This window comes from Melanostigma gelatinosum (genome assembly GCF_949748355.1).
Source record: "Melanostigma gelatinosum genome assembly, chromosome: 15".
In the NCBI taxonomy this organism is placed as follows: Eukaryota; Metazoa; Chordata; class Actinopteri; order Perciformes; family Zoarcidae; genus Melanostigma; species Melanostigma gelatinosum.
The window spans coordinates 18,658,443-18,798,043 of record NC_136648.1 but is presented as its reverse complement, the minus strand read 5'-3'; the positions used below and the strand labels follow the sequence as shown (position 1 = coordinate 18,798,043).

General features: G+C 43.7%; 15 protein-coding genes across 17 annotated transcripts in view; 7 read left to right on the top strand and 8 right to left on the bottom strand.

Moving 5' to 3' along the window:
- The first annotated feature begins 47 nt into the window (after window positions 1–47).
- On the top strand, window positions 48–5,822 carry prmt5 (protein arginine methyltransferase 5). Its single transcript, XM_079285470.1, has 16 exons — window positions 48–177; window positions 507–625; window positions 1,230–1,315; window positions 1,410–1,544; window positions 1,659–1,771; window positions 1,882–1,931; window positions 2,056–2,219; window positions 2,310–2,471; window positions 2,560–2,637; window positions 2,910–2,968; window positions 3,472–3,594; window positions 4,130–4,305; window positions 4,527–4,730; window positions 4,836–4,946; window positions 5,030–5,094; window positions 5,184–5,822. Exons 1-16 carry the CDS (start codon window positions 80–82, stop codon window positions 5,334–5,336), a joined length of 1,896 nt encoding a protein of 631 aa, XP_079141596.1. The 5' UTR covers window positions 48–79; the 3' UTR covers window positions 5,337–5,822.
- Window positions 5,823–11,316: 5,494 nt separating this feature from the next.
- On the top strand, window positions 11,317–18,667 carry slc7a8b (solute carrier family 7 member 8b; the record flags this gene model as incomplete). Its single annotated transcript, XM_079284945.1, has 11 exons — window positions 11,317–11,482; window positions 13,014–13,218; window positions 13,732–13,883; window positions 15,052–15,177; window positions 15,972–16,125; window positions 16,663–16,786; window positions 17,012–17,115; window positions 17,520–17,616; window positions 17,722–17,871; window positions 18,058–18,235; window positions 18,570–18,667. 11 exons carry the CDS (start codon window positions 11,317–11,319, stop codon window positions 18,665–18,667), a joined length of 1,554 nt encoding a protein of 517 aa, XP_079141071.1.
- Window positions 18,668–21,046: 2,379 nt separating this feature from the next.
- ap1g2 (adaptor related protein complex 1 subunit gamma 2) lies at window positions 21,047–35,142 on the top strand. 2 transcript variants are annotated; one of them, XM_079285736.1, is made up of 22 exons: window positions 21,047–21,169; window positions 21,804–22,006; window positions 22,568–22,692; window positions 23,677–23,818; window positions 24,443–24,539; window positions 24,621–24,697; window positions 24,794–24,889; window positions 25,245–25,325; window positions 25,574–25,672; window positions 25,794–25,849; window positions 26,581–26,694; window positions 27,301–27,441; window positions 27,785–27,839; window positions 28,429–28,551; window positions 29,701–29,790; window positions 29,984–30,111; window positions 30,310–30,414; window positions 30,561–30,714; window positions 31,255–31,402; window positions 31,613–31,764; window positions 34,223–34,321; window positions 34,633–35,142. In XM_079285736.1, exons 2-22 carry the CDS (start codon window positions 21,806–21,808, stop codon window positions 34,738–34,740), a joined length of 2,391 nt encoding a protein of 796 aa, XP_079141862.1. In that variant the 5' UTR covers window positions 21,047–21,169; window positions 21,804–21,805; the 3' UTR covers window positions 34,741–35,142. The 2 variants fall into 2 exon arrangements, with proteins under 2 accessions (XP_079141862.1, XP_079141863.1); XM_079285737.1 differs by lacking the exon at window positions 21,047–21,169 and adding an exon at window positions 21,189–21,275.
- Window positions 35,143–35,995: 853 nt separating this feature from the next.
- nedd8l (NEDD8 ubiquitin like modifier, like) lies at window positions 35,996–37,854 on the bottom strand. Its single transcript, XM_079284700.1, has 4 exons — window positions 37,704–37,854; window positions 36,700–36,747; window positions 36,502–36,584; window positions 35,996–36,394 (listed from the first exon to the last, which is right to left on the bottom strand). The coding sequence occupies exons 1-4, from the start codon at window positions 37,719–37,721 to the stop codon at window positions 36,268–36,270; spliced, it is 276 nt and encodes a 91-aa protein (XP_079140826.1). The 5' UTR covers window positions 37,722–37,854; the 3' UTR covers window positions 35,996–36,267.
- Window positions 37,855–44,007: 6,153 nt separating this feature from the next.
- Window positions 44,008–45,714, bottom strand: LOC306789135 (zona pellucida sperm-binding protein 3-like; the record flags this gene model as incomplete). Its single annotated transcript, XM_079284941.1, has 9 exons — window positions 44,008–44,045; window positions 44,280–44,371; window positions 44,480–44,565; window positions 44,651–44,756; window positions 44,835–45,015; window positions 45,094–45,182; window positions 45,264–45,352; window positions 45,433–45,599; window positions 45,699–45,714. The coding sequence occupies 9 exons, from the start codon at window positions 45,712–45,714 to the stop codon at window positions 44,008–44,010; spliced, it is 864 nt and encodes a 287-aa protein (XP_079141067.1).
- A 16,429-nt stretch (window positions 45,715–62,143) lies between these two features.
- LOC306789134 (zona pellucida sperm-binding protein 3-like) lies at window positions 62,144–63,809 on the bottom strand (the record flags this gene model as incomplete). Its single annotated transcript, XM_079284940.1, has 9 exons — window positions 62,144–62,181; window positions 62,407–62,498; window positions 62,607–62,692; window positions 62,778–62,883; window positions 62,962–63,142; window positions 63,221–63,309; window positions 63,391–63,479; window positions 63,560–63,726; window positions 63,797–63,809. The coding sequence occupies 9 exons, from the start codon at window positions 63,807–63,809 to the stop codon at window positions 62,144–62,146; spliced, it is 861 nt and encodes a 286-aa protein (XP_079141066.1).
- A 4,282-nt stretch (window positions 63,810–68,091) lies between these two features.
- On the bottom strand, window positions 68,092–72,221 carry LOC306789133 (zona pellucida sperm-binding protein 3-like; the record flags this gene model as incomplete). Its single annotated transcript, XM_079284939.1, has 10 exons — window positions 68,092–68,142; window positions 68,401–68,585; window positions 70,819–70,910; window positions 71,019–71,104; window positions 71,190–71,295; window positions 71,374–71,554; window positions 71,633–71,721; window positions 71,803–71,891; window positions 71,972–72,138; window positions 72,209–72,221. 10 exons carry the CDS (start codon window positions 72,219–72,221, stop codon window positions 68,092–68,094), a joined length of 1,059 nt encoding a protein of 352 aa, XP_079141065.1.
- Window positions 72,222–73,419: 1,198 nt separating this feature from the next.
- Window positions 73,420–74,860, top strand: LOC306789132 (zona pellucida sperm-binding protein 3-like; the record flags this gene model as incomplete). Its single annotated transcript, XM_079284938.1, has 8 exons — window positions 73,420–73,432; window positions 73,503–73,669; window positions 73,750–73,838; window positions 73,920–74,008; window positions 74,087–74,267; window positions 74,346–74,451; window positions 74,534–74,619; window positions 74,728–74,860. 8 exons carry the CDS (start codon window positions 73,420–73,422, stop codon window positions 74,858–74,860), a joined length of 864 nt encoding a protein of 287 aa, XP_079141064.1.
- Window positions 74,861–77,176: 2,316 nt separating this feature from the next.
- On the top strand, window positions 77,177–80,168 carry LOC306789131 (E3 ubiquitin-protein ligase RNF212B-like; the record flags this gene model as incomplete). Its single annotated transcript, XM_079284937.1, has 12 exons — window positions 77,177–77,285; window positions 77,738–77,790; window positions 77,886–77,960; window positions 78,241–78,335; window positions 78,433–78,535; window positions 78,649–78,677; window positions 78,765–78,805; window positions 78,909–78,933; window positions 79,045–79,111; window positions 79,789–79,846; window positions 79,963–79,993; window positions 80,093–80,168. The coding sequence occupies exons 1-12, from the start codon at window positions 77,186–77,188 to the stop codon at window positions 80,166–80,168; spliced, it is 753 nt and encodes a 250-aa protein (XP_079141063.1). The 5' UTR covers window positions 77,177–77,185.
- Window positions 80,169–80,802: 634 nt separating this feature from the next.
- Window positions 80,803–85,293, bottom strand: homeza (homeobox and leucine zipper encoding a). Its single transcript, XM_079284294.1, has 3 exons — window positions 84,920–85,293; window positions 84,189–84,280; window positions 80,803–83,824 (listed from the first exon to the last, which is right to left on the bottom strand). The coding sequence occupies exon 3, from the start codon at window positions 83,795–83,797 to the stop codon at window positions 81,827–81,829; it is 1,971 nt and encodes a 656-aa protein (XP_079140420.1). The 5' UTR covers window positions 83,798–83,824; window positions 84,189–84,280; window positions 84,920–85,293; the 3' UTR covers window positions 80,803–81,826.
- Window positions 85,294–86,336: 1,043 nt separating this feature from the next.
- dhrs1 (dehydrogenase/reductase (SDR family) member 1) lies at window positions 86,337–89,660 on the bottom strand. Its single transcript, XM_079285574.1, has 9 exons — window positions 89,525–89,660; window positions 88,704–88,852; window positions 88,317–88,460; window positions 88,076–88,155; window positions 87,745–87,877; window positions 87,477–87,620; window positions 87,318–87,387; window positions 87,136–87,216; window positions 86,337–87,037 (listed from the first exon to the last, which is right to left on the bottom strand). Exons 2-9 carry the CDS (start codon window positions 88,845–88,847, stop codon window positions 86,901–86,903), a joined length of 933 nt encoding a protein of 310 aa, XP_079141700.1. The 5' UTR covers window positions 88,848–88,852; window positions 89,525–89,660; the 3' UTR covers window positions 86,337–86,900.
- Window positions 89,661–92,744: 3,084 nt separating this feature from the next.
- LOC306789130 (uncharacterized protein) lies at window positions 92,745–104,388 on the top strand (the record flags this gene model as incomplete). Its single annotated transcript, XM_079284936.1, has 31 exons — window positions 92,745–92,811; window positions 92,892–92,981; window positions 93,497–93,583; window positions 93,709–93,789; window positions 94,171–94,260; window positions 95,179–95,241; window positions 95,463–95,531; window positions 95,684–95,767; window positions 95,912–95,998; window positions 96,885–96,959; window positions 97,052–97,120; window positions 97,266–97,340; window positions 97,469–97,558; window positions 97,646–97,735; window positions 97,812–97,874; window positions 97,966–98,028; window positions 99,406–99,474; window positions 99,633–99,722; window positions 99,859–99,945; window positions 100,051–100,134; window positions 100,565–100,654; window positions 100,757–100,846; window positions 100,946–101,035; window positions 101,119–101,199; window positions 101,362–101,424; window positions 101,782–101,847; window positions 101,958–102,104; window positions 102,249–102,395; window positions 102,506–102,547; window positions 102,660–102,707; window positions 103,783–104,388. The coding sequence occupies 31 exons, from the start codon at window positions 92,745–92,747 to the stop codon at window positions 104,334–104,336; spliced, it is 2,991 nt and encodes a 996-aa protein (XP_079141062.1). The 3' UTR covers window positions 104,337–104,388.
- A 99-nt stretch (window positions 104,389–104,487) lies between these two features.
- On the bottom strand, window positions 104,488–105,882 carry cUnh14orf119 (chromosome Un C14orf119 homolog). The gene is made up of 2 exons (XM_079284795.1): window positions 105,140–105,882; window positions 104,488–105,035 (listed from the first exon to the last, which is right to left on the bottom strand). The coding sequence occupies exons 1-2, from the start codon at window positions 105,566–105,568 to the stop codon at window positions 104,862–104,864; spliced, it is 603 nt and encodes a 200-aa protein (XP_079140921.1). The 5' UTR covers window positions 105,569–105,882; the 3' UTR covers window positions 104,488–104,861.
- A 248-nt stretch (window positions 105,883–106,130) lies between these two features.
- On the top strand, window positions 106,131–121,353 carry acin1a (apoptotic chromatin condensation inducer 1a). 2 transcript variants are annotated; one of them, XM_079285584.1, is made up of 18 exons: window positions 106,131–106,272; window positions 107,582–107,641; window positions 107,817–107,928; window positions 108,026–108,081; window positions 108,261–111,125; window positions 111,236–111,379; window positions 111,559–111,638; window positions 114,894–114,951; window positions 116,956–116,995; window positions 117,222–117,346; window positions 117,476–117,619; window positions 117,861–118,050; window positions 118,284–118,429; window positions 119,194–119,301; window positions 119,408–119,515; window positions 119,605–119,905; window positions 120,067–120,167; window positions 120,267–121,353. In XM_079285584.1, the coding sequence occupies exons 1-18, from the start codon at window positions 106,135–106,137 to the stop codon at window positions 120,564–120,566; spliced, it is 5,076 nt and encodes a 1,691-aa protein (XP_079141710.1). In that variant the 5' UTR covers window positions 106,131–106,134; the 3' UTR covers window positions 120,567–121,353. The 2 variants fall into 2 exon arrangements, with proteins under 2 accessions (XP_079141710.1, XP_079141709.1); XM_079285583.1 differs by having other exon boundaries at window positions 117,204–117,346.
- Window positions 121,354–127,255: 5,902 nt separating this feature from the next.
- mmp14b (matrix metallopeptidase 14b (membrane-inserted)) overlaps window positions 127,256–139,601 on the bottom strand; it is a 13,053-nt gene continuing 707 nt past the window's right edge. Inside the window, exons 2-10 of the mRNA XM_079285588.1 lie at window positions 131,875–132,023; window positions 131,645–131,767; window positions 131,238–131,545; window positions 130,549–130,710; window positions 130,261–130,421; window positions 130,040–130,178; window positions 129,757–129,907; window positions 128,740–128,855; window positions 127,256–128,609 (exon numbers count right to left, since the gene is read on the bottom strand). Coding sequence (XP_079141714.1) covers window positions 128,161–128,609; window positions 128,740–128,855; window positions 129,757–129,907; window positions 130,040–130,178; window positions 130,261–130,421; window positions 130,549–130,710; window positions 131,238–131,545; window positions 131,645–131,767; window positions 131,875–132,023 — 1,758 coding nt within the window. The 3' untranslated portion in view covers window positions 127,256–128,160. The remainder of the gene's footprint in view (window positions 128,610–128,739; window positions 128,856–129,756; window positions 129,908–130,039; window positions 130,179–130,260; window positions 130,422–130,548; window positions 130,711–131,237; window positions 131,546–131,644; window positions 131,768–131,874; window positions 132,024–139,601) is intronic.

The window sequence follows — 139,601 nt, the reverse complement described above, 5'->3', positions numbered from 1 at the left end:
CAGATCCAAGATGGCGTCAGTTTCACCGTAAATCATAGGGACGAAACGGTCCAGTCAATCCATTCAGTGGGCTAAAATCATGGCGTCCGGCAGCACGGGGAGCAGGGTATCCTGTGGGAGAGATTTGAACTGTGTGCCGGAGGTAGCCGACACTTTAGCTGCGGTCGCCAAACTCGGGTGAGGATACTGCTGCGCTCCGGAAATTATTTTTATTTTGGTAAAAGTGAGCTTGCGAGAGGAAACGCGCTGGTTTGCTAGCATCATGTCGGTGCGTGATGCTCGCTAAGCTAGCCGGTGAATAACCAGCACGTGCCCAATCACAACGATGCATGATACCGATGCAAAGTGTTTATTTTACCCGTATAGGCTGTTCTGTTTGTGGTTTTATGAGCCGGCCGGGGAGTAGTTAACTAAACAGTTTGTTTATTTTTTTGCGTTTCACCTCTACTTGACATTATAGATGATATCAATGCTAAACTGGGACCCGTTCTTTCTCTGGTGTCCAGGTTTGACTTCCTGTGCATGCCCCTGTTCCACTCGAGGCTGAGGAGAGAGTTTGAGTTGGAGCCCGCTAAATCCCGATCCGGCGCGCATACCCGATCAGACCTGCTGCTGTGTGGAAGAGGTTTGTCCTGCTACTGTCTTCAATCATGTCGGCGGTTAGGAGTAGTTTTATTGTATGCTCTCTGTAAATAAGAGAACTGATCCCCTGTCTGCCGCAACAAACCCCTGATGGATGGATGATTATGATGGTCGAAACAGGGGTTCAATAAATGGGATTATTATTCACTTTTTATGTTTCAATTCAAGAACTTTAGAAAACCACAAAGCCTGAAAATGTAAATCATATGAACAAACAATAAACTACAAATACAGATTTGTAACAAAGCGAAAAACAAATTGCATCATAAGAGATCATGGTTGTATGACATCACTCAAGATGCAAATATCAGTGTATTAGTTTTAGTGTACAGTTAAATATGTCTTGTCCGTCATAATGTCACCTTTTCCATTGTTCTCTCTGTTGTAGCATCACTCACAAAAAAAATTGGATTGTCTTATCAAAGTTTGCATATAGATACAATGCTTGCTTCAGCCGTTTTTGATTCTTTGTTTGCAAAACACGGTGCCAGTCAAATTGAACCCACTCAAAGTTTTGATAAGAAACCGTAATAATAAATCAGTTGAAGCCCTTTTTTTCGTTCAACTGTCTGTTGTGCTTCGTCTAGATTGGAATACTCTTATTGTTGGGAAGCTCTCTCAATGGATCGACGCAGATTCAGAAATCGAGACAGAGCGCCGAAACTCAGAGGCTGTAAGTTCCTCAACTTGTGGAAGTTTATGATCTTATCTCCTCCTGTCAATATGTCGCCACTCATCATTCTTTTCCCCCCGTTGTTTCCATCCAGGCTCTGGCACAGGAGTTGAACTTCTCCGCCTACCTGGGTCTGCCCGTCTTCATGATTCCTCTAAAGGGCCCTAACTGTGCCAATCTAGCCCGTCTGCTGCTAAACCACATCCACACTGGACACCACACCTCAAATGTGAGACAAAGCACGAACAAACTCCACATGCATACGTAGATTGCTTTACATCTGGCAGAGAATTCCGACAGACTCATCCGCTAACTTGTTGTCCCCTTGTCTCCCCCGGATCAGTTCTGGGTACGTGTCCCGTTGATGGCGTCTGAGGACACGCGGGAAGATCTGATCGAGAACGAGCCGGGCCCTTGCATCGACGACACGAGTGCCGATGAGAAGACCTGGAGCTGGTTAGTCCACTTCCCGAGCAGTCGAGTGCAGTCTGCATGCTAAAACAGCTGCCATTGATTTCCTTTTAAAACCGTGACTCATTTTGTTTACTTCCCTCTCGGCCCTTTAGGTGGCACTCATTTAGAACCCTTTGTGACTACAACAAGAGGATCTGTCTCGGTAAGAGAGAGAGAGAGAGCACACTGTGAAGCACCAGCCTGGGGCAAAGTCACTGCATTAAGAAGAAATAATTATGGTTGTGTCTGCTACTGAAAATGTGCTGTTCTTTTTTGTGTTCCTGAAGCTATTGATGTCGGAGCAGACATGCCGTCAGACGCGGTGATTGATAAGTGGCTCGGGGAGCCTATCAAAGCAGCCATACTTCCCACCAGCATCTTCCTAACCAATAAGAAGGGCTTCCCTGTTCTGTCCAAAGCCCATCAGCAGATAATCTTCAGTCTTTTCAAGGTACGATTCCACAGCTTCAACTGAAATGACAAAACCAGCCAAATGAGGAAGTGTCGCTTTGAATGAAAACAAAGCAATCTTTTTTCGCAGTTGGAGGCCCAGTTCGTCTTCACAGGCACCAGTCGCCACACTGAGAAGGACTTCCGGTCCTACCTGCAGTACCTGGAATACCTCAACCAGAACCGGCCCACACCCAATTCCTACGAGCTCTTCGCCAAGGGCTACGAGGACTACCTGCAGTCTCCCCTCCAGGTAAGGAAGTGTTCCTCGGCTTGCACATATCCAGAGAAGAAACGTTAGCGATGAAGACTAATGCTATTATTTTCACTCCTTCCTTCAGCCACTCATGGACAACCTGGAGTCTCAGACATACGAAGTGTTTGAGAAGGATCCTATTAAATATTCACAGTACCAGCAGGTAAGACCATCGAACCCTTAACAGCCATTCCAATCAGACCTCTCCTAGGCAGATCTTGTGAATTTGGACACAGTATATTTATCTGTAGATATATTATAGTAGCTACCTTACCCGTTCGTACTCTGAGCTTTCGTGTCGAATATTTAATGAGCTGTCGACGTGTGCGTCTGTAACTGAAGGGAGAGCTTGTCCCGACATGACTGATTGCCACTTGTGCTGCACTCTCACACCATCGACATATTGATCCACCTGCTTTGTCCTTGTGTCTACAGGCTGTGTATAAATGTCTACTTGACAGAGTTCCAGAGGAGCAGAAAGACACAAGCGTCCAGTGAGTATCTGTAGCCACATTAAACATTTGCAACCAACACACTCCTCTCTCGATGGAGCTCTGGAGAACCTTTAGTAGCTGAACAGGGTAACGTACTTGAGGAAATGATTATTTATTTGACAGGGACGGTGCACAGCTTCTTAGTTGTTCCAGATTTCGCTATAAGCTAATTTACACCTGTAGTTCCTGGGCAGTAAACGGAGAATAACATCGCTGTTAAGAAAATGAACGCCATAGTACAAAACAGAATTACAAGACTCTACATATTCACGATACAAAAACAACATATTTATGGCAACACAACGCATCAGGTGTTGGCGTTCATGCCTGACGGGAACATTTACTGGTTTGCTTTTAGCCATCATTTCGTCTTGAATTTAAAGCCCATCTCTAACATAACTAAGTTAGTTGCTCTAATAGAGAGAGGCTGATCTGCCAAACTTGGTCGAGCCGTTGCTTGCAGTTTCCTCAGAAATGATGATGATGATGTCTCGTTGTGACAGGGTGTTGATGGTGTTGGGAGCAGGTCGGGGTCCCCTGGTCAATGCGTCCCTGCGCGCTGCCAGACAGGCAGACAGGAAGCTGAAGGTGTACGCTGTGGAGAAAAATCCCAACGCTGTAATCACGTGAGTGGAATATACAGTGTGTCTAAGCTCATGTCTGTGCAGTTTAACTTTCATCATCTGACCACAAGGATAAGTCCTGTCTTATCTCAATATTAATCAAGGCGTCTGTTGGTCTGTCTTTATGTGTGTTATTCGCATAAATCATGAATCGCTCCTCTGATCTACATCACACATGCTGGGTGTGTTGCTGGAGTGCTTTTTTCAAATTCGGTGCAGTTTGGACACGTTCAATAGTTCTACACTTTGAATATACGACGAGCGGTGAAAATGACATCTAAGTGTGTTTCACCGCAACCCGAACGTGTGTTTTCATAACCGGATTTGGTGATTTAGGGCACTTTGCAATCGTTGTCTTGCTCTCCTTTTCACCCTTTCTCTAGCTGGGAATTGTGGGTATTATCAGTGGTAGAAGAAGTACTCAAAATCCAAAGTACCAACGGGCTCTTCTACTAGTTGCATACCAATTTATAGAGCCTAGAAAATGTTGAATTGATGCCTCGTGCACACAATCTTAACACCTTCTATACATGTTCAGGCTGGAGAACTGGCGCTTTGAGGAGTGGGGGGATCAGGTGACAGTGGTGTCATGTGACATGCGTGACTGGGCGGCACCCGAGAAGGCCGACATCATCGTCAGCGAGCTGCTGGGATCGTTTGGTGACAACGAACTGTCCCCCGAGTGCTTGGATGGAGCGCAGAAATTCCTCAAAGGTACTTGGGTTGTGTGGTTAATGTGAAATCGTTGTCCCTTTTTTTAATTTGAAGTATCGACTACAAATGTAGATGCTGCAGATGCAAAGTCATTAAATGCAGGTTGTTTGCCACATCAACCGTGAGGAAAGCATTTTTTGTGCTCTATTACCTTTTTGTTATGCTTCCTTGCATCTCAAAGCGCTTTCTCTTTTCCTCGTCCGGTCACGTCTTGTTCTCAGATAACGGAGTGAGCATCCCTTGTTCCTACACATCCTTCCTGGCTCCCCTGTCCTCCTCGAAGCTCTACAACGAGGTACGGGGGTGCCGGGAGCGCGACAAGGACCCGGAGTGCCACTTCGAGACGCCCTACGTGGTGCGCCTCCATAACTTCCACCAGTTGGCTGAGCCCAAAGCGTGCTTCACCTTCAAACACCCCACAACAGGTAGACGCAAACACACTGAACTCGTACGGTACGCCCCGGTAAACAACTTCCACTTTGACATGATGTGTTGTGAGTATGCTGACCGCTCTTTGCGTCTTCTTTCAGATATGGACAATAACCGGTATCAGTGCCTCCGATTCTCAGTGGGTTGTAACTCCGTGCTGCATGGTTTCGCCGGCTACTTTGAGACCACGCTGTACAAAGATGTCACTCTCAGTACGTCACCTTTATAAAGAGGGAAGTAATGTCGTGACTAGATCTAAATGTTGATGTGTATATTGTGTGTTTGTTTGTTGCAGGTATAAAACCAGCCACGCATTCACCTGGAATGTTCTCCTGGTTCCCCATCCTCTTCCCCCTCAAAGTGAGTCGCACAGATAAAATCTTCTAAATTGAACAGCGTACATGCCGTTTGCATTCGCATATCAATCCGCGAATTCTTCCTCCCGACAGCAACCAATCGCCATATCCCGGGATGAGGACGTCACGGTGCGGTTCTGGCGCTGCAACAACGGGAAGAAGGTGTGGTATGAATGGGCCGTGACCGAGCCCTCCTGCTCTGCCATCCACAATCCAGCAGGACGCTCCTACACCATCGGCCTGTGATGACGACACATCAGCACACCCATCAACAGGCACACACACACGCACACATGTTTCTGTAAGAGTTAATGGCAGTTTAAGTGGAGGTGTCCCAGCTCTTTTTTATATACACAGTTAAAACCTGGACTCGTGGTGCAAAACCGCTGAAAGTTCAGTCCGGGTTTTAAAGTTACCAGCGTTTGGAACTTTTGAGCGGGCAAATATAAAAAAGAGTTCATTGGATAAACCAGATATTTCCGTCTGTGTTTTTGAGAAGTCCGTTCAAGCAGGCGCGGACTATCACCTGTACACAGAGTGTGTTATTGCTGTGAGATAGGCTCATTCAGATTAGGTCAAGCACATCGTCACTGGTTTATTTTAAGTCCCCCGACATCCACACTCAACTCAATAGAACCTTTTGCCTTATCAAACACAAACACACATTCCATACCCTCCTCCTCAACACAAGGGGGTCAGAGGAAGGTCTTGCCATTCAGGTCACATACCATATTGTTTGGGGGGGGGGGGGGGGGCGGCTGTCTCTTATTACCTTTATTTTGTTTGTGTGTTTGAACCATGTCAATAAAAACAACTCTGTAATGTTCTCCCTGGGCTCTGAGCTCTTGTTTGGTACCACTACGCTCTGCAAGTTGTTGGATCATAACATAACTTATTGTAAATGTCCATTTTAGAATGATAACAGAAGCTGTGCTTTATAGTTTATTATGAGATGGCAGGCTAAGCAGCAAGGATATTTTGTTGTCCAGTAGATGTCACCCTCTGAGGACAATCTGCTGGCCCACAAGAAATCAATAGTTTGATGGCTCGCCCTGACCTAATGTGTGTAGAGCGTGTACGCTCTAATTTTTTTATTTGCTGAAGCCTTGTACTTCATTAGCAGATGTTCAGGCATATACAGACCTGTCGGATGTAACAAAGCGTCGTTATCGGCTCTGAACCTCACAGTTGTGCAGGTGTTTTTCTGCATCGATGGAACTGTCGAGTTCAATTTAAGCCTCGGAGACTACAAAAGCTGCTAAATATGCTCTTCAATCACAGCTGACTGTGACCCGCCTCAATATGATGTAATGCCAGCATGAGCATTTCTGGAGCCTGCAGACACACAAACGGGGTGTTAATATAAAACACAGACAGTAGACTTATCCATATGAGATTATACACTATATTTAACTATTTTATGCAGGCAAGTATGACTATAAGTTGATAAGCTTACACTTACAAGTTCTCATAAACTGTATAACCACCTACTTTTGGTAACTGGTGCTTGTCTTGTTAAATGAGCAACTGAGGGCAATGTCAATCATACTTATTGTGTTTGTGGAGATATTCCTTCACCGTCATTTGAAATATGCAATGAATGTATATAAGGCAAGTCTTACATCCAAATTCAGTTTTTTTTTAAAGAGAAAAATTGTTCTATTCAGGCAACTTTTCTGTAAGGATAAACTGTAAGTGTACCTTTAGGTTGTGTAGTGTAGAAATATGCTAACGGTATTTACAGGCATGAAACGTATAGCATTATGTGTGTGCTCATTTGCAATCGTGTTGCGTGTGTCATAGAGCAAAGGTTTGCTCACTCACGCGCTTCCCATACAAAGAAGACGCTCTGACACACAGGTAGTTTAGCTTAAACTCGTAACTAGATGTGTTGTGAAGCGGGTTAGTCCGTGCGATATTATGTAGCAACAACAGGTGGAAAGCAGGAACAGCATCTTCTCTGTCCATGAGAACTGGAGGACTCCCACACACAGTGGCCTCACCCTGGCGTGTGTGTGTGTGAAGATAGCGCGTCCCTGTGCAGGACAAGGCCACCTCCTCATGAGAATGAATAAAGAAACACACACACACCAGTACAGGCTCCTCAGCTACAGTTTAGTGGGAGTGTAGATTACAAACATGTAGCAGATGAAGACAGGCAGGATCCCCCAGGACCAGGACCAGGAAGAAAGACGCCGAGGGACAGTGAGAGAGATAAGAGAAGGAATGAGGGAGAACAGGATGAGACAAAAGGGAAGAATGGGAAAGGAGAAAAAGCAACAGATGGCAGCATCAGAAAACTGCACTGAAACAGGGTTTGATCAGACAGCTGAGGGAAGTTGAGAATGCACATGACTCAGACGCTCCACAGAGGGCAAAAGCACTGCGAGGTAAACTCAAAGACTTAGACGAGGACTCGGACACAGTCTGGACTGAGGACGAACTCTCTTCGGTAGGAGGGTCATACAACTGTGACAAAAAACATCGCAACCGTCAGAGGGTGCACATGGATGGGGAAGTAACAATTGAACCAGCGAAACCCCTTTTCGGACCAGACAGTGACTCTGACTCTGAGGACTGGCAGAGGCCGGCCCGACCGTTCCCACTCTCTCGAACATCACCGATGCCCGCCCCAGGAAAAGTCCTTAGATCAGGAAAGCAGTGTCCAGCCCCTAAAGGTGATCTCACTTACCAAATGCCATTGGTTCAGGGGCCGGCGGGGGCAAGGCCGGTGTTTGAGCCCTGGGGAATGGCAGACATGCAGATGTTAGAGCAAAAATGACCAGAGTTAACATGTGGGGGCGGTGTGTGGATTAGGGCTTTTGAAGGCCGCACAACAGGTTACAATTTGGCTTTGGGAGACTTGAGGGCCATCTTCGCTGCATGCACTTCAGCCAGAGTAATGCATGAAATTGACACAGGTGCAATTGATGTTAACTCTTTTCATGTCCTCTTAATTCTCAATGTCCTTACCAAGTGAAAAACCTTAGTGACGAAGAGCTGTTGCCTTGTTTGTATCCTAACCTTCAGGTCAGATGTTCCTACCAGCCGAAAGCGTAAATTACATTCAAAACATGCAAATCACCAAAAGAGGCTGTGTTAAACATAACGCACTCTTACGGTTCAGTGTATCACGCGCAGTCCCAGGGGAAGGTGGAGAGAGCCAACAGAACTCTCAAGGACAAATTGTCAAAAAACCTGCAGAGAAACCGGCCTCAATTGGGTGGAGGCATTACCACATGCACTAATGAGCGTTAGATCATCAATAAACAGCAGTACAGGTTTCTCTCCCCATGAATTAGTAACAGGAAGAAGGATGCCAGGACCGGCATCCAGTGGCCCTCTGAAGGAGCCTGTAGAGCTATCATGTATAGAGGGTAAAGTATACTAAGATGCACTAACAATATTGGTAGCTTCCCTCTCTCAACAGGCGCAGAACCAGCAGAGGCAAGCCAAGGATCGGGCTGCCCCAGCGGAACCGGTGAAAGAAGGAGAGTGGGTTTGGTTAAAAGTCATTAAAAGAAAATGGACTGAACCAAGGTGGACAGGACCTTACAAAATAGAGGCTGCCACCACACATTCAGTAAGACTTGAGAAAAAAGGGTCAAACTGGTACCATCAGACTCAGTGTGCAAAGGCACAAGACAACCAAAGTTAGATTTGCACCGACTGGCAAGAAGACAAAAAAGCTCTGTGCCACGGGGAACTTTGATTTGAACACTCATACAAATGTAACTAAACCAGGCCCTCTCCCAGGAGAGGTTATCACTGCCTATTGTGTTTTATTCTTTTTTGTTTTTTCTGTTACAATAGCCCTCCCTTTCGTGCTCCGTCTACTGTGTGTTGGCAAGATGCCCAGATGTGTGTGCTCAACTGAAAGTATCTATAATAGTCAACAGCTCTCCTCTTCTTGTGGAATAAAATGACCAGAAAATGATGAGGCACTTATACACAGGACATATCAGGACCAAACAATTCAGTAAAAACCAATCAGCCTTTATCATCAGAAACTAAAACAGCCTTAATAGCAGTGCTCACTTTGCTTCTGTTATTAGTGGGTTTTTCTATCTTAATTAGGTGTTTATCTGTAGAAAATGGCCAATAAGGCCCCCTAGGTCCAGACAAAGACATCTGTGGGGTTGTGGGTTACGAGAATCAACTTGCATACTGGGACTCCTTACCTTCTGTATTGTTGTCCCCATCCTATTTTACGAGGGTTACCAAAGGTCACTGACGAGTCAAAGTGACACTGATGTAACAACTACTGACCCTACTCATATTAAAAATGTGACTGACAAAAGAGGGATCCGTTCCCAGACAAATGCTCCTCACTCAGTGCCAACAGCTGTATCAACCTCTGACCCAACAGGACCCAGACCGATACACACTGACGATGACTATCAGGACGCTGAAGGTGGTGAATGCCATCCCCTCCAGCCACTAAACTACGACGATGTTGCTGTTATAACCACTTCCAAATAACTCTGCATTAAAAACGCGCATTTAAACTGTCTCACCATTTCCACGTGTCAAAAATAATTGTAATGTGCTCCTTTGCTCTGCCTGCACGCTTACATTGCAAGATGACTATATAGAACAATTTATATTCACACTGTCAAACAGTGTGAAAAGAGGGATTGTAGAAATATGCCAACGGTATTTACAGGCATTAAACGTATACGTATTATGTGTGTGCTCATTTGCAATAGTGTTGCGTGTGTCATAGAGCAAAGGTTTGAATCTCCGGGTGAGGCACTCACGCGCTTCCCGTACAAAGAAGACGCTCTGACACGCAGGTAGTTTAGCTTAAACTCGTAACTAGATGTGTTGTGAAGCGGGTTAGTCCGTGCGATATTATGTCGCAACAACAGGTGGAAAGCAGGAACAGCATCTTCTCTGTCCATGAGAACTGGAGGACTCCCACGCACAGTGGCCCCAACCCTGGCATGTGTGTGTGTGAAGATAACTCGTCCCTGTGCAGGACAAGGTCACCTCCTCATGAGAATGAATAAAGAAACAGGGAAATGATAGAACGGGGCTCACAAAACACTGAGAGGAGAGGTGCGTGGACCGAGCCCTGACTTCGTGTCTGTTGCTAGGGATACTTAATCAATTCTTGTGTTTTGTGAAACCATAGCTCGATGTTGTTTATGCTTTGATGCTTGACTTATTAAATTGTTAATACTTATAGGTCGTCTACATGTTGTTCATCGAATGTAATTCCAATCAAAACGATCTGCGCGGGGTCCTTCTGAAGGTGTCGTCTTTTGGAGTCAGATTATACGGTGGGCTTTTTGCCCGAGGGTAAATCCCCAACAGTAGTCAGTCAATTTTTCAAGAGTTAATTTTTCTTTTTTTTTATTGCATGATGTGAAATAAGTTATTGCTAACATAATTTGTAATATGTCTTTGTGGATTGATGCAGTTAGAGTTTTACACTTTTTGTTTGTTTTACCTTTTGGAAGTTTTCCTTTCCCTAAAAGGGAGCACTGGGTCCTCATTGCTAGAGAGGGCGGGGCGTGAGACGTTTTGACAATTTGGCCTGCGCTGATTGGTTGAAAATAACTTAACTTTTCTAATTAATTGTCAGCTGGGTGTCTTTCGTTATTTCGGCCAGCTGACAGGACGAATGGCCAACATGAAGTCCGTCACCTAACAGGCCGCTTTCAAGTCACCGCAGCTGCCGAACAGGTGGGTCCTCACTTCATTAGCTGTTTCTTGAGGTGTTACACAGCAAAACAAAGAGCACGAGGGTAGTGCTGATGGGTTAATTGCTAATTCCAACCGTCTTGTTGGTTACACAGGAAACAAACTTTTGTTGGTTTAACCGGCGAATTTCAACCTCAATATTTCAACATTTACCGGTTTGTAATGTAACGTTACGTGCCTCATTTTGCTTTAAAAAATTCAAGTTTGTGGTCACTAGTAAACCCTCCAGACAGAGTGCTGCACTCTTCATTAATAATGCTAGGACGAGCACGAGCCTACTGCAGCCAGCTAAAGATGGAGACCAACACTATCAGTATTTATTTATTTTGTACATCAAATGGTTCTGTAGGAAAGTTGCGGGAAATTATTCAGCAACTGTGTCTGGGAAATATAATTGAGTTGAAATGGAGTTTACTTAAAAAACAAAATCTGCCTTCATATTTAATTTGTGTATTGGCAGGCTTCGTAGGGAGGCGCTGGCCACAGAAGAGGGAGTGTCGCTGGAAAGGACTTGAGGATGCCCGAGGGTCGGAGAGAAGAGATCCGCAGCAGCAGCAGCAGCGGGGCCAGTCACTCGGAGGGCCTATGCCTCCAGTCGGGTGCGGGGACGGATGCAGGAGTAAGCTCCAGGGTGGCTCTGAGGAAAGAAATCGACCTAGTCGGTGCCTGCGCCGTTATAATCGGTAAGAACGAACATGTGGTGTTTCCTTCCACTCGTGATCTATTGGTAAGTGAAAATAAAGGCAGTGAAGCTCCCCATCAGGTTTTAAGCGACAAAAAATAATCAATTTTATGGCTGACTTGACTGTGTGGATTGGCCATCAGCAGTACTTCATACTGTCATGCTTCATTGTCATAATACATTTTTTGGGCTTAAATAATGGGTGTGCTGAGTGGAACAAACAGGTTATTCAACAAGTTATTTTACTGCATAAAAAAAATCATTAATTTAGTTTCACTTGGGATTCATTACACCTTGCTTTGTGTGAGAACAGCTGAATTGAGCTACACTGACTTAAAACATGCCACCATTTACTTTGCACTGAAGTGGGCGTCACTGACTGTAATCTCGCCCTCCATCACTCTCGCTGTCGTGATCGTGAGGGATGGGCATCCTCGGTACGCTCGTCAGGGAACCGTTAACTGCCAGGAAACCTGCTCAGTCCCTGCATACATTCAGAGAACTCCCCCCCCCCCCCCCCCCCCAAAAAAAAAACAAACTTCAATGAAAAGCAATCCCACTAATGATGGTGTCTACCAACTGCATTTTCCATCACCGCCTTAAGCATGTGGTCGCTGTACCGTTGACAAGAAGCAAGCGTTGAAATAAATCCGGTTAGGCAGTGTTGTGTAACCATACTGCAATCGTCTGCTCTGCTTTTCCCAGCCACTGAATTTCCCAGTGGATGTTTTCAACAATATTACATATTGTGTTTGGTTCCAGGAGCCACACAGAGGATATAAACTCATTCATCTCCTCTGGTGTTAAAAGTCACACATATTATGCTCAAACAAAGGCGATGTAAATATAATTCAGAAAAAACATTAGCAACTACAAAAAGGCTAATTGTCTCTCTTGTAGACAGTAACAGACATTCAGATGTCAAAAGTAAAATAGAAAATACGACTCGACTGCTCGTTTTTGAAATTGTCCATATCATAATTGATCCCAAACGAGCACAGTTTTCCCCACATGGGCTGACCAGCAGTGGGCTTGTGGGATGGGAAACATGGGATACCTGATTGGCCAGTCCACACGCAGGATCAGGCTGCTCCAAAAATATATCTTAGCTGCAGTGTGGCACAAATGTACGAGCCGGTAGTGCGGGCCATGCACAAAATATTCACTTGGGGAGGTCCATAGGTGAGAATGATTTTATATAAAACCAACTCGGCGCGCAGGGTAATTCTGTACTGGAAGAAAAAAACGTATCGCGGGGTGTCATGTGACAATAAATTGAATCTTTCCCTATAGCCTGAGATCTGTTTTAGTGGCTTTATGCTTGTTTTGATGCTTCCCACTGTTCATAAGCATAATATCTGCACGTTATGCTTTTTACACAGAAGATTTGTGACTTATCTCTTTGCATTCACAGTATTTATTTTTGCATATTTCTAAAATGGCATTGAAATGCCAGAGCATCCAGCAACTGCTTCTAATTTGTATTCTTAATCTGTCCTGTCTGTTTATTTTTATTTTTTTAACTCTCTCAGGCAACGTCATTGGATCAGGGATTTTTGTGGCTCCTAAAGGGGTCCTGGAGAATGCTGGCTCAGTGGGTTTGTCCCTCATTGTGTGGGTTTCCACTGGAATCATCACAGCCATCGGTGCTCTCTGCTATGCGGAGTTGGGGGTGACCATCCCCAAGTCGGGGGGAGACTACGTGTATCTCAATGACATCTTTGGAGGACTGGCTGGGTGAGAACAAATATTTGTCTGAAGCCCTAATGTTAAGCAGCATCTAGCATTCATGGGGATATAGTAATATTTGACACAAAGAGTTGTCAACGCATGCATGTTTGCTGTACCTGGATTCTTGTATTTATAAAGTTTTGCTCCAATGATGTGTAAAAGCTGTGAGGAAAAATTATACTGCAAGGTTGTTGTAACAAGCCTTTTGTAATTAATGAGAACTTTCAGTAAGCCCCGCCCCCTTTCCCTCCACAACCATGTTCACCATATACTGAAAGCCTCTCCTAATGTGTTAAGTGTTGTATTCCCAGCATCCCAGAATGTCACTGACCCAGTTGCACTCATTTATCTCGTCTTTAACGACAGTGCCCCAGTGCAGTTCTATATCACACTTAGCCGATATGCTTCATTTTGTGCCAACGAGGGCTAGCATGCTCACACACGTGTGTGTGTGTGTGTGTGTGTGAGACGCACACTATTGCTACGTCTCATCCACCTCCTGCTGTTGTTGTCCCTCAGGTTTCTGCATCTGTGGATCACAGTGGTGGTGAGCGTCCCCAGTAACCAGGCTGTGATTTCGCTCACCTTCGCAACCTACGTCCTGCAGCCCCTCTACCCCGCCTGCCTCCCCCCAGAGAGTAGCACGCGCCTGCTGGCTGCTGTCTGCCTGCGTGAGTCCCGAAATTAAACCCCAGATGAATTGGCTGTCGTTTGAGGCTAGTGCATTAACGGATGCAGAACGTGATGCAGCATTCAAAGCCCACTTTGAGGAATTCATTTCAGGCACGACTTTATTTGATTTTATAAAGACTTTTTAAACCCTTTGTTAGAGGAGCGTTGTGTGTCTGGGGGGAAAATAACTCGAGTGAGATCATTGAGTAATCTTTGCGTGATTGCCACCTCTATAAAGGTTTTGATCATAAAGCCTGCATTGCAAACTGGATATCGATGTAGCGTGCAACGAAAGATGCTGCATTAATAATGCACGAGTTGTATTCTGTGCAGTGTAGGAGCTTGAGACAAACTGAGGACTTGAAGTCAGGATCTCTCTTTCTGTACTGCATTGATGGCAACGTTCATTCATCATTGAACCCTAGTCAGGACGAAAATATTTAAAAATACAACTATGCAGTATTAAGATCACATTTTGCATGAGTTTGTATGCTAACATGGGCACAGTGGTGCTTTGAGCTAAATGCCAAGTACCGCCTCTCAGAGCTGCTAGCATGGCTGTAGACTCTTCAGGAACTTGTGAGTGACGTATTGTACAACTAACTTCATGGACGAGATACTTGAGTGCTGGAGTCCACAGTACAGGTAATCAAGCAAACCCTGGGAAACGCATGTTACATTGAAACACTGATGTTCTGAAGATTGGTCATACAGATACTTATCTGCAGGTGTTTTCTTTTTTCTACTGAGGCAGGCTTTTATTTAGGTATGTATGTATGTACACACACCTAAATAAAAGCCCCTAATACACACACCTAAATATATAAATTCCTACTAATCCCCACATGATGGGCGCGTGATGCAGCTATGCACTTTAACTGATTTGACTAATAATTAGATCCTATATTTTAAATGTTTGTAATTTAATGTTTTAAGATGTAAAGCAGCATTTTGTATTCTACATTTACCCATTTCTATTGCAGCTCCACACATCTGGTCAGATTATTTTTTTCCATGAGAAAACCAGGATTGTTTCTATGTTTATGTTCCGATACCATGAAAAACATCAAAACGCATTGTAGATGCCACATTGTGTAGAAGGCTCCGTATTATTTGGTCGTAAAATGGGACGGACCTCATTCTAACTTTTCTCTCGCTGTCCTGTAGTGTTGCTGACGTGGGTGAACTGCGCCAGTGTGCGCTGGGTCGTGTACGTCCAAGATAGCTTGGTGGTTTGCAAGCTTTTGGCCTTGGGTCTCATCATAATCCTGGGCGTCGTCCAAATATCCAAAGGTAGCGTCATGTCTCTTTCACTCAGACATTCCTTTAGTTTCTGTCTGTCCGTGTCTCTCTTATGACAGTGGTTCCATATCATTTGTGCTTTTAGCCGTTTGAAAGTGAAGCAGGGTCAACTTCATAATGTCTGCAATGTTTCCCCCATCTGTGTTTCATCTGAATAGTATTTAGAGGTCTGAATAGGGAAACGTGTCCAGTATTTCACGATCAATATGTAGTTTTATTCATTTCCTGACCCTTTACTAGAAAACCCCTGTCTTAAGGTATGATGCTAAAACAGCAGCAATGCCTCAGCCACCATCACAATATAGTTCCCTTGTGCCTCCCATGGGATTTATGATTCCAACGTGAAGGAGGGATTAGCTCTTCATCCCACTCGTAATACACACACTCATGTGACCTAGCCCCCTCATAGCCCACTTTGTGTGACATAGAAGCCGGAGATGCAGGAGGTGGTTATTGCTCGACATGATAAAATAATATTTAGTGGCTGAATTCTAAAACTGTTAAAAATAGGGATTGATGGTCACCACCAGTAAGATGATGCATATGAGTAGACTTACACAGGGTATCTGTAGATTTCAATGTTAAGTAACACATCAGAGATCTGCATCTGTAATCAAAAGGCAGTAATGAACTGTGTAGAACATGGAAGGATCGGAACAGAGACCTTTTTAAAAGCATCGTGTGTTGTGTTTGGCGACCTCTGCTGCTCGGGTTGTGGTAGTGAAGAACCAGCTCGCATCAAGATGGACTTCGGTGAAGCCCGACGTTTGCTTTTTGGTTCACAGGTCACTATTACTGGTTGGAGCCGGTTCACGCCTTTGAGACCTTCCGAGAGTACGACACCGGTCAGATAGCGCTGTCCTTCCTACAAGGCTCCTTTGCTTACGGAGGCTGGAACTTCCTCAACTACGTCACAGAGGAGCTGGTCGACCCGTACAGGTAACGTCTGCACAAGCGGCGAAACGCAGAAAACCATCATTCGTTAAACCATTAAAAAGGGGATTTTAATATTGAGATAAAAAACAAAACATGGTTTTATGAACACCTCTCACAATACATAAGAATTTGTAAATGAAGGCAGAAAAAAAAGTTATGAAATACGTTGCGCAACACACAGGAGAAGGCTACAATGTACACAGCAGTTTGGTCCATCAAATAATCTCTGCCGCATGATCAGTGCCATTGTTTTGCAACACAATTCGCTTCCGATTTTCCGATTTAAAATGTTCAGTTCTAAATCGTGGAAGATGCAAATGAACACTCGTTATAGGTACCAAATGCATCACACGCGTACATAAAAATACATGTTGCTCTGTGGCCACTTTATTAGGTACACCTGTACTATCGATGCAATCCAAGCAGGATGAATAGGAATCCAAATGTTTCGAAGGTCAGTTGCATTTCGCTTAGGTAACATTAAACTTCAGTCACAGAAAATGGTTACTGTACCGTAAACCTCGTCTTCCACCCTCCCAGGAATCTGCCACGTGCGCTCTTCATCTCCATCCCCCTGGTCACCTTCGTTTACATTGCCGCCAACGCGGCCTTCATCACGGTCATGAGCCCCCAGGAGCTGTTGGCCTCCAATGCTGTGGCAGTGGTGAGGAAACAGAACCACGTTAAGTCCAATCTGAATGTAGCTGGAAGCAGATCAGACACTGTACTCACTTTGAAATAGAGTAGTTGCATTAAGAGTAACCACATTAATCTGACACATGCTCCACATTGTAGCATGAGCGCTTGATACGTCTCGAGTAGTCACTGTTATTAAAAAGTATGTGTTATAAGTGTGTACTACTTGTTCGCTCTGTCTGCTCCTCGTAAGACATTTGGAGAGAAAATGCTGGGAGTGATGTCGTGGATCATGCCCATCTCTGTGGCGCTCGTCACCTTCGGGGGAGTCAATGGCGCCCTCTTCACGTCATCTCGGTCAGTTTGTCCCCTCCTGTCTATTTCATCTTATTGCAGCTTGTGTTCTGTTTGTTTTTAGCACTTGTTCCCATGCTGATATTGCCTGTAGATGGAAACAGGGCAGGGTGAAAATGAGAAGCTTAACAGGAATAACATGCATGGGCAGTGTAACGGCTCATCTCTGAGGCCAAAAATTAGAATTCAGATTGTGGCCAGAGAGCCTGACTAGAAGATCGTACTCCTCGGAGCATATTTGACTCTAAGATGACCCCACTTGATCAACCCATGCCAAACTAGTGTGCCCATTGTTCTCCTGTTCTGGTTCAGTTTTTCCCCTGCTGCACTTTTGACTTGAGCAGTTTGTCTCTGCACCAGCTGGCTCTGCTCTCCGTACTTAACGGCTCTCTGGTTCTGTTGCTCAGGCTGTTTTTTGCCGGCGCGAGGGAAGGCCATCTCCCCAGTCTGCTGGCCATGATTCACGTCACAAACTGCACTCCCATCCCATCCCTACTGTTCACTGTGAGTCCTGAGGGGGGGGGGGGGGAACAACACATCTACTTTTTGTCCTATCGTGTGTTCTCCTCATCCTGTGCAGAAATGCTAACTTCCTCTCACCGTGTTCAGTTGAGCTCCACCCTGCTGATGTTGTGCACCAGTGATGTTTACACCCTCATAAACTACATGGGCTTCGTCAACTACTTAATCTATGGACTCACTGTCGCCGGGCAGATTGTGCTGCGCTACAGAGCGCCCGACATGCATCGACCCATCAAGGTAAAGACACAGACAGAGCAACTACAGACATCACTTTCTGGCCAAACTTCTATCTAATTCTTCGTTCATATCCAATTTCACAAATTCTTTTGAAACACTGACTCATCATGAAACGTATCTATGTGGCAAAGAACATGTGTTTATACTTGTTTGATAATAACACCATATGTGATTTTTATCCACCAGGTGAGCCTGATATGGCCAATGATCTTCCTTGTGTTCTGTGCCTTCCTGTTGGTCTTTTCCTTCTTCTCTGATCCGGTCGTCTGCGGCACTGGTGTGGCTATATTGCTGACTGGTGTCCCAGTATACTTCCTGGCAGTCTACTGGCAAAACAAGCCACAGTGTTGGGATATTACCATTGGTAAGGCAACATCCTGGTGTCTCTAAATAGAAGAGTGGTTCATTATTGAACGCAGAGGTTAACGAGATACATTAGTCCGCATAAAAGGTTAACCTGCTTCACTTGTAATTTGGTAATTTAAATACAACTAAAAGGTATTTTTCACAAAAACTTAAATAAAATATCGTATCTGTGTAATAAAGCTACCAGATGTATCACAAAGTTGAACTACTGTGTTGGAGTACATAAAAATAGGCCGACTAAAGGGTTGAGTGTATTTGAAATAAAGTGTCTATGACCCATTAACTCTTCATATCAAAAATGTTTCTTTTTTTTCCGTCCCTACTGCATCCAGGTAAAATTACTCATCTGTGCCAAAAGCTCTGTATGGTGGTCGATCCGGTCATGGTGCAGAGCGTGGAGCCTCAAAACCACGACGACGACGACAGCTGATTGAACATGTGCTTAAACAAATGCTAACAATGCGTCACACTTTTGGCACAAAATACAAAGGCACTTCGGGAAGACCCTCGGAAAGATTAGCATACATATTCACTTGTTGTTTGACAACACCGGACTCTGTTGCTCTGTGGTGACCGGCCTTGATGCGCTCCACCATTCCAGTATGTGGTCCGGGAACACATGTTTGAGATGAAATGTTACTTAATTTAAATTTATGAAACACTGAAATTATGACGCACAGGTCTGTTTTGTTCACATGTTGGAATTGAGAGCTTTGTCCTCTTGTCTGTCTGAGTCTGGATAAATATTTTAATATGCAAGTTGTATGTATTGTTCAAGCTCTGTCTTTATGTTCTCGCCTGACTAGAGAAACACTAAAATGAAATTTACCAAATTGTTTAATGTTGTGGTTTTTTTTTAATTCTCATTGGACTCGTGCCCCATTGTATTAATAATTCATTAAACATGTTCCCCTTTGAATACATAGAGGCAGGGTTGGCTTTAGAGAGCAAGTGTTTGGTTTTCCTAGCACCTCATTTCTAGTTCTGATCATCGCTGTTGAGTTTGCTGACTAATTTTTCCACTTAAACTATATTTGCTGAATATGAATTAATGCAGCTTTTCCTAAAAAGTCAAAACAAAAATACCAAAAGCTATATTAACTTTATTTATGTATTAAAAGACAGACAGCCCATGGTAAAAAAAAAAAAGTTTAAAAACATCTTGCGATTATTTGGTATTTATTTTTTCACCAGACCTGTGTATTTGAGGTGTGTGGTACTTCTGTTAAGATGATACTGGGATGCCTAGTGGCCCTCAGTGTTGCATTGTTGTGTGTGGGCTTAGTGGTACGGTGCTGCCGGCTGCGCCTCTTTAATGTTTTATCCACCGGTTGGAACAGCTGACGTAGAAGGGGCGGAGTCCACGCACAATGAGCGACCGAATTGCGGAAGTGATGGGCGGCTGTGACAAGCGAGCTGGGTCAGGGCTTCACTGCCCTCAATAAGACCAGAAAGTAGATTAGTTGGCTTTCAAAATAAAAGACTGAAACTCCTGACTGCCAAATAATGCCGCATGGATTAGACGTTTTGGCTGGTTCAAGCCAGAACTTCTAATTCATGCGGCCTAGGTCACATATTTAATGGCTTATGTTTATATACTTACGAAGGCTTACAACAGTACACATCAAAGACTACATGTGAGAGTTGGGTAACATTTGTCTGGACTCTAGAACAACCACAATTTCCAAATGCAGGGTAAAAATACTGACACGCAGTGAGCCTCGGGCTGTCTGGGGCATTTGCACACTTTGCCAGTCGGTTCATCCAGTCTATGTTCTACTTAGTGATGTGTTGTCATAGATTTTTTTTGTTGTCAATAGTATGGGTCAGCAGCGCAATTCAAAAGCTACTCTGTTAAAGTTAGTTAGGAACCTCTTTCACCTCCCTTCAAGAATTTTAAGGAAACCTTTTCATCAAGAAAAGGCCACTTGCAATTTAAAGGGAATAATTGGGGTATGTGTACCGGTATTTTAAATATATTTAAGTTATATAATAAATGTATACAAGAGGATGCTACTTGACCTGGCCATGACTGCCACATTTATTTATCCATAGTCTTCAATGACTATTTGTACCAGAACACTTTTCTACACTGGTAGACCTAATCCTTCTGTCCGTCTGCAGATGAAGGCCATGTGATGCAGTTGAAAGGCCTGGAAAAGCTAGCCAGTGAACCTCTAGTTATTTTTTTTTCAATGTTATTGCCAAGTTACTGTAGTATAAGCCCTCTTTTCATACTATGACAGGTCTGCTGTAAAAAAAAGTCCAGTGTAGAGAATTGAAAGCAGCCTTTATATCATTGTATAGGTAGATTGATATGAAATAACATATATTTGAACAGTTAAATTAATACAATTTGGATCCAAAAAAGTATATAGTATTTTTGTATCAAGCCAGACATTTTGCAGATGAAGTTGTGCTGGGGGAATTTACATTCATGACCTCAATATTTCTGATGCCCAGGTAATGACCCTGGCTCTTTTCCAATGCGCTTTTGTTTTTTCAAGTAAGCTCATGCCAGTGAGGCAGCTACAACACTACACTGCCCTAGTACATACTTACATTGTTATTTGCACCTGTTTGTCCTGCTATGTATAAATGTGTTGTGGGAAAAGGGACTGTCAACAGAGTTTCTTTCTGAGAATGACACTTCAAATTGTGTATAATGCCCTCTCCAGTCAAATCCCTTCACTTTTATTTGATTTCAATGTCTAAATATATTTCTAATATTCCGAATACGATATTTAGCAAATATGTTTTATTTTGAAAGTTGTGACAGGAAGTCGTGTGATTATGTTTTTGGATCCATTGACACTATATGGATACACAGTATTTGGGATTCCAGCCAACTGACTGCTGCCGTGTATTAGAGGGGGTTCGGTTGAACCGCTTTACTTTTTTAAATACTGGCGACTCTCCGTCCAGTGTAGAGGTACGTTGTTATTGTGGAGCTTCGACCGTTCACATGAACAGACTGCCATGCTAGCTCCGCTAGCATCGACAATCCCTCACTGAGCAGGCTTGACAGCATCTGCAAGGTTAGCTCTATGCGGTCACTCGGCTAGCCTCTGACAGGCATCACCGAGCGTCATGCTAACTTAAATATACGTGTTTATGTATTCCCACCACGTAAATTAGTCATTTAGAGGTAGAAAAATGATTGTAAGGAGTGAATGACGCTGTGTGCAACAATATGTCACCAGGAGCGATAGTCGAGTTTACCTCACTTGAAACGTAGTTGAAGTAGTTTAAGCAGTTTTTTTTTTTTTAAATACACGCTTAAATTGTGTGTTGTAGTGACAGCACGGCTCTAAAGATAAAGGGTAGTTATTATAGTGTAGTAACAGCTTTGTCATTACCGTAACGTCACACCTGGGGGGCTTTTCAGTACCAGGAAGTGGAATTGAACAGTGAAACTGCATAGTTAAGTAGTTTGTTTTAATTATTATGCTAATATATTTTTTGTAATTTAATATGTCCACGACACCACATGCACACATACCAACACACATGCATCCTCCCATCTACTCTCTCACACACACACACACACACACACACGCACACAGCCATGTCTCCATCAGTACCCCTGCAGGAGATGATCCGGGCCATCAGGTCAGCGAGGACGCAGTGTGAGGAGCGAGGTGTCATCCAGAGGGAGTGCGCGGCCATCCGGGCGCAGTTCAGACAAGCGGACAACGGGGGGCGATCGCACAACCTGGCCAAGCTGCTCTACGTGCACATGTTGGGCTACCCCGCTCACTTTGGTCAGGTGAGGGGCATTCGCTAATGCCCGTCATGGGTTTGCTTGTGTTAAGGGGGATCAGCCAGCAGGGGTGAGGAAACCATCACGCAGCTGGAGGGTCTGGGTCTCAAGTCTTCTCTCAGTGGACCAGTCCCAGTGTGCAACCACTATATGTCCTGAGCCGTGATCCCACACAGACATTATATGTGTGAGTGCGTGATGGAGCTGGGCACACATAGAGAAACGAGGCAGCGCCTTGTGGCATTACATGCTGACTATAATAAGCTATGATGATATGAGTAATGTTACTGCTCTGTAAACTTGCACTTCTCGCTTTTTTCCAGACTTTGAATTCTGGTTAATTCCCTCAAGCAAAGTCTGCAGCATCGTAAATGCTGTCCATGTTTAAAAAAAAAACGAAATCACTAAATCCCTCTCAGCTCTCAGGGCTGCTGCTCTGAAGCTGACCTCCACTCGGACTGAGCAAAGAGCGGAGAACGTCCCCGGGGCCGGGGCCGGTGTTATCAGTTGTGTCAGTCTCTCGAGTCACTTGACATTTAAAGGGGGTGTTGTTGCTCTTCCTACTAGATGGAGTGTGTTCGGATGATAGCCAGCCCTCGCTACAGCGAGAAGCGTGTGGGATACCTCGGAGCCATGATGCTGCTGGATGAGAAGCAGGATGCCAGCTTGCTCATCACCAACTCCATCAAGAAGTAAGGAAAACACATTCAAAAAGAACTAGTAGTTACATTTTCGGTAAAGGTTTTATTTTAACCTCCGTATTTAGCGTTCATATACAATTAAAGGGGAACCCCAGTATGTCTTGTAAATTGCCTCAAGTGATGTCACGTGAGTCAGCGTTTGTTGTGGCAGAAGGCTCCAAGTTTGAAAATGAAAAAAAAAAAGCGAAGTCGCTGAGCTAGAAGCTCGAGGCTACAGTAGCGGCTACTGACATAACACACCCGAATCTCCAACCAAACGATTGGTGTTTGAGTTGCATTGTGGGTAATGTAGGTGCCAGGTTTTGACAAGGGAGAAGAGTGCATGCAGTTAACAAAGACGATGTCGCTGGTTCTGCTGCATTGATTAAAAAACTGTTCATCTTACATTGCTGTGGAAGTGCAATGCAAAATAGCTGGTGGAGCGCTCGTTTGATAATCATTTAATAAATGGCTTATAATGCGTTAAAATAGAAACATTTAAGCATTCATTAACATGTCAATAATTGTAACTCCTCACATAAAGCATCTGCTGCAGGTGTATTACCAATAATGAATGTTGGCTAACACAGTATAACTTAGCTGTAAACATATATGATATAATCATTTATCAAGCATTCATTAGCTCTGTTTACACCAGTTATGGACGCTTCATGTGAGGAGTTCTAGCTGTTGACATATAAACACTTAAAATAGCCGTATATCGTCATACTATACCATACAGTGTAGTAGCATATTATAAGCCGTTTATATACATCTTATGAATGCTAAATGGGGGGGTTAAATGACTTGTTACCAAGTGTTCCGTGGTATGTGTTTAATTCTGTAAGACTACTAGTAAACGAACAAGGACTGGTGTTCTGAGTAAGTCAGATAGTGTACAGAGAGGAGGATGTTTCTTGTATGATTTCAGTCCAACATTCCTGCTCTCACCGTCGCCCTTTCTGTGTTTTTCTCCCTTGCGTGTGTGTTTTCCAGTGACCTAGCCCACAGCAACCAGTATGTGCAGTCTCTGGCTCTGTGCACGCTGGCCTGTATGGGCTCAGCTGAGATGTGCAGAGATCTGGCACCGGAGATCGACCGGCTGCTCCGAGCATCCACCTCCTACATCAAGAAGAAGGTGGGGACCTCACAGTTAGTTTCTCCAGTAGGCTGTAACAATATTCACATTACGACTATGAACTACTCCTCGCTCACATCACCACCACTTAAGATAAAGGCGGACTAGTCTGCGTGATGAGGTTTAGTGTGTTAGACACAGACCTTATTTCAGGCATCGAACCAAAAGCTCATTCTGAACGACTTTGAGACGAGGGAACCGAAAATGTAAAAATGCTGACTACAGAGAAATATAAAACATTTTTCTTACTTATCGCTCTCCATTTAGCGACTGCCTTCTGCTGTGTGCTCCCTCAATACTGGACCAATTAACAACAAATCTTGTCCCCATTAGTCACTTAGACACAAAAAACTTGGTCCAGGTTTTGAAAAATACCAAAGTTACCCTTTAATACAATGTAAGAAGAATTCATTTTTGTATTTAAGAGGCAATGTTGGACCTCTTCTCTCAGAAACTATATGACCTAACCATAGTTTAAGTCCTGCTCATTTCTAGCGTTGGGGATGATGTTCATCCAGTTTAAAACAGTTGTTAACCACACATTTGAATCTTTCACCAGCAGGAGAAACTCTCAATGTACTAATGATGTAACGGTGCTGATGAAGTGCTCCGCTCTTCTTCCAGGCTGCTCTCTGTGCTGTTCACATCGTGAGAAAAGTCCACGAGCTGGGGGAGCTTTTTGCGCCCGCCGCTCGCTCCCTCCTCTCTGAGAAGAACCACGGTGAGTGGATCCCAATGACCCGTACCTTGGAGCTTTCCTCTCAAACACTGTTTCCCAAACATTACTCCCATTTCTCTCCAGGTGTGTTGCACGGTGCCGTGGTGCTCATCATTGAGCTGTGTGAGCGCAATCCAGAAACACTGGAGCGGTTCAGAAAGGTAAGATGGACACACACACACACACACACACACACATCTGATGAGTTCGGTATCTCTCCGTGTATGCCGTCATGTGTTGGTGTCATGTATTTACAGACGGTACCGGATCTGGTTCAGATCATGAAAGGTCTGGTCCTGTCGGGTTATTCTCCAGAACACGACGTGTCAGGAATCAGCGATCCCTTCCTGCAGGTCAGTCTGGACTCGTGGGATCATACTGCAGCATCACATCTCCCGATTTAATGAGGTTAATTAAGTTAAATGGGTACTTCACATTGATTATAGAGCAAAAGCACTTCAATAACATCGGAGACGTCTATCTGTTGTCATAAATCATTATCACTCTCCTCTCTTAATGGCTCAGATTCAGTCTTAAATAAGTACGGACTGCTCATAAATAGTTTATATTGTTCTTACTTTCAGTTTCTTTCTTTCTCACACACACACACACACACAGTCGTATCTCCCTTCCACCCGTTTTCGCTGATGCCGTGCACCAAAGTAACTTGTAGTCCGTCTCTTCCCTCTCTCCGGTCTCCGTCCTCAGGTGCGCATCTTGAGGCTGCTGAGAATCCTCGGCCGCAACAACGAAGGAGCCAGTGACGCAATGAACGACCTGCTAGCCCAGGTACAATGTTCACCTTCAGAAATAGTGAAGATGTATCTTTTTTGTCATTTTTACATTTCTACCCAGTCTTTTCTTTTTTTATTCCAAACAAACATGGAGACCACATCACTTCTGAGTTTCTTCCTCTGTAAAGATTTACCCCAAAGTGTTAAAATCAGCAAATTTAAGAGCTTGAATGACTTCTGTAGAAGCAAAAAATATTATTGTTACAAATACATGCATGCATGTGTGTTTGACTTGCCGTACAGGTGGCGACCAACACTGACAGCACAAAGACTGTGGGCAACGCCGTGCTGTATGAGACTGTTCTCACCGTGCTGGACATCAAGTCAGAGAGCGGCCTCAGGGTGAGAGACTAGCAGCGCTCCTCACCGTGTTTAACCGCCTTCATACACAGGGATGTGTTGTGTTACCTCATTACTCTGTGAATGCATACAAAACATATGCTTCATTTCACTTGTGCTGCAGGTTCTGGCTGTGAACATCCTGGGAAGATTCCTCCTGAACAACGACAGGAACATTCGGTTAGTGTTGCTTTCCTTCCTCCTCCACATTCCCGAACATTCTCGTTCTCTTGTCACCTCTTCCCTCAGTCCTTCCCTCCTTCCTCTCAGGCTCATCCCCCCCACTCATTGCAGCCAGAGAGAGAAACCTCCCAACAGGCTGCTATCAGTCTGAGCCCACGAATCACTTTCCCCGGAGTCGTTCCCCCAGAGCCACAACAGAAGGCCGCCGTCTTGTCTGTTCACGCTGATCTCTCAATTTTGGGGCCATGTCATGTTATCATCAGACAGTGTGGAGACGTGTTACAGGTTCTTTTTTGGGGTTTTGTTATGCTCTTCTTTTTTTTGGAGCACGGGTTGTGTGGACAGGTGAGCCTGTGTGTTTTACCTGCAGGGCCCCTGAGTCTCTCTGTGGCCGTGTGACAGTAATAGGACGGCTGTTGTTCCTGCGGGACCTGCCCGGATAGATAACGTGTCTCCTGTGCACACATGAATATTTGAACAGTCCGTGGGACATTTCGAGTGGAAAGATGAATTATTTATCTCGCCGAGTTGAAAAAGTGAAGTTTACACAGCGCCCCGACAGTTTCTCTCGATTGTGAGCCGACGGTCAGAAATCATTTTGTGAAAGCTTTTTATTTGTTGAACATTTTCTGCTACACTTCTCACTCACTGCACTTCACCCACAATGCAGTATCAAGCTGAAAACACGACACCTTTTCATATCTGGCTGTTCTATAATTTGTGTCCAGGTACATTGCCATGACGTCTCTTCAAAAGATCGTTGGGACGGACCACAATGCAGTGCAGCGCCACCGGGGAACCATAGTGGACTGCCTGAAGGACCAGGACGCGTCCGTCAAGCGGTAACTTTCAGCCGTTACGTCACAGATGTTCAGTAGACTTGACACTCGTGCTTTTCCAAAGTCACCCCCTAGTTTGTCTTATTTCAAATGTTTTGTTCAAATGGGATCAGTTCGTTTTGAAGTGGGAATCAATGACTCTTCTTAAATGTAGGAAAGCTCTCGAGAACTATGTAACAGTGTAGCTTTACACCGTGAGCGTCCCAGGAGGAGAATAGAGTAATACCTAATTGATCCCTGTGGGTAGCTTCTCCTCACATGGTTCATCAGGAAGTTCAAATAGCAAACGGCAACCTGTGGCCACTAACAGGTCAGTGTGTTGCACAACAGCACGTCAGCAGAGTGGGTTCTATTGACACGGGGGGGGGGGGGGTGTCTTCCTGCTCCAACAGCACAACATTGTGGAGGGATTGAACATGTACTGTACCCGCTGAACTGCACCGCTACGGCCGGTCAGTCGAGAGCACGCTGGCCTCGGCTGCGTCGACACAGAAGGAGCAGCAGTCTAAATTTTGATTTTTATTTAAGAGAGAAACGGCACAAGACTGTTTTTTTAAAGGGCCGGTGCGTAGGCTACATACAGACTGACCGACGTTTAATCCTCTCCAGCCGCTCGTTGGAGCTCTCCCTGGCGCTGGTGTCGGCCTCCAACATCCGCTCCATGATGAAGGAGCTGCTCCTCTTCCTCTCCTCCTGCCCCCCTGAGCTCAGGTCGCATGCTGCCAGCGGCATCTTCAACGCCGCAGAGAGGTGAGTGACACGGCAACACGCACGGACACTCGTGCACGCACACTCGTGTGCATGCGAATACACTTAAATGTGACGCAGCTGTTGAAGTGTTTAGGCTGTAAGTAAAAAAAAAGAAGAAAGAAGAAACGTCTCTGTGCTTCTGTATATGTGTGGCTTCATGTCCCACTCGGTGTCTGTCTCCACTCGCTACGACGGCCCTGTCTCTTCAAGTGGCTCTGAGACGATGAATAGTCCTCTGTGTTTCTGCTCTACACACTCTACCTCTTGATGCACTTTGATTCTGTGGATGGATTTGCAGATAGATTTGTGTGTGTGTGTGTGTGTGTGTCTCTGTCTCTGTCAGGTATGCTCCCTCCCAGCGCTGGCACATTGACACCATGCTGCATGTCCTCATCACGGTAAATACTCGCCCTGCTGCCTTCTCACACAGGTTTCTCTCACTAACGACTCGTATTTAGGTCGTCCACTGCCGTCATTAACGCACCATGGGTTAGTGTAGACACCAGGGGCCACGTGTATGCTGCGAGATACTAAATATGCATTGATGTAAACAATACATTTCGCAGAAAACAGTGTGTTCGTCCTCTGTACAAACTTTCATACGTTCAGCCCCAGCTCCTGAACAGGCCGTTAATCCTGTACTAATGCTCCTCCATTTGTACTTTTCATTTTGTGCTCCATTTAGGAAAGGGAATAAATGGCATTGGTGTAAAAGCTAAAGCTAATCCTTTTGCACTGTTCTGTCTGAAGAGGATGGAGTGTACAGAAAGGGTAACGGTGGAGACGTGGCGTGAATTAAAGCTTGAACCCGATCGGTTAATGTCCTTTGTAATGTAAACAAACTGTGGTGGAAGTCTCCAAGTGAGGTCATTGTGTCTGGGAGGGAATGTAGGGCGACCCAAATACATGGGCCAGCTGTCTCGCTAATGGAGTTTGGGGTGTGTGTGTGTGTGTGTGTGTGTGTGACACACACTGTTGCTCTTCCAGGCAGGGGGCGACGTGAGAGACGAGACGGTGCCCAACTTGATCCAGCTCATCACCAACGCCTCAGAGCTGCACTGTTACACCGTCCACAAGCTCTACCGCGCTCTGCTCGCGGACATCTCTCAGGTGTGTGCGTGTGCGTGTGTGTGTGTGTGTGTGTGTGTGTGTGTGTGTGTGTGTGTGTGTGTGTCTGGGCATTTCCTGCTGTTAAAGAAACACTTCATAGTTTTAGGCCGATTGTTTTGTTGGTCAGCTTACTCATTCAGTGAATTAAAACAACATAATCCATAACATCTGTCTCTGGGTTTCTCCCTGCTGATCCCTTATCAAACAACAAACAACGATGAAGTGAGATTAGATTCGTCATAGAAAGATTACTGTAAAAGGTTATTTTATATTTGACCTCCCATTACAAATCAGTACCTCAGTTCTATCAATGAAACTGAAATATAGAAGAAAACGACAGGAACCTGGCTATAGGTGTCAGGACCAAACTATTTCACCATAGGCTTTGACAAAGACTTCTAATAACAGTCCACACACACATTCTCACACATTGTGAGCAAAGCAGACATATAGATCCACTCTTTAAAACGTGCAGAGCCCAAACTCTCATATTTCCTTCCTTTAAACCCATCTTGGATCCGAAAGATATCTTTTGTCATCTTTCGTCTAAAAGACAGTAATAATCATGTTTAAAACGTGATGCTATAACTGGTCTGAGATCAGCACAAAATAGATCATTACAATTTTGCATACCATCTTATCATTTATTTGAGTTTATTGACTGAATAAAATAGAGTTTTTAGACAGAAGTCCTTTTGGTTAATATCCATTCTTGTGTAAATACCAGAGGGGGAAAAATCATGTCATTTCAATTGAGGATCATTTTTTAACACGATCTGCAAAGCACAAGAGATGTTCACAGGTTTTCATTAGAAGAGATGTCTGTGCCTGCCAGTGTGGAAGCAGGCAGAGCTGGTCTGAGAATAATAGCAACGCTCTCAGTTTAAAATCGGCTGATGCAGCCAGGTTTATTTTTGGAACCAAGTTGGATGAGCAGCCGTGTACTCCTCTGCAGTGTGGTGCAGTTTCCCATCTTCCACCACAAAGAGAATGTGACTCTGATGTTTCAAACTACTATGCTGACCAGCAAGCCATTCCCCCCCCCCCCCCCAAAAAACGTGAAAGCATTACTTACTGAAAATGTTCATTTCACAATGCGTGTTTTGTGGATACGTAGTTGTGTGAGTGTAACATTTTGTGTGTGTGCAGCAATCGCTGGTGCAGGTGGCGTGCTGGTGTATCGGAGAGTATGGAGACCTGCTGCTGAGAGGAGACTGTCAGGAGACCGAGCCTCTTCAGGTACACACAGCTCTATAGAATCAGAGAATACCAGTAGTAGTGCTCAGGTAGGACTCAAAGAAACACTTCTCAGGTCCTCTTCATCATTCAGCAGAGGCTACAACGTGCCATTTGTATCCCTAGTGGCGGTTTTATCTAGAAAAAAAAGAGATGTCATCTTTCAGACCCTGTAGTGACGGTGTCTCTCCATCAGGTCACCGAGGACGACGCCCTGGACGCCTTGGAAACGGTCCTGCAGTCGCACATGTCGTCGCCGGCGACCAGAGGCTTTGCTCTCACCGCCACCATGAAACTGAGCACGCGCATCACGGACAACGTGGAGTAAGAAACACAGGAACAGGCCGTTTAAAGCCTGATGGATTTATTTGGCGTATAACTCATGTAGTTTTCAGCACCGGTTTAAGTTTAGGACTGAGGATTGGACAAAGCTTCGAGGGTCTAACACACGGTCACAGTACGAGTTGCAGTCATGTCTCAGTGGTCCTCTAACTGCCTGTCTTCTTCACTTCACCCCGCCAGTCGCATCAGAAGCATCGTCAGCATCTACGGCAGCTGTATAGACGTGGAGCTCCAGCAGAGGGCAGTTGAATACAATGCTCTGTTCAAAAAATATGACCACATGAGGTATGCAATGAAGAAGTCAATATCCCCCCCTAGAAAACTAGAAGTAGAACTATTTTCGTCTACATTGCGTTTACAGTTTTGGCGATGGTAGAATCAGCTCTTTTCTTTCTGGCCTCAGAGAGCTGACATGTTCCCTCTCTCTGCAGGGCAGCAGTGCTGGAGAGGATGCCTGTGATCGAGAAGAACTCCCCGGGTCATACCAACGGAGAGTTCGCAGGGGAGGCCATCAGGGACATCCCGACAGCCAAAATCAAGCAGGGAGAGCTGCCGCTGCTACTGCCGCCGCAGCCTGCTAACCAGGTACAACACGTCGGCACAGATGCATACACAGTGTGTCGAATGCAGTAGACCAGAGATACCAGGATGTTCTGCCACATTCCGTTGCTTTTTGCAGTATGCAAGCCAGCATGCTTTTCTGGCTATTCCGACCCACAATTCAGTGCGCTGCAGATATATGAGCAAGAGGGTCGAAGTTCAACGGGCCCTGTTATTAGGAAGTAGAATGTCCCAATGGAATGCATACTGCATGCAACAGTGCATACTGCATGCAACAGTGCATACTTTGTAAGGGCAGCTGCAGCTTGTACTAAAAGTCAGAAAAAGTACACACCATGCAAAATGTAGACTTTTCAACAGGCACAGAAGTTTCATCTCAAAAGCTGTTCACTGGTGTCCTTTTTCTTTTTTCTGGTTTCACGAGTATGTTTGTTGTTCAGTTACTGTTCAGATATGGGTGCATTCAAATAACGTTCACACGGCCTCCCTGTCCTTACAAGTATTTGCTGTGAATATACGGAGCGACGTGTTGTCATGTCCTCCCGTCTGTGGGTTTCTCCTCAGGTGTGTGATCTCCTGGACCTGCTGGGCGGCTCTGAGGAGACTCTGCAGCCCAGCCCAGCGCCCGGCCTGTCCATCAACGCAGCCAGCACTGCCGGAGGAGACCTCCTGGATCTGCTGGGAGGGTTAGAGCCTGCACCGCTCGCACCAGGTGTGACCCTCAGAGACACACACACACTAGTTTAGACCGAAAGGAACACCAAATAGGAACTGATTTTGAACATGAAACTAGAGAATGCAAAGTTTGGGGGACTGGAACCAACAGATAATCTCCCTAAATCTCCCCCTTCGTTGATGTTTTTTGCTTTGTTTATTTTTATTTCATTATTTTCACCGTTTTATAACGCCTGTTTTCCCGTAGCTCCCGCGGTGCCGGTGTATGAGAAAGGCGGCGTGACTTTGACACTAAGCTGTGAGAAACAGTCAGACACGGGCCTGACGGTCACACTGACAGCCTCCAACTCCACCGACTCAGACATCAGCAGCTTCACCCTGCAGGCTGCGGTGCCCAAGGTTTGTCTCACTTCCTGTGATAAAACACACACACGTGCATGCTGCACACCCAGACGAGCTATCAAGCTTTAAACGTTGAATTAAGACCGTCACAAGTTCCACAGATGTCAGCGAGAGGACCACAACCATTTCACAGCAAACAGATGTTTCGGTTTAACAAGTGACCGTGTTAACTGGTGCCTTTTACGTCAAATGTGTCCGCGGTTGCTCATTGAAACCTGCGTAAATGGTTGGCATCGACAGTAAGACACAGATGGGTATGTATTTAAAAGTGATCGAAGGCTTTTACAAGGAACCAGGTTTCCAGCATCTGCCGTCACTACGAGCAACCACTGATGCATTAGGCTGATGGTCACCAGTTAACGCGGTCACTCGTTAAACCGAGACACAGGCGGCGTCTATAGCTGCAAGCTATTAAATGTATTAACTACCACTGGACGGATCACACATGCTTGTGTTCCTAGCGTCCATTTCAACTCGTGATATAGACATGTGTGTGTACCAGTGGTGGCTGTTGGATTTTATTTTGGGTAGGGCCATCCAATCAATTTCAGCAAATAGTATAAAAAAAGGTATCAAAAACGCATTAGTACTTTGCAGTTACATTGTTATCATTTATACCAACACTGACATAATAAGGACATCTTATTCATACAATTCAGTAAATACATATATATATATTAGGGGTGTAACGATACGCATATTCGTATTGAACCGTTCGGTACGAGGCTCACGGTTCGGTACGCATGACGAACCGAATACGTTTGAATTTAAAAAAAGAAGAAAAAAAGTTTATTTTAATTTTTTTTTAAACCTTTATTTAACCAGGTAGTCCCATTGAGATTAAAAATCTCTTTTGCAAGATGTAAGTAACAATACAAGATGTAAGTAACAATACTACATAACATAAAGGAGCAGTTTTTGTTTTTTATGCTTATGTGTTGCTAAGAAGACACCCCAGAAGATGGGTCACTCAGGTATAGTTCCATCATTGTTCAAAGTCGAAGAATAACTTTATGATGTTAGTTGTAATGAATACATATATTTTAAAATCAAGTACATTTCTCTGGCATTTATAGTGTTCTACTGTACCGAAACGTACCGAACCGTGGCTCCACTGTATCGTACACAACCGTGAATTTTGTGAACCGTTACACCCCTAATATATATATATAAAATATATATGTCATTTATAGTCTAATAGAACAAGTATATTTTAAGATGCCCCTATGAACCTTGTTTGTTGGAGAAACACCCAATCAGTGCGGTGAGGAAACCTGCATGTTTTTATGAGTTATTTGTAAAGGAACTTTGCTCTTCTGAGTGGCAAACCTCTCAATGACTTTCTTATTGAAGTCAGGCATGTCCCTGACAAGTTCCTTCTCCATGGAGAGCATAGCCAGAGCATTAAAACGCTCTTGTAGGTTACCGTTAGCATCGAGTGGGTGGAAATGTCCGTCGTCTCGTCTGCTTGAATGGCGATACAATCAGCGTTCTTTACTTCCTCCAGAATGTAATCCCTTAGAACCGACAGCATGCAGTCCAACAGCTCATTTTGTACAGTCTTCGACGTCCCTTTAAAAACGCTGGCTGTCTCCAGGTGCTCCTCCAGCACACCGTCGAGGGACGCAACAAAATCCACCAGTCCCTTGAACACGCCAGGGTTGTCCGAGGAGTCAGTCTCGTCATGCCCACGCAAAGCCAACTCAAAAGCCCCACAAAACTTGACACAATCAATTATTTTTGATAAAATGTGCCGGTTTTTATCCACCTCCTCGTTGTGTTTCTTTACCGCAAGCCGGTGACCGTCGTCCAGCTGGGTAGCGAGAACACGTGAGATGAGAACTAGACACGGACACTCCGGGAGAAAAAGACTTCCGGGAGGGCCATTCTCATCTGGCCCTCCCGGAAGTCTTTTTTAGGGCGCTGATTGGCTAAATTGTAAGTCACTCATTTATTTCTTTAATCAGTGATTGGCTAAGCTGCTTATTAGACCCGTCTTCCTTGGGCCAAATCGATCTGGCCCCAGCACGTGCACGCGCAGTAGAGACTTGCACGGGGACAGCTGAGAGGTGCACCAGCGGAGAGGACAAGCAGGGAAAAGCATTTATTTTGCGCAGATATCCTATTTTACAAATATTACTGGGTATATTACATAGCTCAAAAACACAAATATTGACAATTTGTATAATTTATTAATATTATTATTTTTTTTAAATTAATAATATTATTATTTTTTATTTTATTGTTTTGTGGCTCAAGGTGGGTGGGGCCAGGCCCCGTGGCCCTCTATTGGCCGGCCGCCACTGGTGTGTACATATGTGGCCACTAAGTGTTGGGCCACTCGCTAATGTATTCTATTCACGCACTTATAGCACACAGATCTGGTTCTCTATCCATGGTGGTTCATGCCCTCACATAGCTTGACAAGCGAACCCCCCTCTCCCCCTCCTACCAGAGTGTCCAGTTACACATGAAGGCTCCCAGTGGGGACTATCTTCCTGCACGAGGCACAGCTAAGGTGATCCAGATGGTGGTCCTCAACAACCCAAACAAGGTGCGTTTGACAACACACACACGGACACAAAACTATGATTCCCATTGGTCAGGACAATCAGGAGTGTGACCCAGCAGGGGAGAAAACACCGTTGGATCAGTTTGGAAAATGAGAACATTACAATCTTCACACTTTATCTCCAAACTGTCACATAAACTCCCACAAAGCTGTTGTTGTATTTGGCAATAACAACACTGTGTGTGTGTGTGTGTGTGTGAGTGTGAGTGTGTGAGTGAGTGAGTGAAGCCAGTTCCTAATCTCGTCTTCTTGCTCCCAGAGCCAGTTCTACTAAATCCTCATTCCTCCTCCAGGTGAACCTGAAGATGAGGGTCCGCATATCTTACACCTGCCAAGCATCGGCCTTCCAGGACACGGTCCAGATCGACTCGTTCCCCGGACTCAATGCCGCCGGCCACTGACAGCGGACATTCCCTCACACGGGACCATGACAACAGTCTGTGGATGAGTCAGCAGGCGTCGGCCCTAACTGACAAAGTTTTTTTTTTTTTCTGCGGTCACACCCTCTACACTAAAACATCCAAGCTGCTGCTTCTGAAATCCCTGATTTTGTTTTGAAGAACACTTTTCTTTCACATGAACTCTCATAGTTCGCCCCTCCTCTGGAGTCCAAGTGTAAATGTGACTGATGGTGTTATTTGATATGGCAAAGAGTTTGGAATGTGCCCATATAATATACTAAAATATGAAGTCATGAGTTTTCTGCCCGTAGAACTTTGTACCATCCAGGTTCTTTTTTGTTTCAACTACTACAGCTGATTGTAGTTTAACTTCATAAAGATGTATTTTTACGATCAAGTGTCCTCCCATAGCACTCGTGTTTATTCGCTTTTAAAGTGATTTCCTTGACCCAATGTTTGCCTTTACCAGCTCACCTTGTTGAAAAGCAGCAAATCACTTACGATGATGAAATGCTCGAATCCGGTACACTTTATTTTACTGGGAAACGCCAGGATGTGAATTTGAGATTGACGGGTGTCGGATTTTAAACACAGCCTCGCATATTTTTTCCTGCCTCATTCAGCCGAACAGCTCAGAGAATCCTCCTCCTCATTAGTTCTCCTGTGCCTTTCATCCCCTCCAGCTTTGAGCTTTTTCTCATGTACAAAACAAATGCAAATATATTTGTTTTTTTTTATCATGACCATTCAAGCTTGCTTCTGCCTACCAGTATCTCCCTGTCTATTGTTTACAGAGGCTCCAGAATTATTTTATTTTCTGAAGACTGTGTATAGCGGTACAAGATGTATATTTCAGATTTTAAGTATGTAAGCACAATTAGATGATAAATATTTGGAAAACTCTTAATACAACCCTTTGTTGCAGAAGGAAAATACTGTAAAAAACACTTTTTTAGATGGAGCCGGTGTATTGCATCAGTAACGTGATGACTTGTCTCTTGACAGACCTCTGTTAAAAACACTCCAGCAATGGTGCTCTAAATGGATTTTCATCTCTACCAAACTTTCAGATTACTACCTTCACTAAGCTGTAAAGAAAATACGGTGTATTCAGTCGGTTACGTAAATTGTCTTACTATCTTCTGTTTTGCATCATTTTCTAAATTAAAAAAACAAATCAGTTTTCAGAATCCTCAGCGGCGTCTTGTCTCTGTGCTCAGAACGTGTGTGTGTGCATTAGAGGACAACGCTTCGCTCAACTTCAGCCTTTATTCACAAGCAAAAAGACCACTGTTTTTCTTCTGTCCTGCATGGGAGCCTGAATCAACTGGTCAAACTCAGAAAGCCAATGTGGGTTTACAAAAACATCTACAAAGGAATCAGAACGTCTTTTTTCTTTTCTTCTTGTTGCCGTTGATTATATTTTCTTTGCGTGGGGATTTCAGATCTCTGTGCTGAAACATGGTTAGACGGTGACGGACACCTACAGCGTTGGCCCTCGGCTGGCCCCAACGCAACAACAGCGACTCATGACAAAGAGGAGCGGCGTATGCAGGGCCTGTGCGGCGTCTGTGAGCCGCCTCTTAGCGCCAGCACAAGATGGAGCACCGAGCCTCCCTGGATCTTGTAGTCTGCAGCCGTCTTCTCATCATTCCTGAGAGCGAGAGGACACAAGATGGTTGAGAAAACGAAATGGCTGAGAAACAAGAGCGTCTCGTTGTGCGACTAGAGCGAGATAGTTCGCCTGGTTGGGGAACTCACATCTGTTTGCCGCTGTAGATGAGTCTCTGTTGCTGTGGGGGGATTCCTTCCTTCTCCTCCACCCTTTCTTTAATCCGCTCCACCTTCATTCACACAAAAAAAACAAGACATTTAGAAATGATACGGCGCCTTCAGAGTCAAGGCACGCTATGCAAACGAGTGTGTCGTTTTAAAATCTTATAGACATTTGTATTTCACCTTGTCTGTGGGCTCTATGTCGATCTCTATTTCTTTTCCAGTGAGAGTCTGAAACAAAACGTTCACATGATCACATCAACACCAGCATGGTGTCTGGAACACATACACAACCTTTCAATCAACACAAAGCAGATCTCACAGAAAAAACAGACCGTTTTATTGAAGTTTGTAGGTGTTACACAAAATTCCGTGACCTATATTACCACTGCAAATGTTAAACATGAGGGGGGCCATTGGGGATATTTAGATAAGAACAACTGACAGTTAGGGATGCATCTATGAATGTTTTCACTGTTGATTCATCAATACAATAGTTTTTCTATTTATAGTCACGTTTATTGTTAGTTTACAAAACAGGAGGGAAAAAATGCGTGACATAATTTACAATAGCCCAAAGCGACGTCGTCAAACGTCTTGTTTCGTCCAACCAAACACTAGATATTTAATTTACAAGGATATAACTCCACAATGGCGAAGTTAGATTCAGAGAATGTTTGTCATTATGTGTAATAATCCCCCTCAAATGGTTGATCCATTGTCTTTCTGTCGATCAACATGTAGATAGTGTAAGAGATGAATGGTCCCAGTCCTAGCATCAAGTTGTGGGTCAGTAGTAACAGCTGTAGGGCACTAACTTATCTCGTAGTGTATCCTCAAGCGTCACAGAATCTCAAGGGGCACACATGTTGTTACACCGGCGAAGGAGTTGGCTAACCTGCTTTCGTGATTGCATTTAGGTTAGCATGCTATCAAATAACTTAGCTAGCTACTGAATGGCGACACGTACTGGCGTTACCCAAGGAGCGGCACGTCAAGAGACAGTTGAGCTAAAAACCAGGGCGACATTCAAAGTGTTTCGCATAAAATGACATTAGAATATAATAAATGACTGCCCCCCCGGCCCAAAGATAAATTGAAGTAGTCATTGGTGTTAGCGCGCTACCAAACAACGGCAGCTACGAGCCAGTGGAGAAGCGCGAGCGTGGATGAAACAATGGTCTTACCTTAACTTTGATCAGCATCTTGAATAACCCGATATACGACAGTTCCAAATGATATGAAATGTTTCTGTGTACTGACGAAAACCCTTAGTATACTGGCAAAATACAACCTACTTGTCCCAGGCTGATTTGAATGTACTTCCTGTGTACACAGCTAAATCCTCCGGACGTGACGGCGTCCAACCACACAGAAAAATGGTTCCGCTCTCATATCAAATCAAATCAGCTCTTTCTGAACTCACAGCAGCTTTCATATGGACAGACATATTTACATCCTTAACAGAAGAAAACATATGTATGCAACATGAAGCTGTAATATATATATACATATATATATATATATATATATATATATATATATATATATATATATATATATATATATATATATATATATATATATATATACGTATATATATATATATATATACATATATATATATATACATATATATAGATATGCAATTATAAATAGTTTAACATTATTTAGAATATTACTCAAATGGGCCTAAAAGTATGAAAATATTTATGGCAAAACAAAAGTACACTGATTTTACATGATTGGGTCATTATAACTGATGCCGCAACATCTAAGCATTTTCATGTTGTAGTTAGTCAAGGTGGAGATCATTTTAACTATTGTTTTATAAACTTATAAACTTGTTTGTTTTATGTAAAATATGAATCTGTGAAGTAAATAACTACGAGTCAAAACAAATACAGTAGAGTGAACAGAAATAAAATAGAAACAAATGACAAAATTTGCCTCGCAAAGTGGGTAAACTAAAATGAACACATGAATACATATTATTTTGAATTGCTTGGGTAAATACTTGATCAAGTTCCACCTCTGCATTTAGGAATTGTCTAAATGAATACTCTACATTATAAATTGTAGAGTCGCCCTGCTCTCACACAGATGTTAATCATTCAGCTAATTGGACAGGGAGACTACAAATAGTGTCAGTTCCACTGGGCTTTGTATCATTCAGTCATGGGGCCTCATCTCTACCTAGGTGTGATCATCTTGGCAGTTTTTGCAACAACTGTTGCCAATGCAGGTATTTGCTGCACGTGGTAATGTTTCAACCTTCTGTAAGTTGTTTGTGTACTGAAACTGGAATCATACGTGGTTTGTTTGCAGAGATCAAAGTTGTCTGTGCGAAAGACTCGATAAAGATCACATGGAAGATCAACGCGGAGCTGGTGCCGTATGCAGCACGTCTCTTCCTTGGAACCTGCATGGCCTCTGGTTTCCATGTCCTGCCCAGCGGAGAGGGCCAAGCCGAGTTCAACTACGCTTTTGCTGACTGCAAATTCAAAAGACAGGTAATGCAAAAGCTCCATTCAACTAAAATTCCTCTCAGCCTCTCGAGTGTCTCAACAAGCTGTTTTTCTACAGATCAAAGGAAAAAATCTCTTCTATAGAAATGAGCTGACTTACCGGCCACAACCAAGGTCCAAACCGGCTGCCTATGTGTATCCCGTCGAGTGCGTTTATAAAAGGTATGAGGTATTTGTCAAGAATCACAATTCCACTTTTAAAGCTGAAATGTGAGCTGAGAAAATGCTCTCATTATATTTCAGACCCGCAGGATGGGTTCCACCTTTCCTGAACCCTGGCGCAGGTGTTTCTGAAGGCAGAGGCGGTCTAGTGTTCCACATGGCGCTGCTCAATGGTGAGTTCTTACACTACCAAATGCAACATGGGCTTACTCAAGGAGACACTGTAAGCATTTTTATTTTTTCACTACAGATCAATTGACTCATATATCAAAGAAGAATGTTTTCACCCTGGGCTCCTTCATGCCAATATGGGCGGCAGTGGAGCAGAAGTCCCATCAACCCTTGCTGCTGCTCATGGAGGAATGCGTGGCGACCACTACACCAGAGCTGCTGTCTGGTAGCCAGGTTTACCCCATCATCAGCAATTATGGGTGGGTGTTCATGCACTGATTTGTCTTCTATTGACTATTTTCCAGATGTGAAGTCTTATTGCTGATCAGCGACACTTTAATTTTTTCAGGTGTCTTCTCGATAGCAAGAGGGGACACTCTAAGTTCCTCCCTCGCTACCAGTCGTCTGCTCTCACCCTTCTCCTGCAGGCCTTCCAGTTACGGTTTGGAAATGAGGTGAGAGGGGGAACTGCCATAAGGAATATTAAATGATTTTTATTTAGGGTTTTTTTGACTGTCGTGTGCTCCTCAGGTGTACATTCATTGTAAACTGACTGCATGGGATCCCGAAGTTCTTGATGCTGGCAAGAAAGCCTGCCATTACAAGAAGGAAAGTGAGAGGTAATGACTGATTGGGAACAGTTAGATGTTTTGGAAAACCTGTTTATTTGCTTTCTTGCTGAGAGTTCAGAGACGATACCAATGATGTCATGCGTGCCAAGTATGCATCTTGAGCCAGGAGGAGGTTTGCTTATCTTACATGAACATCAAACAATGCAACTAAAAAGTTAAATGACTATCTCTCAAAAAAAACACCGACTTATCGTAACTATTTCGGTGAACAAATATTTCTATTCTAACTTCTTGCACAAGGTTTCCTTAATTAAAATAAATGCCAACATTGTAACATGACCTGTTGAGTTAAAACAGGCAATCGGAGGAGCAAATGTTGACTGTCTTGTATTTGAACAAAAAAATCAATTTAATGGCTTTTGTGCTTTACAAAATTGTTTAACAACATGGTGATACAATTGCTCCTCTTCCAGCTGGGAACTCCTCGATGACTCCTCTAAGAGCTCTGTCTGTAGCTGCTGTGACTCAACCTGCAAGCCCCGCACCAAAAGAGGACTTGAATGGGGTATTACTTCTCTGCCAACAAAGGTGTTTTCATCCTTTTTTCTCAATGAAGTCATAATCTTTATTTTATTGTTTCCTCTCAGAAACTAACGGCTTTAGTCACCATTCTGTGTTGGGACCCCTGATCATAGTGGCTCCGTCTGACTCGAAGGCCAACAACGTGTCCGTTCCTGCAGCTTCCTCTCAGGTTTGTAGTCTCTGTTCTGAAACTGGAGGTTTGGTTAAAAACTCACTTTAAACCGGACTAAAGCTCTCAACTTGATCTCAACAGGAGGCCCAGTCTAAGCTGACGGAGACTCCATGATCGTGCTCGACTGAAGCGGATGACCTCAGCCTCCTAACTAACGTGACGCTGGGACGTCAGCTTTACATGGTCTCAACTTGAACTGTTTGCAGATTGTTGTACATCCATCTTAAACTCTATACAAATAAACCAAGTGTAAACTCCTCAAACTGTTATTTATATATATTTTTTTGGCTGTGTCATCGCCACTCCAGGGAAATAAAATATAGGTACCCAGACTTAATATAAAAGTCACAAGCTTAAACATGCAACACTAGGGCCTGATGTCCATGTGGTAAATGTCATCCTGTAAATTCATAACGTCTCATTGCTTATCACTCGTCTCCAACTATTTGTTGGCCGTTTCGAGGCAACTTACTTCAGATTGGCCTTTAAATTGTGGCCTTACAATAAAAGGGAGCCCCTGATGTATTGGTCTGAGGCTTGACTGTCTCATTTACCTTCAGATAGAATGTGGTCTTCAGATTCATCTTTATAGGCCATGTGATTTAGAGGATCTAGCCCCTGATTTTGGAAATGGCTATCCTGACGGGATACCTCCTATTTTTCCTCAAGCGCTTAACTATTATGACCTCTATAATACAGTAAGGTTTCATTGCAACAGATTATATATACAAAAAGTGATCAAACTCTATATAATTGTCTTTCTTTTTATTAATTCTTATTGTTGGAACGCTGTTAAGCATTCCAACTACTGTTATCCTGTTTCTTTATTCCACTATTTCTTCCGTCCCCCGTTTCGTCGCAACGCTTCTTCTTCATTTTTTAAGCTACAGAAACCGTTCAACTATCAAAATGTTCAGCTCCTTCAGCTCATATCTGCTATGACTTTTTCTATTTCTAACCTTTAAACTTTTTGAATTATTAAGCTTTTAGCAACTTTTTTTTGAATGGGATCTCTATGGAGAATATTTACAAATCCTCTTAAACTTCTTCAACTTTCAAATCCTTCAACTTCCTCATACTTTCAGCTACAGACACCATTTCAACTTTCAAATGTTGAGAAAACCCTCTATTGCCAACATGATTCAGCTTTTTGATATCTTTTAAACTTTTTGAACTGCAGCAATTTAGCTTTTATGATTTTTCAGCCCTTTTCTGACTTTATAATGGGTGTGTATTGCGCAGCTTAGAGTGCGTGATGTCACCGCTAGAGTGAAGAGCAGCTTGAGATTCTTGTGAAAAAAGCATTTGTATTTTGCCACTGTGTCCACAATCTTCACTCTTCATGCATAATTTCTGGATGTAGAAGTAGCTAATATTGTCCTTGTCGTAGAAAAATTACTGTGGAATCCCACAGATTTCCACATTTGACACCGAAGCCGTTAATTGAGAGGAAAACCAACTTTCTGCTCCATAGAGACCAATGTTAAATTTTGCTTCAAAAACATCTTCCACAGAACACGGTACCCCATTTCTAGATCGCCAGTTAAGCCACATTTTGTACACTACAGACACAATTTTTACAAGATCTGTTTCTCAAGTTATCCTTCCTCTCAATTATTAATATCGGAGCAATAGGAGCTACGGTTATGGGAGTTTTGATGATTTGTTTGAGAGGTGTTTCCCTGTTTTATCTCCATGAAATGGCTTCAGGCACACAGGTGTTTGCGATTGAGCCAATTAGTGATGTTGATAAACACACAGACTCACAGACACACGCGCACATACACTCCTCTCCCTCTCTCTCTCTGTGTCTCTCATACAGTCATTCAGGTCTTAGGGATCTTTAGAGGTCTTTCCCCCCTCCCCCCCCCCCCCCCCACACACACACACATGCCATTTTAAAATAAAAGCCCCACAGAATGAATCCTAACTGAAATGCTTGTGATGAGCCTGTCATTTAATAACCGGTTTGTGTTTATCTAACATGATTCTGTCTCCTCTCCCCTTCTCCCCCACACCCCATTTCAAAATAAAAGCCCCAGAGAGTGAATTCTAACTGAACTGCTTGTGATGAAGCCTGTCATTTAATAACTTCTGTTTATGTGTCAAACATGATTGTCTCCTCTCCCTCCCAGTCCCACCCTTTCAAAATAAAAGCCTCATGGATTAACTATTTAAACGTTTCGCTCAAAATTAGGCTTTTTTGTTGAAATAATGAATGCTCTTACTAATACTTCAACTACTACTACTGCTAATATTTCTAGTATTACCACAAGAAGTAGCAAGGCGTACACTATAAAACGCAGATCGGCAGAGATCTTTTCCAGACGTGGTTTGTGTGCGAGTAATTGCAGAATTGCGGCAGTGTATGGTTGATTGCGTGCAGCGCAATGTCTCAGGGAGACATCGATTCAAATTTAGAAAGTGTACAATATGTCGCCATTGCCTCCGGGACCGAGTTCGTGCAAGGCGTACACTATAAAACGCAGAGATCTTTTCCAGACGTGGTTTGTGTGCGAGTAATTGCAGAATTGCGGCAGTGTATGGTTGATTGCGTGCAGCGTAATGTCTCAGGGAGACATCAATTATTGTTTCAATGTATGTTTTAAATCTCCTTTACTTTTGCCTTATGTTTTTATGTGAAGCACTTTGAATTACCTTGTTGTTGAAATGTGCTATACAAATAAACTTGCCTTGCAACTTTTGCTGTTGCTACTATTACTGCTACCATAAATATTACCACTACTATTATTACTGATACCACAACTGCTATTCCTGCTACTACCAGTACTAACAACCAGTAATAATACTACCGACAGTACGACTGCTGATACTACTACTTCCAAATACTGACTACTACAAATATCACTTCTGCTGGAATTCTTTTAAGCTACAGAATGCCACATATTGTATATGTGATACTGCAGTATATGAAAAAGGTACAGCATATTATGCTTTCGTTGTTTTACCATGACAGGGATTGTCCCAATAACCCTTTGGGTTGTATTGATAAAACTGAGTGACATGTTTGAGATTTAGGCTTCTTGAAACTAAATCCCACAGTTAAAGCTCTTGTCTATGAAGTTGCTGACCAGATGTGCATAATAAGCAGTTTCACCAAGCTATGATGTAGTGAAAATACTAAGACCTTGAACATGCTACAGACAATTACACATTCACAAGCGTAATAACGTGAGCTTTCAATTAGATAGTTACATCTTTAATGAGTCATTACAATCTGAACTGCAAAGAGACAGGCATTAAGCTTTGAGACTCTCACAAAACACAAGAATAAAAACCCAATTCAGATTGAAGGAGCCAGTGTGCAGGATGGATCCGTTCCTGTTGGAGAACAAAACAAAAGGGTTAAGTAGTTGTTAAGGATAAAGTTATAATGTCGTGCAACGTCAAATTAAAACTTACTGGAAAATACTTCAGGAATTCACATCAGTGATGGTAAGTGGCCCAAGGACAGCATTTTGAACCACACCATGCGTCCCTGTTTAAAATAAATAATAAAAAGTTTAAGTACAAATCAAAGCAGACACATTAATATAGCAGAAGTCACGCAGATACCTGATGCTGTACTCCTGGTCCTCCTGGACTTGCAGTCAGATTCACAGCAGTCACAGAGATTGCTGTATGCAGAGTTGTCCAGCAGCTCCCAGCTGAGATCGTGAGGATTGAAGGAGAGTCAGAAAGTTATTCTCAAGCAGTCCATCACACAAGTCTGATTGAACCCAGAAAACATTGTGATAGTTCAGTGACATTTTTACCCATGCTCTTTGACATAGTGGCAGGCCTTCTTGGTGTGGTCCATACCGTTGGGATCCCAAGCCACAAGTTTACAGTGGATAAACACCTGTTGAGTGGTGAGGTTGCGAGGCATAGTTAGCTTCCAGCTGTCACAATAAAGCCCTGAATCTAAAAAACAACATTATAGTTACCCGTTCGCCGAGCCCAAACCTAAAGGCTTGAAGGGACAGATGGATCTCCGATGATTTTTGCCTTTGTTCGAATTTAGAGGGAGATACCAGACTGTCCACAAGACATCTGTGTGGTTGAGAATGGAAAACAGCGTTACATCTTCTATCTGGACAACAAAAAGCTGCATCAGTGACACAAGATTACCCCTTATTGGCAATTATCGGGTACAAAGTGCTCTCCGGCTGCAGCGCCGCTGTGGTAGCCGCTACGCATTCCTCAAGAAGCAGCAGCAAGGGCTGATGGGTCATCTGCGACACGCTAGCCATGATTGGGATAAAGGAGCCCAGAGGAAAGGTAGAGGATTCAGCAGGGCCTGAGAAGTCAGCTACAGGAGAGGAGTCGTTACATTACAAGAGTCACCGTGAGAGCAGACATTTCCAGTGAGGTCATGCTTTACACCCACCATTCATGAGTCCAATGTGGAACACTAGATCTCCAAGACCGTATGTACTGAACACTGGCTCATAAAGCAGAGGGTACCAGTTATTAGGCCTGCAACACAACAAAAGCAATAGAGTAAAGCAACTGCTGCCAGTTTACCAAACACTCTACTGTTGAAGTATGAACACCCACCTCTCATATGCACAGGCAACGGGGTAAGTGAAGTCAGGAGAGGATCTATAGGTCAGATCATTGGTGTACATCAAGTGATCCCCAGTTACCTACGAGAGAGACAAATGTCACCAAGCTGCAGGAAACACACTGGACTCAGTGTGCAGGTAAATGCACATGTTTTACCCACAATTCTCCTGAAGTTACAATCGTTGACATCCACGCTGAAAACAGCCTCGGTGGCCGAGATGCGGGTGGGGGAGCAGTTACCCAGACGGAAGAGCGAGAGATCAGCCTGGGATCTGCGCTCCGTCCACACCAGCTTCACGAAATCTGGGCCGCACTCCAGCTTCATGTCTGGAAGAAGACACAACACAAAGAACTCAAGTTGCGACTCAAACAGCTTTTGTTAATGATAATCCCATACCTTCATCCACCATTTTGCTACAGTATTACCTGCATATACCGACATGGCAGCGGCCAGGCTCAAAAGCAGTGCACGTTGCCAAAAGAAAGCCATCACAACTGGATGCCTTCCTCTGACACTGTGGAGGTTTTTAAGTCCTTGTTACCGGGGCACTTTTCATTAAGAAAACCTCTTTCACCTGGTGTGTGTCTACAGCCTCAGGTGCAGAGGCCATCACACTGATTGCAGCTTGGAAAGCAGCTCATGACACAGACCCGTTTCATTTTGATGGGGTAAAGCTCGATCAGCTGCGCGTTAGCAGGTGTCACGATTTGTGGAAATATTTTATTTTTACACATAAAAAAAGACAATATGAGGTGATGCATTTCATACATTTAAATATGTATCACGGCCATGAAGGGAGGTCGCCAAATAACCTAAAACTATTTATTTACCACCATCCCTGCAACCGGCACGCACTGTTAACAGTGAGAACTAGTTTATCTAGCAGAGTTGAAAACAAATAGATCTGCACACTAAGTAGCTCCCATTAAAGGAATTTCAATCTATATTGTAAGAAACGCCTGCATGCAGGCGAGCATGCTAGCAGATGCACACTTGGTGATTGTAGCCGAGTAGCCAGCCTGTAATTGGAGCCTCAGCAACAGCCAGAGTAAGAAAACCCCAGCAGGCTAAACTGGCCAAAATCTGAGTGTTATATTTAACTAGAAAATGCATTTCCTGCTGAAAATGCGTTGGAATGCTGAAAGCTGAAATGAATCTCAAAAACATTGCTGAAAATAGATATCCAATTTTAAAAAAATTGCAAAAAGCTGAATAATTCAAAAAAGTTGAAAGATTACAAATATGAAGTTATGTCACCCCTCTCCTGAAAGAGCTGAACATTTTGATATTCGAACGGTTTCTGTAGCTTAAAAGAATTCCAGCAGAAGTGATATTTGTTGTAGTAGTAGTAGAAGTATTATTCGCAGTATAAGTATGAGTAGCATTTGAATAAGTACTGGTTGTAGCAGTAGTGATATTTGTAGTAGCAGTAGTAGTAGAAGTTGTCGTCAAAGTATTTGTAATTAGAAGAAGTAGTAGAAGTAGTAGTATCAGCAGTCGTACTGTCAGTAGTATTATTACTGGTTGTTAGTACTGGTAGTAGCAGGAATAGCAGTATTAGCAGTTGTGGTATCAGTAATAATAGTAGTGGTAGTGGTAGTAATAGCAGTAGCAGTAGTAGTAATAGTAGCAACAGCAAAAGTTGTAGTAGTAGTGGTAATACTAGAAATATTAGCAGTAGTAGTAGTTGTCGAAGTATTAGTAAGAGCATTCATTATTTCAACAAAAAAGCCTAATTTTGAGAGAAATGTTTAAATACAGTTAATCCATGAGGCTTTTATTTTGAAAGGGTGGGACTGGATGGGGGAGGGAGGGGGAGAGGAGACATAATCATCATGTTTGACACACATAAACAGAGGTTATTAAATGACAGGCTTCATCACAAGCAGTTCAGTTAGAATTCACTCTCTGGGGCTTTTATTTTGAAATGGGGTGTGGGGTGTGGATTTGTAAATATTCTCCATAGAGATCCCATTCAAAAAAAAGTTGCTAAAAGCTTAATAATTCAAAAAGTTTAAAGGTTAGAAATAGAAAAAGTCATAGCAGACATGAGCTGAAGGAGCTGAACATTTTGATAGTTGAACGGTTTCTGTAGCTTACAAAATGAAGAAGAAGCGTTGCGATGAAACGGGGGACGGAAGAAATAATGGAATAAAGAAACAGGATAACAATAGTTGGAATGCTTAACAGCATTCCAACAATAAGAATTAATAAAAAGAAATCAGACAATTATATAGAGTTTGATCACTTTGTTTTGTATATGTAATCTGTGGCAATGCAACCTTACTGTATTATATCAGATGTCATAATAGTTAAAGAGCTTGAGGAAAAATAGGAGGTATCCTGTCAGGATAGCCATTTCCCAAATCAGGGGCTAGATCCTCTAAATCTCATGGCCTATAAAGATGAATCTGAAGACCACATTCTATCTGAAGGTAAATGAGACAGTCAAGCCTCAGACCAATACATCAGGGGCTCCCTTTTATTGTAAGGCCACAATTTAAAGGCCAATCAGAAGTAAGTTGCCTCGAAACGGCCAACAAATAGTTGGAGACGAGTGATAAGCAATGAGACGTTATGAGTTTACAGGATGACATTTACCACATGGACATCAGGCCCTAGTGTTGCATGTTTAAGCTTGTGACTTTTATATTAAGTCTGGGTACCTATATTTTATTTCCTTGGAGTGGTGATGACACAGCCAAAAAATATATATATAAATAACAGTTTGAGGAGTTCACACTTGGTTTATTTGTATAGAGAGTTTAAGATGGATGTACAACAATCTGCAAACAGTTCAAGTTGAGACCATGTAAAGCTGACGTCCCAGCTTCACGTTAGTTAGGAGGCTGAGGTCATCCGCTTCAGTCGAGCACGATCATGGAGTCTCCGTCAGCTTAGACTGGGCCTCCTGTTGAGAACATGTTGAAAAGAGCTGTTTGAATTCTCCAAATGCTAAGGAAAGGTGCTTAATTTAAACATTTAAAGTGACGCACCATTCGGCCGTCCATGAAAACAAACGATATGCTGATCTCACACAGGTTTAACAATTACACTCATACAGTCAAAAAGTAATGGGATTCATGTTGATGAATATGAATAGACAGTGACAATCCTTACGTTTAATTTCATATGTAGTTATTTACTTCAAACATGTGCAAATACATTTTTTTTTAAAGAATAAGAAATAAAATGGAAAGTACATTTTGTAAATTGTCAATGAACAAATTCACGTTCTCAATAACAAGAACCAGTAAAACACAAAACAAGCTAGGCCTATGATAGATTAGTAAACTGGTAAAAAGCACAATATAACCGAACCGTTGAATCTACATTATTGCACAAAGGAAATATTGACATTGAACAGTTTCATTGATATTGCACGAGTAAATTGTCAGTTTCTACTGAAACAGTGTTGATTGTAAAGTGACAGCAGCAGGAAGGAAGGAGCTCCGGTTTCTCTCCTTCACACACCATGAGTGAATCAGCCTCAGAAAAGACGTTCTTTATATAGCCTGCATGCAGTACAGTAACAGATTTCACGGGGACATGTTTCAGTTGCGCTTTTTGGAGTCCTTCTCCGTTGTAGTTTCGCCATGGCAGATCTACGTCAGTGACAGGAAACACGACAGTTGTCTTTTCCTAACTCCTCATGTATTCTCCTTTGCATTTTTCCTTAACCCCATGACGTTTTCCATAGAGGTCCAGGAAAAGTGGTTTGGACTAGATGTTAGGAGGTCATTTTTGGACTTTTCGACTGCAGCCCATCTTACACTGCATGACCACTGATCTTTTACAAATTGTAAACACATCCCTTCTCTCAGGTGTCTTCCCACAAGCCCTAAAAACTGCAGTTATTAAACCGCTCCTAAAGAAGGCTCGTTTAGACTCCACAACAATGAAAAATTATAGGCCAATATCAAACCTCCCATTTTTCAGTAAAATAATTGAAAAAGCGGTTTTCCAACAGCTGACCAACTTCTTGTCTGTAAATAACTGCTTTGATGTTTTCCAGTCAGGCTTTCGACAGCACCACAGAACTGAAACTGCTCTTGTTAAGGTTTTTGTGAGGGTTTTAAGTTTTATTTCATGCATTAAGTGTCTGTGAGATGGGGTTTGAGGAATGTGTTGGAGTGGGGGTGGTGTGAAAGTGGCAGGGAGAGGTGTGAAGTTTAGGACAATGGGGCATAGGCCCAGGTGGGGCTTGTTGGACTTCAGCCAATCAGTGAGCTGATCGATGAGCTGAGGAATGCAACTTTGAGGGGACAAAGGGTTTGAAACTCTGGGGGGTTTTCAGATCTTCTACTGGCCACCGAGGAGGCAGACCAGCCTTCTGGGTGGCTCGGATTGGATCTCACATTTGATATTATACATAGGTTTGTTTTGTTAATAATTGTGTGATTCGGTTTGTAACTGTTTGTATCTGTTTTTATGCTTCTTGGATAATAAATCCATTTGATTTTTACTTTAACCTGCTGTTGTGTTTTGGAGGCGATTGAGACAGCATGGCTGCGATTTCTCCCTGTGTCCAGAAGTTGTGGCCTTAACATTTTCAACGACATCCACTTAAACACAGACAATGGCAGAAGTTCAGTCTTAGCATTACTGGATCTCAGTGCTGCATTCGACACGGTCGACCATGCCATACTCCTAGAAAGACTAAACATCTGGGTGGGACTCTCTGGCACAGCACTTAACTGGTTTGAATCCTACTTGAAGGACCGAGAATACTTTGTGTCTGTTGCTAATTACACATCAGAGCTGACTAAAATGACATGTGGTGTTCCCCAAGGTTCAAGACTGGGGCCTCTTCTGTTCAACATCTACATGCTTCTGTAAGAAATTTGAGTAAAAAACTGTAGTTAGTAGATATAATAAAAGTGTTTAATAATTCATAATTAATAATTCATAGTTAGTCATAATCATAAGGGTTTTGAGAATGCATAATTAAGATAAACATACATGCAGAAGCATGAAACTTCTGCCAAGTGCAGAAGTATAACTTTTATTTTGAAGGATTATTATAGATGGGATTAAACAATAACTGACAATCATTGAATGGGTTAGCTGCTCAGGAGAGACAGATGTGAAGACAGGCGTTTGCTGAGCTGAGGGTGGGTAGCCAATAGAAATTGAGATAGACGGAAGGGAGGAGTCGTGAATTAATATGTGGGAGGGGTAATTCAAAGTCTTTTTTTCCTGGCTCTCTCTCACCTGGATGCTCCCGGACGACAGATGTGTTTTCACCGGAGGAGCCGAGCGAGGTTTTTTGCAAATGGGGTTTTATTGTTTTAATATGTCATAGGAGTGTACACTCCAATGTATAACTGTAATCGTGCTTACATCAGTGGAATTAAATTCCTTATAATTGTAAACCAGTTTTGGTAGCGTTATTATCGCAGCGTGTGTGTCGACGGCACAAAGCCGGCCACATGGCTGGCTCCGGCCTCCCCTTTGTTATGAGGTAAAAATACTATCTTAACAAATTTGGCACCCCAGATGGAGACTTTCTTGCCGGCCTCGCTGTGTGTGCTGACGGCGACGTTAGTCAAGCAGACAATCCTGGGCCCACAATATCGGTCGGCAGAGCCGTTTCATGAAATCTGTGAGTTAGCTACTAGGAACCTTAGGGGAATCTCTGCTTGGCTAAGCGCTGCTAACGGCTAACGCTACGTTGCCGGTGGGTACGTTCCAACGAGGGAGGCCATGTTCCACTGAGGTAAGTACGATTTGCTGTCTGAAGTATGATGAACTTAAGGGATTAGTCAAGAGTATAAGGATCCTAAGAATTAATTAAAGACGGACAGCGCTGTGTATGTAATTAAATCATCACATTTGTACCAAGCAGTTGATTAGCTAGAGCGGACTAGCTTTGCATCGCTCTGAGATCCTCCGGCTCTGGGGTGCATGGCTGGGTTTGTGCTGACAACTGTTCAAAAGCAGGTATGTAACTTGGCGGACTGAGATTTCGTGGCATTCCGGCTTTGGCTTGCAACCCTTTGCGGGTCTCGTGCATGAATTTTCGGGTCTTGAAAGCGTACGCTGTGTAGCGTAGCTAGGCTAGCGGGAGTTAGCTTCTGAGGCTGTGACTTCAGGAAAGACACACTCGCTTGTTTTGGCTGTGAATGTATAATTAGAGGGTCGTGTGGATGATTCAGAATACGTAGAATAAAGGCTTTTGGCGGTGCTAGGCGGACTGGGTGAGTGGGTGACGCTGGAAGTGTATAACTCGTGATCAAACGTAACAATGACCTCGGGTCTGGAGAAGCTAAAAGCCTGTTAACGGAGGTTTAAGGGAAAAAAACCGGACGATAAGTCCGATAATACGTGTGACTAGTCTGTGTTTTAGCAGCGTGGAAATACGTTTAAAATGATGACTAAATAAGTCCAATAATACGTGTGACTAGTCTGTGTTTTAGCAGCGTGGAAATACGTTTAAAATGATTGATATTGCATGACCGCGCTGTGGGGAGCTAACGCTAGCTACGTGTAGCTCCGGCGTTGCGGCACTCTGTATGTAAAATAAGTGCTTATAAAATAAAATAACGGCTGGATTGAGAGAGGAGACAGAAGGCGTATGAGTGGAATTAAAGTGTGGGATTTTGGTGATACTTGTGTGTGCGTACGCTTTATCAGAAGCTCCGTTTTTTCGTTAGCATTGCGGATAGCATATCTGTAAAAAAAGCCGGTTTCATGACAACTTCCGGTTTGGCGCAGAACAACTTCCGGTTCGGCGCAGACGGCAAGGCAAGTTTATTTGTATAGCACATTTCAAGGTGCTTCACATAAAACCATTGGAGGCATCAAAACATAAGGCAAAAGAAAAGGAGATTTAAAAACAATTAAACAGAAGAAGGAGTAACTGCTAGTTAATGATAATAATAATATTAAACCTAGTGTTTTGAATCTGTCATTACATTAGTACTAAAAGAGGCTGACATCTGGTGACTTAGAGAGACAATCACAGCATAGTTTTATGCCACCCAGTGGCTTCCTAGATAAATTACACAAAACAGTCTTAGAAATTCATTGTCTATGACCTTTGTGCTTACATCCTGACTTTAGTTTTAATTAAGCATTATAACTTTAGTTGTTGACTTTGGTTTTAATTCAGCATTTTAACAAAGATTAATGGTTTCAGTTGTTCTTCAATTCTTGAACTTAATTGTGATTCATTCTTGTGCAGACCAGAGTGTAAGTGCAGTTCAACAGTTTGACTTGCCTTGGTATTTCTGATTGAATATCTTGAACACAGTTATTGATTTTAAAGTTGAATTTAATATTTAATTGATTAATTATTCATTGTTTTTTAATTTCATTTTACTTCCAATTTTAAACCTTTCGAATTCTGATTTGGAACTGGATTGTGATCGTGATTCTGATTTAGATGTTGAGTTTGATTTCGGAATTCTAGCTTCAATTTTGGATTCGAGATTCCTTCACATATCCAGTATTGACTAATTTTGGTACATTTACTAATTTACACAGTTCCTAAGAATCAATTTTGACACGGACGGCGCAACATATTTGAGAGATCGTTGACCTCTCTTACACTACAGACGTATGCTAACATTTACTGCTGAACTTTTGGCAGTTCTGTGTTTGTTTTAGTCAAGGTGCGTGGCTGAGTGGGTCCAGATCTGGGAAGTGGAGCAGTGGATCCCAGTTTTGGAGTCAACGGCCACACGCCATACAGCACAGAGGGTGAGTTGACTTTGATTCAGGTGATGACAAGCATGCACATTTAATACACACATTTGAATACTCCTAGGCTGCATAATGTTTACATTAAAGAAGCAGAGTAAGGAAGTAGGAGCACTGGTAAGAAGACTAAAATGTGAAGTAACAGAAGTAGAACGCATTAGAAAAGATTTGCAACAGCAGATAGAGGAAAGACGAGCAGAAAGTAAAGAAGACGAGGATATAAAGAGAATGCAGCGGCGACTGCTGAAACTGCAAGTAGCAGAGGTCGACAGAGAATTAAATAGAAAAGTTCAGGCCAAGAAACAGATGATAGCAGCAGAAGCCCAGCAGCAACAAAATCCAGCAGTACCAGCCCCCACGGTGGTGTACAATCAGCCCCCACCACGATGCAGAAGTGGTGCATCCAACAGAGGGAGAGGTAACGATAAAGGGGGGCGTGGGGGTCTTGTAAGTAAGGGAGTGTGCTACGTATGTGGGAGAGAAGGTCATTGGGTGAGGGATTGCCCTCATAAAAGAGCAGGCGGATATGGCCAACCAGGAAACAGAGAAAACCCTGACAGGTTTGGTGAGTGCTACGTATGTGGGAGATGGGGCCATTGGGCCCGAGACTGCCCAAGGCAAATGGGAAGAGGAAGACAGATCAGTGCAGCACCACAACATGCTCCGTTCCCACCACAACATCAGCAGTACCTACGACCAGGTCCAGCTGGACCTCCTCCCGTGAGACATCAACAGATGCCCATGCTGTCACCAGGACCATGGGGAGGTTCAGGGTATAGCCAAGATACATAGATGGTTGCCATGTGATCCCTTACAGCAGAGATATCGAGGTGAAGGGGGGATATGGTAAGGTGTCAAACATTTATGGTAAGGTGTCAAACATTTTTTGTAGATCCACATTTAGAATCGTTTTCAGTAAAGGTGCTACTCACAAATTTTGAGATTTAATAACGTCATGATAAACCACAACTAGACTTGCTAACTCTAGAAATTGAGAAATATACGGGAGCTCTAACTAACATGAGCCGAGTGTTGTTTCCTCAGGTGACAAACGCAGCAGCTGACGAAAGGAAGCAGGCTGATGTGTCACCAGGCAGTCTGGTGTGGATAAAAGTCCACAAACGCAGGTGGAGTGAACCAAGGTGAAAGGTAAACTGGAGCTACTTGACACCACCTCACTCACTGTGCAGCAGCGAAGGTAACAAGTGTGACACTCGCAGAGACAGGAGTGAACATCAGACAGGAAAATTTGAAGCCAAAGACACCTCAAAAGAGGGGTTAGACAGTACTGAAGATGACGTTTTCCCCACAGTTTAAGCGAGGGCGTCCTGTAGGAGACTCTAGGGTCAGTGGGTTATGGAAGTCTGTAATTATTTTATTCCTGAGTTCAGTAGCTTCCCTCTTAGTATGTGGAATTAACCACAGACAGGAACCAGAACACATGCATGACTACATCAGGATTCGACATTTAGCCTCAGTAGCTAATCAAACCGATCTTAGACCACGTAGAGAGGCTTATCTGACGACACTCACCTATGAAAATGTAACTCTCACTCTTACGTTCAAAGAAGGTACAACATCAACGGTCCAGTTCGACTTCTGTGAAGAAGTTTCCAGTCCCAGGTATGAACACATCTACGGGTGGATGTCCAAAACCTTGTGCATCATAACTGACGAGTGTGGGCCTGCCACACATAAGTATGGGAAGCTGTTATCATATTATGCCTGTGATGTGTACAAAGGGGGTGGGTAGATGTAATCCTTAAGACTTACCTAAATTGACTGACTGAGGACTTTACGTAATACAGGGAAAGGCTACTGATAGTCCTGCCCCACAAGGGCTCATTAGGATTATTGTTAAGCCTGTAAAAAGACCAGGTTCGACATACGACTGACGCAGAGAATGAGGTAAGGGGTGGAAACCGGAATGGCAGATGGGAATTTATGGTGGGTACAATATACGGCTTCAAGCCAGTAGTACAGATTGTATTGTGTGATCAGGACCGAGCAACCCCTAGCAACACCAGTTCCTTCAAGATTCAGACTCATAAGTCCTGAATTTAGTTGTATTTTAACTCTGTTTACTGATGACACTTTGCCCCTCCAACACACTTGTCAGAGGCTACACTGGCATTACCCACCTGTAGAATATAATACCCCACCTCTGTTCAAAGTTACAGAGGGTCCATTTGATTGTATAGTCTCAGATACCGCTAAGGGCCCAATGTAGGTAGTATTATTGCAAATTAATGCAAATTGTAGCAACAGTCACAATGCTAGCGACTATCTATATAACAGTGTGTTAAGACAGACAGCACCTAGAGCTGATTTATGGTGATGGTGTGGAGGAAGAACCATACATCCAATCCTGCCTAAAGATTGGACAGGTGCGTTGGTGCAACTTATATTGTCATTCCATATCTTGCCTGTCACTGATGCAACTTATGGAGAACTCATCTCTCCACGCCCACATGCTAACAGAAGATCCAAAAGAGATGCCGGTGGCCCGAAGGGGGCCTTTGATGACCAAGTGTACATAAGATGTCATAAGACTGCCAAGGGGGGTGTCTAATGACTTTCAAGCCAGAAATCAAATAGCAGCAGATTTAGAATCTGTTTTCTCTCAGAGGGTGATGATTAATAAAAATGTCGATTGGATCAACTACATTTACTATAACCAACAGCGTTTAGTAAACTTCACCAGTGACGCCATATCAGGACTGCATGCACAGCTGGCGAAGACTAGTTTAATGACCTTGCAGAACAGAATGGCATTAGAGATGATTTAGCAGAGAAAAGTGGCGTGTGCCAGAGGTTTGGGTCTGCGTGCTGTACTTTCATTCCAAATAACACAGCTCCTGATGGATCGGTGACCAGGGCTCTGGAGGGACTGACAGCACTCAGCCAAGAGCTAGCAGACAACTCTGGTGTCACGAATCCATTCACCGACTGGTTGGGAAGTATGCTTAGCCAGTGAAAACATACATTTTTGGCAATCGTAATTATTCTGTGTGCTGTCATCATAAGCCTCCGAGTTGTCTGTGGATGGGGGTTCCCTTGCATCCGTGGACCTCTACAGGGGTTTGTTGCTTCACCGATGAGCCAGACACCAGTCCAGGCAACCAGTTATGTGACGAGGATGAGGACGAATTGGAGCTTCTGATGGCCACAGTCTAGATGAGGCCACCAGAGGGACTTCACGAGCGGTTCCTGACCATCCAGATGGACTTCTAAAACATCCAGTGAGATGTTGGAAGTTTGGAAAATAGACTGATTGTTCTGGATGAGTAATTTGAGATTTTATCTTTGTTTAATGGATTATAATGGGATTTTAGGGTGTAAAGATTAAGAAATGTAATTTTGACAGGTGTAAAAGAACAGTCAAGGCTTCTCAGTATGTGTTCTCTAGCCTACAGGCTGTATCCTGATCCTGCCAGCCCCAAGACATGGAAGGCAGTGATTTTCAACGCAGTCGATCTTTTCCTTTGTTACGGATTCTATCTTTCCCTTTTTAAATTTTCCTTTTTGTCTTCCTTTTGCGGACTCAATTTTTCCCTTTTTTACGGATTAAATTTTCCTTTTTCGTCTTCCTTCTACGGACTCAATTTTGAAACGAACTGAACAGAAATACTTGAAATGATATCTGTGTGCATGAATTGTTTGCCTCTGTTTAGATAGATAGGAAGCCTCTCCCTGGATTGAGCAGGGGGGAGGTCTCCAGGGACATTTGAAAAACTAACTACATTCGAGTAGCTAACTCACAGTGAACTGTGAGTTAGGGGGGAATTGTAAGAAATTTGAGTAAAAAACTGTAGTTAGTAGATATAATAAAAGTGTTTAATAATTCATAATTAATAATTCATAGTTAGTCATAATCATAAGGGTTTTGAGAATGCATAATTAAGATAAACATACATGCAGAAGCATGAAACTTCTGCCAAGTGCAGAAGTATAACTTTTATTTTGAAGGATTATTATAGATGGGATTAAACAATAACTGACAATCATTGAATGGGTTAGCTGCTCAGGAGAGACAGATGTGAAGACAGGCGTTTGCTGAGCTGAGGGTGGGTAGCCAATAGAAATTGAGATAGACGGAAGGGAGGAGTCGTGAATTAATATGTGGGAGGGGTAATTCAAAGTCTTTTTTTCCTGGCTCTCTCTCACCTGGATGCTCCCGGACGACAGATGTGTTTTCACCGGAGGAGCCGAGCGAGGTTTTTTGCAAATGGGGTTTTATTGTTTTAATATGTCATAGGAGTGTACACTCCAATGTATAACTGTAATCGTGCTTACATCAGTGGAATTAAATTCCTTATAATTGTAAACCAGTTTTGGTAGCGTTATTATCGCAGCGTGTGTGTCGACGGCACAAAGCCGGCCACATGGCTGGCTCCGGCCTCCCCTTTGTTATGAGGTAAAAATACTATCTTAACACTTCCACTAGCTCAGATTATGGAAAACAACAAAGTGTGTTATCATAATTATGCAGACGACACACAAATCTACATAACTATGTCACCAGGGGACTATAAACCCATACAAGGGCTGGGTAACTGCATTGAACAAATCAGCAACTGGATGTGCCAGAATTTTCTTCAATTAAACAAAGATAAAACAGAAGTAATTGTTTTCGGTACCAAGGACGAACAATTGAAAATCACCGCTCAGCTTCAGTCACTGATGTTAAAACCCACAAACCAAGCCAGAAATCTAGGTGTAGTTATGGATTCAGACCTCAACCTGCACAGCCACATCAAGACAATTACAAAATCAGCCTACGATCACCTGAAGAATATATCAAGGATTAGAGGATTTATGTCTCAACAGGATTTGGAAAAACTTGTCCATGCATTTATCTTCAGCAGACCAGTGGTGTATAAAGTACTCAAAAGCCATACTTGAGTAAAAGTAAAGATACCTTACTGGAAAACAACTCCAGTAAAAGTAAAATTTTGAGAATTATGAAGTTTATTCTTTTAAGTGCTGTGGCACCATGACCAAGGACATGGAGCTGTGTTGAACATAATTGGGTTGGCTGTGATCCATCCAGGAGCAACAATGTTCAACATAATATATTGTACATAAGTATACTTTTGCATCTACTATGAACTTATCATAATTCTCCGAAAAGCAATATGACACTATGAAGGAGTTGTAACAGTGCGTTCATAAGTATGCTCATTCCGACTAGAGGATGTAGAGGGCAAATGCATAATATTGTGTTCAGCAAAAAATATCCACTTGATGCATCAGGTCAGTGTTTTGAGAAAGGACACCTGCCTTGTAAACTCCTATGGGCCTGATTTGAACACAATAGACAAAGGTTTTGCTCAAGCTCAATCTGCAATTGGGCGACTGCTGCCATCATAACTCCATCTGATCATCCACAACATGACTCAAACATCAAAACATGATCAATACTAAAGCAGCAACGAAAGTAACAACCCAGTCATTACTTGAAACTGAAAAATGTCCTGTTCATCTTCAAAAGAAGTTGGTTTTCAAAATTGCGAGAATTCCGTCTCGCTCTTCTTGGGCTGAAGACTAGTCCTGCGATGCTAAATACCTTTCACAGGCCGCTGAGGCAGGTAGAGGTGTGTTCAGCGTCACAGACAGCTTGCGCACAGCTGCGAAGGATTTCCCTAATGCTAACGCTAATGCTGCGCTCTCTCGGCTCCCGTCAATCCTATGGTGTGGTGGCTAGCTATAGCTAACGTTAGCCAACTAGTGCTGCACAACTGTCAACACTTCCTTAGCTCACTAACTCGCTAGCGATCCACTGGTGTTGGTCTTCGGCACCACCGTTGTTTGTTGCGGGAATAGCAGGTGCTTCCATTTCTGCTTCCATCATGAAATCAGTTATCGTAGAGTGGAATTATACTCAGGTAGTCGCCCGCTAGCTTATAGCATGTAGCATCCTGGGCAGTGGCGGCTGGTTGAAAATGTTCTAGGTAGGGCCATCCTATCAATTTCAGCAAACATCCCAGTATGATTTCATGCAAAAAAAATGTAAGTATCAAACACGCATTATTACTTGGCAGTTAAATATTTAACATGTATTCCAACACGAAAACAATCAGTAAATAACACTTATATAATATAATGTAACATGTTCATTTATTGAGATGCCCCTATGGACCTTGTTATAGGTGGTAAAGATCAGGAGAAGTAAACATGAAGTGTAATTATGAATACTGATGTTAAATTATGCTATGATGAGTTTTCACTGTTAATTTAACATCTCTATTACATGTTGATGTCTACATGACCAAGTTAAGCAGATGAGACTGAGGACAACTATGTAGAAGAAAAGATGTTCACTTTGTCTAATATGTAGCTTGACAGAGTTCTCATGTGTGTCCTGGTGTTCTCATGTTTCCTTACCTCCTCATCCCTCACTCCCTACCCTGGTGTTCTCATGTTTCCTTACCTCCTCATCCCTCACTCCCTACTCTGGTGTTCTCATGTTTCCTTACCTCCTCATCCCTCACTCCCGTAACTGTCCGTGCTGGATCCGTCCCCGTTGTTTTAAAAAGCTAAATAAATGATTAGCATGACGTCATCCAGCTAGCCAAACCTGTCTGGTGTTCAGCTACTACAGAAGCTTTGCATGTACTGCTTCCCTTTCCCGCGAGTCTGCTGTCTGATTGTGAGGTCAGGCTGATCTGATATCAGCTCTTTGGCTGCAGAATCTCCGCCAAAGTTCTCCTCTCAAACGGGTCATGGAGGAGGAGTGCTCGCGCTGGCGCGGGCGCCTGTAGAGACTTCTCCTGACGAGAACGCGCAGCGAGGGGGGCCTGATCGTTCTGGCCCACAGCTGAATCTATTTGAGGGCACTGATTGGCTAAATTGTATGTCACTCATTTATATCTTGAATCAGCAATTGGCTAAACTGCTTCATAGACCCGTCTCTTTTGGGCCAAAATGATCAGGCCCCCCAAGCTGCCTGTTCTCAGAGTGTCGTGCACACAGACAGAGAGCACGAGCAGAGAGCACACAGGCTGAGAGGACGAGCAGGAAAAGCATATATTTTGCGCAGATATCATATTTTACACACATTACTGGGTACATTCCATAGTTCAAAAACACAAATATTGACAATTTGTATAATTTATGATCATTATAATTCTTTTTTTTTTTTTTGTGTGGCTCATGGTGGGGCCATGCCCCATGGCCCTCTATTGACCAGCCGCCACTGATCCTGGGCATCACTGGGAATCAAAACACCACGGCTTTGAGTTTGCAATTGTGCATTAACGTGATTAACCAATGATTTAACTTGCTGCTAGGACCACTGATTCACCAAACCTGCTTGCTTGCAGTCTGTGTTCCACCACAGTCCCCGACGCTGGTCTCATGATTAATTTTTTTCTAAAGATAGATTTGATTTTGTAGCGAGTAACGAAGGTTTCAGGGGAAATGTATCGGAGTAAAAGTATCAGTTTTCTTTGCAGAATGTAGTGAAGTAAAAGTAAAAGTCAACAGAAATATTAGTAGTAAAGTACAGATACCCAAAAAACTACTTAAGTACAGTAACGAAGTAGAAATACTTCGTTACTATACACCACTGCCCCCCCCCCCCCCCCCCCACACACACACACACACCTACACAGTGGGCCAGTGTTCTCCCCCGGGGGGCTTGCCAAGATGAAAGGAGGAGTGGTGAAGGAGCAGATGAAACGGATGCGATGACCTCGCTCCGTCCATACTGGACACTTGTATTCCTACTCTGAGCTTTAGCGTCAATTTGTATCAACTTCGCTGCTTCTGACAGTCGGACATTGCGACATAGCTTATAAACACTCAATGTTCACATCACTGTACCTTTAGGTCATCTAGTACATGTCATGCCATCCTGTGCAAGATAACCGAGTACAAATCTAAAATAAGAATGGAGAATATCACATATTTGATCAAGTTAAATGTACAAAACAAAAAGGATCTTGCATGACATGGTGGGATGCTGTTTGCTATCTAACACTGCCACCCTGTGGAAACGTAGTGTCACTGCAGGAAGACAGGTCCCATCTCCATCGGTGGGAACACACTGCACGCTGTAAGGTATTGCTGAGATTACAATGAAGTAAATACTTCTATAAACTTCAAGACAATTACAAAATCAGCCTATCACCTGAAGAATATATCAAGGATTAGAGGACTTATGTCTCAACAGGATTTGGAAAAACTTCCCCACTCATTTATCTTCAGCAGACTGGACTACTGTAACGGTGTGTTTACAGGTCTCTGTAAAAAGTCAGTCAGAAAGCTGCAGCTGATTCAGAACGCTGCAGCTCGAGTCCTCACTAAGACCAGGAGGGTGGATCACATCACTCCAGTTCTGAGGTCTTTGCACTGGCTTCCTGTCCAACAAAGAACTGACTTTAAAATCCTGCTGTTGGTTTACAGAGCACTGAATGGTTTAGGGCCAAAATACATCTCTGATCTGCTGCTACCTTATGAACCATCCCGACCCCTCAGGTCGTCTGGGACCGGTCTACTTTCTGTTCCCAGAGTCAGAACTAAACATGGAGAAGCAGCGTTCAGTTTTTCTGCTCCACATATCTGGAACAAAGTCCCAGAAAGCTGCAGGTCTGCTGAGACCCTCAGGTCCTTTAAATCAAGATTGAAGACCTTTCTGTTTGCTGCTGCCTTTAATTGAACCACATTCAATTAATATATTAATCAATTTCTGCATTTTATTTCTTACACTGTTTTTTTTAATGTTTTAATGAATGTTCTTAAATCTCCTTATGTTTTGATGCTTTTAAGTGAAGCACTTTGAATTACCTTGTTGAAATGTGCTATACAAATAAACTTGCCTTTATGCACAGCTCAACTACTTCCTGAATCTCAGACGCTCTATCATTTCCTCTGGAACAGGATTGGACATAACTAATTAAATCACCTGTGCTTGATCTCAGCAGCCAACAACAAGCAAGCACAGGTGATTTAATTAAGTCCTATCCTATATTAGAGGAAATATGTGTCTGGGATTCAGGAGGTATTGGCGCCTGAACAAGATTCTTTTTTACCCAACGACACACTCAAGCTTAATAACATGAGCCCTTTCAAGTAGATAGTTACACCTTTAATGATTTCATTATGATCTGAACCGCAAAGAGACAGGCATCAAGCTTTTAGAAGCTTACAAGACAAATACAATTCAGATTGAGGGAGCCAGTGTGCACGATGGATCCGTTCCTGTTGGAGAAAGAAGAAAGGTTAAGTAGTTGTTGAGGATAAATTGAATACATAGCACAATGTAAAATTACCTTGAAAATACTTCAGGAATTCACATCAGTGATGATAAGTGGCCCAAGGACAGCATTTTGAACCACACCATGCTTCCCTGTTTAAAATAAATAATAAAAAGTTTAAGTACAAATCAAACCAGACACATTAATATAGCAGAAGTCACGCAGATACCTGATGCTGTACTCCTGGTCCTCCTGGACTTGCAGTCAGATTCACAGCAGTCACAGAGATTGCTGTACGCAGAGTTGTCCAGCAGCTCCCAGCTGAGATCGTGAGGATTGAAGGAGAGTCAGAAAGTTATTTTCAAGCAGTCCATCACACAAGTCTGATTGAACCCAGAAAACATTGTGATCGTGAAGTGACATTTTTACCCATGCTCTTTGACATAGTGGCAGGCCTTCTTGGTGTGGTCCATACCGTTGGGATCCCAAGCCACAAGTTTACAGTGGATAAACACCTGTTGAGTGGTGAGGTTGAGAGGCATAGTTAGCTTCCAGCTGTCACAATAAAGCCCTGAATCTAAAAAACAACATTATAGTTACCCGTTCGCCGAGCCCAAACCTAAAGGCTTGAAGGGACAGATGGATCTCAGATGATTTTTGCCGGTGTTCGAATTTAGAGGGAGATACCAGACTGTCCACAAGACATCTGTGTGGTTGAGAACGGAAAACAGCGTTACATCTTCTATCTGGCCAACAAAAAGCTGCATCAGTGACACAAGATTACCCCTTATTGGCGATTATCGGGTACAAAGTGCTCTCAGGCTGCAGCTCTGCTGTGGTAGCCGCTACGCATTCCTCAAGAAGCAGCAGCAAGGGCTGATGGGTCATCTGCGACACGCTAGCCATGATTGGGATAAAGGAGCCCAGAGGAAAGGTAGAGGATTCAGCAGGGCCTGAGAAGTCAGCTACAGGAGAGGAGTCGTTACGTTACAAGAGTCACCATGAGAGCAGACATTTCCAGTGAAGTCATGCTTTACACCCACCATTCATGAGTCCAATGTGGAACACTAGATCTCCAAGACCGTATGTACTGAACACTGGCTCATAAAGCAGAGGGTACCAGTTATTAGGCCTGCAACACAACAAAAGCAATAGAGTAAAGCAACTGCTGCCAGTTTACCAAACACTCTACTGTTGAAGCATGAACACCCACCTCTCATATGCACAGGCAACGGGGTAAGTGAAGTCAGGAGAGGATCTATAGGTCAGATCATTGGTGTACATCAAGTGATCCCCAGTTACCTACGAGAGAGACAAATGTCACCAAGCTGCAGGAAACACACTGGACTCAGTGTGCAGATAAATACACATGTTTTACCCACAATTCTCCTGAAGTTACAATCGTTGACATCCACGCTGAAAACAGCCTCGGTGGCCGAGATGCGGGTGGGGGAGCAGTTACCCAGACGGAAGAGCGAGAGATCAGCCTGGGATCTGCGCTCCGTCCACACCAGCGTCACGAAATCTGGGCCGCACTCCAGCTTCATGTCTGGAAGAAGACACAACACAAAGAACTCAAGTTGCTACTCAAACAGCTTTTGTTAATGATCATCACATACCTTCAGCCACCATTTTGCTACAGTATTACCTGCATATACCAACATGGCAGCGGCCAGGCTCAAAAGCAGTGCCCGTTGCCAAAAGAAAGCCATCACGACTGGATGCCTTCCTCTGACACTGTGGAGGTTTTTAAGTCCTTGTTACCGGGGCACTTTTCATTAAGAAAACCTCTTTCACCTGGTGTGTGTCTACAGCCTCAGGTGCAGAGGCCATCACACTGATTGCAGCTTGGAAAGCAAGGCTGCGGTCGAATAGTCCTTTTTGCTCATAGGGTACATCCCAAGTCTCTTTATTGCATCCCCGTTGTATCCCCATACAACCCAAAGGGCTATTAGGACCATAAAAAAAAGCATAATATGCTGTACCTTTTTATACACTGCAGTGTCTCGGCTTTTTCTTTGAGCAGGTCTCAAGAATAAACTCGGGTGTGAATTACTGCTGAGATCTAAGAGGTTTTGTTGTCACAACTCTTGGGACTGATCATAAAAATATAGGTATCCAGACTTAATACAAAAGTCACATAAGCTTAAACTTGTAACACTGACCTGATGTCCATGTGGTGTCGTCCTGTGAACTCATAACGTCTCCTTGTCGCTAGTATCAAACAATTGGTTGACTGTTTCGAGGCTGCCAACAAACATTACATTTTGACCTTACAATTAAAGGGAGCTCCTGAATTGTTAAGCTGAGGATCAACAGTCTTAACTTTGTAGATAATATGGTCTTCAGACTCGTCTTCATTGGCCATGAGATTTAGAGGATCTAACTCATTTTGGGCAGCCATCCTGCTACCAAATACCTCCTGTTCCTCAAGCTCTAACTATGAATTATGACATTTTTGATATATAAGGCTGCGTTGCCACAGATCATGTATACAAAACAAGTCGCCCAACTCTGTATCAAAATTGTCTGTCTGAATCCTTTATATTAAAAATAAAAATGAATCAGATTTTGGTCTGTTTAGCCGTGATGTAAATAATGCCTGAGACGATCAGTTTGCTGCACTTTAATGCGTTACACACTGTCTGAAAAGGTAAACAATACAATGTAACATTTAACAGTTCACTCATAATAGCCATTGCCATAGCCTTCAATAGCTGCATATATCCAATAGTTTACAACTTAGCTACAACACTCAAACTCAGTCGGCCCCAGGGAACACCTTGTTAATTTGTGTCCAAATGTAAACTATTATAACGTTCCCGTTATGTTAATACTTAAATGCAAGACAGTTTATTTGGCCCTAATGTATAAATTGCTGACACTGACGCATACAGTTTATTAAATGCCAATTTAAATGTCTGGTGAATTCCCAGGTTAAGCCAAATGTGGCTCGGATACTTTCACTTTTGTTTGTTGGCGAGTTTGAGTGTTGTAGCTAAGTTGTAAACTATTGGATATATGCAGCTATTGAAGGCTATGGCAATGGCTATTATGAGTGAACTGTTAAAAGTTACATTGTATTGTTTAGCTTTTCAGACAGTGTGTAATGCATTAAAGTGCAGCAAACTGATCGGTCTCAGGCATTATTTACATCACGTTTTTGGGGAACATAGGGAGAGCATTCTAGCAGATGCACACTTTGTGATTGTAACCGAGTAGCCAGCCAGTAATTCAGCCTCAGTAACAGCCAGAGTAAGAAAACACCTGGAGGCTAAACTGGCCAAAATCGGATTCATTTTTATTTTTAATAAGAATATAAAGAAATCAGACCGACAATTTTGATACAGAGTTGGATGGATTGTTTTGTAGACATGATCTGTGGCAACGCAGCCTTACTATATATCAAAAATCTCATAATTCATAGTTAGAGCTTGAAGAACAGGAGGTATTTGGTAGTAGGGTGGCTATGTCCCAAATCAGCAGTTCGATGCTCTAAATCTCATGGCCAATGAAGATGGGTCTGAAGACCATATAGCCAAAGTTAAGAGAACTAGTTTATCTAGCAGAGTTGAAAACAAATAGATCTGCACACTAAGTAGCTCCCATTAAAGGAATTTCAATCTATATTGTAAGAAACGCCTGCATGCAGGCGAGCATGCTAGCAGATGCACACTTGGTGATTGTAGCAGAGTAGCCAGCCTGTAATTGGAGCCTCAGCAACAGCCAGAGTAAGAATCCCTGCAGGCTAAACTGGCCAAAATCTGAGTGTTATTTTTAATAAGAATTAATAAAAAGAAATCAGACCGACAATATCTAGTTGGATCACTTTGTTTTGTATATATATAATATGTGGCAATGCAACCTTACTGTATTATATCAGTCATAATAGTAAGAGCTTGAGGAAAAATAGGAGGTATCCTGTCAGGATAGCCATTTCCAAAATCAGGGAATCAGGGATCCTCTAAATCTCATGGCCTATAAAGATGGATCTGAAGACCACATTCTATCTGAAGGTAAATGACAGTCAAGCCTCAGACCAATACATCAGGGCCTCCCTTTTATTGTAAGGCCACAATTTAAAGGCCAATCGGAAGTAAGTTGCCTCGAAACGGCCAACAAATAGTTGGAGACGAGTGATAAGCAATGAGACGTTATGAGTTTACAGGATGACATTTACCACATGGACATCAGGCCCTAGTGTTGCATGTTTAAGCTTGTGACTTTTATATTAAGTCTGGGTACCTATATTTTATTTCCCTGGAGTGGTGATGACACAGCCAAAAAAAATATATAATATAACAGTTTGAGGAGTTCACACTTGGTTTATTTATTATTAACAATCTGCAAACAGTTCAAGTTGAGACCATGTAAAGCTGACGTCCCAGCGTCACGTTAGTTAGGAGGCTGAGGTCATCCGCTTCAGTCGAGCACGATCATGGAGTCTCCGTCAGCTTAGACTGGGCCTCCTGTTGAGATCAAGTTGAGAGCTTTAGTCCGGTTTAAAGTGAGTTTTTAACCAAACCTCCAGTTTCAGAACAGAGACTACAAACCTGAGAGGAAGCTGCAGGAACGGACACGTTGTTGGCCTTCGAGTCAGACGGAGCCACTATGATCAGGGGTCCCAACACAGAATGGTGACTAAAGCCGTTAGTTTCTGAGAGGAAACAATAAAATAAAGATTATGACTTCATTGAGAAAAAAGGATGAAAACACCTTTGTTGGCAGAGAAGTAATACCCCATTCAAGTCCTCTTTTGGTGCGGGGCTTGCAGGTTGAGTCACAGCAGCTACAGACAGAGCTCTTAGAGGAGTCATCGAGGAGTTCCCAGCTGGAAGAGGAGCAATTGTATCACCATGTTGTTAAACAATTTTGTAAAGCACAAAAGCCATTAAATTGATTTTTTGTTCAAATACAAGACAGTCAACATTTGCTCCTCCGATTGCCTGTTTTAACTCAACAGGTCATGTTACAATGTTGGCATTTATTTTAATTAAGGAAACCTTGTGCAAGAAGTTAGAATAGAAATATTTGTTCACCGAAATAGTTACGATAAGTCTGTGTTTTTTTTGAGAGATAGTCATTTAACTTTTTAGTTGCATTGTTTGATGTTCATGTAAGATAAGCAAACCTCCTCCTGGCTCAAGATGCATACTTGGCACGCATGACATCATTGGTATCGTCTCTGAACTCTCAGCAAGAAAGCAAATAAACAGGTTTTCCAAAACATCTAACTGTTCCCAATCAGTCATTACCTCTCACTTTCCTTCTTGTAATGGCAGGCTTTCTTGCCAGCATCAAGAACTTCGGGATCCCATGCAGTCAGTTTACAATGAATGTACACCTGAGGAGCACACGACAGTCAAAAAAACCCTAAATAAAAATCATTTAATATTCCTTATGGCAGTTCCCCCTCTCACCTCATTTCCAAACCGTAACTGGAAGGCCTGCAGGAGAAGGGTGAGAGCAGACGACTGGTAGCGAGGGAGGAACTTAGAGTGTCCCCTCTTGCTATCGAGAAGACACCTGAAGAAATTAAAGTGTCGCTGATCAGCAATAAGACTTCACATCTGGAAAATAGTCAATAGAAGACAAATCAGTGCATGAACACCCACCCATAATTGCTGATGATGGGGTAAACCTGGCTACCAGACAGCAGCTCTGGTGTAGTGGTCGCCACGCATTCCTCCATGAGCAGCAGCAAGGGTTGATGGGACTTCTGCTCCACTGCCGCCCATATTGGCATGAAGGAGCCCAGGGTGAAAACATTCTTCTTTGATATATGAGTCAATTGATCTGTAGTGAAAAAATAAAAATGCTTACAGTGTCTCCTTGAGTAAGCCCATGTTGCATTTGGTAGTGTAAGAACTCACCATTGAGCAGCGCCATGTGGAACACTAGACCGCCTCTGCCTTCAGAAACACCTGCGCCAGGGTTCAGGAAAGGTGGAACCCATCCTGCGGGTCTGAAATATAATGGGAGCATTTTCTCAGCTCACATTTCAGCTTTAAAAGTGGAATTTTGATTCTTGACAAATACCTCATACCTTTTATAAACGCACTCGACGGGATACACATAGGCAGCCGGTTTGGACCTTGGTTGTGGCCGGTAAGTCAGCTCATTTCTATAGAAGAGATTTTTTCCTTTGATCTGTAGAAAAACAGCTTGTTGAGACACTCGAGAGGCTGAGAGGAATTTTAGTTGAATGGAGCTTTTGCATTACCTGTTTTTTGAATTTGCAGTCAGCAAAAGCGTAGTTGAACTCGGCTTGGCCCTCTCCGCTGGGCAGGACATGGAAACCAGAGGCCATGCAGGTTCCAAGGAAGAGACGCGCTGCATACGGCACCAGCTCCGCATTGATCTTCCATGTGATCTTTATCGAGTCTTTCGCACAGACAACTTTGATCTCTGCAAACAAACCACGTATGAGTCCAGTTTCAGTACACAAACAACTTACAGAAGGTTGAAACATTACCACGTGCAGCAAATACCTGCATTGGCAACAGTTGTTGCAAAAACTGCCAAGATGATCACACCTAGGTAGAGATGAGGCCCCATGACTGAATGATACAAAGCCCAGTGGAACTGACACTATTTGTAGTCTCCCTGTCCAATTAGCTGAATGATTAACATCTGTGTGAGAGCAGGGCGACTCTACAATTTATAATGTAGAGTATTCATTTAGACAATTCCTAAATGCAGAGGTGGAACTTGATCAAGTATTTTACCCAAGCAATTCAAAATAATATGTATTCATGCGCTCATTTTAGTTTACGCTGTTGGAAATTTGAGTGGAGAACTGTGTGTTAAGAAGTTATAATATAAGTGTTTAATGATTCATATTTAAGAATTCATAATTAGTCATAATCAGAAGTGTTTTGGAAATGCATAATTAGGATAATCATAAAAGTGTTTTAGGATTGGTAGCTAGAAGAGTATCTTAGTAGAATTTGTAGACATGAAGCTTTTGCCAAAAGTTGCAAAGTCTTATCTTTTATATAGAATGTTTATCGTAGAAGGGTTAAGCCATAACAGACAGTCATTGAATGTATTAAGAGTAAGGCGTAGGGACAGACAGATTTCTTGACAGGCAAGTATAGATCACACCCGTGCGAGGGTCCTGGGAGGAGGAGAAGGTTGAAGTTAGCCAATAGGAATTGAGATAGACAAAAGGGGAGGGGTTTCAACTGTTTGTGGGTGGTTTACTTTAAGACTTTTTTCTCTTCCAGTGTTTTGCTCCCAGAGGACACACGTGTCTTCTGAGGAGCTGAGGGGAGTTTTTTTGCGCGGGTTTTTCTTTGTTTTATATTCTGTTAGTAGTGTACTTCACTGTATAATTGTATTTGCTTCAGTAGGATTAAATTCCTTTTAATTGTAAACCAGTTTTGGTAGCTTTATTAAGATGCAGCACTGCTGAAGACTGCAGCACTGCGTGCATACAGGCTTGCTCCCACGGTGGGGCAGATCCGGCTCCCACAACGCCTCCTCTGCGAGGCAAATTGTCATTTCTGTTCACTCTACTGTATTTGTTTTGACTAGTGTTGGTACACCGTTTTATCAAGTCCAAAGTCAGCGCAGCTGTCTACCAGGACATTTTAGAGCACTTCATGCTTCCCTCTGACAAGCTTTATGGAAATGCTGGTTTCATTCTCCAGCAGGACTTGGCACCTGCCCACACTGCCAAAAGTACCAATACCTGGTTTAATGACCGCGGTATCTCTGTGCTTAATTGGCCAGCAAACTCTCCTGACCTAAACCCAGCAATGCAGACGAGCTGAAGGCCGCCATCAAAGCAACCTGGGCTTCCATAACAGAAATGCCACAGGCTCAATGCCACCATGCAGTAATTCATGCAAAAGGAGCCCCGACCAAGTATTGAGTGCAGACGTATAACATTTCTGTATTAAAATTGTGTTTGAATTAGTTCTATGGAATATTCAAGCGCTGTGAGCCATAACCAAAAGAAATAACACTTGAAATATATCACCCTGCGTGTGATGACTGAGTGTCACTTCATGAATTACTGAACTAAATGAACTTCGATGAGATTCTGATTCATTAAGCTGCACCTGTATATTTTATGATTGTTACCAAGAGTTGTGATGACACAGCAACAAAACCTCAATAGATCTCCGCAGGAATTTAGTTTATTCATAAGAGCCCTGCTAAAAGAAGCAGAGATCATTCACTGTATATGAAGTTTCTGACCAGATGTGCATTTCCAGCAGTTTCACCAAGAACGAGCTTCTTTTTTTACCCAACTACACACTCAAGCTTAATAACGGCAGCCCTTTCAAGTAGATAGTTACACCTTTAATGATTTCATTATGATCTGAACCGCAAAGAGACAGGCATCAAGCTTAAAAGACAAATACAAGTCAGATTGAGGGAGCCAGTGTGCACGATGGATCCGTTCCTGTTGGAGAAAGAAAAAAGGTTACGTAGTTGTTGAGGATAAATTGAATACATAGCACAATGTAAAATTACCTTGAAAATACTTCAGGAATTCACATCAGTGATGGTAAGTGGCCCAAGGACAGCATTTTGAACCACACCATGCTTCCCTGTTTAAAATAAATAATAAAAAGTTTAAGTACAAATCAAACCAGACACATTAATATAGCAGAAGTCACGCAGATACCTGATGCTGTACTCCTGGTCCTCCTGGACTTGCAGTCAGATTCACAGCAGTCACAGAGATTGCTGTATGCAGAGTTGTCCAGCAGCTCCCAGCTGAGATTGTGAGGATTGAAGGAGAGTCAGAAAGTTATTCTCAAGCAGTCCATCACACAAGTCTGATTGAACCCAGAAAACATTGTGATAGTTCAGTGACATGTTTACCCATGCTCTTTGACATAGTGGCAGGCCTTCTTGGTGTGGTCCATACCGTTGGGATCCCAAGCCACAAGTTTACAGTGGATAAACACCTGTTGAGTGGTGAGGTTGAGAGGCATAGTTAGCTTCCAGCTGTCACAATAAAGCCCTGAATCTAAAAAACAACATTATAGTTACCCGTTCGCCGAGCCCAAACCTAAAGGCTTGAAGGGACAGATGGATCTCCGATGATTTTTGCCTTTGTTCGAATTTAGAGGGAGATACCAGACTGTCCACAAGACATCTGTGTGGTTGAGAACGGAAAACAGCGTTACATCTTCTATCTGGCCAACAAAAAGCTGCATCAGTGACACAAGATTACCCCTTATTGGCGATTATCGGGTACAAAGTGCTCTCAGGCTGCAGCTCCGCTGTGGTAGCCGCTACGCATTCCTCAAGAAGCAGCAGCAAGGGCTGATGGGTCATCTGCGACACGCTAGCCATGATTGGGATAAAGGAGCCCAGAGGAAAGGTAGAGGATTCAGCAGGGCCTGAGAAGTCAGCTACAGGAGAGGAGTCGTTACGTTACAAGAGTCACCGTGAGAGCAGACATTTCCAGTGAGGTCATGCTTTACACCCACCATTCATGAGTCCAATGTGGAACACTAGATCTCCAAGACCGTATGTACTGAACACTGGCTCATAAAGCAGAGGGTACCAGTTATTAGGCCTGCAACACAACAAAAGCAATAGAGTAAAGCAACTGCTGCCAGTTTACCAAACACTCTACTGTTGAAGCATGAACACCCACCTCTCATATGCACAGGCAACGGGGTAAGTGAAGTCAGGAGAGGATCTATAGGTCAGATCATTGGTGTACATCAAGTGATCCCCAGTTACCTACGAGAGAGACAAATGTCACCAAGCTGCAGGAAACACACTGGACTCAGTTTGCAGGTAAATGCACATGTTTTACCCACAATTCTCCTGAAGTTACAATCGTTGACATCCACGCTGAAAACAGCCTCGGGGGCCGAGATGCGGGTGGGGGAGCAGTTACCCAGACGGAAGAGCGAGAGATCAGCCTGGGATCTGCGCTCCGTCCACACCAGCGTCACGAAATCTGGGCCGCACTCCAGCTTCATGTCTGGAAGAAGACACAACACAAAGAACTCAAGTTGCTACTCAAACAGCTTTTGTTAATGATCATCACATACCTTCAGCCACCATTTTGCTACAGTATTACCTGCATATACCGACATGGCAGCGGCCAGGCTCAAAAGCAGTGCACGTTGCCAAAAGAAAGCCATCACGACTGGATGCCTTCCTCTGACACTGTGGAGGTTTTTAAGTCCTTGTTACCGGGGCACTTTTCATTAAGAAAACCTCTTTCACCTGGTGTGTGTCTACAGCCTCAGGTGCAGAGGCCATCACACTGATTGCAGCTTGGAAAGCAAGGCTGCGGTCGAATAGTCCTTTTTGCTATAGGGTACATCCCAAGTCTCTTTATTGCATCCCCGTTTCCCTCACTTGCGTCCTTTCCTTGCATCTTAGTCCCTCCCACCAGGGATGCATGGAGAGATCATGTAACATCATTTCATTCAGTCACGTGAGGCTGATCATTCCCGAGTGTCGGGTTTGATGAGTGATATAATTTACATTTAACCTGAAACATTGAACCTAATAAATGAATTACAGTGTTCAAGAGACACCATAATAATATTCTGGGTGGTTTAATAATAACACCACAAACTGAATTTGAATGTGTACAGACGCAAATAATTCATAAGTCAAACGCATTCCACCGGATAGAAATCAGTCCTGCGCTTATGAACAGAACAGTTAAAGAGGTAACAGACAGAGAGACAACACCTCTACAGCGATGATTCATGTGTCTATTAGTTATTCGTATTATTAGTGACTGTTATTCAGTACAGTGATCATGTGTACAGACACAAACTTATCAAAAGTCTCTCCAGCTGTTAAAGCCGACTGACAGCTGTGATCAGCAGTGATCAGCAGCCGCCATCATCAGAAACAGACGTCGCTTCAGTGAGGCAACTGAGGAAAGGACGTTCCATATCTCTTAAAAAACATTTTCTTCTCTCCTCGCATGTGGAGACGCAAGTGAGGGAAACGGGGATGCAATAAAGAGACTTGGGATGTACCCTATGAGCAAAAAGGACTATTCGACCGCAGCCTTGTTTTCCAAGCTGCAATCAGTGTGATGGCCTCTGCACCTGAGGCTGTAGACACACACCAGGTGAAAGAGGTTTTCTTAATGAAAAGTGCCCCGGTAACAAGGACTTAAAAACCTCCACAGTGTCAGAGGAAGGCATCCAGTCGTGATGGCTTTCTTTTGGCAACGGGCACTGCTTTTGAGCCTGACCGCTGCCATGTTGGTATATGCAGGTAATACTGTAGCAAAATGGTGGCTGAAGGTATGTGATGATCATTAACAAAAGCTGTTTGAGTAGGAACTTGAGTTCTTTGTGTTGTGTCTTCTTCCAGACATGAAGCTGGAGTGCGGCGCAGATTTTGTGACGCTGGTGTGGACGGAGCGCAGATCCCAGGCTGATCTCTCGCTCTTCCGTCTGGGTAACTGCTCCCCCACCCGCATCTCGGCCACCGAGGCTGTTTTCAGCGTGGATGTCAACGATTGTAACTTCAGGAGAATTGTGGGTAAAACATGTGCATTTACCTGCAAACTGAGTCCAGTGTGTTTCCTGCAGCTTGGTGACATTTGTCTCTCTCGTAGGTAACTGGGGATCACTTGATGTACACCAATGATCTGACCTATAGATCCTCTCCTGACTTCACTTACCCCGTTGCCTGTGCATATGAGAGGTGGGTGTTCATGCTTCAACAGTAGAGTGTTTGGTAAACTGGCAGCAGTTGCTTTACTCTATTGCTTTTGTTGTGTTGCAGGCCTAATAACTGGTACCCTCTGCTTTATGAGCCAGTGTTCAGTACATACGGTCTTGGAGATCTAGTGTTCCACATTGGACTCATGAATGGTGGGTGTAAAGCATGACCTCACTGGAAATGTCTGCTCTCACGGTGACTCTTGTAACGTAACGACGCCTCTCCTGTAGCTGACTTCTCAGGCCCTGCTGAATCCTCTACCTTTCCTCTGGGCTCCTTTATCCCAATCATGGCTAGCGTGTCGCAGATGACCCATCAGCCCTTGCTGCTGCTTCTTGAGGAATGCGTAGCGGCTACCACAGCAGAGCTGCAGCCTGAGAGCACTTTGTACCCGATAATCGCCAATAAGGGGTAATCTTGTGTCACTGATGCAGCTTTTTGTTGGCCAGATAGAAGATGTAACGCTGTTTTCCGTTCTCAACCACACAGATGTCTTGTGGACAGTCTGGTATCTCCCTCTAAATTCGAACACCGGCAAAAATCATCGGAGATCCATCTGTCCCTTCAAGCCTTTAGGTTTGGGCTCGGCGAACGGGTAACTATAATGTTGTTTAGATTCAGGGCTTTATTGTGACAGCTGGAAGCTAACTATGCCTCTCAACCTCACTACTCAACAGGTGTTTATCCACTGTAAACTTGTGGCTTGGGATCCCAATGGTATGGACCACACCAAGAAGGCCTGCCACTATGTCAAAGAGCATGGGTAAAAATGTCACTTCACGATCACAATGTTTTCTGGGTTCAATCAGACTTGTGTGATGGACTGCTTGAGAATAACTTTCTGACTCTCCTTCAATCCTCACAATCTCAGCTGGGAGCTGCTGGACAACTCTGCGTACAGCAATCTCTGTGACTGCTGTGAATCTGACTGCAAGTCCAGGAGGACCAGGAGTACAGCATCAGGTATCTGCGTGACTTCTGCTATATTAATGTGTCTGGTTTGATTTGTACTTAAACTTTTTATTATTTATTTTAAACAGGGAAGCATGGTGTGGTTCAAAATGCTGTCCTTGGGCCACTTACCATCACTGATGTGAATTCCTGAAGTATTTTCCAGTAAGTTTTAATTTGACATTGAAATATATATTAAGTTTATCCTTAACTACTACACAATTGTTTTTTTTTTTTTAAATAAATTCTCCAACAGGAATGGATCCATCCTGCACACTGGCACCTTCAATCTGAATTGGATTTTTTTATTGTGTTTTGTAAGATTCTGAAAGCCTGATGCCTGTCTCTTTGCCGTTCAGATTGTAATGATGCATTAAAGATGTAACTATCTACTTGAAAGCTCTCACATTGTTACGCTTGAGTGTTTTCTTCATAAAAAGCTTGTTCTTGGTGAAATGCACATCTGGTCAGCAACTTCATATACAATGCTTAACGATAAGATCTATTTTCAAGAAGCACAAACCTGTCAGAATATCTTCATCAATATGACTAGTATACTGTCACTGGGAACAGCCCTAAGTCATGGTAAAAATAGACAGCAGAATCTGCTCCTTGATACACAGAGCTGAATTGACACTGCTGTCTTTAGTCTTTTAACAATGAATGATCTCGGCATGTCACTTTTCTTCCAGCAGGTCTATTTCAAGGCTAAACTCAACATTTTATTCTATTTCTTTACATAGAAAGTTGTAACAAGATTTAAATGGATTGTTCTAATGTTGTCTATTGATGCATGGAAACCTTATTACCCTCCCAAAATGGGTCTAACATTTATACTTAGCCAACTGATCCTTGGTACATAATTCAGTCTGAAGACACACCAGCACAAATATGTTGCGCCAAGGATTAATAAAGCTTTAAGGTGACTATTTCTTTAACTTGGACACTGTGCAACCAGTGTAGTTTGGATCAGTAGGTCTACAAATCACCAGCATTCAAAGGGCAACAATAATTGCAACTCTCTGTGCTGAACTGTTCAATTTTAAATTCTATTTAGAAAGGGTGAATTTTCTAATGAAATAAATGACTAAAACGATGTTTGATTCCTATTGACTACCTTACTCAAACGTCTAAAAACAAGCTGGCATACTTGTCTAATGTCATGGTTAAATTAGCCTTAACTGCAATAGCAGACCTGTCATTTGCATGTTGATCCGGGACGCTCCGAATGGGGGTTTTACTACGTCACACGATCAATCGGAGCACGAGATCCGCTGCTTGCGCTGAGGCGGGACGTCTGCGCTGAGCTGAAATATCATCTCTGAGGATAACGTCAACTAACTCTCCTCTGAGCACATCAACAGGTAATGTTGGCAAGATAAAGACGAGTGTGCGGATATCCTCTAGACAAAGTTTAATGAAAGTTTTGAGCCAAAGTGGATGTTTCACAATTTAAGCTAACGTTAGCTAGCGTTAGCAAGCAAACACTTTGGTAGCCAATAGGCTCTTTTCATAGCAGCCATTTTGAGGTGTCATTGCAGGGTAAACACAGGTGTCAGTAATAACATTAATTATGGCCCTGTTCCAGTAGGCTTGTCAGGACGGAGTTGTGCATGCTGGCTCACTGGAATGGCTGTGACACAATACATTGAATGGGACTGCAATTAATTGAATGAATTAACGTTACACCTGTGTTTACCTTGCTATGACAAGTCAAAATGACTGCTGTCAAAAGGGGCTATAGTAGCTATAATCTCTTAGCATTGTGGATAAGTAACATTCGCTAGCTTTGTCTTCACGTTAGACAAATGTACCTAACTGTACTGGTGTGTGTGTCTGTGTGCCTAATGCTAAAATGGTTAAGCTATTGCTAACTTTTTGCATGAAAGTGTATGTGATGAATTTATATTGTTAGCTTATGATTATGGTAAAAAAAAAGTCACAAAAAGACTTGATATTAAAATGTATCTACATAATGGTACATCACATGGCAAAAATATCATACCTGACACCTTTTGAACATGCCTTTAAAAAAACCATGTGCATTCTTGCTAATATATTGCCAGTAGTTTCCACTAGTGGAGTGTTGAGACGTGGGGGACTCAAGTTGGGTGCTAATGCCTGGTTCCACTTTGTCTCAAAGGTGTTGTATGAGATGAGGTCAAGGCTCTGTACAGGCCAGTCAGGTTCTTCCACACCAGACTGGGTAAACCATTTCTTTATAGACCCGGCTTTGTGCAGGGGGATAGTGTCCCAATACTAAAAGAATATAAAAATGTGTGACCACATACTTATGGTCATAGACTGTAATATTTCATGTTACATATTCACATTTGTGTATCATGTATTTTCAGAGGAGGAACCCCACAGGACTAAAAATGGATTGGTTCCACTGTAACCAGTGCTTCACAAGGAGAGGGTCGAGGTTTGCTGTGTCCAGCTGTGGCCACATCTGCTGTGAAGCATGCATTAAATCTAGTGAGACGGTGATATCTACAAAGTCAATTTGCTTCCATTATTATTCAAAGTTACTGTGAGGAACTTTTAACTGGTTGTGAAACGTTCTCCTCATTACTACCGATGCCCCTATATGACCTACATAAGTAAACAAGACCATCAGCGATTGGTGGAAGCAAACACAGACACCACGCTGGCGGAGACCCAGGCTGTATTCCTGGGCCTGCTGGAGGGAAGGGAGGCATGGGAGAACCAGAACCAGGACTGAGGATGGCAGACTGCCAGACCCTGCTGCAATAAAATTAGAGGTTTTCTGAAGAGAACCTGGTGCTTAGAAACACTACCACTTTCGTCCAAACGGACCGCCAAAATTTACACAAAATGAGAGTGCCTTGTAGTAACTTTAACACCATTGCTCAAATTAGACAGTTGCCGGCTAGTTATGGTTCTTGTGATTCTGTCTTTCCCCGCAGAGCAGTGCAGTGTGTGTGGGGCCAGCTGCAGCTACTTGGCCATCACAGATGAGGTTGATGAGTTTGACATCTCCATGACAGGATACTGTCTGATCACCTTATTTTGCATAGCCAGCTTATTATATTTGCACTATTATTTTTGTTTCAGATGAAGCCACAGGAAAAGGTGTTTTTCAAGGACCCAGTGAAGCTCATCCAGTCACGGCTGGAGCACATTTCACAGGTCTGTCTCTGCTGTGCAGCGGCCGCCCAGGCTCCCGCTCTGCTGTCATTGTAAATGCTATACAGAGACTTTAAATGTCAGAGCAGCCAGTCAATTAGTAAGTGAGTCACAACAAGAGACTGCTTCAATTAGAGGGATATTTGACTGGATTAAAAGCATCCTAAATGGTCAGCATCATTTGGGAATCCCTGAGCTTTAATCCAAAAGCCAAAGTTGAATCACATGATGTTTTTATTTTCACTGAAAGAATATTTGACAGTGAGGTCTTCGTGCTCCTCAGATTGCACTTTTTCAGCGGACACAGACGGAGAGAGTCCAGCATAAGTCTGTTGAACTGGAACGACGTCTGAAGGAAGTCACTGAGCAGGGTTACAGGTGATTTCCATATCTGTTGTTGTTGTTCCTTTGTGGCCGTGTAAATACCCCCCCCCCCCGATTGTAACGCTATTCTTCCCACTTCTGTCATCATAAGGCAACTCTCTGAGCTGAAAAGAGAGAACGCTGAGTTAAAAAAGCAGCTTTCAGAGCTGAAAAGAGAAACTGCTGATTTGAAAAAGCCACTTTCTCAGCGGAGGGTAAGTGCTCCGAAAGTGTAATATAGAAAAAGTTCATTTTTTGCCAAAAATGCCAATGTTGAGGTAATAAGTTACATATTTAATTTAGCTTGCACACTTTGTGTTTGCCACAGGTTTCTCCAGGACAGTTTCATACAAATGGGTAAAACCAAATTTCCCTTTCAGGACTACCCTGTTTATTCACAAACACTCCAGTATTACAACTTTTAACTTATTGTCGCGTATATAGAACTCAACGGATGTCCCTCCCTGTGGCTATCACCTCTCCAGGTAAACCCTGGGCTTTAAGTTGAATTGTTAGTTACTCCTTTTGGTGTTGGTGGTCCATTTAAAATTGAAGTTGAGGAACGTGTGTATGTTCTCTTTTTATCAGTTACCCCTCGTTCAAGAACCATGAGGTACGTACTCCGTGCTCTGATGGATTTCATTCTGTATTTGCAACATCGTTGTGTATTAACACTTAATGAAAGGATTGCTTTCTATGCTCAAACATGTTGTCTGTGTCTCAGTTACTTTGGCTCAGCAGAGTCTCACGGGTTGGCCAGAGACAGACGTCCCAGTCTGTCTTCCCTCACAGTAAGTCTCACAGTTACATTGTAATGTTTTGTAGACCTAGTGGAAATAAATACTGAAGAAAATACATATACCTCTGTTCTTAGATTATTCTGCAACTCTTAAAGACCCGTGTCGACATAATAACAGTGTGACATACATTTGTAATTCACGGTCAACTAAATAGCTTTTACCGAAGCGTTTCATGAGCTCTGGTGTTTGTTCTACTGTTAAGGAGATGCTATCTCCATGACAACTCCATCCACTCACGAAGAATATGAAATGAGGTCGAAACCTCAGTGAGGGGCTCGTAAGTAAGAGCAACGTGCAGGTTAACTCAATGTGTAGGAAAATGATTTAGTAAATAGTTTCAGAGTTTTTGTAAGACGTGTTTTAAATCTGCTCAAGACAAAACGGAAGTGACGTGTGCAGAGCCAGTTTGATTTTCATAAATATGAATCACCGCTAATTTTGACACTGAAGAGGTTGAAAATGGCAATTCATATGCTTATGATGGATTATAGTCTCATAATTATGAGCCGGGTGCCCAAGAGACCAGCAACAGGATATTGGCAAGAAATTGAGTCCGTGGTCAAAACTAGATTTTTATACTCATTACACATTTATACCCAGGTCCTCATCAGTACTCGTCAAATATTCAACTATGAACTTTAAATATATACTCCTATTGTTTTTGTCAGACACCTGGATCGGCGACCTCTATTTCCAGCCACAGTTCTCTCCATGAATACGTTCACAGTGAGTGTTGTTGCAAAGTGTTGTTGTTCTGTAGCTCGACCAGAGGTTCTGTGTTGAACTGGATACGTTCTGCATATTCTATCTTTAATCGAGGTCCTTTCACCTGTTTTAAATAGGAACACCCACATCCTTCAGCACTCCTACAGGGTAAGAAATGCTTTCCAATTAACTTGCCATGAAACATTCATCTTGATGGGAAAATGTTGTCGTACAATCGCTGAGTCAGTCTATTTGTGTCATCCTCAGAATTCAGCGTCAGACACCTAATGTTTTCCCGTACCAGTTTATGAATGGATTATCAATACACTCACCCAGACATTAATGAAATGGCCCCCATCAGTTATTAAGGAGTGTGTAGCCATATGTTTGTTTAATTTCTCTTAACATTTGGCACCAATGATTTAATGTAAAGTACTTGAAACCGTGCGGTTTACATGGATGTTGTTCCCATGCTTCCTCTGTTGATGAGTTTATCTGCCAATTGTGTTATTGATCATTGGTTGACTAATGGCCCTCCATTTTTTTCTGGCAATACATTTCTTTAGCAACAATTTATATTACCACCGTTTCTGCAGAGAATTTACATATAATGAAAAAATAAATGTGATCTGTCCGAACCAGTCGCAGTCATTACAGCACACACACAAAAAACATGGCTTGCACACATGATTAGAAAGACAAATCCTTTACTGGTTTCCAGTGACACAATTGTGCAAATAAAGGATTTTTTTTTTTCATACATGGAAGACATCGGCAAAGGAAAACACTAAGCATTATGGACATCTCCCCACAGCATGACACTTGCATTAACTTTTCATTACTAAAAGAATGACAGAACACAGCAACGGACGCTGCTTTATCGACATTCTGCTCATCTAACGTTTATCCAGACTTTCCTAATGAACTGAACTCTGCCCACTTCACCCCCCCCCCCCCCAAGTCTACTAAGATGTACTTTAAAATGTGGGGTTTTCTGAACAGATGACCTGAATGTGTAATGTTTGTGCTACAATTCATAATTTGAGTTATTAGAAATGTATGTTTTCTTTGGATTCAAACCATTTGCTACTTATACAGTACGTGGACTGTATAAGTTATTTCCTCTAGTTTATAAACCATCAAGTCACACTCTATAGCTATTAAGACAAAATAGATATACAAATACTGACTGAATTAATGAGTGCAAATCAGAATTGAAGTTGGCAATTCTGACATCTGTATGCCGTTGATGTGAACGCTGCTCACTTGGTACCATTATCCTCGTGAATCAAGTCTTACAGCAGAGCGTCTAACGGAGAATCTGGGAATGTGTTTCAGAAATATGCTTTAGAGACATGAGTAGAATCAGACGGACCATGTTGTTTTCAAAAGGCATGATAATAGGTTTCAGTGTTAAGGGATCAAAAACTAATGTTTTGTCAAATAATTGGATTTAATGAATATGACAGCAGGCTCTAAAACCAAAGTGCAGTATGTCAATTTAAAGTGTACATGTCCAGTGTGCTTTTCATGACAAGGAATTATTGGCTGTAAAGGAATGATTACACACAGTGATCAGTCAACAGATTCATCAGCAGACATCTTTCTGGAACAGTTACTTGTCTGCTTTAGTCAGGTACTACGAGTACAACCTGTTTAAATTGTACTGCTACAATAGCATACTAAAAATTCTGTAGTAGAGATATCTAAACAAACATAAGCTCAAAAAAAAAATATAACAAACCAGTGTACACGTTACTGTCCTATTTACAGCAACACAATTATAATTCAAGTCCAAAATATATATTAGGATAAGCAGGAAATTCAGCATATGTATAAAAAAACAAACCTTTTTTGGGCTTGTGCTGGGAAGACCGGATGTTACAAACCTGCGAAATTAAAGCAATTTAAACCAAAGTAACAACTATGCTCGTAGGTGCAAAGGATGCGAGCAGCACTCCACCAACCTAAAAAAATGTTCTTGAGTCTGGTTCCGGGGTCTTAATCAGCAACAATCAGTTTCTGTTCAGTACCCCCAACATCCTGACCTGCAAACCAATCTCGCACTTGCTGGTAGCTCATTTTAGATTTCTTGCATAGAGAGTCAAGGTCTCTTTCATGTAGTGAGCCTGTTGACAGGTAATACGTTACCAGAGGCTGGAGATCAGGGAAATCTGCACTTGTTGTATTTGCTTGAGACTTTCGTTTGCGGCCTCCGGCCCGGGTAGATGTCCCAGAGCCACTTCCGTTAGTCAAACCACCGCTGCTTTGCTGGGCTGCAAGTTCTGCCAGGAACTGGTCGCGGACCCCCTTCACCCAGCGCAGCTGGCCATTTTTAACGGCATACCGCGTGTCCCCAAACCACTGAATAACATCGGCCCGGGGTAAATTTGTAAGCTTAACAAGTTCAGTGTAATCTTCGCTCTTGGGCCACTGGCAGCGTAAGAAGTGCTGCTTCAACACGTCCAGCTGCTCCTTGGTCTTTCTTGGTCGCCCAGCCGGAGTGAGGGCAGGGGATGTGGATGAGGGAGCCTTTGAGACGCGCAACGGTGTTTGTGAGGGACTGGCTTTGGCTGACTGGGCTGACTTCTTTGATGTGCTGATGTTGTTTGAAAGCGGTTTATTAGGCAAGGCAGTCGGTGGTGGGCTGCCAGAGGGGGAAGAGCAGGGAGAGGTTTTTAATACACCCGATGGCTCCTGTGGAACATCTGGCTCAATCTTGCAGGTCTTGGTCAGCTGCAGGGGCAGCTCCTCACTTTGTTCCTCGTCTTTCAAACTGTCCCCGTCACCAGAAAGCTCCTCCATACCGTCATACCCCTCTGCCTCAAGGACCCTGTCCCCGAATGCTTCCAGGCTGTTGGACAAAAAGGTCTGGAAGAAATGTGAATTTCTAATCCCATTGCTACGGGCTGCCTCCTGGCCCTTCACCCCGTTTAGTTGACTGGTCTTTTGTGTAATAAGTGGGAGAGGTTGGATTTGTTGTTCTTGTTTACCTCCAGTGTGTTGCGAGTAGTTCTGGGCTGCGGCGAGGCTCCCTCGGCCCACCCTGAGCTGGTACCGGCTGTCACTGAACCACTTGCGAATGTCGTTACGACTCAGTCCAGTTTCTTCCTGCAAGCATCTGAGCTCTGCCTCCGCAGGCCAGTTCTCTCTCAGAAAGCTCTTTCGAAGGGCAGCGAGCTGAGTTTTAGACTTTTTGTAGCGCCCGTGGCGGTGCTGTCGCGAAGACGACTCCGAAAGGTCGAGGGAGACATCGGCCGCCGTGCTTGTTGGCGTTTCCGCTGGTGGGCGGTAAAAGTATGAATCCTGAGGGGGTGGGAGGGTGGAGCTGAAACACGGGGCAGAGGGTTTGGCTGGTTTATAGGAATCTGGTGACTCACACTTTAGTTTCTTCTTTGGGGGGCTGGGGGGAACAGCCTCTACCTGGTTGTTATCCTTATCCTGAATTATCAATTCCTCACTACTTCTCTTCGTTTCGGCTTCTTCGTTGGTTTCAGTAGCATCGTCACAAAGATCAGGCACTGCAAGCTTTCGCCGAGTCTCCTCTATCTCCTCTGAGGACCAGCTGATGCCGTATTTAATTCTCTGCACCATAAACCACACCTTAACTTTGTCCAGTGGCAAGGCACATACCCGAGCCAGGGTGCTAACCTCGCGAGCCGATGGGTATGGAAATAAGTTAAACGCTTGGGTCAGCTCTGAGATCGTGTCCAGTTCACGGGTTTGATCCGACTGCGTCCATACCAACTTCAGTCCCTCTGATACTAGAGGCAGGCACACAACAGAGTTGTGGTTGGTGGTGAAACTAGCCACGCCGCTCACGTTGCCGTCAGCTGAGTGGCGCAAATCCTTGGAGGAGCGCTTAGCTTCAGGTTTCCCTTCACATTCTGTCTTTGTTACTTTTCCTTCAAAATACCCCTTCATGCCCATAAGTAGTCCATTTCTGCTATTGTGTTCACTGTAGCTCGCCATCTGGGGTATCAAAACAGGCTCGTTCACCTAGAAAAAAACAAACAAAAAAAACCACAGATTTAGTTGCCGTTTTCCTACTTGTCTCAGCTGCCAAACACTGATAAGATCCCTGACGAGTACAGCCAAGAGTACAAACTATGATGTTAAAAGAACTATCAGTTCTCATTCAAAGTCAATTATCTGACAGCTGTTTCCCCTCCCCCACACTTCGCACTCCTTATTCTGAACTCCCAGTGAAACTAGTCGTATACTCTGTCCAGACTGGGTTCCCCTCCCCCAGAGTGTGGTGACTGACTTTTGTTTTGTGTGAGTGGGGGGGGGATCGGTCGCAAAGGGTGGGTGCACGGGGAATGGGGATCCATGAGAAATCCATCACGGTCTACTTTCTCACCCTTTCCCAGTCCGGCTTTGTTCCACTCCCAGATCCTCGGCCCCTAAAGATGAGTGTAGGCTCTTCACAAAGGCAGATACCACAAGAGAGACCTGTGGAAGGAGAAAATTAGTCGCATTAGTCACCCTCAAGTCAAAGTCTCGGCCCTCTAAGCCCGTAACTAAAAGTAAATTTGTGCTTTAGCAACAGGTGTTAAGCAAACACATCGACCCATCACAGGTCGAGTAGTTACACATTGCAGTTATTACATTACTATATTCATGACTCCTCATTGAACAGTGTCTTTCGAGCGACCATGTAGCCCACTCTTCACTTAGGAGGAGAAGTGTACTTTAATTGGGACAGCAGAAGAAATATTGCACATTTAAGTAAGGCTAGGAGACGACTACGGTCTCTTGGGCCACGCTAGAAATGTTTAAGTGTCCCAAAAACATTAGCAAACAATTATGAAACCAGAGTATTAGTCATTCGTGACACACTAAACCGACGGGATGAGATCATGCGGTGACGTGGGATGTGTTACTTCAATGCACTGTACGAGTTAATACGCTGTAGTCTTTTGTTTTACTGTGACAAAAAGCTGTAAAAGTTGCATTCGGAGCCAACCGCAATAGCAGCCCAGTGTCTCCGACCCCCCTCCTCCTTTATGGCGTACTAACTAAAACGCTTCACACTGCACAGGCGCACTTCACCGCCAGACACGCTTCAGTGAACCGTAAAAATAAACTTACCAAAACGCTGCTTTACCCAGTTATCCCCGACGGTCCGTTAAACGCGTGAAGAAAACAAAGGGACACCGGGAGGTAGCCCTCCGCCACTCCGCCTTTTATGGGCGAAGTTTAGAGACAGAGCACGGAAACAATACCGTCCGTCTGTCGGTTTGACCCTTGTCTTATTTATCGAGCGCCTCGACGGATTACGGTCGGGATGCGAAGCGACCAAGTTTGTCGCCTTTTCGAAGGAGTTCAGTCGTCGGCTTAGTCCTTTCCCCGTGTAGGCAACAAATATCTCAATCCGCGAGATTTAGGTCGGAATCTGAGTCGCCGTTACTTCGCCCTCCTCGGTCCATCCGTTGTTGCTTTTGTTCTTTAACTGAGAAGTGTTTTCGCCGTCCGGTCAGATCGAGGCGAGGCGGAGCCGAGGACCAGGAAGCCCACAAGGCCCAACCGACTCTCCCACACAGTGACGGCGGGGTGGGTGTGCCAGTCTGGGAGAGCAGGCCGTGGATTGGCGGGAGGAGGCGCCTGTATAATAAATCCGAGGGCAGTGGGCTAAACACGTTTCACGTCACCCACCCACCAGTCCCCCACCACACCAGGCCCACAAACGAGACGCATCGTCTTGTTAAATAGAAACACTGCTTTAACTCTTGCTGGCCCAACTCAGAGCAGAAAACAACATTTGTGTTTTACTTACAGGAACTCTCCTCCTAACCTCCCTGAAGACCACATCATAAAGCTTCTGATCAGTCCCGGCCACCGAGCACACTGCGTTTTCTGGAAATGTGGCAATTTTAGCAAACCGGGAGAAGTTATGTTAAACATCTCAAACATTAACACATCGTGGTATTTGATAGACAGATTCTACTACTTTTGAGCCATCAAATAACTAAACAAAGAAGGTAGTATTCAAGTTGAGAAACAACTTACAGAAAATCAAACTGAACCGTTAATTCAACATTTAAGTCAATCAATAAAATACGCAAAAAATCCAAATAATTAAAAGCATTTTAATCTGAGCTTTGGGACTTAACATCATCTCTATAACCACGACTATGCCCGTGTACCAATTCCTGAAATATCGCCTAAAATAAGACCCGGAGCGGTTCAGACGGACTGATAAACCCAAGAACAAGTTTACAGCCTGTTCAATTCCTCTTTGTATTTTAAACAATATGGACGCAAACAACCAACAGTGTTCCAGTGAGACTGTGTCTTTGAGCAATATGCTGAATTCAAATCAGCTTCAGACACGATGTACTGACACTGAAAACAATTCAGCTGTGTTTTAGTGGTATATATATATATATATATATATATATATATATATATATATATATATATATATATAAAGACGCATCTGTTTCTATCAGTCTGAAGATGCTTTGTTATTTTGCATGAAGGAATGAGAAGTGAAACAGCAGCGAGTTAACGTTTCTTTATTTAACCAGTTACATAGCCGGTCAGATACCGTAGTAGTGGTAAGTAGTGGTAGTAGAAGTAGTGCTGGGCGTGTATATTCATTAAATAGACATATAACAAGGCCATAAATTAGTGAAAAAGACAGAAGTATTTAAATGTTTCATTTGTATATAGATTTTGCATACTGCTTAAGAAAATACATAACATGTGGTAATCACAATACATTCAGATCATCTTCACATTGTGCGGCTCCACTCACAGATAACGGTGTTAATGTTAAATTCATGTTCCTTCATGTTCACCTTGTTTACCTCTAACTTCATAGAACTGTCTTCATTAAGAAAGTAGGAATATATATATATATATGTATGTATATATTTATATATAAAAAAACAAACATCAGTTTCAATTATACTCCTTCAAAAGATATTGTTTGTCAGTGCACCTTGTCACCCATTGGCTTGGTGGATTTGATCCGAAACATGGCAACTAGATGTTTAGCTAGAATTTGGACCATATAGTCGACAGACAGTCTGATAGTACGCCATGTCAGTGCTGATCTAGGACATGTTTAGAAGCGGCTGCTAGCCAGAGAGAGCACGAAGCGTGGCAGGCGTAGGAATGAAGGGACAACAGCTGACAGCCAGGAGAGATACGGGACCTGAGTCAGGAGGAATTTCAGAGACGTGTAATCAGCTACACTCCGTCCTGGAAATACACAGATGAACAACACATTAGGATCACGTGACTGTACATAATAGTAAGTTTAAAAAAAGCAACGACATAGGCAGCCGATGTAAACTTACCGTCGATGTCTCGTATGCCATAGCGCCTTGCCAGGTCACAGGTCATCAGTACTTTCCCCGTCAGAGACATCAGATGTTTATCTTTTAAGAAGAAAGAGAACGTATGCTGAGTTTGCTAATGAACAAGAATAAGAGTTGAACCAGTAACTGCTCCACAGCAATAATTAAAGAGGTAGTCCTACCTATTGCCAGGTTGACAATGCACATCCCACTCACTTCTGTGGATTCCCCATTGGCAAAGAGTTCTTTGAACTGAGCAAAAGAAAGCAGAGATTGAGCAACAACAAAAAAAACTGAAATAGCTACCGGGGATAAGGATTTGCTGTTAGAGAAGAGTCTACCTTGGGATTTGCACTCTGTGGTGTTTCCTTGTCCAAAATCATCTGAGACACCAACTCTGTTTGTACCGCTCCCGGCCACAGACTGACAGAAGCCACGCCCCTGCTCTTAAGCTCAACAGCCATGTCTGCTGCCAGCCTGTCACACTGGAAACACACCACACCACCAAACAGGTTTTTATGACACTGTCTGACGTAATTATACAGCACATGTACTTTAATGACATGTGGCTCTTGATAGCATAAATCTGGGACTAAATGAGGGACTTACTGCGGCTTTGCCAACGCCATACGGCACATTGAAGAGATACCGCAGACCCCCCATAGATGAAATTGTGACTATCAGACCCCGACCTTGAGCCACCATTATCCGGGACGCGTGAACTGAGAAGAAATAGTGGCCCCTGCCAGATAAATACAAATGGAAATCAGTCAAATCCTTCTCATCCACTCGCTTGTAGAATACATGTAATACAGTGCAAATGAATAATACTTGAATTTCCACATCACATGAGTAACAGATGATGTCTGGAAAACCAGCACGAGTCACAAGGAGGTGACTAGGTCGACTTCTCAGACATGACGAAGCAAAAAAAGCATACCTGAGGCCTGTGTTGTTGATGGAATCCCAAATGGTTGGATCGGTTTCCCAGAACTTGTTCCCCATGTTTTGGAAGATGGCCTGGAATAACCCATCATGTTTTAGAAGACACGCAGTCTAAAGTTTAAGCTTGGCGCTCTTTAATGTTGTTCCGTTACATTCACGCTGCTTTACTCCACGTTAAGTGTTCAACAAGTAATTCACGTGCGCGCTGGAGTAGTGTTTACTCTAGTGTAATCTACCTGGACTCCAGCGTAGGCGTTGTTCACCAGGATGTCCAGCCGGCCATTCTGCTCACGCTTGATCCGTTCAAACAGGTCTTCGATGTCTTTGTCTTTCGTGGAATCGCAGATAACCGGCACACAGTTTCCCCCCCTCTCCTTCACCTGTGTTGAGAACAAACGCGTCAGTCGCGAACCATAGAGACAAACGGACTCGAAACACACAAAACGACACTGCAGGAAACGGCAAACAATTCAGGTGCAAGGCTTTGGAAGTCGTCGGGACCTCGGCTGAGCCTACAGAACACAAATGTATTGCACCGTTGTCGGTGAGAGACACTGACATCCTTCACTATATACCACTGTCTGATTGCAGCCCTTGTAAGAAAGTCAAGCTCAAACCGTCACCTGTGCAGCGGTCTCTTTCAGAGTGGTCTCCTGGCGCCCTGTGATGTAGACGATGGCCCCTGCCTCAGACAGCTGGAGAGCTATTCCCCGACCGATGCCTCTGGAGGCCCCTGTTACTACACACACCCAGCCAGATAAGGACATTCTCTCTGGGAGGAAGCAACGAAAGATAAGAAATAAGCTCAGTTATATATTATCTGAGGCCAACTGGGAGATTAAAAAAAATAATTACAACATGGCCAGCCAACTGTCCAGAGTTCACTTAAAATCTAGAGGATCTAGAGCTTTTTTTCTGCCTTGCACAACTCATTTTGGTCCAGTCACTGTTACTCATCATTGCGCATGTGCCTTATCATGCTGCCTTATCATGCTGTCAGTGATTTATCAGTGATAAAGCTACTGATCATGAATAAAGGTAAACTTTGTCCCGATCACATAAAGATGATTTAAAAAGCCATTGCAGTGCTATTGCTGAACGTTAAAGGAGGATAATACGACATAATAAAAGTGTACTATTAGTTGTGACTCTCCGGACTATGACGATGTAATAATACAATCAGAAACATATCAGAAAAAACTAAAACTTAAGTAACGAGCTCAAACTAAACTCACTGTCTCGTGCTTATGACATATTTACTCACTTATTTTACACATTTGCCTAAATGTTCTTGTTAAGCTATGACACTTTTCGGAGAAAGTGACGCCTGGTTATGTGAGAGGATTTTATCACTTTGTAAAGGATGATAATCAGAGGCTTTACTGTTCAACACAGATTGTGGACTTGAAAATCTAAAGAATTCGCTTGAATAAAAGACACCGACCTTATTCCACAGACAGCGCTGGAACTCAATGATAGCTCTTCCGAGGAAACCGACAAGGAAACGTATCGGTAGTCAAATGTCACGTCTGCATAAAGCTGCTGTTATTATATCAGTGACTAGTGCCGCGAGCTACAATGTGACCACTGTTATTTACAAGGCTACCGAGGCGCCGTAGTCTCTAGTCGTAGTATCGCGAGAAGACGCCAGACGAAGCAAAGAGTGGAGTTTTAGAGATACATCTGTTTAGTGAGCTACCGATGGCGTTTCGGTGTCAACTATTTCGTTAAATGAGTGAAACACAAATGTAGGTGTCGTGTTTGACCGACCTGATATTACTCTACTTGCTTGTTAAGAACATGTTCAGATGTTGGCACAGTTGTAGGCTGTTGTGGTATAGTTTTACATCAGTTTATGCATAACGATAGGCCCCAAAACATCAGGGAACTATCTTACTGTGAGTGTCGGAACTGGTCTTTGGTCACGTTCCACACAAGATGGCGCTATAGTCTTCCTAAAAATACACCAATTACTGTGCCTATTGTCGGGCTCGTGTGTTCACATTAGAAACGGAGGTTTAGCAGTGCTAAAAAAAAAGGCCTCTGTTTCATATTCTGTGTTTTTGATAGAGAAGAGAGGCTGAGGTTATTGTGAGGATTCACTGCTCTAATAATATGAAGGAAAAACCGGCCACGTCAACAAAAAAGTGGCCCGGGAGTTATTGTCAGACCGGCCCACTCAATACACGGCGCGCTGCCCACTCAATACACGGCATGTATTTCGCCGGTCTACGGCGGCCATTCGCACCTGCGCCGGCCCCGCCCCGACCGTCGCCCGGCACGACCGCACGGCGCAGACCGCGGTTATGGAGAAACGTTTTTAAAAGCACCGTAGTGTCCAGCCGTGCTATGGCGTCCTCGGATCGCGAGGAGTAGTATAATGTCAGTTTATACTGTTGATACAGTTTTCACTGATTATTGACTTTCGGTGTGAGAGTAAATTGAACGTGTTCTGTGAAGCACATAATATAGTCGGGGCCGGCGATGTCAGAGACCGGCCCGAACCCCGTCGGCCTACCGGGGATTCCCCCGGTATCCCCGATGGCCAGTCCGCCCCTGGTGCTGCACGTGCAGTAACTTCCCTGCTATGAATGTGATACATAATCTCGTGGTGGGATCTACAGGAATGTGCACTCTTCTTGCAGCTGCAGTCATGCTACTGTACTCATAGCATGCATTTTATTTCTGTCCTGTAGCATGTGTAACTAGTTGTTCACGTTATGATTCCCACTGTATCTGTTGGTTTATTGGTGGGTGGATTATTGTCTTAGTTACAAGATTGGATCAAGAGCACACATAAAGAGTGGGGCTACCGGTGGGACCAGGTTTCTTCCTTGTAAGTCACTTGAATGAAGTCCCTGATAACAGTCCTGCAGAACACTATATATTTGCTGTGTTAAAGATTTTGAAAACAATCGACTTCCTTATCAGTCGTTTCCAAGGGCGACCTTTTGTCATGGTTTTCAGTAAACTGACTCCTAATTCCCAGCAGAGGTCCGATCAATAACTGGAAACGCTCGTGGGCACGTGCAGCGGCTTTCTCTTTTTCTTCAGAGTTTAGGATTTGTTTAGGAACGCTTTTACTTGTTTAATGCACAATTATTGTTCATAGAGGTTCAAATGTCCTCTTATAATATAAACAATCGAACCTTCTAAAAACTGTAAAGGGGACTCTGTTACGTTCCCTTTTTAATGTGAAAACAAACAAACCTTAAAAGCTTTACTCATATTCTACTTTTCGTTATGGTAAACTTATATTTTGTACAGATTGAAGCGGAACATGGTGGCTTTATGATTCAATGGCCTGCTTGCATGCAAATATCTCTGCAAAGTCAGTCAACCCAAGAAAGTTACATCTGCATTTAACATGTCAGCAGGAAAAGCTCGTGAACCATTTACTGGTACACTCCCTTATTGCAAGAAATGACTAGAAACAAAAACATTTAGTCAATCATTATCAACCTATGCACTTTACGGGCAGCCTGCACAGGAAACACTGTGAACAGAGGAAGAAGCTGCAGATCACTAGTCAGACAAAGCAGATACTGAATCACTCCCAAATAAAGTGATTACTCTTTTACAGCAGATTTGATGTTATTCAAAAATATGTCAGGGCGCACATGAAGCGTTCTTTCTACAGTTTGTTACTAGTGCAGTATTGGTAGATTTGTACCTGATTTGTACCCGACCTACATTTAGTGTTGCCACAATGTTTTCTGAAGACAAATAAACAGCTCTGCAATACCGTATCTAATGCAACCTCTACTTCTTGGTACTGGAGATTTAGTCCGTGTTGGTTTACGCCTCCTTTCTTTCGGACATTGACCGATCAGCGGTGTATAAAAAGCATTCGGTCGTCCGGTAGGAGAGGAACATTATTGCAATGGCCGGGGGCTCTCGCTTGGTTTGGATTCCCTTCCTTTTGTCTTGTGTCTTTCAAGCGTTTGACAACAGACATGGTAAGTCAAGTCTATTTTATTTTATACAGCCCAATATCACAGAATATCCTCTGTTGTTAGATCAAAATGATGAAAATGACAGTACAGACGATCAGGATGACAAAACCCCGAACCGATTGTAAACATGCGTAATCCCTCCGTCGTGCTTGGTTAGTGAGCAGTGAATGAAATGTTTAAGCCGTTACATTCAGTTGATGATGCTGAATTGTTTCTCTTTTCTCAGTCCAACAGGAAGAGATTCATTTAAACGGTCCTTTGGGAAATCCAGAGGTGGACGACATCCTTTCGAAGATCCTGGTGAGTCCCAGAAACAGTTTTGAGTGAGATAAAACACATTCATGTTGCAAATTGGGAACTTTTAATGTTCTATCTTCTACCACGTTGACTTCAGATAACCCTACCGGAAGGAACTGACCGGAGGAGTATAACTGTAACGGTGCGTAGCGAAAAGGTTTTTACAACAATCTCCAACATATTCAACAATGCTTTATTTTTAACCCACTTCATACACACCTTGTCATGTGTGTCAATCTATTTTGTTCCTTCACAGTCAATTACTTCCAAAACTTGTGCTGGTGAGTGTTCGTCTAATTGTAAAGTCTCCCATTTCAAGTGCACACACTGGTTGTAGAGGACACACTATAACAGCACGTCAACATATTCTCTCTCTTCATCTTCCTGCACTACTAACATGTGTGGTCAGGTATGAAGGAACAGCTGGCACATCTCAACATTCACCTTCAGCAGGCAACTCACCGCATCAGCCAACTGGGTGAGTATTGATCTGTTTTTGAGAGCCTGAGGAACATCAGTGGGTAGTCTCTGATTTGACCAATGCGCTCTTCCTGACAGATGATGAAGCCTTCGGGTTGAGGGGGGGCGTCGGACTGCTGAAACTGCAACTTGCAACATGCAGCTCCACAGCCTCGGCTATCGCTGGCTGTAAGCGTTTTAACTGTAAATCGTACTCTACATACAGTGTGTGGCACATGTTCAGCTGATACACACGTAACGACGTAAAGCAAAGTTACACTGTGTCTTTCATCCCTGGACAGCTTATCAAACCCAGTTACTCAGCAAGATGAATCAGCTCCTGGGGACGTTGGATGGCGATACATTTCTGAGTGAGTCAAACTTTTAATTATTTTTGTTTATTGTTTTGCAGCAGACTTCAGAATTTCTTTAAACGTCTTATCATACGCCGATTTAATCTTTTATAAATGTTTTTTCCAGTCATGAAAGTCATTGCACTCACCAGAGAGGTGAATTCATTACAGAGGAAGGTCCAACACGCTGCTAATGGCACGGGAACAAATCCCATCAGAGGGGAGTGGTGTTTTATTCTAAGTCTTTACAATTAGCACCACACTCTACCGTTACTGTCGATACGATAAACTCCAACCTCATTTTGAACTTAAAACTGTGTGAAAATAAACATGTGAACGCGTGTCTCACAGGGCTGCTGAGAGAGCAGCAGGAGAAGAGCGTTGAACTGAGCCTAAAGACGCAGCAGATGGAAAGAAACCACACAAACTCGGCACTAAGTAAGATTCACAAGATGTTCCTAGAACAGCTGGGAGCAGCTGCTCCACTTTGATTTGCACGTTGGATATAAGCTATACACTGTAAATGGTTATTTTTGTGTGTGTGTGTGTGTGTGCGCGTTCAGTTCTTCAGATCATCTCACTGCAAAATCAGATCTGGGATCAGGCAGAATTAAGAAGAGGAGATCTTCAGCCCAACAAGACAAGTCTGCGTAAACTGACCGAAACATTTGCATTAAGTTATTCAAAACGGCAGTACATCTGAGACAAAACATGATACCATAGTCCTCATATCATTTCACTTTTCCATCATGCCGCTTGATGTCTTCTTTCTGTTCAGCAGCTTTGTTTTGCAGGAATCCACCGTGCAGCGTGTCGTGTCTGTGTTGATTTATTCTCTGCTTCATCACTCTCACTACATCAGCTCTTCAAGGACAGCTGGACAGGAAGATCAGTGAGCTGCGAGGCAGAGGACATGCACACTCAGCCGGTCAGCACATCTCTCCGCTTCTTGCACACCTTGTTTTTTTTCATAATTATCCATGTTAAAGATGTGACTTTGACTGACGCACACGCTGGTCCTCCAGTGCTGGAGCTGATTTCTGTCAACAGTAAGATCGCAGCCATGCAGAGGCTCATCAATGTCCACATTGAGGAATCCAGAACTAACGCTGCCGGTGAGTCCCGGTACCGTGTGTGTTGGTAATGCCTCATCTTGTGTGTGAAGAATTTATTTTTCTTTCTTTTCCAGATCACCAGAGGCAGTGGAGGCAAAAAGTTGAGCTCCTCAAAGGGAAGATTTTACAGTTGAATCGTGACGACCGTAACAAAGAACTCAGTGCGTGTGCAACTCAGTCAAATGCTCCTTTTTGTTTAAAACAGCATTCATTTGACATCCTTTGTCTCTTTTCTCCAGCCAAGCAAATTTTGGTCTTGCAGTCTGAGTTGGAGCATTTTAGACAGTTAATGATGAACACCAAAAAGACAACTGACTCTAAACTAAAAGGTGAATAAACCCTGCAGCTTACTTCAATTTAAAGGTTGAAAGTCACACTTACGCTCGTCTAATGACATGACAAACTAGAAACAACAGCTCAGTCAGAAAGGCGTAAAACTATTTTTTGTTTTTCATCCTAGAGCTAAGAATTATTTTGGGGGAGGAGAAGAAAAAAGAAGAAAACTTACAGAAACAGCTGGAGGAAGCAGAGTATTCACAGGCACAACTGAGTGAGTATGAGTGTGCAAAAGAGATAGGCTGATGCTTTTAAAGTGTGTGTTTCTGAAATCCTGCTATTGTAAATGTTGTGTTAAACAAACATCCGAATACAGCATGGATATGTCACCTCCTGAACGACACCTGAACATTTCCCTTTCTCTGACCAGTCATAAAAATCATCAGCATCATGAAGGAGGTGAGAGAGCTGGATGGTGACGAGCAACACCAGACATCCTCAACAAGTCAAACCACCAGTGAGTCCTCCTCTACTACTCCCGCTGTTAAAGCCGGGCTGAAGCAGCAGCTGAGAACTGACAAAAATAGGATGGCTCACACTCACTTACACTCCAATCTCCTACGTTTCATTGTTTTCAATCAGCTCTTCAGACTCTGCTTCAGGCCAAAGAAAAGGAATTGGCCAAAGCTCAGGCTGAAATAAACGGTGAGTCCATTTAAAACTGCTTTAATACTTCAAAAGCACAATTTCAGTTGAGCGAGTGGATGATCTGACATTTTCTGTAACACAGAGCTTCAGAGAAATCTACGATTAAAGAGTGAAGAATGCCCTGTACCTGAGGAAAGATTTCAGGGTAAGTTGTCAACATGACTTCAGCTAAAGGCTGCGGTGGTTCATGTTGTAGTGTCTGTTTGTGTTTCTTTCAGAGGTAAAGACTGAATTGGAGCAGAAGATCGCAGAGCTGAACAGAACCGGAGACTCCAAAGCAGCACTCAGTGAGCGAAGTGACACCGCAGCATTGCCTTTATATCTACAGTGCAATGTTCACACATGGCAGAGAGCCCTTTTACACGAGAGCTGTATCCGGCTCAGTTTGTTTCAGACGCATGAACCGTGTGGTGATGTCTGCTCTGTTTCTCTGAGTCAGTTCTGAACGTGATGAACCTGCACGAGGACCTGAAGACTCTGAGGGACCTGATCTCCACCGCAGAAGACCCAGACAAGATCGCAGGTCTCGCACTGCGAATGTGTATCTGTCATTTGTTTTAACCACATGTATCGAGTTAGTTTTTAAAAAGAAAAGCACAGTTATGTAGAAGAGCAGATGATGTTTGGATTAAATGTTTGTGCCTCACATCACGTTGTCTGCTCACAGAGCTGCAGAGGCAACTGGAGAAGAAGCAAGACGAGCTGAACTCCCAGACTGCACAGATAGAGAGGCGGATCCCCAACGGCAAAATATGTGAGTTTATGTACAAATCATCTCTATGGGTGTATAAGTTAATACCTGCTGTCAACATAGTGAGCACCACACAAATAAAGACAGCATGTCCCCCTGAAGTTGATGTCCTGTGAACAGGGATTTTATATATGCCATACATTCTTTTTGTGATTTGAAACTTTATTTTTGATCATTCTTGAAAATGGAAGTTTGTTGGGTGGTGTTGTGTTATGACATCATAATGGAAATGCACAGAAAACAAAGAGCGCTCGAGAAAACATTGACAGAACGAAAGATATTTTCAAATGCTGATGAATTGAACTGTGGGATGAATTCACAAACTTCATGAATTTTCCTTGTTTTTTCCGTATCTTTTTGTTTTCTTCTTCTCATTGCTTTTTCACAAAAGCAAAAACCTTCTCTTCAAACTATGAAAAATTAACCAAATGTTACAGAATCACCATCGTGTTGCAGACAGAGTGTGTGTGTGTGTGTTTTTTTTTAAATTTGTGCCACCTGGCTGCTGTCACACTGCAGCTTCCTTTGGGATTAGTTCCAGTAATGAAGCACTTCATCTATATAAAAAGAAAACATCTTCTGAAAAAAAAAAACCCATAGTGGTCTTAAATTATTCAAAACCATTATAAGACGATTAGTACTCACAATACAACATTTCCGTCATTTAAAACACACAAATAATGAATGTTTTACTTTATTATGGGAAACATGGGAATGTACCCAGAATGACTAAACTCAAACTGAGATCATTTTGGTTATATTTGTGCCATTTAGTGTGCGGCGACCTTTTGCTCTTTCCTCGACTCCCCAAATCCACGGATGTCTTGAGTATGAGCTGAGGACTGGTTCGATAGATCTCTGAACCTCACTGCGTGTTCTTTTGTTTCAGTTTTACTGATCATCAAGCTGCAGAATGAGTTACGGGACCTTGAGAAAAACGAGACCACTGGTGGCCGTGTAGAAGGTTTGTCCTATTTAAAATAATACAGAGTCAAATTATTTAAGGAATCAATGACAGAACGTGAAATTCATTGAAGTCTTTTTACTTCCCCCTAGAGTTGCAAAGCAGAGTGGATGGCCTTATCGGTGAAATAGACGACAAAGAAGTCGACAACACAACACGGAGTGAGTTTGAAATACCTGTGAGCAGAAAGCTTTCTTTCATCGCTCCTCTGATGAGGGATGATCTGTTACTTTCCTGCGCAGTATGTTGGGGATCCCGTTACAGTATCTCCTGCATTAAATTACACTTTCTGGCCTCTCTGTTCAGTGCTGAAAATCATGACGCTGCAGAGTCAGGTAGAGCGGCTGCAGAGACAGCTGTTACAAACCACCCAGGTAACCCGTAAGTATCTCCAATGATCCTTTACAATTCCCCAAGCTCGCAAATCGTGACCTGCTGCTAAGGTTGTCAGGAATATTGTTGTTATTGTGTTCATGTACATGTGTTTAACTGCTTTCATTTTGTCCCAGAGCTCACAAATGAGCTCACAACCAAGAAGGTCGAGCTGCAGAAATACGTCAACGATCTGAATGAGAAGAATCCGGCAAACGCCCAATTGAGTGAGTAAAGAGGGAACATGGTGCCTCAAAGTCATAACAGAGGAAATAGTCTGAAATGTTTCATGTCTTCTTTTTGTGTTTCCTCAGTTCTGACAATCACTGATCTGCAAAACCAGCTCAGAAAGCTAGAAAAAGAAAGGCGCGATGAGGGCCAAACAGCGTCTGCTGCAGTTACTAGTGAGTGCCTCACTTCCCTTTGACGTCATTGAGTTCATGCGTTTGCAGCAGCTGATGCGTACCTTACTTTTTCTAGAGCTGAGAGAACAACTGACGGCAAAGGTTGAGGAGCACTCTCGTGATCAAGCTGAGATCAACGGTGAGTTCAGTGCCAGCACCAGCAGCTTTCTGCGACAAGAGAGAACGAAGAAGTTTAACTTGAATATGAGAGTTTTCTTTTTTTCTACTAGCTCTGCAGAACAAACTGAACCAGACAAAGGAGCAGTGTTCCGGTTTTGAGCACACACTTAATGGTGAGTGAAGTCTGTCCTGACTTGTTACTCTCTGTCCCTGCTGGCCAATAACGTCACACCCTTTTGACTCCAATGTGGGAAATGAATGGGTTTAATGTCCTTCTTTTTTAAAGTATTTTTTGTGTTCACAACTTTTTCTGTCAATTTGAGCCAATGATTTGATTTGGTACCATACATAGAAGTCGATAACACGCCAAGCAACTTTAGAGCTGAATCCAGTTAAAGGATGAAGGGGAGAACACTGAGAATATCATTCAGAATCTTGCAAATCAACCCCTCCAGAAGACTCATTTATCAGGGAAGTTGAGTTAACCTTAACTCGTAGTTAACCCTTTTTACTGTGCAACAAAAACGGAGAGAAGAAATATCCAAAGATGAATACAGGGGGAGCTGAAGGAATCTTTGTACTTAGGTGGATGTAGTAATCTTGGGCAGATTATGAGACAATGGGCCCCTGGGCACAGATATTTAAAAGACCCCACCAGCTCTCCTACATATGCAAGACACACAAAGTTAATGTTTTTAACCTCTTGTTCTTGTGATTCTGTATCTCTCTGAAGCCGTGAAGCATCTCTCTGTGGTTTTGTGTCTCTTTGTGGTCATTATTTTTGTCTTTGTACCGGTAGTTATTTTTGTCTTTTTCTAGTTATTTTTGTCTGTGGTTGTTTGGCCCCTTTTTGTAGTCATTTTGTGTGTCTGTGTGTCTCTTTGTTGCTGTTTTGCCCCTTTTCATAGTCATTGTGAGTCTCTTTGTGTTCTCTTTGTTGCTGTTTTGCATCTCTTTGTAGCTGTTTTATGCTTCTTTGTGGCCATTTTGAGTCTATGCCTAGTTGGTCTCTAAGTGACATTTTGTTGGTGAAGGCCAGCGGAGCCCCTGACACTTTGGGCCCATTCAGTAATTCATCCATAATAGTAATCCTTTGTAACATACTGTAAACCTGAAAGAAGAATAGAAGTCATTTTTATAATGTTTTTGTTGTTTCAATTTATATTTCATCACTATTGGGGAAATTATTTATCATCTGAAAACTGTCAGAAAGTTTAACATCTGGGTATCAATTGTGAATTTTTGTTTTTCCGTGTATGACGGTATCATCTGCATAAAGGGATATGAAACAGGGTGCGTACGGACAGGGATTGGCTCATGGTCATGTGATAGCCAGATAGCCTGCACAAGAGGGTCAAAAGGTGAAGCAAACAATAAGGGGGAGAGGCTGCAGCCCTGGCAAAACTGCCACTTTTGGATTGACAAGGAAACTTGATCTGAGAAATATGTTGTGCACAGTCCTCGGACAGCCCTATTTAAGACATTCATGCTTTATCTCGTTCTCTCTGTGGGGTCAATAGTTGTTACAAACGTGTGCAAATGTGTTGCAGATCTGCAGAACAACCTGGACGTCAAAATGAAGGAACTGCAGTCCGACTCTGGGTCTGTTACATCACTTGGTGAGCGGTGGAGCTGTGCTACCAAACAGTGAATCCATTAGTTGAGAAAATGAACACAATTGTGTAGTGGTCTGCATGTAGTAGTTTTTATGGATAAGGAAAAATACAATTTCAGTGCTTTTCTTTCGTCTAACTGTTTTCTCATGTGGTCTGTTCAGCTCTTCAGGTTTCTACATTAACTCTGCAGCTAGAGGAGCTGCAGAGGAGACTACGAAACACTCATTCTGACACCAAGAGGAATGAACAGAGTGTGTGCTTCATTCTCACTCTACAGTTTAATATTGAAATTTATGTTTCTGAAATATAAAAAAAGGTGTTATTCTCATTAAGGCACGAAGATTAAAAGATTTAAAAGTTCAAAATAGTTTTACTTTTGTTCTGCAGAACTTCAAAAAATGATAGATGAGAAAAACAATGAACTGACCAAAAAAACAGCGGAGCTGAAAGCAAGAAGTGCTCAACCACAAAGATGTGAGTAACAACCCATTTTAATAACCACTATATTATACTACATAGTTATAATGAAGAGGGATACGTGCTAGAGTGTGATTATCAATGTGTAATGCTTTTTTCCAGTTCTACAAATCATTGCAATACAAACAGATATTGACAAGTTGGTGAATGTAGCAGCAAACGAGACAAATTACGAAAAGATTAGAGGTGAGTGAGAGTAACGTACCTCCACTCATAACCAGTCAAAGCAGAACACATGCTGACATGAAATAATGTCTCTGGTTTGCAGCTCTACAAGACCATTTGAATTATTTAATCGACGGAATTCAAGACGAAAACAATGAAAATACTAAACTGAGTGAGTCATCCTCAAAATGACAGTAAAACTTCATTGATCGTGTTGTTTCCGCTGAATTGATCCAATCCAACGTTTCTTCCTTTTAAACGTTTCAGTGTTTAAAATCTTTGCTCAACGAGATAAAATCGCGAGATTGGAGAAGCAGGAAAAGAGTCAGACACGAGCAGCACTGGAGAGAATTAAAGGTGGGAAAGCAGCATGTACAATTTACAGATACATTCAGAATACTCTTTTCATACATTTTGAGGAGATAAAACATCCGTTCTGTCTTTCTCGAAGATCTGGAGGATGAACTGGAGCACGTGAGAAATCAGATAAACGAAGAGACATCGGAGCTGGACTCGAGTGATACAAGGATCGCTAATTTGTGTAGGTGTTCCGGTCACTTTTGGGAAGAGAAAAAAAAAATCTGTACAGAATCATCAAATGGCATCAGAACACTGTAAGTAGCTCGCTTTGTCCCTTTTGTAGCGGCTCAGATTATGGAACTTCACAAGAAAATCAAACCACTGGAAGACGAGATATCTGACCTTAAAGAGACCAGCGATGAGAATGTCAGAGGTAAAGAACAAAATGTAAAAGTGACATTGTTATACGTCACGGATTAATACGTACACCGATTTAGATTTTGCGTTTCATTGATGTCTAAATCATTTTCAGAGCTGCAAACGACACTGCATCTGACAAAGAGGCAACTGCAAGACAGTGAACTCCTACTCAAGGATGCAGATACGAAGAATTTTAACCTGAGTGAGAACACTTATTTTCTGCTTATGTTTTCATGTTGTGTTTGTTTGTTTCGTTTAATACCACTGCGGCTGTGTCTCCGCTAGTAATGGGGATTGCTGATCTGAGGACACAACTGAAAAAGGCTCAGAAACAGGCTTTCCAAGCTGCTGAAGACACTGTTGACGGTTTGTCAATATGTTACTTTTCCACTGACTCTGCTGTCGTCCAGCACATTATTTCTTACTATGCATGCTGGAGTTGATCTTATGAATATTCCTAAGACTGACATGTAATGATTAAACTGTTCAATAATCATGAAGTATGGTCATTTCTTTGTCTTCTCTCAGAATTGAAACAACTGCTACAAACGCAACAAAGAGAGAACAAAAGACTTACAAAGACAAATAAAGGTTTGTACTGTACAGTTTCTTAAAGGGACACTTTAACAAATATGATTACCGGTACTCTCTTTTGTCAGAGAGTTTGATGAGAAGATTGATCTCACTCATGTTTGTATGCAAAGACAATCCAAAAGCCGGTTAGCTTAGCTTAGCACAAAGACTGGGAACAGGGGGAAACAGCTAGCTTGACTCTGTCCAAAAGGTAACAAATTGTGTTGTGTTTTTAACCTGGCTAAGCTAACTGGCTTTGGTCTACATACTATAGTATCTATACTATATCTCTCGGCACGAAAGCGAATGCTGAGCTATACCTCTAAAACATGTTGTTTGATAAATGTCCGTGTTTCCACCTCCTTCCTCTGTCAGACTTAAAGCAAGAGGTCAAGGAACTGAAAATGTGCTGCGCTGACGACGTCAACACCCAGTGTGACGGTGAGATCCTCGATACGACCCCATTATCACTCTATACCTGTAGCTGAGATACAGGGAGTCATTTGATGTTGTTTCTTTTCTTTTTTTTAACTGAATATGTCATCGAACAGATTTGCAAAGACAACTGCAGCAGAGCCAGGAGGATGCGGATCGCCTGCAGCAGCAGCTGCACAAGAAGGAGGCCACCCTCAAACAGCTGCAGCAGCAGTTAGAGGAACAGAACAGGGAGAACAACACACGGCAGCATGAATACAGCAGTAAGTTCAGACAGTAATCAGTACATTCACTCATGTTCAAGGACGGGTTAACGTAAAGCAGCCAGTGTGACGTGGGATCCTGTACCCTTTAGATCAGGTGTGTCGTTTGATGTACTTTTTGAAGAATACATTTCATGAAAACAGACTTAAAGAGACAGCTGCAGCAGATCCAGGACGATGGCGATTACCTAAAGCAGCAGCTGAGTGAGAAGGACGCCGCGCTCGACCAGCTGCAGCAGGGGTTAGAAGAACAGAGCAGGAAGAATAACAAGCTGCAGGACGACTACGACAGTACGTTCAACCCTCTGGCAATAAGTCGATTCATTCAGTACAGTAGGGACGATAATGTAGATCCTTGTTGAAATGTACACACGTTTCTGTCTATTCTGTCTCAATGCTAGGCCTGCAAAATGAGAAGAACACACTTGAGGACAGTGTACAAGGTAACTATAAGTTCTGTTTGGCAAAGTGCAGAGAATACACTGTGTAAATGTAACACCCCCTCCCAAAAATGACCAAAAAAACAACAACATGATGTCCTTTCTTTCTCCTCAGAGCTTCAAAACAAACTGAGATATGTGGAAGATAAGACGATCTCTGCCAGTGAGTCACACATAATTCATTTCATTTCTTGGAAATGAAATGAATTTTTGGGATATTTCTGTTTAGAATGAACATTTAAATCCTACATGATACATTTTCAAACTCCATAAGTGTTATGAGAAATATATATACAATGCTACACACAAGCAGACTTGTTGGATATGAATCTAACTGTATGCAGGACTGTTAGAAAAATTCACACGAGACTGGTGTAAAAATCATTAATCACAGGACATTTATTCTTTGCAAAGAAGGAGACAGGGTTGATTCACATACAGAATGTACATCAAGACCGCTCGAAGATCTGTCTCCGAGTCTCTGGTATTTATACTCATGCAACATGCAGTGGGCTGGCACAGAGTAACACACACACATTTTTCGTTTCACACAGGCATGTACATATCTGGACACTTTAACAATTCGTTCTAGTACAAAGGTCACTTTCTTGTAAGTCATGGTCGCAAATCAGCCCTGCGCTTTGACGCTTTCTACAAGTTTATCATCATTCTTATTCAGGACAAACAGCTGAAGTGTTCTTTCGGCAATCAACTGCTTCTTAATAGACTAAACATTTGCTGAAGACGCCTGGTGTCAGTGAAAATTCACACAGGGACACAGGCCTTAAACACTACAGAGGACATGAGCCTCTGTTAAATGTATAACATTCACTAATTATTAAATCCATAATAATTAGTCATTTCGATTTTTCCCTAGTACGGCACTACTCAGCCTGTGCAAATGGTTGTGTCATGTCTTTTCGGGCTCTTGATGAGCTTTATCAAGTCTGGGAAAATAAAAGTTTGGAAAACGGAGAATGAAAGATGCCAGCCGGTTGCATCATGGGAATTGTAGTCCAATCCTGTGTTATAGGGGCTGACCCCGGCTAAGGACCAAGTCAGGATATTGACCAGAATTTTGACCATTTTGTTTTTTCATGTCACTTGTGACTCCCTGAACTTTATGGCAGTGACATACTAAATCACTAGAGGACTGCTTTAAACTTCTTAATGTCAGCTTCCTTTCAAAGATGTGATGCAAAGATACACGTGATCGACTACATTTCTCGGTTTTACAGGGCGGATGACCTTGGATCCAAACACAGCGCACCCAAGAATAGCTCTGTCTGCGGGTAACACCGAGATGACCACTTCTGACGTAACACAAGACGTCCCCGACCATCCGCGCCGGTTTGATGTGAGTCTCGCCATCCTTGGCACAACCGGCTTCTCAACTGGCAGACATTACTGGGAGGTGTCTGTAGCTGGGAAGCTCTGTTACCACCTTGGGATGGCCAGTGAATCTTCTCAAAGAAAGGGAGCGATAATATTCAGTCCGACAAATGGTTTCTGGACTGTGGTCCTGAACAGACAGGGTCAGTACAGAGCTATCGATAGGAGTGTCGTTGGTATTCCGGTCCAGACGCTACCTCTTACACTTGGAATTCTGCTGGACTACAAAAAGGGAGCGATCTCATTCTACGACGCCGGTGCCAGGTCTCATATGTACTCATTTGCAGGTCAAAGGTTTACTGGCAAAATCTATCCATTTATTAATCTTTGTGTCGAGGATGTTGAAAGTCAGACACCAATAGTGTCACTTCCTCCTGGATCGGTCGACTGGATAAAATAGAGAACAAGGCAAATTCTGTTTCGTTCTGTGTCGAATCACAGCCATGCATCTACTTTACGGTAATCTCAGTAAGTCATAAAACAATCCCTCGAGTAGTTCTCAGACATATTTGTTACTGCTGCTGAATATTAAAAAAACAACAACAAAAGTACATGATGCATTTTGTTTATTATAAGAGAAGTTGTCCTCTTGTCCATGTCATTCCACGTGTTTCAATCACTAGGCCAAGTTCACTTGCCCATAGAAGCATGAAACAAAAAGTTCTGAACTGAAATGAAAAGTGTTGTGTGATGCAGCCCTGGAGGAACCGGTGTATGAAACTGATCAAAAACAGCTCATATTGAATTCAACACGTGTGTTCTTACAATGAAATGGTTTATCTGCAATAATAAATCCCATCACAGTTACACAAACATTTATCTGAAGAGACCTACCTCAGTTTCAATACACATTTATAAACAAGTGTCACCTCTTTAACACATTTTGTAATGATCACCTGCCTTTCCATCACAATGCAAACATTAGTCAGTCTCTTCCTGCTGTACCGGCTACGCTCCTGTAAAAGTGACCAACAAAAACTGGGTCCTGATCTTCCAGTATGTGCAGGAAATGATTCCTCTCCTCCTCTCCCCAAGACTCAAACCACTGGGTCCACAGGCGCAGCTGGCATTCATAGATGTTTGGTAGTCTGTCTTTAACCTGGCAGGTGTACAAAAGAGAGGAAATCAGCTGTTAAATGTCATAAAATTACATAATATCACTCTCTGGAACACCTGTTAAAGAAGTGGCAGTGCAGGAAGTACCTCAAGAGTGCTGAGTGAATCTAGGAGGGTGCACACTTTCCCAGGTACAGCTTTCCCCAGAAGGTCCTGCAAGAACCGCTCCCTCTGAGTGGCGTTCCAGACCTGGAACCAGCTCAGGACGCACCGCTGCTCCTGGAGGCTCACATAGGAGATGGGCTCCGGCTCTCTGACCCTACCCGCGCCCGGATAAGCGCAGGATAGGTTCCGAAGGCTGGGAGGGCTGACTACACCCTGTGGAGCCGATGGAAAGTCCTCCGGACTGGGAGTGGGGCACCCGGTCCAGTGTGGCGTCGCCATGGTCGGGGATCCCGCTGCTGGACCCCTGAGCCTGGAGGTCAGCATGTCTGTGGCTGTGAGTCTGTCGCTGTCTATGGGCTGCTGTTGCTGCTGCTGATTTAAGCCTTGACTGACGTGATTGAACCACGCCATCTTTGCAAAGACTGGTTTGTTTCAGCCGCAGACAAGTCAGCTATTCCTGTAAGTTAATCAGCTGTGCCAGCTGCACAGAGAGGCTCCTCTGGTCTGGGTAGTGTTAACATGTAGCTTAGCTTAAATCTTACCAACGAAGTCTGAACTCAGCGTCGCAATGAACTGCTCTTAACATTCACGTTTGCGAGTGTCCATATTTTTCTCAAACGTAAATCACCCTGTTGTCGGCATACTGTTAAGGTAGCGATGTTCAATGAGCGTCGCACTAATCTCCGACAAATTCATACAGGAAGAGTGCGGTTAACTCATTAGCCTTGTTGTGTATGAAGTCAAGCTTGCGCAGATTTTGCGCAAAGTTTATCGTTGATGAAATAATACAAAAATAAATAAAATTGCAATCTGTGTCTACTATATAAAATGCATTAAATATCACTGACAGTGTGTGTTCTGGGCTTTACATTATGATAAACGTTACATTTATTTGATATATGACTAGGAAGTCGTCACGGTGACGCTGGGTGGAGGAAGGCGTTGCTCTGGCTGGGAACTGACTAGAGGAACGGAAAATGGCGGACCTCGAAGACGTTACGCTGGACGGGAGACCGCTCCAGTCCCTTCGAGTAGCGGACTTAAAAACTGCTCTTGAGGAGAGAGGACTCTCCAAAAGCGGGCAGAAGAATGCGCTCGTAAAAAGACTCAAGGGGGTGAGTTCTGCTGTGAAATACGGGACTACGGTTGCTTCGAGCTAACGTTAACGATGAGACGGGCTGATGTTCTCTCGAGGGCCGCCGATCGAGTGTCGGTGCTGCCTAGCAGCGTAGTATAGTTATCGAGGTTAACGACCATTAGTTAGCCGAGAATTGCGTCTGTTTGCATCGCGCCGTGGTTGAGCAGTGTTTTCGCCGTGCAAAATTAAATCAACCGTATCGCTAACGGGAGTTCAATCAACTTAGTGGCTAATTTCAAAGTGATGTTGTCCTGTTAGCTCGTTAGCTCTCCTGGCTAACACACTGTGCTGAGCGGTGGCCTGGTTTGCGGCTGTCTGTGAAACCATTGACTGTGTCTGTCCCAAGCGTGTCCGTCTACATGAGTTTAATCGGCAAGGTTTACGTTACACACGTTATTTAGTAGCCCGACTACTATTATCCGCTAACTCCAAGTGTCTATTTAACGTCAATGTGATGTTATCAAAAGGGCGGATTTCACTGTTTTCCGCCCAATTTAGCAACAGTTTTGACCTACAATGTATCACAGGCCCTTGAGCTGCACAGGTACCGTATGAGGCTGTTTGTTTACATTGTAACAGGTATTCAGCCATATCTACCTCGTGATGAAAGTTGGAACACTCTTCTTATTTTAAGCGGGTAATCTGGGCAATTACCATTTGTCCGCTGAATTGTGCCATGGAAGCACCAAGTGGTGTTTACGTTGCCCTTTTCCATGTTGTGGCTATGAGTGACAGCGGGAGCGAAGCAGCATGGCTCAGTATCGGGACAAAGATGGATGAAAATAACAGTTGTATTAAAGATGTGTACAATTTAAACCAATTCAGGTTCACCTGCTTTTAAGTTGCATCGCTGCCTGACCCATATCATTCTCCAGCTGGTCTGCTCTCCACCACAGTCTGCGAGTCGACATGCCTCGTCTGATTGACCCTTGTGACTCTTACCGTGTTAATTGTTTGCTTGACCAGGGGACCTTGTTCCTCCTTGCTTTCGCCACAAGTTTCTCGTTGCTTTCCACTGTACACTTCATCAAAGGCAACATATTCCAAACCAGAAATTATTAAGAAAGATAGGCAGAGATGCAGAATGATGTTTGTCCCATCTATGCTGCTGGCACACAGAGGTACACTCGTAAAAAGTTCTAAAGGATGGAAACATTGGCAGTCATAATGAAAAGGATTGCTGAGTTCAAGACACAGAAACTAGGTTGTCATAAATTCAGTACCAACTCTAAGAATGTCAAGAATACCTGCATATTATTGAAATATGTTTCTTGTCTCATTAACAGGCTCTCATGCTTGAGAACCTTCAGAGGACCGCTCACATCGGACTGCAGCCAAACTCGCAGGTAAGTGTCTCAAAGATGCTTCCATTTTCACATCAACAGCTGAAGCCTCGTTGCATACAAAAAAAACAACTTGGAGAAACTTGAGCATGATTGAGCAAATTTGCACAATATTCATAAATGTCTGCAGAAACGTATGTGTGAGGTATTCAACCTGTTTTCAATGGTCTCTGCTTAGATCGGTGAGGAAATGAGCCAGAACAGCTTCATCAAGCAGTATCTGGCTAAACAACAGGAGCTCCTGAGGCAGCGGCTGGAGAGAGAGGCCCGCGAAGCATATGACTCAAATGGTAAGCTTTGATAGAATCCACCACTGCCACAATGTATACATCTCGGGTCCTCGTGCAAAACATTTTGGTGATTTTATTTTTGTCTTTTTTTTAACAGAGCCAGAGGACCACACAGAAGTCAATAACAGTACATCATGCCCTCCTCAAGCCCAGGTCAGACATCACTTTCGTTTCTTAAATATTGCAGCACACATTCTCTAATCTTTTGGTCTCGAGATTCTCTGTGCGCCCAAAACATTTTTTGCACATTTGAAAGTAACTTGCCGGTAAGAATTGTTCCTGACATATTGCTACGCCAAAATAAGCCTCACCTCCCTTTCTGTCCTCGTCAGGATGCCGCGCCAGCGTTGGCTGAGCAGCACAAGCCACCCGGCCCCTCTGGTGTAGACGGATTGTTTGGTGCGGCGAATGAGGGAGAGGGCAACAGGAACCAGGAGGCCGACGTGTCCAGTCCTCCTGCTTCTGGCTCGATGGTCATGCGCGTTCCTGACGGTGAGCACCGGCCAGAGAAGGAGTCGGCCTCGAACGCAGCCGCTGCGGACAGCGACGACGACGATAGTGATGACGGCGAGGAAGATGGCGACGATGAGGATTGGGAAAGCGGCGCTCGGAGGAGAAGCCACAGAGAGCCGGCCAGGGCGCCCACGTCCAGAGAGAGGTCTGGGGCGTCCTGTCAACCCCCGCAGCAACACATGCCTTCCCTTTTGTCCCCTCAACTCCGCCAGCCAACTCCTCCTCCCTCCCCACCTCCAGAGCTGTCATTCCCCCTGCCTGACACCCCTAAGCAGAGCCCCCCTAGTCCAGATGTAGCCCAAGCTAGGCGCTCATCGAGTACCTCCAGCTCTGGGTCCTCCAGCAGCGGCAGCCGCAGTAGCAGCCCAGAGCCGCAGAGGAGTGGACATCCCGAGCGCAAGCCGGGCCCGCTGACCCTTCTGGCACGTAAAATGGAGTCAGAAGGTGCTTTCTCTGGAGCCGGTTGGCACCGCGCCGGTGGGGAAGGTGACAGGCAAGACGGCAGTTCTCAAGCTACATCATTTCCTGTCAGAGGGCCTCTAGAGGGTCTGGTGTCTGCCATCACTCACACAGCCAATACTGCAGGTCATGTGTCATTCCCCACGATTGCAGGCATTAACCAGGGTATCGCAGGAGCACATTCGACCCACATTCAACTCCCCGTTAGTGTGCTCAAGGCCACTGCAACAGAAGAGAGGGACTCCGAGATAGAAAGAGAAAGGGCCCTCGAGCTGGAAAGGCAAGAGAAGCAGAGGAAACTTGAGCAAGAACGAGCCATGGAGGAAGAGCGGGAAAGAGCTCTGGCGCTGGAGAGAGAGGAAAGAGAGAGAGCTGTGGAGAGGGAGAGAATTAAGCGACAGCAGGCCTTAGAAAGAGAAGAAGCTGAAAAGGCTCTGCAGCGAGAGAGACAACTTGCCCTTGAACGAGAGAGGCAGGAGAGGGAGCTCGCTTTGGCTAAAGAGAGGGAAGAGCGAGAGCAAGCCTTGGCTCACGAGAGGGCCCTGGAGATGGAGAGACAGAGGGCCCTAGAGCAACAACGTCTGGAGAGAGAGAGGCGAGAGAGAGAAGAAATGGAGAGAGTAAAAGAGCTCGAGAGAGCCATGGCCTTGGAGCAAGAAAGGAAGGAGAGAGAAAGGGCTCTCGAGCAAGAGAGGCTTCAGAGGGAGAGAGCTCTGGAGGCTGAGAGAAAGGAGAAGGAGAGGATTGAGAGAGAAAAGGCTCTGGAGCAGGAAAGGTTGGAAAGGGAAAGGCTAGAGCGACAGAGAGCCCTGGAGCAGGAGAGACTAGAGAGAGAGAAAGCCTTTGAGCAACAGCGACTAGAAATGGAGAGAGCCCTAGAGCAAGAGAAACTAGAGAGAGAGAAAGCCTTTGAGCAACAGAGACTAGAAATGGAGAGAGCCCTAGAGCAAGACAAACTAGAGAGAGAGAAAGCCTTTGAGCAACAGAGACTAGAAATGGAGAAAGCCCTGGAACGAGAGCGTCTAGAGAGAGAGAAAGCGCTGGAAAAGCAGCGACTGGAGAGAGAGAGAGCCTTGGAGCAGGAGCGTTTCGAGAGAGCCTTGGAGCAAGAGAGAAGAGAAAGGGCTCTAGAGCAAGAAAGGTTGAAGCAGGAGCGAGCCCTAGAACAGCAGAGGTTAGAGCGTGAGAGGAAGGAAAAGGAGAGAATTGAGAGAGAGAAAGCCTTGGAGAAAGAGGCAGCCCTGGAAGAGGAGCGGAAGGAGAAGGAAAGAGCCGAGAAGGAGAGGAAAGAGAGACTGGAGAGGGAGAGATCCCTAGAGCAGGAGCAGCTTGAGAAGGAGAGGAAGGAGAAAGAGAGGGCTCTGGAACACGAGGTGCTGGAGAAGGAGAAGGCCATGAGGAAGGAGGAGCAGGAGAGGGCCCTGGAACAGGAGAAAGAGAGAGCTAGGATGGCTGAAAAGGAGAGGGAAAGTCACCTCCCTCCGTCCAAGCGTGGCCGTGAGATTGGCCTCACCCCCCTGCCCACTCCTCCCCTCTTCGCTGTACCAGGTAGAAAGTCCTCAACAGAGGCAGGAGAGCAGGGCGATGACCACGCTCCAAAGTCCCGGGGTGAAGCGGCAGAGTCCAGTGCACCCATGTCACAAACTCCTCCGTTGCCCCAATCCTCATTCAAGAAGTTCCGGTTCTTAAGGGACACCCCGATTCAGCTCCAATCTTCCTCCCCTTCCTTGGTCATCAAGAGACCTCGTAACTTCTCCGACACCCCCCAGCCTCGGGCCTCACCCGTCTCCTCCCTCACCGATGTCGGGCAACGCCACGAGGAAGGACCCCAGTCCTCCGCTGAACAGGAAGTCCCGCAGACGGGGACAAAACAGGAGGTCGCTGCCAGGGCGCTGGTGTCTATGGGGGCCGCACCCGAGAAGGAGGCCACCGTTGGTACCACACTGGTCCCGGGTCCCGAAAAAGAAGGGGCCACCAGCTCACTGTCGGAGGACAAAGGAAAGGAATCCACCAAAAAAGTGGATGAAAGCAGTCCTTCAAACCCACTGGCTGCTGCACAGCGTAGGGGAAGAGATGCAAAGAAGGAAGAGAAACAAGCAAGACGAAGATCATCCTCTAATGATTCCTCTTCCTCAGAATCAGACTCTGGGTCCTCATCATCTGGGTCGTCTGGCTCATCCTCATCCTCTCAAGAGAAAACCTCCTCCACTACAAGAGGTAGAAGGGTAAGTAACCTAAAAGGAGCCTCTCCCTCTCTGACCCTGACATAAAGTGCCTCATCATCATCATGGAACTTTTTCATTGTTGCTCTGTTTTTTTTTTGTCCCTTTTTTAGGAAGGGAAGCCTGACAGCGACACCTCACCACAGCACAGGATGACACTACAGTCAAAGGCTGAGGGGTTAAAGGAAACCCCAAAAGCCTCCCCTTACAAAAGAGAGAAGAGTAACACAGCTGCTGATGGAGACACTCACACCAAGGTCAGTTGCTTGGTTTGTTACAACAAAGATTCATCTAAAATCAAGTGACGCTACAGGCAAATCTCATGGCTTTATTTCTGGTATTTATTTTTCCCTTTTGATGGTGTTACCTGAACTACCGGTACGTAAAGAACTTTGACATAGATTATTTCACATTCCCTGCCCTTTTAAATCCTCAGAAAACTTTCATGGAAGCACCAACCAGAGAGGAAAGGAAGAGAAAGGACAACGAGGGAGAGGAGGAAACGGACAACAAAAGGTCTGCTTTTTAAGTCTTGGTCTTATGGAACACATCTGATACATATTTGTATGCGTGTGTCAGATTTACACACACACGTATGTGAATGAGTCTGGCCTGATAGTCAATTGGACATTTACTACATGGTCAATATGTGTCAACAGTGCATTCTTTAACTCTGTACTACAGAAGTTAAAAAGTCAATGGGGGGGGGGGGGGGGTCTGCGTTTTAGATAAACTGCTTTAATTGACCCTTCGCTAAGTCCTGCCCGTCTAAAGCAGACTGGCAAATCATAGCGGGGCGACACGTTAATTGCTATTTCCATATACAAACCTGGTTTCATAGGGTTAGTTTCATAGACTACTGAAAAGAAATGTTGATGATAAACAATGACTTCTCGGGCTCTGCTTCTTTTCTCTGCTTCTGCTTTTCAAGATGCAGCATAAGTGCGTCTGAGCCGCTCACTGTTACATATGTCCACTCTACCAGAAAGAGCATGCAATTGAAAATTTAAAATTGCATTGTGCACATAGAAAATAAGTGAATCAAAATAAATAATTAAGAATACCGTACTTTCCGGAGCATAGAGCGCACCAGTGTATAGGCCGCACCAGCTGATTTTTAAAAGAATGTGTACATCGATAAGCCGCACTGGTCTATAAGCCGCAGGTGTCCCCGTTGAACAGCAAGATGCTTTTAACAGTACTAAAGTTGTCTTCTTCTATGAACATCATAACATGTCGCTAGCTTCTAAGCTAATTTTAACATTACGTCCAATGGGGAAATGCTAACCGCGATTAGCATTAGCGAATATAGTGAATATAATATATATTCGTACATCTTTTCATGCAGACATACTTACAGACTAAGGTCTCTCAAGGCTACCAAACTGAAGAAGTAAAACGAAGCAGCGTGTCTTCTCATTAGAATCTAAAAGCAACGAGGCAATAACTTGTTGCTCGTAGCTCATCTTGGTTTGCAATATAACTCTGCTGTCCGGAGTCTGCATTTGGGTCCTTGAACACACCACATCATGTACCGGTACCTTCATGGCTGAATGACAACGAATGGCTGAGATAAAGCAGACTATCATCATACCAGCCATTGTAAACACAATTATACATGAACTAAGATCATATCTGGAAGATTTGCCACAATTGTGAAAAAGCTGATCTTCTCATGCAGCGTGTCGACGTGTCGACGTTGCTCATAGCTCTGAATAGCATTTACGTCTAACTGGCTTGGCCAGTTGCTGCTAGCACAACAGCTATTCAGAGCTATGAGCAACAACAGTTACCGGTATTGCCTCATTGCTTTTCGTTTGGTAGCCGTGAGAGACCGTAGTCTGTAATGCAAGTATGTCTGCATGAAAAGATGTACAAAGATATATTATATATTCGCTAATGCTAATCGCGGTTAGCATTTCCCCATTGGCCGTAATGTTAAAATTAGCTTAGAAGCTAGCGAGTCGGACATGTACTGTTAAAAGCATCTTGCCGTTCAACCTTTTTTGTTAACAGTCCTAGTGAGAGGTAGGTCAAAGGTACTTCATCCATATTGTAGCGACCCTGTCAGTAACAGCTGGTGCAGAGGGGTTGCTGGTAGCAACAGTTCTGTGTCGGGAGCTAGTAAATGTTGTGTTAGACCGGAACCGGAAGTTGCGGTTGTTGTTGTGGTGGAGAAAAGCTACGGAAAAATCCGTATATAAAGCGCACCGGACTATAAGCCGACGTCTCAACGCGTGGGGTAAAAAGTAGCGGCTTATAGTCCGAAAAGTGCGGTAGCCTAAATGTGTATGAACGGTTAATACAGCGTTGCATGCAGCCCACGGTGAAAGAGTGGTAGGGATATTTTGACATGCATAGAATTACAACTCAAAGTTATTGATTGTGAACTTATACATCAAAGCTACGTCGGGCTGACTGGATGGCGCCCATTTTAATAGTCACCAGCCCTCATCTTCAGTAAATATGGTAAACATTGGAATCTGTGCCAGACGTTTCTGAACAATGTCTTTGTGTTGACAAGTCTCGCTTTGTAAATTCGCTTAGTCATCAGATCATATGTAATGCCACCCCATTGGCGCCGTAATGTTGCATATGTATGCATACATTCTGGCAATGATAAAACCGTGTCATAAGAGATGCCTGAACTTTCCCGTCAGGCGATTAATGAGACAGCCTTGAAGCCGGTGCGGCTGAGAAGATGCGGGTCCTTTTCATACACGGCCCCTTTTTTTTTTTTCATTCGCTGCGACATGGCTGTTCTCAGACGGTGGATTTAGCCGCTGATGCCGGCCTGTTTTCCATACAGCGGCTCAGCTAAACAGCGGGCGAGGGTTTGTCCGTCACAGGTTGCGGTTGCCAGGCGGACGTAATGAATGCGTTCAGAGAAGAGTAGTCTCCGCTGGGAGGGAGGGAGGAAGAGAGAGAAAGAGAGGAGACTCGTTGCGACGCAGCCGCTTTAGCAGCAGTCGCAGCTCGTATGCTGCGTTTTAACCGAGCCGTTTCTTCGCAGTGTAGTCTCCCCCCACAAGTTAATTTGAGTCCTAATGCGTGAACGTGTGAGCGCACGAGGATGCCATGAGAACGTGAGGCGCGCGCTCATTATTCAGGTACCGTGTGGCTGCCGTTGACTGTTCCGCTCGGACTGGACGTACTCGGCAGGTCTGGAGGAGGACTGCGGTGGCTCTGCATCCCTTGACTCCTCTCCTCGGCTCCGTCCTTTGACCCACATTGAAGAATTAGCAGCGACGTATTTGTGAAATGACAAAGTGACTCTGGTCAACAGTGTGAGATGCGCTGACGGCGCCGTTATTTTAGCATCACCTGGTTGTGTATCTCAGTGGAGTAGGTTCAACGGCTGCGATTTAGTAATAGGTGTTTTAATGCTGCCTTGTTATCTACGTTTAGGCCTCTATGATTTATTAAATGTCAAATCTCGTTAAATGAGATTTAAAGTAACATAGATTATGTGTACTTCATGTACCAAGGCATGATATTTAAGAGGGCGTGTGCATTTCTATCATCACATTTAGTTATTTTTAAATATTGCCTAACTTTTATTGTAATATGTGGTATTGGCATATTATATTCTGTTTAATTGCTACTATTAAACTACGACTCTATGCAGTTTCATTTGTTTAGTCGTGATGCGGTCTACACCCCCACCCTCTGATTTTGAAAATTCATGTGAAAGATGTATTTTCTCTATCGTACTGCTCTGCTCATCTGACCCCTCCCTTCCTGCTCATCTGTATTTCTTACACTATGCAGGCAGGTGAAGGAGACGGCCATGGCCGAGCCGGAGAAGCTCCCGGAGACCGGCGAGGAGGTAAGGCATCTGGAGAACCACCAATCATCTTGGTCCTGAAAGCTGTTGGAAGCCGAGGAGGACTGTAGATGGACGGACCCATTTGATCTTTTTTAAAGTTGATTCTTTATAGTTGAGTTTGATTAGCCTGGATATATTACAGTACATGTAGGTCTTTTGATGATACATCTATATTCTTTGTTGGAAATATTTTCTTTACATTTAAAATATATTTCCACTAGATTAATTTAATAAGCCCTTATGACAAGTGGTAGAATGTGTATAGGAAATTATATTTTTATTTTAAATATGGTTTAGTAAAAACCTTTTGTTGGCACTGTCATAGGCAGGAACAGCAAGCTCGTTTTCTCACTGTGGCTGATGTTTAAACCCCAAATGATTGCTTTGTTATAAAGGTGCTCATGCCTCTTCCATTGCCCCTATTGGTACCTGCACACTACCTCTGCCACTACTACTACTACTACTACTGCTGCACCTATTCCACTGTCCCCAAGAATCCAGGGTTGACCACAGATAAGCCCCCAAGGCTGCACTGCAGAGGGACACCCCTGGCAACAAAGGCTGCCTCATTTTCATGGATATGGCCGGCCAGAGCTATTGATTGGACAAGGAGATTCAAAGAAGGGGTTGGCTACTCAACGTGCGCCACCTCTCTTTAGCCTTTTAGCCGCTAAATCAGGCCTCGCGCCCTTAAAATGAACATGGAGACGAGCAAGGATGTGTGCTCGCGTCAAGTAAAGGCTGCTGTGAAACTCTCAACCACTGAATAGTTTCCATATTATTTCACTTTTGAGACATTTTTAACCCACTTGCAGAGAAATGCGGGGCCTTTATCGACACGTCATTTAATATGGCTGGTGAATTGTAACAGGCTTCACGAATGACATTTGGGATTTTGTTAAACTCTTGGAATGGGATTCAGAATTCTCCAGCGAATACCCTTCTTGGATACGACTTGAGTTTTCAAAGAGGCCGAAGCTTTCACCGGGACTCGGTGGGCTTGACAGATTGTATTTGAGCTGAAGAAGGACTTACTGTCTGAGTTCCTTTCTGCAACAGCCATCTCTGGATTTTTGCTACTTTGTGACTCTCGGTACGAACTTGCTGCGCCTCGAACAAACCTGAACACTAACATCGAAATTTGGGCATTTGTGTGCACAGTGACCGTTGACAGCGTTCAATATCTGATGTAATTGGACTCATTGTTTCCTACCGTCGTTATAAGAGCCTGCCGGATTTTTTTTTAAAGGACTAATGGCAAAACACCTGATGACCGCTTTGGCCAAAAGCATTTCAAAGCCCAAAAGAACTATTGATACCATCGTGCCAGCCAACACGCTTTCAGATTTCCATCCAAACATCTGAGCCACCTTTGATTGGACCCTTGTTGCCTAGATACAGTACATGCAGTCGTGATTGGGCCATATCCAAACCAGTAAGGATCAGGTGTCAGTGGTACCAGGGAATAAGTAGACGTTTACTCAATGTCATATTTCATAGCAGTTCTTTTGAAAATGCTTAGTTTACAATCATACCCTGTGTAGTCTTTGCTGGGAGAAGAACAGAATGTTTATCTTATTTGTGGCCACTGCAGTTTAATCTGAACTTCTTTCTTATAATCTGAGTTGATTTTCACTGCTGTGAAACTGATTGGAGTTAATGTTGCTGTTCAGGAACAAAGTTAGAAAAATAATACGATTTTTAAACTGCAGTATTTCCACCAGATCCTTGTTTGTGTGATAGAAGCTGCAACTCCAGTTTGCTATTGAGTAATCATGAATGGCATGCTCTTAACTACCAGCACAGTACAAAATAGCCCGCTGCCATTTAGTAGACTTGAATTTCAAAAAGACTTTGCACAGCAGTTTCTATCGTTGACTCTCTCAGCCCCTACTTGACCCCTTCCTGTTATTGTTCCACCTTTCCTCCAACCTGTCCTTGACCACTTGGTGTCTGCCTCTCACCTCTCCCTTGTATCGGGTTGTTTTTTATCTTGTGTTTCAGACACCAAAGGCCTTCTCAGCTCGTAAGATCTCTATCAGCAGTATGTCCCCCTCCCAACGGGCTCTCTTCTTTACCAGCATTTACATTATCATGCATGCAATAATGCCATCGTTAGTCTATTGTTTGGGAACTCCACATGAATACATTTTAAGATTATTTGGATTGCATGATCATAATTTTTCCTAGATATGTATATATTTGTGATGTCATGTACTGGAGGATTCAAAATGTTTCCCTCGTCTGACCAGGCAGTAAATCGTCCCCAGGCACTGGCAGTGCAGAGGGCGAGCAGGACTCCGGGGCCGCTGCCGGTCGCAAGAGGAGGTGGGGCTCCAGCACAGCTGTCACGACCAAGAAACCCTCCATCAGCATTACCACCGATTCACTCAAGGTATTTGCAGCGTAGCGCGACTGATATTACATTGTGGATGCACTGTGAGGCACTTTGCATTCCCTCGGTCCTCCGTGTTGAACACCGCAGGCCCGTACATCTCCTGCATTATCTGTCCTTTGCCCTCAGTCCCTGATCCCAGACATTCGCCCGTGTCTCGGGCAGGAGGCAGTGGTGGACCTGCACCCAGAGGAAGCCGTCCTCTCCGGGGCTGAGGATGAAGAGAGGGAGCGCTCTGACCAAGACCTTCAGATCCGCCGCACTGTCACACAGGTTTGTCCACAGCTCTTTACTGTTTTACATGGATGACGAGTTTGGAACTGTCTTCAGTATCAAATATATGGTGCTCCTCATGAAAGCTGCCTTGCTACTCAGCCGCCAGGCTCAAAGACACAGATGCGTTCTCCAACCTTTTGAAGAAAATCCACATTTTTGCTCCATCCAAAATCCTTCCACTTGCTCACGCTCCATTCCACGCACACTCTCTGGTGTTGATACCTTCCCTATATTGCAGGTGGTGCACTTGGAGAGCCAGGAGAATGGACAGAAAGAGACGAAGAGGAGCAAAGATGAGGAGTCAGAGGAGGACAACCCGCAGGGAGACGCGGAGAGGACACATGACGAGAAGATGGACGCCCCATTCCCTGGAGCCATGGAAACCCAGCCTCCATCACACACCAGCCATGATGTAGAAATCAACACTGGTAAAGGATCCATCTCAAGATGGTCTGCATCACAAGATGGTCTTCATCTAGCATTGAATTCATCACCAACAGTTCCCAGTATTTGTTTAGAAATTGATATGACTTGTTTTTCTTTGTAATAACACAACTGACGATACATAGTCGGGTACAAGAATCCTTCTAAAGAGTAACAACTGTAGGTACACTGTAGAAACGGAGACACGATGCTGACTGCACTTCCTTCTTCATCCTAGTGACCCCCAGCGACACCCTCATTCGTCGCTCCATCAGCCAGCAGAAAACGGGCGTTTCCATCACAATCGATGACCCGGTTCGCACGGCCCGGCAGCCCTCGCCACCTCGAGGCAAAGTCTCCAGCATTGTTCACATCAGCAACCTGGTGAGGAAACACTGGCCTCAGTACCACTGCAAGCTCTACTTAAGTATGAACAGGTGTTGGTAATGGTGTTCACAGATGGAAAAGAGCAACCAAACAAGGTGGACATATTCTGTAAACGTGACCAGAGTAGCTCATTCCTTACATCAGTAGAAACACACAGAATCACTTCCCTACACATGCACAGGGATCTCTGCCCGTGGACTCCTGTGGCACAGAGGCATATGCTATGTATGTCAGATTTTGCTTTTTTGAGGGCATTTGTTGTTCATAATGATGAACATGATGATTATTCTTGATATGCGCATCTCTTACTGTGCAGTTCAGGACTCGTTTTTCTTTTTCCTGCGACACAAAACTCACGGTTCAGATCGTATCACAATCTGAGTCGTGGATCAGAAAAATGACCCAATTACTTTATTTTTTTATTTTTTTGCCGTCGATACCGACTGCCAATCATTGACGAGCTTTTTTTCTTTTGGTCCGTGACACCACTACCTACTAGGCACCTATTATAACCTCACTATCTTTCTTTACACACTTGTAGGAACCCATGTGCATCTTTCATAGGCTTCAGCACCTCTGGCACTTTCTTAAAAAGAAGTGTTTGTAGTCTTAATCTCAATATGCAGTATTTATTATTGTTTATCTTTATGCTATTTGCAGGAAAAGGATTTGAATATGTATTTTATGTATGCTCGGTATTTTCGCTCACACATCACCATTGTGTGAAGCAGTCACAATACATACTCTGATATATTCTTTAGGTGAGGCCGTTCACTCTGGGGCAGCTTAAGGAACTGCTCGGCAGGACCGGCACCCTGGTGGAGGAGGGCTTCTGGATCGACAAAATCAAGTCCCACTGCTACGTCACCGTGAGTTATTATAAGCATGTGTTTTCTCTGATGGAGCTGAGCCAGACTGCTTCTGTCCTGTGGAAGGTTCTCCAGTGTCTAACGGAGCTCTTCTCTCTGTGTTTAGTACTGCAGCCCAGAGGAGGCCGTCGCTACACGGGCATCTCTTCATGGAGTGAAATGGCCTCAGAGCAACCCAAAAGTCCTGAGCGTAGACTTCTGCCAGAAGGATGAGGTAAGACCTCTTTTGTTGTCGCTTATGTTTTTCCTCTTTCGCCCGCAATGCTGAGCCATCTGTAGCCTGAGCGTATCTCTGCCCTGTAGCTGGACTTCCACAAAGGCATGGCCGACCGACCCGCAGCGGAGGAGCAGGGGCCCGGCGCTGGCCGCGGTCGACCAGCGGGCCTGCCCTCTCTCCTCCCCGAGCGAGACCAGTGGGCCGAACGCGAGCGTGAGATGGAGCGCCGGGAGAAGGCTAGAGCAGAGCGCGAGTGGGACCGCGACAAGGTCCGACAGTTTGGGAAGCCGGGTGAGGAGAAGGAGGGAGGACCCCGGAGGTCACGCTCCAGAGAGAGACGCCGCAAGGAGAGAGGAAAGAGCAAGGAGAAGAAGACCGAGAAGAAAGGTAAGAGAAGCAGCCATGAGTGTAGACTGTTGTTACATCGGAGTGACGGGCCGTTTCACTATTTTCTGACATGTTAATAACAAAACAATTAACTAAGATATAATCGATATTAAATAGAAATGTGAGCAGTTGTTGCAGCCCTTAATATTTGTTTTTGGCAGAGAAAACGGCTGAGGATCCCCCTGCAAAGCTGCTCGATGATTTGTTCCGCAAAACTAAAGCGCCTCCTTGCATATACTGGCTTCCACTCACGGATGAAGAGGTGAGAGTTGACACTTGGTGTGCTGCTTTTAATGCGTCACTTTCAAATGCATAACCATCTAATTCAAAATCTTGCTCTCTGCATTCATCTTCATTTTAGTTTGTTCAACGGGAAGCTGCCAGAGCAGAGCGCATGAAGGAGCGTGAGAAACGGAGGAAGGAGCAAGATGAGGAGGGGGAGAAAAAAAGGGAAGAAGAGCGCAAGGAGAGGATGAAACCTGGAGGCGTCCCAACAGGAGAGCGCAGTGAGGGTGAGAAGGAGAAGGAGAAGGACAGGGAGAGGGACAGGGAAAGGGAGAATGACAAACGCAGGGATGGCTACCGTAGACCAGAGGGCCGCGGGGCAGGCGGAGGCCGACGCTCCCGCAGCCGCAGCGACCCGCGAGAAAGGCGACGTTAATGGCCAATCACCCGCTGGAACTGTCCTAGAGACCACCCTCTTCCATTTGCCTTTCACTACATGTACTTTGTTACAACTAAGACCCAACAGAGGACCAACTGATGTCGTCACCATCCCTCAAATTGTCACCTTTTTTAAAGCACATCTACACTTACACACCGCCATGCTTTTAAAGGGGACCATGATTTCTTTGCAGTGTTACCCAGAGTGCTGTACGACGCGTGTTTTCTTCATACGTTTGCCTCTATTTTACCCCTTTTATTGTCCTGAAGATATTCACGGTACGGCACGCTGGGTCATAGTTCCCCCCCAATGTTCCCCCTCTGTCCCAAAGTGTAGGTGCCAATTATGATTTGCTCTGATCGGTCGTCGTCGCCTCAGTGTTTCAACAGCTCTGGAATCCGGATGAGGAATCCTTTTGTTGCTGCATGTAGTCCAAGGCTCTCCTTGCCAGTCCTGCCTAAAGAGAAAACTCTGACCTCTGTGCAGAGGCTTGCATAAATCAGAAAATATTGGAATAGGTGTGTTTGGCATTTTGTACAGACATATTAGATAACTCAAAACCAAGTCTTTAAATGAGGCAGCTCTGGGGTATTTTTGGAAAGGTGTAACTACTAACGCAATGAAGTGTTCCTCTCTCCCTCTGTTTAGTTAAGAGATGAGATGATTCTCTGTGGGGGGGGGGGGTCGATGTCCGTCACACCCGACACAAGTTATAATCATGTCCTTATCATTGATTCTCTTCTTCCTCCTTTCTTTCCTCTTCGTCCACTTCTCTAACCCTGTAGTGTGGATACAGGGGGGGGGGGGGGGGGGGAGGTTTCATTATGCGTTTCCTCACCAATGGTTTTAATATTGTTTTTTAATCTTCATTCTATCATTTAGTATAAAGGTATGTGTTTTTTTGTATTGTTTCTTCTTTGAGTACGCCTATCAGTGGTGAATGTACAAATAATAAAAATTGAAATTTCAAATTTCTGTGACGTTTCTTTTCCATTCCTGCTGACGCGTGTTTCTTCCAAGGTTCTGGGGTTTGAAAAACATTTAACAATTTCTTGTGAATAGTTCAGATCAAGCAAAGCACAGTTTTAATCTGTGGTATACACTCAGAATCCACAAGGTGTCAGTCACACCATATTGTGTTCCAGGTCAGTCAGAGCATCAAACACAAGGGGAATGACTTAATGCAGAAACACTAAGCGCACACTGCTCTACCAGAAACTTTCTCCTTTTCATCAATTCTGATCCAATGGCATCATTCATTCATTTGACGCTCATCCTAATCTTGTTGTTTCCTCCGATACAGGAGAGATAACAGTCTGAACTCTCTGTCCCCATGTTGCCCACCATTCGCTTCTCTCAGTCTGCAGCAGATCCTGCGTTTGCCCTCTTCTGTTCCCTCGTTCCATCGCTCCGGTCTTGACGTTCATCCTGCAGAGCTCAGCAGTGCTATGTAATTACGGCCCTATGGTCGCTGAGCAGAACATTTTTCTGCCCTGATGCAACACCGTGTGTCTGGACTCTGAGGACCAGTGAATCCTTCACCCTGGCATCTCTCTGGCGACCCAAGAACACATTTGCGACTGCTCGGAATGAGAGCGCTGCAGAAAGAGTCAGTCTTTTATCTCTAACGTTCATCTAGCAGGCAGGCGGAGGACTCCATCTCTGGGTCAGAGCCCCCGTGTGTTGGTTTGTGCTCGGCAGTTGGAGGTTTTCAAAGAGATTGCCCTCAGACTCAACAGAAACAGAGGACTGGGGTAATAAGTTAATGACACTGTCAATAAGCCTACAATATTCAGGCAATGGGTTAACGTAGTCATTCCAGCCTGAAGATTGCAAGGCTGGCTACAGCCTTATTCATCACACCCAACCACACCTTTAGGGTTTGCTTTTATGGTAAACAGTTGACTTTTTACACATCCTGCAGCATTTTTGTATTCATGTTGCTCTAAAACTGGACTACAGACACATTCCAGTTCAATGTTCCCGCTCCTTTTAGGTCTAGTCTGGGCTACACAAACTCTTGGGGGGCGGGGGGGGGGGGGAGTATCTGCCTCCTTAGCTGGTTCATGTAATTTTCTTTGTTTCTAACTTCGTCCGTCTGCTGTTAGGTGCTGGGCAGGTAGCACACGGTGGTTTATCAGAGCTTTTTTAAGCCCCAAAACAGCTGCTTGCGGCAACTGGCAGACTGGACAAACTACACACAAAAGTTGTTTTCCCCCAAACAGGCACAGCTTGTTTTTATCTTTGACAGTCGAGAAGGATTAAACAACAAACTGAATCAATGGTCGGTAACAAATGGAGCTCTGGCGGTCCCAAAAATGTTGTACTGGCAGCCACTAGATCTGTAGATTTAAGATTAGAATCTTTATCACGCCCAAATCATGTCAATAATCAGCTGAGTATAGCAAGAGTAGTATTGTGTGACACCGGGAATAAACCACACTAATGTGGTCGTGTCTAAACTAAACCTAGTTTTTGCAGAAACTGCCCAACGACATATCCTAACGTAACCTTTCAATCAATGCCTAACCTCAACCCTCTCACGAGAGTCTCGTGAATTGAGAGTTACCGTCTAGACACGAACATCTAATGCAACAACACCTGAAGTCTATCCATTGAAAACTGACACCAACAAGGAGAACCTCGGCTACGAAGGATTTTAGTTCGCTGTAGTTCCACTTTGTGATTACACAAAAGTCTCAAAATTCAACATGCAAAACTGCCTACTGCAGCTTTAACGCAGGATTCTTGACCGGGACGGCCGGTCCTGGACCTGCCCGGCTCTGTGGAATGCCAGATTTGGCAATGATAACTTCTTGTAAATCTGAAGTGGAACAGCTGGACAACACTGTGACCACAGGTGAAGAGAAAAGATGACTCGAAACCATTTTTGTTTTGTTTATTTTACAGAACCACTAGTGACAGCACAGCAGAATCACCTGTGTCTGGTGTAGAGCTCAGGTCAATGCTGAAGGCCTCCATGACCAGCCAGTCAGCTGTGCGGGGCCACTCTCACGCTGACGAGTGGGCAGTAAAAACAATATGTTCAACGCTCTGTAAGCAGTCTCACCCCCGACCCCCCCTGCATCCGACCCCCCTCACTGTAACCACACGGGCCTTTGTGTCTCTGGACTCTGCATAGAGGCCCAACCGAGCTCCGCTTTCAAAGGCTCGCTCTGATGTGGCCCTTCTGATCTCCGCACGTCTCACTGAACCTCCACGGACTTGGGAGTTTTTCATTCTCTGTCTGAATCCTATTTACCCATGCTTTTTCCTCACTCACTCTCTCACACACACACACACACACACACACACACACACACACACACACACACACACACGCACGCATACTTGCTCTTATAGATTTTTCCTCGTATTCTTTGACTGAAGGGAAGCTGGCCTGTGTCTAGGACACATGCAAGGAGAGTTTGGAGGGATGACGAAAGACAGCGATATCTTGACAGTCGGCCCCACCACTCCTTGAAGTTTATAACTTCCCTTGATGCATACACACCCTTCCCCCTCCTCTTTCAGTCCTCCCCTCTTGCCCCCCCCCCCCCCCCCGTCTTTGTGATGACATGTATGTGCTTATGGAAACCAGATGTGACTTGTTGCGCTGGAAGAGGCGAGAGAGAGAGAGAGAGAGAGAGAGAGAGAGAGAGAGAGAGAGAGAGAGAGAGAGAGAAAAAAGCCATGCATGAGGTTGTGTGAGACTTTGTTAACGGACTGCAGGAGATCTGGGGGGGGGGGGGGGGGGGATCTGAGGCTGAGGAGGGGTCTTGCTGCTTCTCTCTTGTGGTCTTCAGAGTTCAGACAGTGACTGTGTATGTATTTAGTTGCCAGATGAAATGTGCCCACAATCCTGACCAGGGCCCTGAGCGAAGCAGGGGGGTTTCCTTGCGGATATGGCTGGGTCAGGGCGAGGGTAGCCTGAATCAGCATCTCCTCTGATGGAGGTGTTTTCCTGCAGGGCTTTGGGAAACGGCTCTTGAGAAAGAAAGAAAAAATGTAACCTAAAGAAGTTGAAATGTTGATTGTTCAACTTCCTTGCACCTGTATTTTTTTGTCGCCCACACTACGCCTCCCTCTGACATTTTAAAGAGGCCGCTCCCACGGCACCACGCCCTATTCAAAGTGCAGACATTGTGTTTAGTGTAACAAAAGCAGGCAGCTTTAAACTGATAGCTTTAAGCAGATTCAGCACCGAGGGGGCAGACACGAAAAACTGCACGGCTAAGAAAACAGATCATCAACCAAACAGTCTGTGAAGATATCGGATGAAACAGAAAAATGAGATTGGGACCTCTGGGACCTCTGGGGAACACACAAAAAAAAGTTGAACTAATGGGGAAAGTTATTTTCCGTGTGTAGCTAAATGGAATAATAAGATGCAGACACAACGGAAAAAGTATGAAGTATTGATCCCGCTCTTTCACTGGCAGTGTCCACCACCGTGTGTGTGATTGCAGCAGCTCTACTCTAACAGCTACTCTTGCACCCTTCCAGGGTGTGTCATACTTTGTTTAAAGGTCAAAATTTAGTTTCTATTTTAAAACAATGAGTGCACTTAAATAGGGAGCAAACCTCCGTCAAGACACGGTCGACCCTTTCACAGCATGCTGACATGTCACAGCATAATTAATAACTTTAAAGATCGTCATTCACGCTCCTGACATTGTGCTTGACGGCTTACTGGGGCGCTTGAATGGAAATTGTGCACATCTCACAGCATAGAGCAGAGACAGAAACATAAAAGGAGCTTGTTAATGGCGTCTCCTGTGAGTAGGGGTTCAATGCAGATGTATGTGAGGCCCAATTGGCACAGAGGAAAGGATGGAGGAGTCTGTTTGTAACTCTGCTTTTGTGGAACGTGATCAGCAGCACTGGAATCAGGGCTAGAAATGACCTTTTCCTTTATCTGTGTTGACATGTGAGAGCCAAGAGGAGTGGAGGTGGCTGGAAGCGTCCAGGGCCCGTGTGGTGTGCTCTTTTGTCGGGCTTTGTGAAAAAGGAGTGAGTCATTTCGCAGACAGTGAAGAAAAAGCTCTCCGGTTACACAGAGAGAAGAGGAAGGAGAGCGCGGTGGGGAAGAATTATGCTGAGGCGAATCTTTTCCTCGCTCTGCAGAATCAGCTGGGCAGGACGGAAAACATCAACATCGTGACCCGTGAGCTCGATGTCTGACTTGTGTGCGGGCCATGGAGATGATTTGAGCGAGGTAAACATCGTGCACAAATACAGATGCTGACTGAAAACCTGCTGAGTAGGGAGAAAACTCCCAAAACATGTGGTCATTTACATATCCTTTATGATGTTTGCCAAAAAAAAGCCAATGAAACATATCCAAACCATCCCCCATCCCGCTGTGTGTCTGGCCTACATGATGCAGTTGGAATTCCAGATGTTGCTCATGGAATTCTGCTCCATCTCTGGCATCCAAATGTGACTTAACCCCCCCTCCACACACACACACACACACACAAAAAAGCCTCGTGACTTCTGTCTCCAGCGCCCAGCTCTTCAACACACTGCAGCACAGTGGAGACAAATGGGCGCCGTAGCCCCTTTTGGGCACAATAGGAAAATACCTCATCATTTTCATTGCATAAAGCCCCATTGCTGTAATCACAACATATCATAGAGGCGATGACTCCCACCCACTCCTTCTCTTGCAGTCAGTCATCTTTACAGTGGGTCTAACAGCTGTATGGCAGTTGCTCATTAGTGGGATCATTAAGGAGTAAGGAGACGCCTAAGTTTGCTGTTTGAGCTTTTATTGGCCTCATGGTGATGGGAGTGTACATATACACAGTGCATAATGCACAAATAATGGCATTTATAGCTGTGCAAATTGTATTGCTATACTTGTGGGGACCTGCGTTGACCACATTCACTTACCGAGCCCATCATAGAATATTAAACCCTAAATCCAAACCTTTAGCATTGGAGAAAAGAACATGTGGTCCACTTTCCTCACCCACCTTCTCTTTAGTCCTCATAAGTATGGACAAGAACACACACACACACACCCTGTCGCTCTAACCGTACAGCAGAGATATGTTTTCCTGCTGTGCAGCAACGACTTTACACAATCCTCTTTATCCCTGTTTCTACTTAAGCTTTGGATCCAGTCCGCGTTTTCCGACCCAGATCCTGGTCTGCCAGTTTCCGAGCCCCAGTAAAGAAGAGCGATGCAGCCGGGGAGCAAGAAACCTGGAGGTCCAGGAAGACGTGGTGAGGACCGGACGGGTGAGATCAATATGAGAGCATAAGAGTACAGGTAAGAGCTGGATTATATGAAAGCACCTATAGTGACCTATAGGTGGAAATCTTGCCGCATTAAGAGAGTGAGTGGCTCCAGTTCTGCTCCAAGCAGTTAACAGAAAGATGACACGAAGAAATATCAAGTGAATGTTTTACCGAGTGAAAATCAAAGCACAGAAAGCCTTTTGAAATTACTTTATTTTGTAAGAAAAGCTTAAAAATATAAGTGAGTAAGGACACACACACACACACACACACACACACACACACACACACACACACACACAAAGAGAAAACTAGATCATTATCAGTATTAGTATCATGAGTATCATTGTTGTTGCTGTTAAACTACTCATAACCCCTGACTAGTAATGTAGCACCATGGTTTCAAAACTGTAAACAAGTACAATGACAAAAAGGAGTCATTTCAGATCTTCAATTTATTTCATTTGAGATTGATTCAAGGTAAAAACAAAACAAAAAAAACAATCAAGTTTCAAGAATACATAACCCCGTTCACTGCCCCCACACATTTATAAAATTAAGGCCACTTTAAAAACCGTATGTCACTGTCCAGCAGGACGTTTTAATGACAATGTACAAAAAACACATTCTTTACACGTAGGACAACAACAAGAATAGTATTAGTCATAATAATAATGACGACATCATTTATAATAATAATCAGCACTAAAGACATTGATACAAAACAAAAAGGAAAAGACTGATTTATTGCTTTACTCTGATATGAGTGCATCTCGTGCTTCATCAAAACTTGAGCTAATGGTTTGTTTTCCCTTTTATCATCCATACTGGCTCTGATACGTTACTCTACTGGAAGATTAAAAAACACAATGACGATGCCACTGTGGTTTCCGAGTGTGTGTGTGTGTGTGTGTGTGTGCTGAGGGGAAGGAACGAACGATCAAACTCGCTCTCCGCTCACTCGTAAGAACATGCTAGAATGTGCGTCACGGAGATGCAGGTTCGAAGAGGACACAAACACTGACCACTGAAAGAAACTAAAAATAAGACTTTGAAAAAGGCTAAAACAAACAGCAATGAGCTGGCGTCAGTAACCGCGAGGAGAGAGGCAGAGCCAGACGGGAGGGAGAGAAAAGAAATGGAAGGATGGAGTGGTTGAGCAGAAGGAATCTGGCAGTGGTACGAATATTTTTAAAATGCAAGTCTGGTGCTTTCCCTCCTGCTCTTTCTCCAGTTTTTGATCTCTTCTGCTCTCATTATCTGTGTTTAAGATTTCCTTCCACTTTTGTGCTCTCTTTCTCTCCCTGTCTTTCCCTCCTCTCTCCCTCCCCTCCTCCTCCGTCTACACCTTGTCCAGTAAAGATCGTTGGCAGTAGAGGAGTCGGCGTGGGGTACCGTACCGACGGAAAAACACCAAGGCGGCCAGGGTCGCAATCACACACACCAACAGGAACAGCGGCACCACCACAGCCGCTGCTCCGCTGCCACCCCCTACCCCTTCCTCCTCATCCACTTCAATAATGATCACCTCCGTGTCCTCCTCCTTCTCCGTCTCCCTCTCTCTTTCCCTCTCTCTGTCTCTGGTTCTGTCCTTATCCTCCTGCTCCTTGTCCTTCTCCCTCTCCTTGTCCTTGTCGTGTCCGCCGCCGCCTTTTCCTCCGTCCGTCTTGGGGTCTTCGTTGGGGCAGCCCATCCAGTCGCGGAGGGCTGATTTGGGGTATCCCGGCTCCACACGCATCATCTGGTTGTTGAACTTCCAGTACTTGTTGGCTTTGTAGAAGTAGGTGTGCACTGGGGGGGGGTTGAAGAAAGAAATGTGAGACGCAAATGGGAACTCAGCAGAAAAGCAGCTTCTACAAGTATTGGTTGACACGAAGATGTGAGAAGATAGTCTCGGTTATATCACACACGCCGCCCTTACCTTGATCTTTGCTCATGAAGGCCGACTTGATGTTGTCAGGCACTCCTTGCCACACACTGATAGCTTTTGGATAATCACTGTCAACGCTTCGTGTTTGTTCGTTGAAACGGTAATATCTAAACAAAGAAGAGGGGAAAGGTAAAGAGAGGAACGGCTGTGGTGAGTTAATGGTCTCATTCAGAGCCCTGAAAGACTTGAGTCTTGACTTCTACTTGCCCGAAAGGACTTGAAACTTTACTTGAGACTTGTTCTGACTTGGAATTGCCCTAAAAGATTTAAGAACTGACTTGTCAAGAAATTCAGGAGACTTGACGTTTCGTTGGCCCAAAGGTTTTGGGACTCGATTTGAGACTTGTTCTGACAGAAGTGAGACTTTGAACTGGCCTTCAGGACTTGAGTCTTTACGTAGACGTCCTCTAAAGAACTTGTGATTTGACGCTCAGCTTGTAAAAGACAAGAGACTTGACTGAAGACTTGACTTGGAGACCTGACCTGGACTTTATTTTGACCCCAATAACTTGAAAATGTGCTTTAGTGATTCTGCTAAGCTAAACCACAAAGCAGTTCACAAACTGGGTGTTCTCTATAGAAATATGGAGAGATAGATTGGTGGTAACTCTTTCAACAGCGAGACTAGTTCACTGTTTTAGATTTTTTTTAAATAACACTTGTCATGGACTCTGTTTATGTGGGTGGCCGTTTGCACTGTAATCACGGATTGCCACATTTAACCCAAATGTTTTAAAAAGATGACTATAGTGTAAACATGGGGGGGGGGCTTAGCAAGCTTTGAAGTTCCTCAATGTTTATTTCTATGTTTAAACGATATGCAGGTTTGTAATTCGGGATAAGTGACTGACCTAAAGTTTTTGACCTTATATGGTCAATATTGAAACATATCATTTGGTGGTGTTGACACAAATGCATGCTCTTTGGAATCAGTCGTTTGTAAACTTCAGTACAGTTTCATCGTGGGATATGACGCACATACAGACACACAGAAGGAGGATGACTAACTTGTTTGCTCTGAAGTAAAACGTCTGTCCAGTGGGGGTGTAGTGGAGAGCAGCGTCTATTCGATCTTTGGGAAGCCCAGTGCCCATTTCCTTTAGACTCTTAGGGTAATCATCATCCAGAATGGATTCAGTGAACACCCAATACTTGTCCCCTGGAGAGAGAGAGAGAGAGAGAATGGCAGAAAGAGTACACATGAGATAACTGCAAGATGTTGACTCTTTGATGATGACTCCTTTTTAAGTCTTTTAAATGTTGTGTTCCTCTATTCTGAAGCCAGACTTGCCTTTAAAGAAAACAAATTTCCCATCTTCCCTTTCAAAAGCGGCATTGACATGGGTGGGCAATCCCCTCCAAAAGTGACCAATCGGCATGGGGTATCCATCCAGAACATGGTTGTTACGTACCCTCCAGAACCATTTGTCCTGAAAGTGAAAAAGAGATTTATTAACAGCACTGCTCGACAAACTGTTGTATTACAGGTCTGACGAGCTTGTGCGAGTTTACCTTGAACACAAACATTTCTCCCCTGAGGATGGCGATGGTGTCGAAGTGTCCGTCACAGATGGTGGGGCCAAAGCGAGGCTTGTCTGGTGAATATGTGGGGTCTGGGTTGTGGTTTGGCGTACGGGGTGATACATCGGGGGGGTGAGGGCCTGATCCAGAACCTATGTGAAAAGGATTTTCGTAAACTTAATCTTAAACGTTCATTGGAAAGACACCTTTCTTCAGATTTCTGGTGGTGTATCACTTCAGTTAGGAAAGCAAAGGAAAGCGAACTGTCCAATAACGCACCATAGAGTTGCTGTACGCCTCTGCGATCGTCGTCAGGAAGTTGGAAGTTGTCGGTGTCCATCCACTGGTAGAAGGGAGCCATGATGGCTGAAGGGTCATTGGAGTGCTCCAGACCCAGAGCATGGCCCAGTTCATGGACCGCAACCAGGAATAAGTCATTACCTGGAACAGTGTCAACACCAAAACACCATTTAATAGGATTCAATTTTTGAAGCAATTGAAAGTAGTATCTGAGAGAAATAGGAGGAGTTTGCTCTTATGCTGATGAGACGATAGGTACTGAAGGAGAAGGAGTAAATGTTGCCGTGTCCTCATTTTTAAGTGACTCAAACGCACACAAATACTTATCACTTCAGTAAATCAAAGATTAAATAATCAGCAGATCATAAGACGATGTGTCACTCAAACAGCTGACAGTGCAAAGCTGCGTGTCTGCTGTGCTCCAGAAATAAACGCGTCTTCATTTCTGCAGTATCAACATAGCACAGGGTATTAACTCCCGTAAATGTACTGGCACAAGACTAGACATGTTGCTGCTTGTGTTTTGCACACAGCAGCAGAATTAAGAGTCCTGCTGACTCCCAACATACAGAGTACCTCCCAGCATTGTGGCATCATCAGTTTCAGAGGAAAACGTTCCCCTCATTTGTCAAAATATCAGTTTTGACATAGATTCAAAAGAGCCTCACCCGTCAGATCCGTGTTCCCAACAGTCCATGGCTCGGCCGCATCAAAGTGGGTGTCCCCGCCGATGCCATTACTGGGGAAATAGGCATGTGCTAGGAAGCCCCCCTCTCCATCGAATGGGCTGCTGTCCCCATGGAAACCCTCGGCGAAGAAGAGCATGATGTCGGCAAACTCCTCCACCTTGTCCCGTATGTAACTGTAGGGGATTTCCCGGAAACGAAGCGGGGTGACGCCCTCCCACACCTTGAAGGCCTTCCTGATGGCGTCGTTGCTCTCGTACTCACCCACCTTCGGGGTGTAGTTCTGTATACTGCAGAGTGTGTGGTTGTGTGAAGGGGGGAGGTGAGAAAGGTAAGACATGGAATTTTAGCATTAGGTGCTCCAGAGACGCAGCACATTGCTGACTTACGAGAAGGTGATGTCATTCTTCTTCCACTTCAGGCCCTGGATGGCGTATCTCTTCCTCCTCAGGTTGCTCTTCAGCTCGGCACCAAACTTATCTGGCACGCCACAGCGCGGCCGCTTCATGGCCCTGCAGAAGACGAGACACAGTCCACTCAAAACACGGCAAGAGATAGTATTGGTTTGAAAGACTGCACTTTTTCTACATGTAGAATACAGCTGTTTGAGGTTGCTCACTCAATCGTGTTGGTGTCAAAGGTGCCAGTGACGGTGAGTCCGTAGAACCTCTGCATGGCGCCGACGGCCGAGGAGACGGAGTGAGGGGAGCGGAGGGCGTGGGTCCTCATGTCCCCCGGGGGCAGGTACCCGTACTGCTGCAGCCATGACTTCAAAGCAAAACAAAAAGGAGAGATCAGTAGGAGTTATGAGAAATATTGCAAAATGAAACCAAGGAAACTCCAGTCTCAGTACGGAGAGAGAAAAAAGGTTTAATTACAAACAGACCCATAAACAAGTCCTACCTCATCTGATCCTTGTTGTTCAACGAAGCTGAACCAGGGTAAAGGAACTACTCGGTATGATGTTGATTACAGAGACTACAAGTTCAGGATGTTTTTATGTGACTGCAGCAACAACACATTCCTTGAAAATAAGCTCTTGAGTAACATCTTTCTGTGTTTTGATATCTGGATATATTTGGAGAGTCAGAGCAACATATTTTCAAGCACCTGGCATGTCTCCGTTTAATGACGAAACACAAAAGCTATTCGACCATCAACCTTCGGCTCTCCACTACAGACCTTATTAAATTAATAAGGTCAGCATGAAAGAAAAATGCCAAGCTTCAGCCCCCATCAAAGCGTCAAACAAAGACAGTTCAGGTTTCACCAAAAATCCTGCGAGACCGAAACTGACCGAGGAAAACCCCCTCAAAGAGTTAAAGATTAACTTCAGTTCCTACATCGAAGTCATTCTGTAGCTACTCGTTTGTGTTTCAGTGCAGATTGCAACACTAACACCTGAACTCTTTCTTCCCTGTGGTTGACTTTGTACATGAAGAAAATATTAGTTTGAAGCTCTTCAAGCACATATTCTGATGGTCAGTGAGTTCTTCAGGCCTCCAGATCCCTGGGTCTCAGTTTAGCTTGACCTTACTTTCCCCTAAAAACCTATTTCACTGCGGTGCCGGTTCGACATCTGGACCTGTGCCAGCAGCTTCGCTCCGCACCTCTCCCACACAGCTTCTCCTAAACTCTTTCCCTCTCAAGCTCGGGCTGACAAATAACACTGAGGCTATTGTGAGGGCAGTGAAAACCGAGAGGGCTTTGATATTCTGCTGTACACAATTACTTTGTGAGCTTGTAGTGAACTTTCAGGATTGTGTTTGATTTTTTTCCTTGCACGCTATAGGGCTTGATGTGATTTAAGATACTGTGATTTTTTATTTTGCATTGTTCTGATTAAAAACCATAGGCGTAGTGGGTGTTTGAGCAGTGAAGGGGATTGAAAAGAGAGACGAGAGAAAGATAGGGAGTGTCCCAGGCCTTGGGCAAGCTCAACCGATGTCTCCAGTCGAGCAGCAGCGTCAGTAATTTAACTGGGAATTTCTTCCTCTGCGCATCCAAACCTCAAAGTCAAACTCTTCCCCCCACGTCCATGTCCCTGTCTTTGCCTCGTCACCCCACCCCTTCTCTCTTCTCCCTCATCCCTCTCTTATGGAAAACCCAGTGACTTCAGGATAAATACTTATGAACAACCACGCCCAGAGCCACTCAATTGTTGCTGTATGGACCTTTCCATTGCCATTCTGTTGATGGGGCAACCGCTGGGATCCCTGTTTACATCCCGTCGGCTACTAAATTAACAAAAAATGCAACAGAAAATACTGTAACGCCCATTTAGATTTAAGTTGTCAAATTTGAAAAGGACTATAGCTCGTCTGCTGCTAATAGATACAAGATACAAAGAAGGCAAAACATGTTTAAATGTTTTGTTTCAGCATTTTTCCCACTGATAATGTAGTGCTGACAGATTACCTGAATATGTGCTCTTATATTTACACATGGCTACACTTGTGTGAGTTTGGGCAGCAGTGAATGTCAGAATGGCATTTTGGAGGCCCTTGGTGGTCTAATCTCTCCCTCTCTGTCTGTCCTTGAAAGACATGGAGGTCTCAGTGTTTAGACGTCAACCCTGAATGATCCCTTTCTGGTTCTGACTCACCGATGGAGCTCCAGTGGACACATAAAGACTCACTGTTTTCCACTGTTCCAGCACATCCACGTAAGCGGGAAAATCAAACACAAACTTTACCATCTCAGAATGTATTTCACTGTAAAACCATATTCTTCTCTTTCAGTCATTCAATCTGTTTTCTTTTCGACAAAATCCTAACTTTCAGTTAAAGCTCAGTCAAAAGACTGCTGTTGAGTGACACTGAACACTTGTTTTACCTTTACGGCTCCCACACCTCTTTCTCGGGTCCCTAAGGTGACTCGACAAAGTCTTATTCACTGTTGCACTCTGCTATTTCTGACCAGACTAATGGGCTGAGTATCTACAGCAGTAGCAGGAAGAGGGAATGGTCATTATTTACAGTGGCGTAGGAGATGACAGCCCAAGCTAATAGTCTTTTGATGTCGAGCAGTGGGTCTGAACCACCCGTACGCTCACAGCCACAGTCCAATTAACTCATATACCCCTTCATTGACAACCCATAATTTCTATTATTTATATATTACTTTTAGCTAACAATTTCAACCATTACTTAAAGCAAACTATTTTAACTGTATGTTCATTAGTTTTATTACCTATTCCAACAAAGTATCCATTACTTTATGCTAACTATTGTATCTGTTCATCCATTACTTTAAGCTAACAATTGTATCTGTTCATCCATTACTTTATGCTAACTATTGTATCCGTTCATCCATTACTTTAAGCTAACTATTGTATCTGTTCATCCATTACTTTATGCTAACTATTGTATCTGTTCATCCATTACTTTAAGCTAACTATTGTATCCGTTCATCCATTACTTTAAGCTAACTATTGTATCTGTTCATCCATTACTTTAAGCTAACTATTGTATCTGTTCATCCATTACTTTATGCTAACTATTGTATCTGTTCAACCATTACTTTATGCTAACTATTGTATCTGTTCATCCATTACTTTAAGCTAACTATTGTATCTGTTCATCCATTACTTTAAGATAACTATTGTATCTGTTCATCCATTACTTTAAGCTAACTATTGTATCTGTTCATCCATTACTTTATGCTAACTATTGTATCTGTTCATCCATTACTTTAAGCTAACTATTGTATCTGTTCATCCATTACTTTAAGCTAACTATTGTATCTGTTCATCCATTACTTTAAGCTAACTATTGTATCCGTTCATCCATTACTTTAAGCTAACTATTGTATCTGTTCATCCATTACTTTAAGCTAACTATTGTATCTGTTCATCCATTACTTTAAGCTAACTATTGTATCTGTTCATCCATTACTTTAAGCTAACTATTTTAAAAACAATTACAATTTCAACTGTTTATGCATTTGTTTCAGTTATCTATTTCAACCATTTATCCAATTTATTTAAGCTAACTATTTCACCATTCATACATTACTTTGTGCAAATTATTTTAACTGTTTATTCATCACTTTTAGCTAACTGTTGAAACATCTCTGCTTGCTGTGGCTAAATAGTTTTCCAGCACTCTCAAAACCTGGTGTTCACGTATTACAGCTGACTTAATATGACAATGTGATTTATTTTATTCAAATCCCAAGTTACATTTTTTTTCTAAGAAGTTGAGCTCCTCCACAATCTTTCCACATACACCCTGAGGTAACCTACTGCACCCCCGGCTGAGAATCACTGATGTAGAAACTGCTGCACAAACACACTGCTGTGTCACTCTCGATCCTTTGATTTTTAACAACGCACAGACATAGACAAGCTCAGAGCAAAGGTACTTCTAGGAAGCCAAATCCAGGATTTTGAGGTAAAGGGCGCAGCTCGCTCATCTGCAGCGATGTGAGTTTATTGTTTCATGGAAGATCCACAAGAATCAAACAACGGTTGCTATGGATGTCAGGAGGCAGAGTGCTCGTTTTGCATAGGATGACAAGAGGGAGACGGAGGGATTGCGTTTCAGAAAAGAAAGAGTCAGTTGTTCCGTTTGGTGAGGGCTAATGGAAAGAAACTTTGGTCAACAGCGATGGGAGTCCAACTGAGGCATGCTGTATACAGCACACACACGCACAGGTCCTCATGCCACATCCACTCAGTCTGTCCAGAGAGCTGCAGTATTATGTCAGATGTGTGCCCCCACTACACTTGCAACAGCTCGTTATTGCCTTGTGATTGTGTGTGTAGGTATGTGGGTTAAAATCTGACTTTTTAAAATGCTTCATGCAGTCTGAACGTTTGCCCGAGGCTAATGCTGTTCCTTTAGGATAACATGTGCGATGTTGCTGACCGCTCTGGCCAAGAGCTCCTCAACACACATGTAAAAAGGTCTTTAAATGTGTATGTGTGTGTGTGTGTGTGGGTGTAAATCTATTAAAACAACCATTTTCCAGCCAACAACAATAAGACCCGGTGACACAGGAGTGGAAAAACTCATCTCTGCCAATGTCATTTGAGCAATAAGACAATCCCAAGCAAATCTCGAAGGTGGGAAAAAGCTTCCCTGAAATTTGGCTCATTGCTTGCTTCCTTTATGAACAGGAAATGAGGTAATGACTTTGCGTATTACCTTATTTCCTGTAACACCTCCTATCTGCCCTCAGGCCACAGGATCGTAAGGATGTGGCTTTGTTTAACACATACGCACCCTTCCTTCCTTCCTTTCATCCGCTGAAAGACTAGTAAGACATCAAGATGGGACTGGTTCAAAGTTACCAGTTTAACCAATTTGAATTCTCTCAAGTCCCTGCTTATTGCCATTAGCAGCACAAGGGAAGAGACATATATTTATACAGGATGTGTGTGCATGACAGCTATGATCTACATCCTGTCCGAATCAACTGGATAATTGCTCCATTTTCTAGCTGTCCTTTTCCCAGATTGAATCACTCCCATCGCCACAATGCCCTCCTTTCTAGTCATCAACAGCCCCCTCACTGTCTTCCCAACTCTGCTTTCATCATCCCATGTCATGTACATTTATCTTCTTCTGCAGTGAATGACCTCAGCATGTAGCCATTCCTTTGTGAATGTGCATAAGAAGAGATCAATGCACATATGAGATTAGGAATGTGTGTGTGTGTGTGTGTGTGTGTGTGTGTGTGTGTGTGTGTGTGTGCCAGTGAGTCTCACACACTTGTTTGCTGACGCACCAAGGTGTTTTTTAGCGGTGAATGAAAAACCCACTGCCCACTTCTCTACCACAGACCACAGGAAATGACCTCTGCATCCTCACAACCCCTGACTGTCTATCGCCCCACTCAGACTGACGGAACAAGACTCAACCGCTCACTTTATTAGACTTATGGTTAATTAAAACACAACCTACTCAATTGGTTTGTGGAGGCAACGTACGTGATGACAAACATCCGATGTTGGAATGAAGTAAATATAGACACAGGAAGCAGTGTTTTTTTTATAAATACATCATAAAAAACATATAGGCGGTGAATCACTTAATTTACATAAACTTATTGAACGAACACACTTTCCAGGGCACTTCAGGCCAAGCCGGCCCCTGCACTTTGGTGCAATTTTCCACAGAAACTTGATAGCCTTTCTACTTCCTACTACCACAAAAATCACTTATGTTCCCTTGGGATGTAGCTAAAAGTTAAATTTTCTCTTATGCGGACATTAGACATGTTCGTTGGGCATGGTTGTTAAATGTTGACGTTGCTGTTGTTTTTGATTGTGTAGATACAAAAAGGTCAACTCAAAATCAAAGAACTCTTCATGACTAAATCTATTTCCAAAGTAGCAAATAACTTGTCACTCATCTCCATGTTTCAACACTGTGCATTCAATTCATGGTTGATAACTATCACACCCTTGCTGTCTTTCTCCAGGATCAATTACAGGCAAAAATAAAAACAGAACATGTGTGACTATACCTTCTTTTATTTCCTGCAGCTCTTTTTGTTGAATACGAGAAACATGGCTTCGACATTGTTCTAAGTGCTAGATCTGCCTAGCATCTATTATGTCCGCCATTGAAGCCTAGAAGTCGTTTGGCGTTACTTGATGCAATAAACATTTTGAACCTTATTTGGCCATTTGTAGCATAGCATCAGGAGAGAGTCGGAGAACAGTGTTGCGCCATTTTTTAACAATTACCGACTGTCCATTGTAAAACCATCTAATAATTGATTGAGGAAATTCCTTGAAATTTGCATCCCCAGTGAAGCTACCGGGTTAGCCACTGGCTGTATATATGCTCATCTGAAAACTTTACAAATGACTCACACATAAGTCATTTGATTTATAAAGAAAGAGTATATTGTTGTGTATTTCTCAATTGATCTTATTTGGGAAATATAGATCTATATTGCTCACACATTTTTACTGATGGGAACAATCCTTTAACAGCCTGGGCCAGCTCCTCTGGTTACATTTAAACCACAGATTGTGCCTTATGTAGGTCAATGGAGTTTTCTTCCACTATCTCAGCTGGAATTATAACTCCATAGACAGGATACAATCGCGAGAGAAACGTTTGTGTAAGATCTTACACATGTAACACACAAACACACACGCATTCACTGTGATACTGAGGGAAGCAGGTGTGTAGGGGTATCATAACAACTCACTTCCTGCTGGATAAATACAGAACTTCCTGATGCTACACTGGCTGTGGGATTGGAGGACTGCTAACAGATCAGATCAGATCTGAGTAAAAAGAACAGAGCAGAGAAGAACAGGAAACTCTTCCCTTTAATGATCAGAACTAGAGTTCAAACTGTGGGTGTTTTTCCACAATTGACCATGTCTGAGATGCCGAAGAACCTCTCAGATTGTAAAACCCACCTCCTTCGAATCCACTGAGCCATAACTTAGGACAGATGTCAACAATTACATCTCCCCATCCCTCTGAATATAACTGCACCCACAACTATCAATCCCTCCTCTCCATTCCCAAAAGAATTGCCTCTGTCTCTGCCCCGACCACAATACAAGCTCATGCATTTCTCCTCATTTGCTTTTTCTCCTGCACTACTACCACTTCTGCCCTCTCAGCATTTTTCAGCGTTTTCATGAGCGCTATTATCATTATGGGCTGCTTCCTCTATCCCAGGGTCAAAGCCATTCCCATATCCCTGCGCCAACTACAGGCAACTGTTAAAATGACTGCCCATGAGGAAGCTATTGTGGTAGTCACAAACAAAACCAGTATCGTATTATATGCAGGCCTGTGAGATCAAAGTTGGTGTTGTCGCATCAGTAAATTATTGAAATTAGCAAAAAAGATCCTTCATTCCTACAAATAAGGGTACAGCATATTTCTCAGTCAAGCAGAATTTAAACCTTTCTGAACCCGAAATGCATTTCCTTATTCAAGCTTTGTTTATCCTCCCTCAACTCTCGATATATGTATTGAGTTTCAATTATCTATTTTGGATATATGTATGGATTATTCCTCTATACTGCATTTGTTCTTCTGCATTCCTCTTGATTTATTTATCATGGGTTTATTCATTGATTCTGGATCAAATTACCTGGCTTCATTTTAGATTCATTTATCTGGCTTTATTCCTTGATTTTGACTCTGGATTTATTTATCAAGCTTAATTCCATAATGCTGGATTTATTTATCTTGTTTTATTCTTTAATCCTGGGTTATTTATCCGGCTTAATTCCTTGATTCTGGGTTTATTTGGCTTTATTATAAATGTATTTATCTTCCATAAGATATTCCTTAAGTGTGATTCTGGATGTATTTTCCTATTTTAATTCCTTAATTCTTGATTTATTTATCTGGCTTTATT

Excerpts from the sequence above, each read along its gene's own strand:
- acin1a (XM_079285583.1), top strand. The coding sequence starts at position 106,135 with ATGGCGGACCTCGAAGACGTTACGCTGGACGGGAGACCGCTCCAGTCC. Across the intron at positions 114,952-116,955 it reads TCCCGGAGACCGGCGAGGAG|ACACCAAAGGCCTTCTCAGC; the intron begins GTAAGGCATCTG and ends CTTGTGTTTCAG. Across the intron at positions 116,996-117,203 it reads TCGTAAGATCTCTATCAGCA|GCAGTAAATCGTCCCCAGGC; the intron begins GTATGTCCCCCT and ends TCGTCTGACCAG.
- ap1g2 (XM_079285736.1), top strand. The coding sequence starts at position 21,806 with ATGTCTCCATCAGTACCCCTGCAGGAGATGATCCGGGCCATCAGGTCA. Across the intron at positions 25,673-25,793 it reads AGTCAGAGAGCGGCCTCAGG|GTTCTGGCTGTGAACATCCT; the intron begins GTGAGAGACTAG and ends CTTGTGCTGCAG. Across the intron at positions 30,415-30,560 it reads AAAAAATATGACCACATGAG|GGCAGCAGTGCTGGAGAGGA; the intron begins GTATGCAATGAA and ends CTCTCTCTGCAG.
- prmt5 (XM_079285470.1), top strand. The coding sequence starts at position 80 with ATGGCGTCCGGCAGCACGGGGAGCAGGGTATCCTGTGGGAGAGATTTG. Across the intron at positions 1,316-1,409 it reads AGCGCCGAAACTCAGAGGCT|GCTCTGGCACAGGAGTTGAA; the intron begins GTAAGTTCCTCA and ends GTTTCCATCCAG. Across the intron at positions 4,731-4,835 it reads CTTCAAACACCCCACAACAG|ATATGGACAATAACCGGTAT; the intron begins GTAGACGCAAAC and ends GTCTTCTTTCAG.
- nedd8l (XM_079284700.1), bottom strand. Across the intron at positions 36,585-36,699 it reads ACATAGAGCCCACAGACAAG|GTGGAGCGGATTAAAGAAAG; the intron begins GTGAAATACAAA and ends GTGTGAATGAAG. Across the intron at positions 36,395-36,501 it reads ATCTACAGCGGCAAACAGAT|GAATGATGAGAAGACGGCTG; the intron begins GTGAGTTCCCCA and ends TCTCGCTCTCAG.
- homeza (XM_079284294.1), bottom strand. The coding sequence starts at position 83,797 with ATGGCGAGCTACAGTGAACACAATAGCAGAAATGGACTACTTATGGGC.
- dhrs1 (XM_079285574.1), bottom strand. The coding sequence starts at position 88,847 with ATGTCCTTATCTGGCTGGGTGTGTGTAGTAACAGGGGCCTCCAGAGGC. Across the intron at positions 88,461-88,703 it reads TGAAAGAGACCGCTGCACAG|GTGAAGGAGAGGGGGGGAAA; the intron begins GTGACGGTTTGA and ends TTCTCAACACAG. Across the intron at positions 87,621-87,744 it reads ATGGCGTTGGCAAAGCCGCA|TGTGACAGGCTGGCAGCAGA; the intron begins GTAAGTCCCTCA and ends GTGTGTTTCCAG.
- cUnh14orf119 (XM_079284795.1), bottom strand. The coding sequence starts at position 105,568 with ATGGCGTGGTTCAATCACGTCAGTCAAGGCTTAAATCAGCAGCAGCAA. Across the intron at positions 105,036-105,139 it reads ATTCACTCAGCACTCTTGAG|GTTAAAGACAGACTACCAAA; the intron begins GTACTTCCTGCA and ends TACACCTGCCAG.